This window comes from Lithobates pipiens, unplaced genomic scaffold, assembly GCF_037356315.1.
Source record: "Lithobates pipiens isolate NorthernLeopardFrog02 unplaced genomic scaffold, aLitPip1_a1.2 Scaffold_16, whole genome shotgun sequence".
In the NCBI taxonomy this organism is placed as follows: domain Eukaryota; kingdom Metazoa; phylum Chordata; class Amphibia; order Anura; family Ranidae; genus Lithobates; species Lithobates pipiens.
In genome coordinates, this window is record NW_027507748.1 from 232841377 (window position 1) to 232985555 (window position 144179).

Below are 144179 nucleotides of genomic sequence, written 5' to 3' on the forward strand. Positions count from 1 at the left end.
TGCTATGCAGTTAGTTGGCGGCAGCACTTGGAAGGCCCACATCATAGAAAAAGGCAGACTTCTCCTTGCTTCTCATCTGGGATCTCCAAACCTACAATACGGCCAGTCCTCTCTAAAACCTGTACTGAGAGGAATGAAAGTATAGCAATAGGTGTCTCAAGTACTTACAGCCAATCTGCTAGCAGTACACCACCAATTGATTTTAGCAGACAAATTTCCCTACCCCAGTTGTTGAACAAAAATAAATTTCTAGCTTGGCCAAATTGCTAGCAATGCAACTGCTGCCTTTTCAGCTGGTAGACGCTACCCCCTTTCTTGAATTTGTGGAATGTGCTGTACCTCAGTGGCAGATTCCAAAATGCCATTTCTTTTCATAGAAGGCCATTCCGGCTCTCTACCAGCATGTGGAAGGAATGTTTTGGCCTTGTTGGACAGGGCGTTTAGCAGAAAGGTTCATATTACTGCTGACTCATGGTCCAGCAGGCATGGGAAGGGACGTTACCTTTCCTTCACGGTTCACTGGGTAACTCTGCTGGCAGCTGGGAAGGATGCAGGACAGGGTTCAGTGTTGTTGAAGTTTGTTCTACCGGCGCACCTCCAAAATGCTAGTGGGGATTCTGCCACAGCTCTCTCCTCCACCCCTCCTCTTCTTCTTCCTCCATGGCCTCTTCTGCAGATTTGTTCTCTGAACCAGCAGTGCTCTGTAAGCATTCAAGGGGCTGCACAAGCAGTCATGCTAAAAGATGCCTCTAGTCACTTGAGTTGGTCTGCCTAGGGAACAGCCACACTGGGGCAGAGATTCTGTCAGCTCTGCAGGGGCAGACTCAGAGGTGGTTGACGCCATGTCAGCTTCAGCCAGGAATGGTTGTAGGCAACAATGACACCAACCTTCTCTCCACCCTCCAACAGGGACACTTGACCCATGTTTCATGTTTGGCACACAGCTGAATTTGGTGGTGCAGCGGTTCTTGACCAGGTACCCAGGCTTACAAGATCTCCTGAGGCAGGCCAAAAAAGTCTGTGGTCGTTTCCGCCAGTCATACCATGCCAGTGCTCAACTGGCTGACATTCAAAGGGAATGCAACCTGCCCAACAACCTGCTCATTTGTGACATGCCCATCAGGTGGAATTCAACATTGGAAATGCTGCAGCAGCTGCACACACAGCAGAGGGCCATCAATGAGTACCTGTGCGAATATGGCACCAAGACAGGGTCAGGGGAGCTTGGCTTCTTTTCACCGTGTCAGTGGCTACTGATCAAGGATGCATGCACTCTACTGTCACCATTTGAGGAGGCTACAAGGATGGTAAGCAGCGACAATGCATGTGAAATCATGAACAGGGCACTTGAGGCAGAAAAGTCAGCAACAAGCTGATAAGGTTGATCTTGAAAGATGAGGGAATCTTTTCCTCTAGCTGTAGCCATGAGTTGACAGCAGGAGGAAGAGGAAGACTTCCTTTCCTTTCAATGCCCCTTTTATCCAGATAGCATTCATGCGGGCCCGCCAAACACACAGGAAAAAGAGGAAGATTGTGTCAGCATGGATGTCGAGGATAACACTCAGCTGCAGTCTTCAAGGGAGGGTTTTCAGTCCCCAGAAACCCAAGGAGTTGTACATGGCCAGGAGGGGGTAGTTACTGATAATGTGATCCTTAGTGACCCAGAGGATGCCTCTGAAAACTTACACTGCATGGCCTCCCTGATTCTGTAAAGCCTGCAAAAGGACCATAGGATTTGTGTTATCAAGGGGAGGGATCAATACTGGCTGGCAACCCTTCTTGATACACATTACAAGGGTAACGTTTCTGAACTTATCCTGCCTTTGCAGAGGGAGCAAAGGATGAAACATCTTCAGGAGGCCTTGAAGGAAGGTTTGTGCATTTCCAGACCCTGGGAAGTTACCATTTCCTGGTGCTGGACAACGTGTTGCTGAGGCTTCGTTCAGTCAGAGGAAGAGCGGTGGTGAAGGTGGCCGGCTGACCAATACCTTTAAACAATTTTTCAGTCCTCAGCACCAAGATATAATTGGTTCAAGCAACTATCGCCAGCGTTTGCATTATATGGTGCAGTAATATCTAGGGGCAGGAGCAGACTCAGAGTCCTTTCCAACAGAGCATCCACTGAGTTAATGGGTCTTGAGGATGGACCGCTGGCCAAAACTTGCTCAATATGCAATTGAGCTACTGGCTTTTCCTACATTCAATGCGCTTTCTGAATGCACATTCAGTGCTGCTAGATGGTTTGTAATGGATCAAAAAGTGTGCTTGTCCAGAGACCCCTTTGATAGGCTCACATTCATAAAAATGTATCTGTCTTGGATCAGCAGCTATCAAGCACCTGATGCGGATGTAACTGATTGAATTTGCCATAGATCTGGGATCTCTTGAAGACTATACTATTCCTCCTTAATCTTGATGATGCTAGCTTCCAAGAGCTTACAGGGCTTACAGTTTCTGGTGCCACTAAAACCAAAGGCCCAATTTTTCTGCCCCTGTTTTACAGGGCTATATAATTACAATTTTTTATATAGTATTTCACAGCACGGCCTGTTCCTGCACCCAACAAGAGTAACTATGAGGGGTTACAGTGTTCTGGTGCCACTAAAACCAAAGGCTCAATTTTTCTGCCCCTGTTTTATAGGGCCATATAATTATAATGTTTATATAATATTTAACAGCAGGGCCCGTTCCTGCGCCCAACAAGAGTAACTGTGAGGGCTTACAATGTTCTGGTGCCACCAAAGCCAAAGGTCCAATTTTTCTGCTGCTGTTTAACATTACAATTGTTGATATAGTATTTCACAGCAGGGCCCATTCCTGCACCCAACAAGAGTAACTTTGAGGGGTTACAGTGTTCTGCCACCACCAACACCTAAGGCCCAATTTTTCTGCAGAGTATATAGGGCAGGCCATATAGTGTATATATACTGTTGGTCAGCGTATATAGTGCCTGGGGGCCAGGGGAACCCCCACGCCTGAAGGGCCTGGTATGGATTTTGGGGGGGCATCCACGCCATTTTTTTTGTGATTTTTGCCATGGGTTCCACTTAATATTCATACCAGATCCAAAGGGTAGGGTAATGGACTGGGGGAGGCAACCCACAATAATTTTTATCTATATTGTCGGGATCTGACAATATATTACAGCTGCAAGCAGTTTTACATTTTTTTCTATAGGAATTAAATTTGTCTGTGGTACTGTTATAAATATGGGAAAGATGCACAATTTTACAGGCAGACTAAGGAGACCCCCAGGCATGATATTTAACCACTTGCCGCCCGCCCATAGCAAATAGACGGCGGCAAAGTGGTTTCATAATCCTGACCGGACGTCATATGACCTGATCAGGATTATGAGCCGCTGTGCGCCCCCGGGGGCGCGCATCGCGGCGATTGTTGTTGCGGGGTGTCAGTCTGACACCCGGCAACTACGATCTCGGTAAAGAGTCTCCGACGGAGACTCTTTACCACGTGATCAGCCGTGTCCAATCACGGCTGATCACAGTGTAAATAGGAAAAGCCGGTGATCGGCTTTTCCTCACTCGCGTGTAGAGGAGAGCCGATCGGCTGCTCCTCTGACAGGGGGGGTCTGTGCTGATCGATTATCAGCACAGCCCCCCCAAGGATGCCAACACTGGACCACCAGGGACGCCACCAGACCACCAGGGATGCCAAGGACAAGGTATGCCACCCTAGACCACCAGGGATTCCAATCAGTGGCACAATGGATGCCAATCAGTGCCCATAATGGATGCCAATCAGTGCCCACAATGGGCATCACTGATTGGCATGCATTATTGATTGGCACTGATTGGCATCCATTAGTACAATATATTATAATACAATGCCGCCTATCAGTTCCCATCTGTGCCGCCTACCCATGCCCACCTGTGCCGCCTACCCATGCCCACCTGTGCCGCCTACCCATGCCCACCTGTGCCACCTAACCCATGCCCACCTGTGCCACCTAACCCATGCCAATCCGTGCCAATTTGTGCCACCTATCAGTGCCCATCCGTGTCGCCCATCAGTGCCACCCATCAGTGCCGCCTATCAGTGCCACATATCAGTGTCCATCAATACCGCCTCATCAGTGCCACTTCATTGGTGCCACCTCATCGGTGCCCATCAGTGCCGCCTTATCATTGCCCATCAGTGCCCATCAGTGAAGGAGAAAACTTACTTATTTGCAAAGTTTTGAAACTGAAACAAAAAAAAACTTTTTTTTTCAAAATTTTCGGTATTTTTTTATTTGTTTAGCAAAAAATAAAAACCGCAGAGGTGATCAAATACCACCAAAAGAAAGCACTATTTGTGGGGAAAAAATTATAAAAATTTCATTTGGGTACAGTGTAGCATGACCGCGCAATTGTCATTCAAAGTGCGACAGCGCTGAAAGCTCAAAATTGGTCTGGGCAGGAAGGTGTTTAAGTGCCCGGTATTGAAGTGGTTAAATGAATATTTCATTTTTATTGTTTCACTTTAACCACTTCGCATCCAGGCCAATTCTGACACTTCGCTCCTACATGTAAAAATCATACTTTTTTTGCTATAAAATTACATAGAACCCCCAAACATTATATATGTTTTTTTAGCAGATACCCTATAGAATACAATGGTGGTCAGTAAGTTAGCCCAATTATTTTGCATAATGTGAAAGATGAAGTTACACTGAGTAAATAGATACCTAACATGTCATGCTTCAAAATTGCACACGCTCGTGGAATGGCGACAAACTTCGGTACTTAAAAATCCCCACTGGTTACATGAGTTACAGAGGAGGTCTAGGGCTGGAATTATTTCTCTTGCTCTAACGTTTGCGGCGATACCTCACATGTATGGTTTGAACACTGTTTTCATATGTGGGCAGGACTTAGCCCTTGTACACACGGTCGGAGAATCTGTCGGAATGAGTCTTATTGGACCGCGTCGTCAGATAATCCAACTGTGTGTGGTATGCATCGGACTGATTCCGTCCGAATCTCCGTCCGATCCAAATTTCCAACATGTTGGAAAGATTTCCCAACCAACTGGGCCGGAAGGACCTAATCCGATCATGTGTACAGCATTTTCATCGGACCAAGTGCCACGCATGCTCACATTCAAATTCCGACACGGAAGTGCTTGTTCAGGTAAAACTACTGCTCGTAAGCGATATAGCACATTCATCACGCTGCAATGTTAAAAAATCAGTCATCAAGCACATTCTCTTGATCTTTAACAATGCTGCAAGAACCAACTTCTTTTGATGCTCATAGTCACACACACTTCTCCCGAACGGATTTCATTACTCTTTTTTAACCATTTCAGCAATACAATTTTAGTTTAAGTCACATCTACACAATGTTTGTTTGTTTTTTTTGTTTTTTTTATGTTTTTTTGGGGGGGGGGATTCCCTAAAAAACTCCTTTAAAGACACTGGTCATTTATCCTCTTTTGAACTTTTTATTTTTGGGTGTAAACTTATAACAACAACATTATTGTATTTTTTAGATTTTATTTTTTTAATCTACAGGAGGTTGTTTAGTGTTGGTACCCCTTGTTATTTATTTTACTTTGTATTTTGGAAATGTACCTGCCTGCTCACAAATAAACTCTACTCTTTGAAGGAAAACACATTACACAAGTATTTCATCAAACAAAAATAAAATTTATTTTTTTTGCTTGAAAAGAAAACTAGGAACGCAGCACTGGAGAAACTTATTAACTTTGGTGCAGCCTTTGGCCCCCAGGGCAGACATGACTAAATGAGATATAAAAAAATTGGTGGCCTGAGGAGTAGATATCTCAGGGAGAGAAGTCCGCTCCTGAAGTCCTCGAGAGCAAGAAAATTCAGATGCCCAGGATGGTGATCTTGAAGAGGCTGCATCTTCTGGCACACCAGACTCATCCCAGGCCATCACTCTCTGGTCTTCCTTTGGGACTTCCCACCAGGCATCCTTCCAGGCTGTGGCTGGGCTCCTCTAGCTGGGGCAGGAGGAGGAGGGCGTTGTTGGACCTCCTGGCTGCCACTTGCCACAGCCTCCCCCCGACTGAGGTCTTCCTGTGTATGAAAAGGGGACATAGTTTTAGTTTTTTGATCATCAATCACAACATTTTGTGCTCCTGGCTTTTGCTATTTGACTGTTACCAAATAGAACAGACTATCATTCTGACACCAGCATTTTTCTTTCCCGTCCCAATCATTTTTGGTCACTACTGTCTATTGAGATGTAAACCACTTGGAGAAATCTCAACTTACTGATCAATAAGAACATCTAATCTAGTTAACATCATTAAATGTAACACAAGAAATATGTTCAACAATGCAATACCTGTCTCAAGCTGGGCCCCACCACATGGTGCTGCCTGGATGGCCCAGGTTGGTCATCAGAAGCCTCAGCTGGGTGTGAAGGATGCCTTGGAGGAAGCATGGAGAGTGGTGGCCTGAGTGGTGGCCTGGGTACCCCCTGGTCTAACAGAAAATGCAGCCTGTCAAAGTGCACCATCCTGGGGTAGTAAACAGCATCTGGATCTCCTGCTCTCAAGGACTCCAGGTGCTTCTTTTTCTCCTTGAAATATGTAAGCGCCATGGTCACAATTTTGCAATTCAGATATGTCATGTCTGCCGTGGGGACCCTGATCTGCACCAAAGCAAGCAGTTTCTCCAGTGCTGCCTTCCTCTTGGATCTGTCATAATAAAATTTGTTGTGGAACTGCCACAGGCAGGTCATCTCCATGTATAGCTCGAGGAAGAGCCCCATAAAGTTGGGATTGGTGAATGGGTCCATTTTCTCTGCAAGACACAACACAAGACAAACCCTCAAATACTAATAATGCAATTAAAATCCCTCCTAATCTTGTCCCAACAGTGGCCTAGATACAAGCAGTCTAGTCTAGTGAAGCACAAATTTAAAAATGTTACCTTCGTTTCGACGTTCGCTGCGTCCGTGCCTCACACTCTCCTCCCAGATCGTACGGACGATACACATGTGTGGCGTTTTATATACAGTGCGCATGCATGAAACTCCGCCCACCCCTGACGTTCTTTCCAGACTATTCCCCGCCCCTTCCCTTCCCGCGCAGTGGGGAGAGCACATGGCGGAGAGAACGCAGGTGTGCAATAATAGTTATACTAACGAGGAGGAGGGTGAGGAAAGCCCGGAGCCAGAAACGTCCCGATCCAGGAAGACAAGATTTAAGGCCTCAAATATGTCTTTTGGAGAGATGTTGGAGATGGTGGACATATTGAACAGGACCGACTATGATGGGAAGTATGGACCTTACCCAAACCCAAATATCAGAAAGGCCAAGATCATGAATAAAGTTGTGAAGAGTCTTCTGAAGAATTTTGGGGTACGCCGATCCAAGGATCAACTGAGAAAACGCTGGTCAGACCTGAAACTGAGGGAGCACGAGCAGTACGTAAGGATCAAGCGTGTTCTTAAAAAAAGTAAGTAGTTGTCGTGTGTTCATATCATTATTCTTGCTTGCATACATGCTCCATGTGCTTGGATTTCATGTTGTGCATTTTAAAATGGCCACTTTCAAGGTCATGGTTTCGTTCGTTCGTATGAAACATCGTTCTGCAGGGAAGTATTCCAGTTTAACAAAGTGGCACCAATAATGTTCTCACCTTGTAACTCGGCCCAAAAAAACAATTGGACAACACTTCCAAGCAATGTATCATATTCCTATTTCTGCGCTCTGTGTGCTAATTAATCTTTGTTTACATTCTCATAGGGGAGAGAAGACTCGGCAAGTATGAGGACACCAGGGACCATGAGGACACCAGGGACCACACCCCTCCCAAAGAAGGGCAACTTCCAAAAGCAGAAACAGAGGAGCAGGAGCAGGAGCAGGAGAAGGAGGAAGAAGGAGAGATTGTGGAGGTTGGCAAAATTGTCACCACAACAGGTGAGTGTCGGAGAACACAGCTTCCGGTAAACTCATCAATGTATATCACCATATTTGAATTACATGGTGTGTTTGTTTGTTTTTTTTCTAGGTCATGTGGAGGAAGATTCCCGTTTTACCAGTGAAAGTGCTCAGATCTTGATCGGGGAGATAATGGTGTGCAATAGGGATTTGGAAATTGTACAACAAAACATCAATGATTTTAAAAATAAAATGAAGAACATCATTGATGTTTTGGGGAGAGTGTGAAAACGAAAAAACTAGATAGGGTTTTATTTTTGTTTTAGAAAAAAAAAAAGGTGGATTTAGCATAATTCCAAATTTGGAAGATGCACAGAGTGTGTAAACATGCGCTATCTCCCATCATGGGGGATCAATGTACATGTTTTGTGGAAAGTGTCTGAGATGAAGGGGTTGCAGCCCCAAAGCATGTACATTGATCCCCCATGATGGGAGTTAGCACATGTTGACACACTGTGTGCATCTTCCAAATTTGGATTTTTCAGGGGTCACACCCCATGTGATGAAGGCAATATCAGCCCAGTTTGTACATACTCAGGTCTGATATTGTCTTCACTTTTCCAAGTTGAACTTTGTAAGTTCCTGTGTTCTGTATTTTACGGTTTGATACATGCCTGTTTACACAAAAAAACAACTCAAAAATAAATATTATTAAACTGGGTTTTGGATACCCAAAATATCTTGGTTGTGTTGTAAAAACCTTTACTAAACGCACATATGAATGTGCTTGTATTAAAAAGTTTCATTCTCAACAATGTGTGGCTTCCTTTTTCATTGGGATTACAATGTATTTGTAGTCAAATTTGAGTTTGTGCTGAGGAGTGTGATTTACTAAAGGCAACTCCACTTTGCACTCCAAGTGCAGTTTCAGGTGTACTTTTGCAGTGCACTTGTAGTGCATAGTGGATGTGCCTTTAGTAAAAAGCACCGACAGTGAGGTGTAAATTTGGACAATCATGCCATTTTCCTGCCAGGGTGCTGAAAATTAGACATGTGCAGAGTAAAATATTTCGTTTCGGAATTTCGTTTTCGTCTGAAAACTTAATTTATTTAGTTACTCCCGAAATTCGTTTTTATTTATTTCATTTTTCGTTCAAAAATTGCATTCGTCCGAAAATCCACATGAATCACGGTCGAATCTGTCTTTGAAGGCTTATGGTGTCTGTCGAATGTATAAAGAAGATTCGACGGAGCTAGTATATAGCATACTTTAGAACCCTATTAAAGTCTATGGGACTCCAACGTTCAAAATCTAAAGTGCTCATTTTAAAGGCTAATTTGCAAGTTACTGTCCTAAAAAGTGTTTGGGGACCTGGGTCCTGCCCCAGGGGACATGGATCAATGCAAAAAAAAGTTTTAAAAACGGCCGTTTTTTCGGGAGCAGTGATTTTAATAATGATTAAAGTGAAACAATAAAAGTGTAATATTCCTTTAAATTTCGTAGGGGGGGGTTGTCTATAGTATGCCTGTGAAGGGGCGCATGTTTCCCGTGCTTAGAATTGTCCCTGCACAAAGTGTCATTAATGCAGGAAAAAAAGTCCTTTAAAATCACTCGCAGCTATTATGAATTGTCGGCTCCCGTAATACAGAGAACACTCATTGAAAGTCATTGATAAAAAAATAAATAAATAAAAAAGCGTGGGGGTCCCCCAAATTCAATTACCAGGCCCTTCAGGTCTGGTATGGATATTAAGGGGAACCCTGCCTCAAATTTAAGAAAAAATTTGACGTGGGGTTCCCCCTAAATATCCATAACCAGACCCTTCAGGTCTGGTATGGATATTAAGGGGAACCCCGCGTCAAATTAAAAAAAAAATTGACGTGGGGTTCCCCCTAAAAATCCATACCAGACCCTTTATCCGAGCACGCAACCTGGCAGGCCGCAGGAAAAGAGGGGGGGACGAGAGAGCGGCCCCCCCTCCCTCCTGAACCGTACCAGGCCACATGCCCTCAACATTGGGAGGATGCTTTGGGGGTCTGTGACCCCTCAAAGCACCTTGTCCCCATGTTGATGAGGACAAGGGCCTCATCCCCACAACCCTGGCCGGTGGTTGTGGAGGTCTGCGGGCGGGGGGCTTATCAGAATCTGGAAGCCCCCTTTAATAAGGGGACCCCCAGATCCCGGCCCCCCCCCCTGTTTGAAATGGTAAGGGGGTACAAAAGTACCCCTACCATTTCACAAAGAAAGTGTAAAAAATGTTTAAATAAAACAAACACACTTTTGAAAAATTCCTTTATTAAAAATAAAAAAATAAAAAAAAGATTCCAGCGGCGGTAATCCACTCTTGCTATCCATCGACGGACGGTCATATCTCCAGCGATGTCTCATGTCATCCAGCGCAGCGCAGCATCCTTCTTCTGTCTCCGTGGAGGAGACACTACAGACATTCCGGCGGCTGACGTTTGTTATATACGGAGGGCGGGGCCACCCGTCACCTGACCCCGCCCCCCTCTGACGCAAGGGGAAACCCGGGGTTCCCCATGACGTAGGGGTGACCCCGCCCCCCTCTGATGTAACGGAAACCTGCCTGTGTTACATCAGAGGGGTGCGGGTCACCCCTACGTCACAGGGAACCCCGGGTTTCCCCTTGCGTCAGAGGGGGGCGGGGTCAGGTGACGGGTGGCCCCGCCCTCCGTATATAACAAACGTCAGCCGCCGGAATGCCTGTATTGTCTCCTCCACGGAGACAGAAGAAGGATGCTGCGCTGCGCTGGATGATATTAGACATCGCTGGAGAGATGACCGTCCGTCGATGGATAGCAAGAGTGGATTACCGCCGCTGGAATCTTTTTTTTATTTTTTTATTTTTAATAAAGGAATTTTTCAAAAGTGTGTTTGTTTTATTTAAACATTTTTTACACTTTCTTTGTGAAATGGTAGGGGTACTTTTGTACCCCCTCACCATTTCAAACAGGGGGGGGGCCGGGATCTGGGGGTCCCCTTATTAAAGGGGGCTTCCAGATTCTGATAAGCCCCCCGCCCGCAGACCTCCACAACCACCGGCCAGGGTTGTGGGGATGAGGCCCTTGTCCTCATCAACATGGGGACAAGGTGCTTTGAGGGGTCACAGACCCCCAAAGCATCCTCCCAATGTTGAGGGCATGTGGCCTGGTACGGTTCAGGAGGGAGGGGGGGCCGCTCTCTCGTCCCCCCCTCTTTTCCTGCGGCCTGCCAGGTTGCGTGCTCGGATAAAGGGTCTGGTATGGATTTTTAGGGGGAACCCCACGTCAATTTTTTTTTTAATTTGACGCGGGGTTCCCCTTAATATCCATACCAGACCTGAAGGGTCTGGTTATGGATATTTAGGGGGAACCCCACGTCAAATTTTTTCTTAAATTTGAGGCAGGGTTCCCCTTAATATCCATAGCAGACCTGAAGGGCCTGGTAATTGAATTTGGGGGACCCCCACGCTTTTTTTTTTTTATTTATTTTTTTTTTTTTTTATCAATGACTTTCAATGAGTGTTCTCTGTATTACAGAGCCGACAATTCATTATAGCTGCGAGTGATTTTAAAGAACTTTTTTTCCTGCATAAATGACACTTTGTGCAGGGACAATTCTAAGCACGGGAAACATGCGCCCCTTCACAGGCATACTATAGACAACCCCCCCCTACGAAATTTAAAGGAATATTACACTTTTATTGTTTCACTTTAATCATTATTAAAATCACTGCTCCCGAAAAAACGGCCGTTTTTAAAACTTTTTTTTGCATTGATACATGTCCCCTGGGGCAGGACCCGGGTCCCCAAACACTTTTTAGGACAGTATCTTGCAGAATCTTTTCTCTCTGTCAAATCTTTTTTCTCTGTCGAATATTTTCTCTATATAATCTTGGACTAATAGAGGTAAGGTTAGGCACATTCGAACACAGGTTCTATAGACACAGATTGTTGTCAGAGTCATGTCGAATCTCCTATTCTATATCGAACTGTTGTAACAATGAAAACGAAAATAAAACATTTATTTATGTCGGATCTTTCGTTTTTCGGATTTTGTGCTTTCGTTATCGTTTGTCAAAACGAAAACAAAAATAGCTGAAATTCGGACGAAAATGCATTCGGACGAAAACGAATGCACATGTCTACTGAAAATGAGCATGATTTAGATCAGTCATGCACTACACATTAGTTAACAAAAAGAAGGTGTGTGTGTAGCAGACCAACAACATAATAAGATTATCTGAAGAAGAGACTGTCCCCTCATCTCACTCTGAACTTGGGTTTGCACTGTTGCTGAAAAAGGCACAACTTGACAAAAAATGGCAAAGTGGGAGGCCACAGTCTGCCATTCCTGTTGCGTTGAAGGACACTGTGTAGTGACACAAGAAAACAAACTAGTAATTTGACAAATCAACATTGCATGCAGATTAGACACCCACATTTTTGAAGACAATTAGTATAACATTTTTTTAAATGAGTATTTAAAGCCTAAAGTATAAGGTCCCCTTATGAGAGTCCTAACCCCCCCATCTGATGGGCCCTTGTTAAAAAATGAGGGGGGATGTTTAGGGGAGGTAACCCTCTCCACTTGATTGAGAGCTGAATGCCTAAATAATGTGTGATACTTTGAGAAGCCCCTCCTTAGTTACACTATTGGCAGCCCACCGGACAGGTAAGAAGTGTCATAATAACAAAATGGAAGGACATTTTGACATTATGCTATTACATAGCAATAAAATGAATATGTTGAAAAAATAAAACTAGCATTTGAAAGTATTGAGGCAGGCCCTTACACTACATGCTTTGGTGAATTTGTCCATAAATGTGATCATGAAAAAAGTATTTAGAGTGTGTATTGGGTTGGGTCAAGTCATGAGATAGAAGATTGCTATCAGCTGAGGTAACAGTTGGGGAAAGGGGGGTTACTAATGAGTTTGGCACAACTCCAAAAAACACTTTGCATGAATTGAAGCACACACATCACATTTGTAGAGATTTTAGGGGGGGTTAGGGAAAAGCAATACTATGGAGCTGCCAAAAGACATTGTCAAGTGACTAGACTCTAGTTTTAGGGGCCAAGAAGAGCATGGTGGGGAAGTTAGTGAGGCAAATCCGCATGAGGACAAAGGGGCAGAGTATATGAATTAGAGCATATTGCAATGATGGTAATTAGGGAATGAGGAAAGAAATGCAAGACATTAGCATTCATTAAATACATAGAATGTGATGTTTACGATTAAAAATTAGCAGAATATAGTCCTTCAGCAGGAGCTGAATGATGGCAGAACAGGTCTCTGGAATAATGATCCCCAGAGCCTGGGGGGAGATGCCTGTAGAGAACTTGAGGTCCTGAAGGTTCGTCTACATCCTCATCGTACAGTTTGTGCTGTGCAGGGGTTCTTACTTTGACTTTAACACAACCCTTGTGGCTTGTGTCAAAGTCAAAGTAAGAACCCCTGCACAGCACAAGCTGTACGATGAGGACGTAGATGAAACATGTTTGGAAAACGGTCGGGTGGGCAGAACGGACACCAGAAAGCAACGCTAAACAGCAAGGCCTGAAAGGACGACCTGAATAGCAGAAGCAAGCAGACACTAAAAAATGCCTTTCAAACCGTACTATACCAAGATAGAGTCCACAATGAGAAGCAAATACTTAATGACTGCACGCACTGATTATCAGATACGCAAAGACAAGCAGAAACTTAAGAGCAGTAGCGATCTGAATTACTAATCTGAAAAGCGCGAATCGTCTTTCACCAAACTTCTACTAAAACACGAGATCAGCAGAAGGAGCACCAAGGGTGCCGGACGTGGTGCTGAACATCCTTTTTCTAGTCCCGCCGTACACGGCTTACGTCACCGCGTTCTTGGCAACTGCGAAATCAGACAACTTGGCCCGACCTTGTGTATGCAACAGTTTCGAGCACAATCCGTCGGACTCAATCCGACGGGCAAAATCCGACAGATTTGGTTGCCGAAATCTCCGACCGTGTGTACGTGGGCTTACAGGGGCGCTTTAAAAAAATTTTAAGTGTCAAATAAAAATTATTACGTAAGATTATGACTTTTATTCCTATTACAAGGAATGCAAAACATCCCTTGTAATAGGAATATGACATTACTGGACCTCTTTACAGTGCGATATGGGGTCAATAAGAACCCACATCTCACCTCTAGGCCGGTCCAAAAAAAAATCCTGGCTTCCTAGCCAAGGCGGCACCATTTTTTTTAATGCAGAGGCCGAGGCGTGACGTTATAACATCACACCCGGCCTCTGGCGATCATAGAGAAATCTCTATGGCGGACATCCAGCACTGGTAGATCCATCCTCCGACTCACCAATCGCTGCGGTGAGTCGGTAGAAGCACCGGAGGGTAGCGGGAAGGGTCCCCTTTTGCCGCCCATAACAACGATCAAGTGGTGGAACAGCTGCTATGATCATTCTTATGGTGTAGGGAATCACTGGCTGAAAATGAGGCTACAGGCATCATTCAGATATACCACCGCAAAGTCAAGGCCGTCATATGTCATACGTCAAAGTCGAGGCTGTCACCAGCAAGTGGTTAAGCAATATTAAAATCACTGTTCCCGAAAAAAACATCCATTTCTAAAATGTATTTTTACATTGATACATGTCCCCTGGGGCAGGACCCAGGTTCTCAAACACTTTTTATGGCAATAACTTACATATAAGCCTTTAAAATTAGCACTTTTGATTTTTCATGTTCGCATCCTATAGACTTTAATGGTGTTTGCGTGTTTGCACAAATTTTTTGCCTGTTCGCATGTTCTGCTGTGAGCCGATCCGGGGGTGTTCGGCTCATCCCTACTCAGAAGCAAGGATAGAAGGCAGTACCGCACAAATCAGGTCACAGGCATATTTTTGGAGCTGAGCAGCTTGTACCGATTCAGAAACACCATGGATTATTATGTTATTTCTTCTTGATCTGTTTTTTAAGCCTGCCACTTTAGCTTCAAATCTGTCAATCTCATCTGTTTGGTCATTGTCAAGAGTTTTATGGGAGGATGCAAACGCTCCCATTCTGTGCTCCAAATTAAATAATCTTCCCCTTGTTCCTGCACATCAGCTTTGAAATTCTGGACACATTCCAGCACATCAATGTGCAGAGAGACACGCATGGAAACTAACGTGTCTTTTAAGGTAGTGATCAGCATGGAATATTCTGCAATGGCCGAGTCAATCACCTGATCTCAACCCAATTGAGCATACATTTCACTTGCTGAAGGCAAAACTAAAGGCAGAAATACCTACAAACATCCGAACAACTGAAGACAGCTGCAGTTAGAGCCTGGCAAAGCATCAGAAAGGAGTCTTTGGTAATGTCCATGGGTTGCAGACTTCAGGCAGACATTGCCAGTAAAAGATTCTCAACAAAATACAACAAATTGAACATTTTAATAATGAAAGATACACAACAAGTATACAAAAGAACAATTATGGAAAAGGCTAAATGTGCTCAATTCTTTGCAAAGTGTAGGTGTAGTGATATAGTATAGTGGTAGATAAACATATTAAACAGTAGGTATTATGAGGAGGGAGAAAGGAATGGAAAAATGTTGCCAGTAATAGCTAAATCTCAGACCCATTCTAATTATAATCCTTCTGTACATACAGTATGTCAACAGGAGAAATCGCTCATAATCAGGAGGAAATTATATCCTCTTTTTGCACCTTTTATGGTGATTTATGAGAGAGTAAGGACTCCTATAAAAGGAATCAACTTAGAGACTTTTTAAAAGACCCCCTAAAAATACCTTTAATCTTTAGTGATGATAAAACAAAGACTAAATTCTCCACTAACATTAAAGGAGTTACCTAAAGCAACTTCAGAATCTCCTAATGGGAAGACTTCAGGCACTGATGGTTTACTGCCAAAAATATATAAGATATATGGAGATATATTACTTCCCGAGTTGTTAAAGGTGTTAAATTAGGCGTATAATTCATTTAAATGCCCAGAATCCAAGAATGATGCTAGTATTATAGTAATACCTAAACCAGATAAAGATCAGACATTATCTGAATCTTATCAACCAATTTCATTGTTGAACTCGGATGTTAAGTTATTCCTCAATTTACAGATGACACCAGATAATATAGGGAATAGGGCAGTATTGTCCCTCGACACAGCCAAAGCATTTGACTATGTCGAGTGGACATATTTGTGGAATATCCTGGAGATGTATGGCCTGGGAGAATGATTTGTGAGATGGATTAAATTACTACACTGTGCCCCATGAGCTTGCGTACACATGAATGATTCTACATCAAACTTTTTACTCTTCATCTAGAGGCACAAGGCAAGGATGCCTGCTATCCCCATTACTGTTCGCATTAGCCACAGAGCCTCTAACAATAGCAATTTGGCAAACAACTACTATTAAGGGGTTTAAGAGAGGAGAAAAGGAGGATCAACTTTTGTTTATATGCTGATGATGCTCTATTGTTCTTGGGAGATAAATAATTAATTTCTGTTATGACTCTGACTTTGGTTCCTTTTTGGGTTTTAGCATAAATTGGGATAAATCTGTATTAGTTTCAGTAGATGAGATATGTTTATTTTACTTGAGATTGCCAATCAGATTAAAATAGCTACAACTTTTAAATATCTTGGTATATGGGTCTCTCTTAGAATTGAAGAACATTTAGATCATAATTTGACACCTTTACTACTGGTTGCATGTAAAATGAACAGTAAAAGTTGGACTAAATTACCCCTATTGCTAGTTGGGCGAGCCCCTCAGTTACTTTATGTTTTGCATAATTCACCAGTATGGATACCTCTTAAATGGAAAAAAATAGATTCTTTATTTCATATTTTATTATGGAAGGGTGAATATCACAGAATTAAGCTTTCTACATTACAACTTTCTAAAGATATGGGGGGATTGGCTGTGTCAAATACTAGGGTGTATTTCCTAGCCACCCAACTTCAACAGATGGCAGGATGGGGTTCCATAGAATGTATGGATCCAATTCAATCACCTTTGCTCAATAAATCTTCCCGTAATCACTTAATAGCTTAGTTGGAATCAGGGTGTTTTGTTAATGTTCCTCAAAGACCCACTCTAGTGCTGATGAATAAAGTGTGGTAGGTAATGAGAAATATTATGCAATATGTATGTAGCACTTACCCCCGAAGTAGCTGCTGGTAATTATTTGGGCTTGTACTCTGCTCTTGCTCCCCTGGACACAGCTGTGTAGTGCTATTGATGCAAAACCCAATGGAATCCACAACCCAACAATAACAAACAAATATTGTATTTTTACTGTTACATGGGCTCCTCCTGCTGTAAAGATAGGAAACAATCTCACACCAATCATGCTTTAACTAACTGATAATTTTACTGGAAACTGGGTTAAAAATCATAAACACAGTAATAATGGTAATATACAGAGTAGTACAATGCTAATGGGGATATATAAGGTCAGGACTTATAATAATAACAAGGCAGTCAAACATTCAGACCCCAGGATATACTAAGCACTACATGTGGGTGCGTGTCTCCAAGTGGGACTGGTGCTCGGGGTGGCAAAACCGTAACACTGGGCACTTTCCCACTTCCAGTACCGCCACGCGAACCCACACAACTTGTAGTCTGCTATACCGCACTGAATATCAGTATGTTATGATACATATGCTCAAGGACTCCCCCTAGATTGCAATAACTCCCCCTGTTTACACTGCAGGATAAAAGGCCTTATACTGAATAATAAGTCTCTTGTCTTCTTTCTTCAGCTAGCTCAGTTAACTGCAGTGTTTATAATCTGATGCGTAAGCAAAGGGCAAAGTAGCGTAAGAATGATGAGTAACTGAAAACTTGGTCAGGTAACACACTTGTAACTTTCCTCTCCTATGACAGATTAACTGGAATGTCACTCAATAGTTAAAGAAAGACAGGCTTTTGGACCTAGTTAAGCACAGTCTATCTATGTGAGGCCTCTTTGTGGAACTGCAGATCTCAGCAACACTCTGGTATAGTCTGTATTCTGTAATGTGTGGTTTAAGTGTTATATGAATCTTGGGCGACAGCCCTCTCACCACTCCAGGCCTGGGTAGTCTGATGACTCCACTCTGGTGCTCTCCATCCAGCTGTCAGCCAGTACCGTCATGCTGTACCACTCAGCAAGGTGACCGGGGCCCTCGGTTGGCTCCGTCAAATGTTCTGGATCCTGCTGTCCAGTCGCTCTGCTGCTCCAGCGCACTGTGGTAAAACATTCTCTGGTGGCTCAGATTTTGTTCTGCGCCAGGCTCTTCCAGATGCACACCCACAGTTCCCTGCAGGCAGGTCTCACGTCCCGGTAGAAGAGACAGAAAATAGCCGTGCTGGGCCTTTTATATACTACCCAGCATGCAGTTCTGTCACTTAGCCTCATGGGTAAGTAAGTGAGCACTGTGGGTAGTTGAGGCTTTTTCGCAAATAAAACTTTAGATCCCAAGAAGCATAAATGTTCTGGCCACTAGAGGGAGCTAAATACTAATCTAATAGCATTACATTGCTATATAGCATTTACATGGCAAAAATGCCAGCGCTACATGTAGATAGATCAGCCTATGCCCTTTTATGGAAAAATATAAAATATAAGGAAATATGTAAATTGGAAGGATTTGGGATGTGGAGAGAATTAGGGATTGAATACAGGGCTTTTTTTCAGCGAGAACGCGGGGGAACGCAATTCCGGCACCCCCAGCACCAAATGTATGTAATAGCAAGGGGTGTGCTGGAGGGTCTATTAATGCTGTCTGCTGGGGGATTTATGGTCATTGGTGGGGATCTGTTTTTGTGTGAGGGTCTAGTATTGCTTGTGGGGATCTGTTGTTGCTAGGGTAGTGTCTTATGGTGCTTGTAGCTATCTACTGTTGAGGGAGAGGTCTATTGTTGCTGGTCGCTGGAGGGTCTATTAATGCTGATCATTGGGAGATATGTTGATGCTGCTGGGGGGGTGTCTAATGTTGCTGGGGTGGATCTTTTGTTGCTGAGGGTGGTATTTCGTTGTGGATGGTCCATTGTTTCTGTTTGGGGGTCCATTGTTGTGTGGAGAACTATTGTTGGTAGGGTGGGGTCTATTGTTGCTGGGAGGGTAATTTTTGTTGCTTTGGAGGACCCATTGTTGTTTAGGTGGGGTCTATTATTGGTGGGTGGGGAATCTATGTTTGCTTGGGAGGATCTATTATTACTGGGGTGGGGTCTATTGTTGCTGGCTCCAGTGCATCTATTTTTACTGCTTGTTTTTGTCATTAGACAAGAACAAATTCCATACAAATTATTTAGCAAATGATACTTGGGGCAGTACTGGGAGGTGGGTAGGGGGTGGAATTAAGGGACGGTGCTTGGAGGTGGGTAGGGGAAGGAGAGAAGGCGGAACTCAGAAGGGGAGAGTTCCTGCACCTATTCTCTGAGAAAAAAAGCCCTGATTTAATATATCTCAAAATTGTATTCTGAAAATATTCTAAAAACATTTCAAGACCTACAAATAGAATACTTGTTGCCTCATCATACCTTTTTTCAATATTTGCAATCACAACACGCCTTACAGGCTCAGTTCAAATATAATAATAGGTTAAAGATACAAACTATGAAACTTATAGATCTTATTGTAAAGACACAAGTTAAAAGGGGTCTCATCTCTACTATATACAGCAGTCTTATTGAGCAATCTAGAGAGAAGGTTACATGCCCAGCTAGAAGGGGATGGGAAAGGGACTAAAGGAGATATACCTGATGAACATCGGCAGAATATTCTGGAACAAGTACAGTTGTTATCTTTATCTGGTATCTATATCACCCCAGAAATGTCTAACTCAGCCTTTCTCAACCTTTTCAACACAGAGGAACCCTTGAAATAGTTCTCTGGTATTGGGGAACCCTCTGCTAAAAATTAGAAATCTACAACTCATGATACATTAGTGTGATGGTCAGTGGGAAGAATGGTCCTTACACCTGTGGTCATTGGGAAGAATTACCTCCTTACAGATAGCTAAAAAAAAACAATGGTGTGAGTGGGAACTTATCTGAGAGGCAGAGATTGCCCAATGCTGAAGGAACCCCTACCAACCTCTGGAGGGACCCTAGGGTTCCACGGAACCCTGGTTGAGAATCACTGGTCTAACCCAATTGTATATTCATAGTGGACTACATGACTTTAGCTAAACTGTATCAGTGGGGCAGGTGAGATACATTGAAATGTCCTAGATAACTGAGACAGTCTGTTGACCTATTGCATATGCTATGGAAATGTCCTAAATATTTTTGCTACTTGCAAAAAATTATGGACACCATTAACCGTGTTTATTAAATGCAGATACTATTAGATCCTAAAATATGTTTATTGGGTTATTTAGAAAAAGAGCTATATACCAGCAGTTAGGACATCTATTAGCAAGATGTTACTTATCGTATGGAAGATAATTGCACGAAAATGGATATCTTCAAATATTCCTACATTTGAGGAATGGCGTACGCAATTTAATGACACTTGACTAAAAAAATGGCAGGTGTATAGGAATAGCGGCTTGATAAAATGTATTTTTTTAAATATGGGACCCATGGTTAATAATGCCTGGTATGATAGCTGTTACTAAAGCATCAGATGGAATTCTGTGGAGGAAAATCTTTTTCTCTAACTACAGGATGAGTGGTGAAGTATAAGTAAAGAAAGGGGAGGGGAGAATATGTGGAGACCATGGGGGCTATATCCTCTATGCGTATGTATAGAATTGGTAGGAACAGTGATGGGGGGGGGGGGGGGGAATAAAGGAAAGACAGAGTAAAATAAACAGTACCTACATAAATATGGAATGGATTATATACAAGTAAGCGTATGCTTAATGGGAGAATGATTAGTGCTACAATGGTATTGGACCCATACCTTTTTTTCTCTCTTTTCGATTTATGGTGGTTGTAAATGGATTATTATTACATTTGTTTTTTTTATTTGTAAATCAAAATTGATGTTAATAAAAATTAGAATGAAAAAAAAAAATTAACAATGTATTTATGACTATATTCATTTATGTAAGAGGATGCTTTAAACTGGCCCACCTATGAAAGCACTGCTCAGCACCAAGGATAAGTGCACTTCAGGTCTCTATGTAATATAAGATGTCACCCATATTAAAATACAACATTAAATTATAAAATCACAACTTAAAATGCAGCTACTAGAAAAGCAATAAAATGTAAAAAAAATACTAAAAATGCTCCAAACTAAAAGAGTCCTATATAATATTGTAGCAGCGCTCATGTGAAATAAATAACAATGACAAGTTTCCATATAATGTTCATATATGAGTCAATAATGCGAAGGAGGTCAGTAATAACTTGTGCTGTGATTTGTTCAAGAGCAAAGCACCATCCACCAGACACTTCACCACGTGAGGGAATCTCCCCTTTGGGGGTACACTCACCACAAATGTGGATGTAATGTGTCTTTAGTTTGAAACTGGTTCTCCACCGCTCCAACCAAACTTGCACCAAACTCTAGTCACAATATGCAAGGCTCCTCTCCATGTTAGTACGCACACACTTCCCACCTGATATCCGCTGAAATTCCCTGCACGCACAGCCAATCTCAAATATAATTGGACAATATTCATTTGTCCAATTACATTTGAGTCCCTGAAAATGGGGAGACTGTGTATAAAAATGGTTGCAGTTCCTAAATGTCAGGGCTGGCTTAGCCCTTCCTTCTCTGGGCTGCCTGTTCAGCTGTCGGCTAATTGTCAGCTCTCTTCTCTCTCCACAGTTACCAGCTGTTCCTAATGATGCTCGTCTGACCTGTGTACTTAAAGCCATCCAGCTCACTTCACCTCTGCCTTTGCCTTGGTCACATCACAAGAAACCATCTCCTGCGGTTGGTTTAAAGACTGGCTTGCTGACATTCCTTCTGACCCCTTATCCTGCTTACTGTTGCTCTACTTGGGTCCCTGACTTCTGGCCTGGCTGACTACCCGATCTGGGTATTGAACTCTGGCCTGGGTGACTACTCGATCCGGTTACTGGACTCTGACTATGCTTGGACTACGCTTTTCCTATTTACCTTTTTATTTTTATTAATAAACAAGTGGGATTTAATTGTACTTCTGGCCATGAATTCAGAAGATACAGTCAATCCACTTGTTCGTAATATTTTTTCCAGATTGGATGAGCAAGATCAGTTTGCCATGGCGTTACAAACGCTCCTGAATCGCACGGCTCACCTGGAATCCCCCACGGTGGCTGCTCCAGTACAACCTGAGTCGCAGGAAATCCCTGCTGCTGCGCCAGTCTTTGTGCAGGCATACGCTTCCCCAGCGATTTGGGGGTGATCCAGTTCAATGCAGAGGGTTTCTCAATCAGGTTGACATATACTTTGAGATGCTACCCCAGGCGTTTCCCACGGACAGAAGCAAAGTAGGTTTTGTGATATCTTTGCTTTCTGAGAGAGCCTTGGCCTGGGCTAACCCTCTATGGGAGATGCAAAAACCTGTTGTCTTGAGTTACCCTCAGTTTGTGGCCACCTTTAAAAGGGTATATGACGTTCCCGCACGCTCCACTTCTGCTGCTAAGTGCCTCATGCCCATCAAACAGAGTACAAGAACTTTTGCCGACTACACCATTGAATTCCATACTCTGGCAGCAGAGGTTGCTTGGAACAATGAGGCCCTCGTGGCTGCTTTTTATCATGGTCTCTCAGATTCCATCAAGGATGAGATAGCAGCCCGAGATATACCCACTGAGCTGGAAAGCTTGATCTCGTTTGCCATCCTCATTGACTTCAGATACCGAGAAAGACTTTCTCTTAAGGAGTGCTTGTGGAAGCCTCCTTTACGTTTGCCTCCAAGCTTTGTAGCCCCACCCATGCCTCCCTCACCTCCCATGCCTCCTGGTACCGAGTTGGTCAGTGAAGATGAACCCATGCACCTGGGCTTCACGTGTCTCTCTGCGGATGAGAGAGCCTTTAGGAGGAGGGAGAGATTGTGCCTTTATTGTGGCCAGGCAGGTCACTTTTTGAAGTAATTCATAGTTAGTAAGGTTGAATAAAGACACCAGTCCATCCAGTTCAACCTGAGTGAGTGTCTACCCCTATCCCTGTACATTGCACACTCACATTGGCCCCTACCCTCAAGGAGCCCACAATCTAAGGTCCCCATTCATATATTAGGGCCAATTTTGAACAGAAGCCAATTAACCTACCTGCATGTCTTTGGAGTGTGGGAGGAAACCGGAGTACCCAGAGGAAACCCACACAGGCACAGGGAGAACATGCAAACTCCAGGCAGGTAGTGTTGTGGTTGGGATTTGAACCAGCGACCTTTTTTACTGCTAGATGAGAGTGCTAACCACTACACCACTGTGCCACCTTGTCCCACCTGTCCAGGGAACGCCCGAACCTTGAGGCCCTGTCATGGACAGACCTTAGGTGACGTTGTTTCATCCCCAGTTATTCAGAAGGATAAGTCGTCCATCGAGATACAGGCTCTAATCGACTCTGAGGCTGCAGGCCTGTTCATTGATGCTGCATTTGTTTAGCAGCACTCCATTCTGCTGCAGCTGCGTGACACTCCACTTGCCATTGAGGCTCTTGACAGGAGACCTTTACAGCCTGCCCATGTGACTCGTAAGACGGTTCCGTTGTCCATGGCCATAGGGGCTCTTCACCATGAGAAAATCCAATTCCAAGTTATTTCCTCACCCAGGTTTCCACTTTAGTTATTCTTGGTTACAGAAGCACAACCCCTCTTTTGATTGGCTCCATGCTGAGGTTCTCTCCTGGTCTCCACAATGCAGCGAGACATGCTTCCAGAAGGTATCCAAGGTCCTGTGCACCTCTTCACTCCTCTCCCTGCCGGAGGAGTACCGCGATTTTAGCAATGTCTTTGATAAAGGTCAAGCCGGTAGTTTGCCTCCACACTGGTCTTATGATTGCGCAATTGACCTTCAAGCTGGTGCCATACCTCATCGTGGCCGGGTTTACCCTTTGCCAGTCTTGGAGGATAAGACCATGGAGGAGTATGTTGCTGATGCACTTTCTCAAGGTTTCATCCGCAAATCCTCGTCTCCTGCTGGTGCTGGTTTCTTCTTTGTGAAAAAGAAGAGCGGTGAACTGAGACCTTGTATAGATTATAGGTGTCTCAATCGTGTCACGATTAACCACTTAAGGACCGCCGTATTGCCAATGTACGTCATCACAATGGCACAGGCAGGCACAAGCACGTACATGTACGTGCCTGCCTTCCAGCGGGTGGGGGGTCCGATCGGACCCCCTCCCGCTGGATACGGCAGTCCCTTTCGGTGCCGGAGCGATCCGCGATGAGGGGACGGCCATCCCCTCTCGATCGCTCCAGGCCAGTGACGAACTTCCTCCCCTGTGAAAATGTAAACACAGGAGGAGGAAGTGATGTCACACTCCTCGTGGCGGTCTTTTTGACCGGACAGCGCGGACTGAAGACATCCAAGTAAGTGCACCAACAGTCCACTGACACATAGGTACACATAGGCACATATTTCACCCCAGTCACCCCCCGATCACCCCCCCCCGATCGGCCCCCCGCCCCCCCCCAGTCACAGTGTCACTAATGCAGTGTTCATTTATTTATTGATCACTACATTTAGTGTCAGTTGTGACTGTAAAAAGTGTCAGGGCAGCTAGTGTTAGGCCCCTTTAGGTCCAGGGTAGCCCCCTACCCCCCCTAATAAAGGTTTAACCCCTTGATTGCCCTCCCAGTTAACCCTTTCACCCCCTTTTACCAGTGTCACTAAGCGATCGTTTTTCTGATCGCTGCAATAGTGGCACTGGTCCCGCTAGGAAGCTAGTTTTTTTTTTAGGTTCAACGCCAGGTTTTTATAGCGTTAGGTACCCCGATATATAACCTAATAAAGGTTTTAACCCTTTGATTGCCCCTAGAGTTAACCCTTTCACCAGCGATCGCTGCATAAGTGTCACTGGTGACGCTGGTTAGCCAGTTAGTTATTTTAGTTATTTAGGTTCCCCCTTCAGGTTTTTATAAAGCTTAAGGTACCCCCATATAAATACCCAATAAAGGTTTTAACCCCTGATTGCCCTTAGTTAACCCTTTCACCAGTGATCACTGTATAAGTGTTACGGGTGACGCTGGTTAGGTAGTCCGCTTTTTATAGCATCAGGGCACCCGCCATTTATTACCTAATAAAGGTTTAACCCCCTGATCACCCGGCGGGTGATATAAATTTGGTTTTAGGGTCAGAAAGGGTCTGCATCGCCCCAGGCAGTGCTAGGTTAGTGCCAGTACCGCTAACACCCACACACAAAGCATACACCTCCCTTAGTGGTATAGTATCCGAACAGATCAATATCTGATCTGATCAGCAATTTAGGGTTCTAAAAAAACGCATTGTTAGCAGGATCAATCCAGATACCTGCTAGCACCTGCGTTTTGCCCCTCTGCCCAGCCCAGCCCAGCCCAGCCCAGCCCACCCAAGTGCAGTATCGATCGATCACTGTCACTTACAAAACACAACACACATAACTGCAGCTTTCGCAGAGTCAGGCTTGATCCCTGCGATCGCTAACAGTTTTTTTGTAGCATTTTTATACAGTCGCTGACAGGCTAGGTGCTTTTTTACCTGTGAGTCTCACTACTGTACCCCTAAATTTAGAGCCCAAAATGGCAAAGCGAAGGTACACTAGTGAAGAGGCCTACACGTTTCTGAGCATGACAGATAGTGAAGAGGAAGACACTGATCTGTCAGATTCAGGCTCAGAATACGAACCTGTAGAGGGCAGTGCCTCCATGTCAGATAGCTCTGACGACGAAGAAGAGGTCCCTGCTAACTTCAGGTGTACCCGACCCCGATCTTCTGATGTTGTTGAGGTGCAGGAACCGCAAGTCCCTCGTATGGAGTATAGAGCCAGTACTAGCGCCGCTCATCCTTTTGGTGAACTGGCAAGCACCAGCGGCCTAGTACACCCTGGACGTACATCCAGCACTGCAGTATCACGTGGTGACGTGGCGAGTCCCATAAGTGCAGTTCAAGCTGGTGAGGTGGCAAGCACAAGTAGTGTCCCGCTGCCACCAAGAAGACGAAGACAGGCCCGTCGTTCCCATAGTGCCCTTCCTGCAGAATTCGCCAATCCTGATCGGGTGTCCACCACTTCTGCAGCACCAGTACTTCCCCCATTCACTGCCCAACCCGGTATTCAGGTGGATACAGATGATTTTACGCCACTCGATTTTTATTCTCTGTATTTCACGGAAGATCTCTATAGATCTATTGTGGACCAAACCAATTTATATGCTGGTCAACACATCGCCGCTAATCCCCAGTTGCCGTCTCTTGCCAGAGATTGGAAACCAGTTACGGTTTCCGAATTTAAGACGTTTCTGGGCCTTTCCCTCAACATGGGCACACATCAATTCATGCGGATGCGGGCTTATTGGTCCACGCATCCGGCTGACCACATGCCCGTGTTCTCTAACTCCATGTCCAGGAAACGATACGAGCAGATCTTGCGGTTCTTGCACTTCAGTGACAATGAACTTTGTCGTCCACGTGGAGACCCTCAATACGATCGGCTCTACAAAATTCGGCCCCTCATAAACCACTTCAACCAATGTTTTGCAGACTTGTTTACTCCCCAAAAAGTTGTCTGCATTGATGAGTCCCTGGTTAAGTTTACTGGTCGCTTGTCATTCAAACAGTACATTCCCAACAAGCGTACCAGATACGGGGTCAAGCTCTATAAGTGCTGTGACAGGGCCACAGGCTATGCATGGAGCTTTATGGTTTATGAGGGTAAAGATAGTTATGTAGAGCCGGAGAACTGCCCTGATTACATAGGAAGCGCTGGCAAGATAGTGTGGATATTGGTGTCACCCTTATTCGGAAAGGGGTACCACTTGTACGTGGACAACTATTACACCAGCGTGCCACTGTTTAGTCATTTATTTGATCATCAGATTGGAGCATGTGGCACCGTGCGACCTAATCGCCGGGGCTTTCCCCAGCGGCTTGTAGATTCCCGTCTTAGGCTGGGGGAGAGAGCCTGCTATCGGTGTAATAATTTGCTCGCTATGAAGTGGAGGGATAATAAGAATGTTTTCGTTCTTACCTCCCTTCATGCAGACACGACGGTCCAAATTTCTATGGCGACTGGTATTGTGGAGAAACCCCTCTGTGTCCACGAATATAACAAAAATATGGGAGGGGTGGACCTCAATGACCAGATGTTGGCGCCGTATCTAGCTTCCCGTAAGGCCAGACGCTGGTACAAAAAAGTGTCTGCTTACTTATTTCAATTGGCTTTGCTGAATGCTTTTGTGCTATACAAAACTTCAGGCGGGACATTAACCTTTCTTTTCTTCCAAAGAGAGGTTGTCACAGAGCTTCTGTATCCAGAGAGTTCTGCACCTCACCATTCCCAACCAAATGCAGTAAGCCGGCTGCATGAGAGGCATTATTCTTATGTCCTCCCGAGTACCCCTACCCAACGAGCCCCCCAAAAAAGATGTCGTGTCTGTACCAAGCGCGGATTTAGGCGTGACACCCGTTCTTATTGTCCACACTGTCCTGGCAATCCTGGTCTTTGTCAGGGTGAGTGTTTTGAACGCTACCACACACTAGTGAAGTATTAGCGTAGGGTACAGCATTTCACAGGCTAGGCACACTAACACAGGGTCTCCCAAGATGCCATCGCATTTTGAGAGACCCTAACCGTTACAGTTGTTACAGTTTACAGTTCAAAAAAAAGTGTATAAAAAAAAAAAAAAAAAAAGTAAAATAAAAAAAACAAAAAAAAAATAAAATATAAAAACCAAAAATAGTTGTCGTTTTATTGTTCTCTCTCTCTCTCTCTCTCTCTCTCTCTCTTCTCTCTAATTTTTTATACTTTACTGTTTACTGTGTTATTGTTAACCATTTTTCATGTTTTCAGGTACGCCATTCAGCTGCAGCGTGGATTTATTTATCTTGACAGCAACAGCGTTTGCTCCCACGATACATAAAGCTGCGACTCCAGTGCTGTAGAAGGTGATTTCACCACCACAGTTAAAAAAGAGCATATATGCCGAAGCATGGGGGCATAAGGGGTGGAGGAGCGATTTTGCTCCTAATGCCGCGTACATACGGTCAAAATTCCGACGGAGGGCTTGCCCGTGAAAAAGTTTGAACGTATGTACGCGGCATAACTTTTTTGCGGGAGGATGCCCCCATGCTTCGGCATACATATATTTTAGGCACAGGTTGTGTTAAAAAATGTTTTATTTTTTACTGTTGTTTTTATCAATTGCTTTGCAGGTATGATATGGTAAGGTTTTACTGTTATACTGGGATGTTACTTTGTTTTAACGTTAACCATAATTTGCTTAGCAGGTACGCCATTCAGCTGCAGCGTGGATTTATTTATCTTGACAGCAACAGCGTTTGCTCCCACGATACATAAAGCCGTGACTCCAGTGCTGTAGGCAGTGATTTCACCACCACAGTTAAAAAAGAGCATATATGCCGAAGCATGGGGGCATAAGGGGTGGAGGAGCGATTTTGCTCCTAATGCCACGTACATACGGTCAAAATTCCGACGGAGGGCTTGCCCGTGGAAAAGTTTGAACGTATGTACGCGGCATAACTTTTTTGCGGGAGGATGCCCCCATGCTTCGGCATATAATGGAAAATTCCTATCAAAATACTTACCGTAATTTTCCTTTCCTGATGGACTCCATGGCAGCAACGTGTGGGTTAAGTCCCGCCTCCACTACCCATAGGACACTACTCCCATAAATCTTTGCTCCCTGCCCCTGGCCGTGTTCGGTAACTAGCCTACTCCAGCCATTTGGGAGGGAACTCCTGCTGCCATGGAGTCCATCAGGAAAGGAAAATTACGGTAAGTATTTTGATAGGAATTTTCCATTTTCCTGACAGACTCCATGGCAGCAACGTGTGGGAAATAACTCGCCAAACACACCCGGGTGGGCAAAAATGCTGAACAAAAGATTTATTTAACACTGTCGGCCGACAGGACTTTCAAACCAAAATCAACAGAGGATAAAGACGCTGGCTCAACACAATAGTGAGACATGAAAGTATGAATAGAAGACCAGGAGGCCGCTCTGCAGATTACATCAGGTGCAACGTGGCGCGAAGCCGCCCATGAGGTTGAGAGACTTCTGGTAGAGTGAGCTGTAACCGCCTCAGGAGGAGCCAAGCCCTTCTCTCTATAAGCCCATTGAATTGCCTGAACCACCCAAGCAGCGATGGATCTAACGGAGGCCTTGGCGCCTCTACTTTTCCCGTTAAATAGTACGAAGAGGAAGTCAGATTGACGAAAAGAAGCTGTAATATCCAGATATTGTTTTAGAGTAACTCCCAAATCGAGTGGATGTGGATCTTGACTTCCAGCAGAATTGAAGGTAGGAAGAGTGATTTCCTGGTTTTCATGGAAAACAGAGGTCACCTTGGGATTTGTCCCCAACATCGGAATTAGGACCACCCTATCTGGAAAGAAGGTGAGAAAAGGTTCCTTTGTACCTAGAGACTGAATTTCGGAGATTCTCTTCGCCGAAGTTATGGCTACCAGAAAAGAGGTTTTAAGGGTTAATTCTCTGATTGAGAGCGTTCTGTCAAGTTGAGAGAAGAAATCTAGAACCAATGGAAGGTCCCATTTGGGGAATCTAGGCTTCCTTTGTGGCCTAAGCCTGACTGCTCCTTTGAAGAATTGTTGGACCAAGGGATGATTGGCCCATGCGACTCCAGAAAAAGCTGAAATTGCTGAAACCTGGACCCGGAGAGAACTAACCGAAAGGGAGATATCCAATCCTGATTGCAAGAAGCTTAAGACGTCCCGGACTGTCAGGGTATTACAGGAACTGGACCTTGAAGACAAGTGATCTGCAAACTTCGCCCAAATTCTCTCATATACCCGGTTAGTACTGCTTCTTCGAGCACTAAGAAGAGTGGGAATGACTTCTTCAGGACAGCCTAAAGCCTTCAACCGTCCCCTTTCAAAAACCAAGCCTTTAGGCGCAGGTGATCCGGGCAAGGATGTAATCTCAACCCTTGGGACAGAAGGTCTGGCCTGGATGGTAAAGGAATTGGATCCCTGACACTGAGGAGCATCAGAAGCGGAAACCAGGGTCTGTTGGGCCAATAGGGAATTATGGCTATCACTTCTGCTGACTCTGACCTGAGTCTCCTCAGGAACTGATGAATAATAGGAGTTGGGGGAAAGGCATAGGCCTTGTGGAACCACCATTTCTCTGTCAAGGCATTCACCCCGTAGGCTTGAGGATCCCTGTACCTTGAATAATACTTCTCCAGTTTTTTGTTGCAAGGGGAGGCAAACAGGTCGACTTCTGGGGAGAGCCCCATTGTCAGGATCCAGTTGAACACTTCCTCGTGGAGAGACCACTCGTTGTTGTCCAGAAATATCCGGGAAAGAAAGTCTGCCTGAACGTTCTGAATCCCTGGGACATAAGATGCTGTCAGATCCTTCAGGTTCCTCTGAGCCCAGGTCATGATCGGTTCCACTTCCTGGAGAAGGGATAGACTTCGGGTACCCCCTTGCCTTCTTATGTACGCCACTGCTGTGGTATTGTCTAGCCTGAGTGAGACCGAGGCTCCTGAAATCAGATGCCGAAAGGCTAGCAGAGCTTGAAAGGCTGCCCTTAACTCCAGGATGTTCGACACCGTCCCTCTGGAGGGGAGAATCCAGGTGCCCTGAGCCACTTCCGCCAGACAGTGGGCGCCCCAACCCCTGTTGCTGGCATCTGTTGTTATGGTGATCCATGAGATGGGGAGAATGGAATGGCAGTTGCAGAGATTTTCCCGTTGGAGCCACCACAGAAGGGAATTCCTCATGGATAAGGTGATCCGAATCAGCTGGGTTTTGTTGCCTGACCATTGATGAAGGAAACCCTTCTGAAAGGGCCTCATCCTCCACTGTGACCACCTCACCATCGGGATTGTCGCTACCATAGTGCCTATAATTTTCAGGCACTGGAGAGCCTGGAGATGAGAGGCAGAGAGGGCTGGACGGATTCTGTCCCTGACCACTGACAACTTCTCTTCTGGTAATGAGATGGTGCCTCTGACAGTGTTGAATAGGGCCCCTAAGAACACCAGCCGCTGAGATGGGACCAGCTGGCTCTTCTCCAAGTTCAAGATCCACCCGAATTCCTGTAGGGTGGAGATGACCTGCTTTCTGTGTACTAGAAGTTGATCCTTGTCTTGAGCCAACAACAGAAGGTCGTCTAGGTAGTGATGTAGACGAATCCCTTTGGTTCTCAGAAGAGCTACCACTGCCAACAATACTTTTGAAAATACACGAGGAGAAGTTGATAGCCCGAAGGGAAGGCAAGTAAATTGAAAATGGCTTTCGCCCACGGAGAAGCGGAGATACTGCTGGTAATTTTCTGCAACTGGGACATGAAAATAGGCGTCCCTGAGGTCTATGGAGACCATCCAGTCCCCTGCTTGGACAGATTGTTGAATTGTGGATAAAGACTCCATCTTGAATTTTTCTTTTTGATAAAACTGTTCAAGTGGGTTAGATCTATGACCGGCCTCCAGGCCCCGCTCTTTTTCCGGACCATAAACAAAGGAGAGTAGATTCCCATGCCTCGCTGAATGACTGGAACATGGATAATGGCGCCTTGAGCCAACAAAGATTCCACGTAGGCTAGAAGAATTAGCCTTTTTTCGTCTGAGGCCGGGAGAGAGGTGGGGACCCATCTGAGTCTGGGAGATTCCTTGAAGGTCCAAACATGACCTGAGGAGACGGTCTTGACGGTCCAGAAGTCTTGGATCGAGGCCGCCCAGACATGGCGAAAGTGGAAAAGACGAGCCCCCACCTGCCCTGTCTGAGCGGGCCCAACCTCAAAAGGATTTAGTTGGTTCCCTCTCTCCCTTCAAATCACTTTTTGTAGATTTTTTAAAAGAGGATTGTCTTGATTTCCAGGACCTGGAAAATTCACGGCCTGGTCTGTAACTGCGAGCTTCCCTGGCTCGTTCCTGGTACTGTCTCTTTGGAAAAGACCTTCTCTGGGCTTGCAAACGCCGGTCCTGGGGGAGGAACCCCGACTTCCCACCAGTGGCTCGGGTAATAGCCTCATCCAACTTATTGCCGAAAAGGGAGGACCCTTCAAAGGGGATGCGGCACCATACTTGTTTTGAGGCTGGGTCTGCCAGCCAGGGGCGGAGCCAAAGAGCCCGTTTAGCCGTAACAGAAGAAAGCATCACCCGAGCCACCAGGCGTATAATGTCGATAGAGGCCTCCCCAAGAAAGGCGGAGGCCAGCCTAAGCTCTTGGATAGGCGAGCTCTTAGCTGTATCTTCAGAGATATTTCTAAGTGTCTCATCTACACTATCTGTCCATATCTCCATTGCTTTGGACATAGCGGCCAGAGCTAGCGCTGGCTTACAGGCCATTCCTGCTGTGAGATACACTCTCTTCAAATCAGCATCAATTCGTCTGTCCAGAACGTCCTTAAAAGACACGGTATCCTCTAAGGGAAGAGTGACATGTTTCACCAGCCGCATGACTGCTGCGTCTACCAATGGCGCTGACTCCAAATGCTTCACCTCTTCTTCATTGAAAGGATAGAGTTTCGAAACCTTTGATAGCATGGAATTTTTCTTCTCCACCTTGCCCCATTCATCTGTGATAATCTCACCTAGCTCAGAGATAAAAGGAAAATTAATCCGTTCCTTCTTTAATTGCTTAAAGAATTTTCTTTGTTTGGAAGGAGCAGCCACAGAATCTTCCCAGTTCAGTGTCTCTCTAACAGCTCTGACCAGAGGAGGCAGTAGAGCGAAATCAAAGCCCACACAGGGATCATTTTCATCAGAGTCACTGTCAGATATGGCAGCTGAGGGGTGGCTATGCGCAGAGGATTCCCAAGTATCCTGCAGCTGAGTCTCCCTTCCTGGAGAAAGTGGCGGCTCTGCCGGGGGAACATAGGACTGGCCCTCAATATTTCTGAGGGACTCCTTAACAACTTTTTCCACCAGGGTTTTAAGTTGTTGATCCGCGTCACCCCTTTCATTGGAAGCCTTGGCGTAGCAAGGGTCGCATAAAGATTTTCCTGCCGGTACAAGAGCTCTGCACCCCCAACAGGCACTAGCTGAGTGACTAGATTGAGTCCTCGAGGAGTGCGATCTTTCTTCACTACGGCGTCCTGATCTTGAGGAGGAACCATAATGTTTAGATTTGGAAGAGGAGTGCCGGTGATGCGACTTGGAGGAGTCGCTCCCTCTATGAGAGCTGCGATGCTGTTCTGACCTGGAAGGGCTGAAAAAGGAACAAGACAAGAAACCACAAGAGACAAGACATCAGGACAGAGCTAACAGATAAATACCCCTCCCCCACCAGACCTTCAGGTGATCATTAGAAATACCTTTTATGAGAGGGCTGGCCACAAGCAGGCGGTAAGGAATCCATGTCCTCAGCGATATCCATACGCGCTGAAAAGATGACAAGGGATCAGTGCAAGGGACAGGGAAGGGATAGCCTCCCTATCCCAGAATGCCACTTACCAGTGGATGCAACACAGAGGCAGGGGGAAGTCACCGCAACAGCCCGCAAGCATTCCCAAAGCTTGCAGACAAATTCCACATTTAAATAGCCTGCCCCTGTGATGTCACCGCCGTGCCTGTGCGCATGCGCGAAACAGCGGCAATTTGCCGCTATCGCGCATGCGCGAAACCAAGCCTCGATCTCAACCGCGTTCGCGCATGTGCAGTACGGCCGAAAACGCAAACCCGGAAGTAGAACGGCGGCTGGAACGCGGAAGAACCAGCCACCATGCCTGCACATACAAACAAACAGAAACAAACGAAGACAGATAATAAGATACAAAAACTGCTGCCATAAAGAACTTTTAGAACCTCTCACCACTCCCACCACGATCGATCACTCGGCCGAAGATAAGGTAAGATGACACCGGACTTTCCAGGGGGCAAAACAGGTCACCTGCTAATAGCTGGCTATCCGACCAATGCGCAGCCTGCCTGCCAGTGGCCAGGACATGGGCTTCTTCACAGCGCCTCTTCCACTGCCCACTCCATACCCTGCTAATAGCTAGGGCTTAGCGGAGTAATGCGACTTTCCAGACCCAGAGTCGCAGACCGGCCGACCTCGATCGTGGGGATGATAAATCTTCAGGTAGGAAGACCACTTCTGGGTCCTTCGGAGGAGGACAAAAAAAGAAGACGGCCAGGGGCAGGGAGCAAAGATTTATGGGAGTAGTGTCCTATGGGTAGTGGAGGCGGGACTTAACCCACACGTTGCTGCCATGGAGTCTGTCAGGAAATATATTTTAGGCACAGGTTGTGTTAAAAAATGTTTTATTTTTTACTGTTTTTTTTGGCATTTGCTTTGCAGGTATGGTATGGTAAGGTTTTACTGTGATGTTACTTTGTTTTAACGTTAACCATAATTTGCTTAGCAGGTACGCCATTCAGCTGCAGCGTGGATTTATTTATCTTGACAGCAACAGCGTTTGCTCCCACGATACATAAAGCCGTGACTCCAGTGCTGTAGGCGGTGATTTCACCACCACAGTTAAAAAAGAGCATATATGCCGAAGCATGGGGGCATAAGGGGTGGAGGAGCGATTTTGCTCCTAATGCCGCGTACATACGGTCAAAATTCCGACGGAGGGCTTGCCCATGGAACAGTTTGAACGTATGTACGTGGCATAACTTTTTTGCGGGAGGATGCCCCCATGCTTCGGCATATATAAATGGTGCATGTATGTCCATCATTAGAAGTGGGTGGATGAAGGGAGGTATCTAATGGTGGGCATACCCACCGATCAATCTCTTTTTTTTCGTTCAGACAACATAACTCTCAGTAAATAGCTTGGGGTGTCTACTTTCCAAAATGGGGTAATTTGGGGGGGGGGGGGGGGTTGTGCTATTTTGGCATTTTATGGCCTTCGAAACTGTAATAGGTAGTGAGGAGTGAAATAAAAAAATTGCGCCCTTAGAAATCCAGAAGGTGGCGATTGGTTTTTCGGGCCCCGTACGCAGCTAGGCTCCCAAAAAGTCCCACACATGTGGTATCCCCGTACTCAGGAGAAGCAGCAAAATGTATTTTGGGGTGCAATTCCACATATAACCATGGCATGTGTGAGCAATATATCATTTAGTGACAACTTTTTGTAAAAAAAATAAATATTTTTATTTTTTGTCATTATTCAATCCCTTGGAACAAAAAAAAAAATATTCAATGGTCTCAACATGCCCCTCAGCAAATAGCTTGGGGTGTCTACTTTCCAAAATGGGGTCATTTGGGGGGTTTTGTGCCATCTTGGCATTTTATGGCCTTCAAAACTGTGATAGGTAGTGAGGAGTGAAATAAAAAAATTTGCACCCTTAGAAATCCTGAAGGTGGTGATTGGTTTTCGGGGTGCCGTACGCGACTAGACTCCCAAAAAATCCCACACATGTGGTATCCCCATGCTCGGGAGAAGTAGCTGAATATATTTTGGGGTGCAATTTCACATATAACCATGACATGTGTGAGCAATATATCATTTAGTGACAACTTTTTGTAAAAAAAAATGTTTTATTTTATTTTTTTGTCATTATTCAATCCCTTGGGACAAAAAAAAAAAAAAAATATTCAATAGTCTCAAGATGGCCCTCGGCAAATAGCTTGGGTGTTTACTTTCCAAAATGGGGTCATTTGGGGGGGTTTTGTGCCATCTTGGCATTTTATGGCCGTCAAAACTGTGATAGGTAGTGATAGGTAGTGATGAGTAAAATAAAACATTTATGCCCTTAGAAATCCTGAAGGCGGTGCTTGGTTTTCGGGGCCCCGTACGCGGCTAGGCTCCAAAAAAGTCCCACATATGTGGTATCCCCGTACTCAGGAGAAGCAGCAGAATGTATTTGGGGTGTCATTTCACATATGCCCATAGCATGTGTGAGCAATATATCATTTAGTGACAATTTTGTGAAAAAAAAAAAAGTTTGTAATATTCCCGCAACTTGTGGAAAAATATTAAAAATATTCCATGGACTCAACATGCCTCTCAGTAAATAGCTTGGGGTGTCTACTTTCCAAAATGGGGTCATTTTGGGGGGTTTTGTGCTATTTTGGCATTTTATGGCCTTCGAAACTGTGATAGGTAGTAAGGGGTGAAATCAAAAATTTGCACCCTTAGAAATCCTGAAGGTGGTGATTGGTTTTCGGGGTGCCGTACGCGACTAGACTCCCAAAAAGTCCCACACATGTGGTATCCCCATATTCGGGAGAAGTAGCTGAATATATTTTGTGGTGCAATTCCACATATAACCATGGCATGTGTGAGCAATATATCATTTAGTGACAACGTTTTGTAAAAAAAAAAAAAAAAATTTTTTTGTCATTATTCAATCCCTTGGGACAAAAAAAAAAAATATTCAATGGTCTCAACATGGCCCTCAGCAAATAGCTTGGGGTGTCTACTTTCCAAAATGGGGTCATTTGGGGGGGTTTTGTGCCATCTTGGCATTTTATGGCCCTCAAAACTGTGATAGGTAGTGAGGAGTAAAATAAAAAATGTATGCCCTTAGAAATCCTGAAGGCGGTGCTTGGATTTCGGGGTCCCGTACGCGGCTAGGCTCCCAAAAAGTCCCACACATGTGGTATCCCTGTACTCAGGAAAAGCAGCAGAATGTATTTTGGGGTGTCATTTCACATATGCCCATAGCATGTGTGAGCAATATATCATTTAGTGACAACTTTGTGCAAAAAAAAAAAAAATTTGTAATATTCCCGCAACTTGTGGCAAAATATAAAATATTCCATGGACTCAACATGCCTCTCAGTAAATAGCTTGGGGTGTCTACTTTCCAAAATGGGGTCATTTTGGGGGGTTTTGTGCTATTTTGGCATTTTATGGCCTTCGAAACTGTGATAGGTAGTGAGGGGTGAAATCAAAAATTTGCACCCTTAGAAATCCTGAAGGTGGTGATTGGTTTTCGGGGTGCCGTGCGCGACTAGACTCCCAAAAAGTCCCACACATGTGGTATCCCCGTACTCGGGAGAAGTAGCGGAATATATTTTGGGGTGCAATTCCACATATAACTATGGCATGTGTGAGCAATATATCATTTAGTGACAACTTTTTGTAAAAAATTTTTTTTTTTGTCATTATTCAATCCCTTAGGACAAAAAAAATAAATATTCAATGGGCTCAACATACCCATCAGCAGTTTCCTTGGGGTGTCTACTTTCCAAAATGGGGTCATTTGGGGGGGGGGGGTTGTACTGCCCTGCCATTTTAGCACCTCAAGAAATGAGATAGGCAGTCATAAATTAAAAGCTGTGTAAATTCCAGAAAATGTACTCTAGTTTGTAGACGCTATAACTTTTGCGCAAACCAAAAAATATACGCTTATTGACATTTTTTTTACTAAAGACTTGTGGCTGAATACATTTTGCCCTCAATGTATGACTAAAATTTAGTTTATTCGATTTTTCTTATAACAAAAAGAAGAAAATATCATTTTTTTTCGAAATTTTCGCTCTTTTTCCATTTATATCGCAAAAAATAAAAATCGCAGAGGCAATCAAATACCATCAAAAGAAAGCTCTATTTGTGGGAAGAAAAGGACGCAAATTTCGTTTGGGTGCAATATTGCATGACCGCGCAATTACCAGTTAAAGCAGCGCAGTGCAAAATTGTAAAAAGACCCCTGGTCCTTAAGGTGTTTATTGGTCCGGATCTCAAGTGGTTAAGGATGCCTACCCGATTCCATTGATTACAGAGTTATTTGACCGCCTCAAGGAAGCAATGGTTTTCACAAAGCTTGAGTTGAGAGGGGCATACAATCTCGTGCGCATTAAGGAGGGCGATGAGTGGAAAACTGCATTTAAATACCAGAACAGGCCATTATGAATACCTGGCAATGCCTTTTGGCCTTTGTAACGCCCGGCAATTTTCCAGGAATTTATTAACGATGTCCTCTGAGATTTGTTGCAGTTATGTGTGGTGGTTTATCTCGATGATATCCTTATATTTTCCAAGTCCCTGGAGAGCCACCACACAGATCTCTGCCATGTGCTTCAGAAACTAAGAGAGAACGATCTTTATTGTAAACTGCAGATGTGCGAGTTCCATCGTGAACAGGTTACATTCCTGGGCTATGTCATTTCCACTGCTTGTTTTTTTTTGATGGACCCAGAGAAACTTTCGGCAGTCCTACAGTGGCCTCGACCTGTGGGTTTATGTCCTCTGCAGCGTTTCCTGGGCTTTGTCAGCTACTATCGGAAGTTTATTCGTAACTTCTCATCTCTGGTCAAGCCCCTGACTGATATGACCAGAAAGGACGGTAACCCACAGAGTTGGTCTCCGGACTCCATTAAGGCCTTTGAGACTCTCAAAGCTGCCTTTGTTTCTGCTCCTGTGTTGGCACATCCTGATCCTACGTTGCCTTTTATCCTAGAAGTTGATGCTTCTGAAACTGGAGCTGGCGCCCTTCTGTCTCAGCGTCCTAACTCTGAGAGCGCTATGCATCGGTGTGTCTACTTTTCCAAGAAATTGTCACCTGCTGAGTGCAATTATGAGATTGGTGACAGAGAGCTGTTGGCGATCATTTTAGCCCTGAAAGAATGGAGACATTTCCTTGAAGGTACCACTGTGCCTGTTCTTATTCTTACTGACCATAAGAATCTTACATTCTTGTCTGAGGCTAAGCGACTCTCTCCCAGAAGGGCGCAATGGGCTCTTTTCTTGTCAAGCTTTAATTACATTATCTCATTCTTACCCGGTACTAAGAATGTAAGCGCTGATGCCTTGTCACGACAATTTTCCTCCACTTCCAATTCGGAGTCGGTTCTGGTTCCTATGATTCCTCCTGATCGTATCTTGGCTACGGTTTGCACCAGTCTTACTTCTCCTTTGGGTGACAAAATTCTTGCTGCTCAGGTCCATGCTCCTCCTGATAAACCTTGTGACCGTTGCTTTGTCCCAGAGAATCTTCGTACTGCTGTGCTCCAGACTTACCATTCTCCCAAGGCTGCTGGCAATTCTGGGAAGAATCAACTCATTTGGGCCATTTCCCAACAATTCTGGTGGCCTAGTCTACGGGCTGATGTTATTGCCTTCGTAGCTGCCTGTCCCGTGTGTGCTCAGAGTAAGACTCCATGACACCTTCCAGTGGGTCTCCTACAACCCATACCCAATGGAGAGAGGCCCTGGACTCACCTGTCTATGGATTTCATTGTGGAGCTGCCCAACTCCCAAGGTAACACTGAGAACTGGTCAACCACCATAAGAATAACAAAGATGTGTCATTGTATTCCACTTAAGAAGTTGCCTACTTCTAAGGAACTGGCTTCCATTTTTGCTCGGGAGATCTTTCACTTACATTGGCTACCCAAGGTGATTGTCTCGGAAAGGGGCAGTCAGTTTGTCTCCCGGTTCTGGTGAGCCTTTTGTGCACAGTTGAGAATCCAGTTTGCGTTCTCTTCTGCGTATCACCCGCAGTCTAATGGGACCACAGAACGAGCCAATCAGTCCTTGGAGCAATTCCTACTTTGCTATATTTCTGACCATCATAGCAACTGGTCAGACCTATTACCTTGGGCAGAGTTTGCTCACAACAGTGGCTTGAATTCTGCCTCCCGATTGTTTCCATTTATGGCAAATTATGGTTTCCAACCTTCCATGTTGCCTGACTCGTTTGTTCCGCAGAGTATTCCTGCGTTAGAGGAGCATCTCCGTGGTCTTCGTTCCACTTGGGTACAAGTCCAGGAGGCTTTGTGTCATGCTAATGATAGGTACAGACTCCATGCTGACCACAGACGCCTGCCTGCGCCTTCCTATCAGTTGGGGACAGGATCTGGCTGTCATCTCGCAACCTCTGGCTTTGTGTTCCCTCACTGAAGTTTGCACCTCGGTTTATTGGGCCTTTCCTTCGCAGGATTAACCCAGTGGCTTACGCGTTGGACCTTCCTCCTAGTATGCGCATCTCAAATGTGTTTCATGTCTCCTTATTGAAACCGTTGGTCTGTAACCGATTTACCACCTCGTGCCATGTCCTCACCCTTTTCAGGTTGAGAACCATGAGGAGTATGAGGTACAATCCATTGTTGACTCCCGTAGGTTCCGTGGGTGCATACAGTACCTGGTGCATTGGAAGGGGTACAGTCCGGAGGAACGCTCCTGGAATTCATCCTCTGACGTACATGCCCTGGTCCTCCTCTGCGAGTTCCATAGACGTTTTCCCCTCAAGCCCGGTGGCCCTCCGAGGGAGAGGGGTCACTGAGGAGGGGGTACTGTCAGGGCTGGCTTAGCCCTTCCTTCTCTGGGCTGGCTGTTCAGCTGTTGGCTAATTGCTAGCTCTCTTCTCTCTCCACAGTTACCAGCTGTTCCAGATGATGCTCGTCTGACCTGCCTACTTAAAGCCATCCAGCTAACTTCGCCTCTGCCTTGGCCTTGGTCACATCACAAGAAACCATCTCCTTAAGTTTTTTTTAAAGACTGGCTTGCTGACATCCCTTATGGCCCCTTATCCTGCTTGCCATTGCTCTACTTGGATCCCTGACTTCTGGCCTGGCTGACTATCCAATCTGGTTATTGAACTCTGGCCTGGCTGACTACTCGATCTGGTTACTGGACTCTGGCTATGCTTGGACTACGCTTTTTCTATTTACCTTTTTATTTTTATTAATAAACAAGTGTGATTTAATTGTACTTCTGTCTCAGTCTGATTCATGGTTTCTGACACTAAAATGTGTACTTGATATTTATGTTCGACCCTTTGAACTAAAGCTGAAAGTCTGCACTTCAAATTCACGTGCATTGTTTCATTTTAATTGTAATCTGGTGGCATACAGTGCCAAATGTATGAAAATTGTACCTGTGTCCAAATATATATGGACCTAACTGTATCTTTTTTTATGCTATCATAGTAAAATGTTTTATTCGAAAAAGCACAAATTAAATAAAATATCCTACACATTTTTGGCAGCAAACTGCCTTAACTTTACCCACAAAGATACATTTTTATGCGAACTTTAAATCCATTATGCTGCTTCAGATTTACTTTATTTATTTTTTATTTAAAGAAAAAAAAAAAAAAAATATATATATATATATATATATATATGTATATATATATAATTAAATGATTCTGCTTCAATAAACCCTCAAACTGTGAAAACTAAAATTATCATTCATTATAGCAATTACGATGTGACCTTACCAGCTCAGCATCCCACTGATGAATGCGCAAAATCATGTTCTTCTTGAATAAATTGAAGAAAGCTATGCCTTTTTTCTTGCTTAATTGAATTAATTACATTTTTCTAATCAGAAATAGAGGCAGGAACAGCAGCTTCACCTGTCTGTGATTTGATACTGTGTCAATGAGATGGATCTTACTTGTGTGATGCGCAATAGATAAATCACAGTTTTTCTCAGGGAGAGCCTGCCAAGAAAATGAAAAGGATCAGAGAAAATGTCTACCTCTTTATGATGAGATAGCACTAAGTAGCAAATCTGTTTTGTTCCATTTCTTTATATTTATTACACTACAAATACATTTCAGCCTCATTCCAGAAGTTTTTGTGGTAATTTGCAGTCTCTGTGAAGTCTTTAGCTGAAGCATAAATATATAAGGTTATTCAAAATGATTTTTAAAAATGAGGATTATTTCTACACTTAAATAAGCAAAGACGTGTACTGATAGTCTCAACATATGTGTTAAAGTAGAACTATGGCGAAAGAATAAAATCTCATATCAGATCACAATCATGTGATTTTAGTGTGTCCACACCTGTAAGACAGGGCTTTTCAAAGTACCGCCTGAAAAAATTATAAATGTTGTTTCTGCCTGTAGGACTATTTCATAGTAGGATAGTTACATAGCTAGCCTGACTGAAAAAATATACAACCCTTTACCAACAATTGATCCAGAGGAAGGCAAACCCCCCCCCCCCCCCCCCAAAAAAAAGCATGATCCAATTTGTTCCAGCAAGAGAACAAAATCATCCCTGATCCCACAAGAAGCATCGGATATTCCCTGTATTATCTTTACCTATAAATATTATGTGTATCTAAGAAAGAATCTTAATTTAAGCAGTCTACTGAGCTAGACATGGCCAGCTTTTGAGGGAGTCTATTCCACATTTTCACAGCTCTTACTGTAAAGAAGCCTTTTCCATACACAGTCATGGCCAAAATTGTTGGCACCCCAGAAATATAAAAAAAATCTAATTTTTCACACAGAAAAGTATTTCAGTAACACGTGTTTATATGTTTTTTTATACACATGTTTATCCCCTTTGTGTGTATTGGAACAAAACAAAAAAAGTGAGGAAAAAAAGCAAATTGGACATAATGTCACAAAAAACTCCAAAAATGGGCTGGTCAAAATTCTTGGCACCCTTCATTTAATATTTGGTTGCACACCCTTTGGAAAAAATAACTGAAATCAGTCGCTTCCTATAACCATTAATAAGCTTCTTAAACCTCTCACCCGGAATTTTGGACCACTCTTCCTTTGCAAACTGCTCCAGGTCTCTCTGATTGGAAGGGCGCCTTTTCCCAACAGCAATTTTAAGATCTCTCCACAGGTGTTCAATGGGATTTAGATCTGGACTCATTGCTGGCCACTTTAGAACTCTCCAGCGCTTTGTTTCCATCCCTTTCTGGGTTCTTGTTGACGTAAGTTTGGGGTCATTGTCCTGCTGGAAGACCCAAGATCTTGGACGCAAACCCAGCTTTCTGACACTGGGCTCTACAGTGCGACCCAAAATCCTTTGGTAATCCTCAGATTTCATGATGCTTTGCACACATTCAAGGCACCCAGTGCCTGAGGCAGCAAAACAACCCCAAAACGTCATCGAACCTCCACCATATTTCACTGTAGGTACTGTGTTCTTTTATTTGTAGGCCTCATTCCATTTTCGGTAAACAGTAGAATGATGTGCTTTACCAAAAAGCTCTATCTTGGTCTCATCTGTCCACAAGATGTTTTCCCAGAAGGATTTTGGCTTAATCAAGTACATTTTGGCAAACTGCAGTCTTGCTTTTTTATGTCTCTGTCAGCAGTGGGGTCCTCCTGGGTCTCTTGCCATCGTGTTTCATTTCATTTAAATATTGACGGATAGTTCGCGCTGACACTGATGCTCCCTGAGCCTGTAGGACAGCTTGAATTTCTTTGGAACTTGTTTGGGGCTGCTTATCCACCATCCGGACTATCCTGCGTTGCAACCTTTCATACATTTTTCTCTTCCTTCCACGCCCAGAGAGATTAACTACAGTGCCATGGGTTGCAAACTTCTTGATAATGTTGTGTACTGTGGACAAAGGCAAATCTAGATCTCTGGAGATGGACTTGTAACCTTGAGATTGTTGATATTTTTCCACAATTTTGGTTCTCAACTCTTCAGACAGTTCTCTTCTCCTCTTTCTGTTGTGCATGCTTGGTGTGGCACACACAGATAGTGATGGACGAACTTCCGACGGGACGTTTCGCGAACGCGAACGTGGGAAAAGTTCGCAAACCACAAGGTTCGCAGCAGGCCCCATTGACTTTAATGGCAGGTGAACCTTAAAAACCTCCAGGTCATATTTTCAGCCACAAAATACTTACTAGCTGTGCACACATAGTCCCGCAACATGGACACTGACATAACAAAAGAAAGAATGCTTGTCGTTGTCACTCCCAGATTCACTTAATACTTTTATCTGTGAAATTTTGACAATTCAGGAGTGCACGAAGGCCATGGAGGAGAGGCAAGGTCAGGCCAGGCTATGAAGGGGGTGCAGGAGATGATCAATGCCACAGTCAGGGCAGCGCAGTCCTGTGCCAGTGTCCCAGTGTGCCAACCTGTGCTTGAGCTCCTCCCTCTGCCTGGCCCTTACCCCCACCTATGCAGGGCTCCACTGCAGTGGTCCGGAGGTGTCAGTCCAGTGCTGATCCTCAGCCATGGTGGCACTACCTGCTAATTGGCTTCTCCGCTGCTATCTCCCTCACTGTCTGAAACCAACACCGTGATAGAGCCTGAGCACATGACAGCAGCACCGTGATAGGGAGCACTGACACCAGCACCGAGATAGAGAGCACTGACACCAGCACCGAGATAGAGAACACTGACACCAGCACCGAGATAGAGAACACTGACACCAGCACTGAGATAGAGAGAGAGCACTGACACCAGCACCATCATAGAGAGCACTGACACCACACCAGCACCATGATAGAGAACACTGACACCACGCCAGCACCGAGATAGAGAGCACTGACACCAGCACTGATACCAGCAACTCGCTGCGGGACCCAAAAATACGATACCGCTCAACCTCTTCAAAAAGGAGGGTACGGCATATAGTATGGTGTGCTTTTTTTGTACAAGGAAGTGAGCCAAAGGTATAAAAAAGGTCCGTGTGCTAGATTAAATAAATCGTTTATAGAGTTATGCATATACATGGTCTACTGGTCAAATGTGTTGAATTCCTTCGAGATCCATGCCTGAGGCAGTCAACACTGTCGTGAGCAAGGAGAGTGCGCTTATCGGTCACGATCCCCCCTGCTGCGCTAAACGTCCTTTTGGACAGGACACTGGACGAGGGGCAAGCCAAAAGTTCCATTGCAAATTGGGGAAGCTCTAGCCAGAGGTCAAGCCTGCCCAATCAGTAGTTCAGGGGTTCATCACTTCTCAGAGCGTCCACATCGGCCGCTACCCCGATGTAGTCAGACACCTGACGGTCTAGGCGTTCCCTGATGCTGGATCCAGATGAGACCTGTCAATGGGTTGGCTGAAAGAATGATCTCATATCAGAAGTCACCAACACATCTTCAAACTGCCCTCTTCTTGCAGGCGCTGTTGGATTGGTAGCCGCAATTCTTTCTCTGGGAGTGGGAATTAATCTACCAGCACACGCAAAAGCAGAATGCAGCATTTCTCGAAGCAAGGCCTGTAAATGCTCCATTCTGACAGCCCTCTGTGATGGTGGTAACATTTCCACCATTTTGTGTTTGTACCAGGGGTCTAAGTACATTGCCACCCAGTATTGGTCCTTGACCTCTATGCTTTTTATACGGGGGTCCCTGTTAAAAAACTGGAGCATGAATGCACCCATTTGCACTAAACTGGAAGCGGTGTGGTGGCCTGGCTCCTGCTCATCATCCAGGATAATGTCGTCCTCTTTGTTCTCCTCTTCCCATCCACGGACAACAACAGGGATCCCAGAAAGGTTTAAAGCATGCTCTTCTTGCTCCTCCTCATCCGTCCCGGCACCATCCTCCTCTGACTCCTCTTCAGACTCCTGTTGTTGACTTTTCTTAGATAGAGTAGCCCCCCCCCCCCCCCCTGGGAATTCATCCAGCATTGCGACTTCCTCATCTTCCTGCTCCTCCATGGCTTGATCAATGACACAACGCAATGCACACTCCATAAAGAAGGCATAAGGTACGATGTCACTGATGGCGCCATAGCTGCGACTGACCAGTTTGGTGATCTCATCAAATGGCCACAAAAGGCTGCATGCGTCGCGCATGAGCAGCCACTGGTGCGGTGAAAAAAACCAAGCTCCCCAGAACCTGTTCTGCCGCAGAGTTCGTACAGGTAGGCGTTAACTGCACGTTTCTGCTGGAGCAGCCTATCAAGCATATAGAAGGTTGAGTTCCATCATGTCGGGCAATCGCAAATAAGACGTCTGACCGGAAGATTGTGTCACCGCTGAATGTCAGCAAGGCGAGCCATGGCCGTGTAAGATCTTCTAATATGAGCCGAGATTTTCCTTGCCTGCCGCAAGATGTCCTGGACCCCAGGGTATTTGACAATGAATCGCTGCAGGACCAAGTTTTACCACCGGTAAAACCAAATCTACATGGGTGCCACAGGTTACATGCCTGATGGCCGTCCGAAGGTTCACCCAGTGGAAAGTAAAAGTTATATACCTTCCCTGACTGTGTTTTCTAGACCACGTGTCTGTGGTCAGATGTATGTTGGCACCGACACTGTGTGCCAGAGATACATTCACTTGCCACTGAACATGGCCATATAGCTCTGGGATGCCCTTCTGTGAGAAATACTTCCTTCCTGGGACCTTCCATTGTGGTGTTCCAATGGCCACTAATTTTCAAAAGGCCTCCAAGTCCACCAGTTTATATGGCAGTAGTTGGCAGGCTATCAGTTCTGACAAGCCAGCGGTCAACCGTTGGGCAAGAGGGTTATCATTTTTTTTTTACGCTCGGACATTTGGACCACGGAAGCCTGCCTTTTTTCAGAAAAATGTGAGGACAGCATGATGGAAGGTGGAGTGGAGGACAAGTGTGAGGAGAGAGGAGAAGGAGAAGTAGAAGACGAGGCTGGATGGTGAGAGCCTGGAGTGTTGCTTTGTGCATTCCATTGCTCCCACTGGGCTCGGTGATGGCAGCTCATGTGCCTTCTTAAGGCGGTCGTCCCTAGGTGAGTGTTGGGCTTACCGCGACTTATGCGTTGACTGCAAAGGCTGCAGATGGCAACAATATTGTCAGCAGCGGACACGTTAAAAAAAGCCCACACTGCGGAGCCATGTGACGGTGTCCTGGGAGTGCCAGATGTGACCGTACATGATTGATGCCTCGCTCCTGATACATTAGCAGTCTGGTTTGTCCCTCCTGTGCAATGTAAGTTCCGCCTACTTCTCCTCCCTATCTGCTGGTCCATATCTCCCTCTAAACTCCCCTCCTCTTCCTCTTTTGTGGGCACCCACGTAACATCACTAGACACGTCATCATTGACGTCACTTTCCCCACCGCTATAATTAGAGATCTCAGAGTAGGCAGCAACACCGTCGACCAACCTCCTCCTTGGGCTGATCTGGGTACTGTCGTCAGACTGCTGAGTGGCTTTTGTTGCTACCTCCTCTTCCTGATCCAATGCCAAGAGTGGCTGCGCATCGACAATGTCTTGTGATGGATTGGAAAATAATTCCTGTGGCTCAAGCGGAGGGTATATGGTGGTGTTGGTGGTAGTGTCTTTGGGGGTGCACACAGCAGAGAGTGAAGAAGAGGGTGCAGATCGAGAGGATGAGGAGGGTGCAGAAGAGTAAGGCTGAGTGAGCCACTCAACCAAGTCTGGTGTGTCCTTTGACGTAATCAAACGCACCTTCTGCCACTTTGGCTCAAGCCTGTTGCTTCTGCCCTACCCCTACCACCCCTGCGGAAGGGCCTTCCTCTTCCTCTGCCTGTCATTTTTTAAATTACCCTGTGACAAAAGTCTCTAGAGAAGTGCAGTATATGTAAATGGAAGAAGGTATACAACACCCCCGCTTCAATCTGTTGTTTTGGGGGGCCACTGGTCTATCACACCAGTTATAATACTCTTTTCTAATTGCGTTTGTCACTCTTTGTAGTATCGCTGCACAACCGCTCAGCAGTCACAATGCTGCACAGTGGAAATGCACTATACTATGCTTTCTATATTTGAAAGTATTTTATACGTGTATTACACCCCTATACTGCACACCAAATAGTACACCTATACCAGTCCTTAAAAGGACCTTTGTGGACCTAATAGCAGCTAGCTAGTAGCTAGTGAATTGCAGACTGTCCCTGTTCCAAACTGTCCCTCCCTACACTGAGAAATGACAGCTGCAGAATCGGTCAGCAGCACTGCATGCAGTGCACTACAATATGCTTTCTATATTTGAAAGAATGTATATTATACGTGCATTACAGCCCTATATACTGTACACCTATACCAGACCTTTGTGGACCTAGTAGCTAGTGATTTGCAGACTGTCCCTGGCTCCCTGCTCCAAACACCAAACTGTCCCTCTCTACACTGATAAAAGACAGCTGCAGAATCGGTCACCACTCAGCAGCACAGCAGTGCACCATAATATACTTTCTATATTTGAAAGAAAGTATATTATAAGTGTATTGCAACCCTATATACTGTACACCTATACCAGTCCTTAAAAGGACTTTTGTAGACCTAATAGTAATAGCTAGTGATTAAACTGACTGTCCCTGCTCCACACAGCGTCCTTTCCCTACACTGACAAAAGACAGAATGTAAAATGGCCGCCAGATCAGGTCTATTTATAAGGTAGGGGGTATGTACAATTGTCCATGTGCTGAAATGTCTCAATTGGCTGCCCTGTACCCCATGATGGATGGGTCAAAGTTCTTCACAATATAAACGCATATGTCCGCCACGCGAACAGCGACAGAAGTCCGCCAGTTTGGCGAATCGCGAACGAGCAAAATTTGCAGCGAACCGACCGCCAGGAAAACTGCAAGGCCATCTCTACACACAGACACACAATGCAAAGACTAAGGGAACTTCTCTGCTTTCAGGTGTGATTTCTATATTGCCCACACCTGTTACTTGCTCCAGGTGAGTTTAAAGGAGCATCACATGCTTGAAACAATCTTATTTATCCACAATTTTGAAAGGGTGTCAAGAATTTTGACCAGCCCATTTTTGGAATTTTATGTGACGTTATGTCCAATTTGCTTTTTTTCCTCCCTTTTTTTGTTTTTTTCCAATACATACAAAGGGAATAAATGTGAGAAATACTTGATTTTCTGGAAAAATGTATGGGGTGCCAACAATTTCGGCCATGACTGTATGGAGATTAAAACTCTATGTTCCTCTAGATGTAAAAAGTGCCCACTTATCCTCTGTGATGACCTTAAAGTGAATAACTCAACACCAAGTTCACTGTGTTAAATCAGGATAGGGAGTCTCCAAACAAGACCATTCAGATGAGATAGTAGATCCAAATCTTTGTAAAAGAAAATTAGGGGCTTTATTCATACACTGCAGTGGAAAGACAAAACACACCCAGATATCCAGCTCTACTGCGCCAAAGGAAGAAGGAAGTGTCACTGACTTACAAGCATCAAGTTTAACAATATATATTCATGAATATGCATAAGGTTCAGGTGTGTTTTAGGCTGTATTCTAGGGTTGACCGTATAGTTTAGTATAATCAACATTCATATCATCTTGACAGCAAGGAAACAGTTAAGTAGGTGGTAACTGTCAGGGCTGGGCTCAGCCCTTCCTTCGCTGAGCTGGCTGCTCAGCTGTCGGCTAATTTCCAGCTCCTATCTCTCCACAGTGATTCACCTGTTGATGATATCCTGCTCGTCAGTCCTGCCTACTTAAGCTACCCAGTCCAAATTATGTCTGCCTTCGCCTTGGACACATTTCTAGAGACACTCTCTTGTGTTCCCATTAAAGATTTGCTTGACTGTTATTCCTTCTAGCTCCAGATCCCACCTGCTGTTCTACTACGCTGTTCTCTGGATCCCTGATGTTTTGGTTTGTCTGACTATCCGTTTGGGTTCCTGAACTCTATGTTTTGACTATGTTTACTCTGTTTACCTTTTTTATTATTATTAAACAAGTGTGATTTAACTGTACTTCTGTCTTGGTCTGATTCATGGTTTATGACAGTAACATCATGTGACAGACAGTGAAAGAAAACATGGGTGCCGCCATGACAGTACTGGATCAGACCAGCTAGATAAGACAGTACATTTCTTGGAGCAAAAAAGCAGTAAACTGTTGCTTCTTATTTGGCGGTGAAGGTCATTATAGACTGAAAACTTTGTGTCTAAAAAGAAACAAGCAAGTGCATTAGAAATTCTTAAAGTGATAGTCATATATATATATATATATATATATATATATATATATGTGTGTGTGTGTGTAGGTATATATACCTATGATTCTACTCAACATTTACTCAATTACTCCTACTCAACATATTTATACATGTTGATCATATACCCCTTCATCTCCTCTGCTCAAGAGAGAATACATTCAGTTCCTCCAATATATCCTCATAGCTTAGCTCCTCCATTCTTCTTATCAGCTTGGTTGCTCTTCTCTGCACTTTCCCCAGTTCCTCCGTATTGATTTTTTTGAACTGGTGCCCAAAAGTGAGCTGCATATTTTAGATGAGGTCTTACGAATGATTTGACAGGGGCAAAATGACGTCTCTCTTTCCATACCTCTTTAAATACAATAATGAATTTTGCTTACTTTGGAAACTACAGCTTGGCATTGCATGCTAATAATATTAAGCTTATGATCTGCCAGAACAATCATTGACCCCCCCAGCTGTTCTCATCCTAGTGTGTAAGATTTGTGCATGTGTTTGCCCCCAAGTGCATCATTTTACATTTATCAATATTAAACATCATTTGCCACATAGGTGCCCAATTAAATGTAATTTTTTTTCTTTATAAGTGTCAGTTTTGCTGAAGTAGGTTCTTTACAAGGTACAGCCCCAAAGCAATATGTTTAAAGGAAATTTTCATTTTTATTGTTTCACAATCTTTTTTAAAAGTTTTTTTTGTATTGGTACATGTCCCTCGGGGCCCCCATACCCTTTTTTGGGGCAATAACTTGAAGTTCTGGCACAAACTGAACTGGGGAGTGTTCAGCCCATCTCTACTGCTGATCAAAATTGGAGAGCTGGAAGCTTTGTGCATGAAGGAAACTATGATTTAATTGTTATTGCTGAATCTTGGCTTTATTGTTCAAATAACTAGGCTTTCATTATTCCTGGCTATGCTCTCTTTTGGACAGACAAGGTAAAATGTAAAGGTGCCAGTGTCTGTCTCTTTGTGAGAAATTATATAAATGCTAGTGGGAAAAAGGACCCTGTTGATGGGGAGTTTGATGAAGCTGAAGAATTATGGGTGGAACTGCATATGGATGGATGTAGTTCAAATTTAATCATTGCAGCTACAGGCCACCGATCATTAATGAGTGGGTGGAGACTCAGTAAAACACAGCAAACAAAAAAAACAAAGCAAAAAACACATATTGGAAAAGCACTTAATTTTAAGAGAGCGAGTTTTCTAAGGCTGAGGGCTGATCTCAAGGGAAATATTGACATTGATGAACACCGAAAAGAAATGGGAATTCTTCAAAAAGACTGTATGCAAACACTCTGCAATATATATTTCCAATACATTTAGAAGGCAAAAATAAATCTATGTGACTACTTTTCACAGTTTAAAAAGCTAAAAATAATAAGAAAAGAGCTTTCAAAAAATGAAGGAACACTATCAACATTTAAATGTTATATCTGGTACATAAATAGTGTTGCGCTCCACAAAAATTTTTTTAAATAGATAAATCAATACTAATAAATAAGGAAAAATTAATAGCTAAATATAGCTATTCAAAACATGTTATTTTAAATCTACGCCTTCTAAAGTGCATTAGTGCCAATTTAAACAAAATTTAAACAAATATAAATAGCTCCAACTAAAGTGCATGCAGTGACAATCCTGCTAACAGAGTATATAGATATATACGGACAATAAATAAATAATTCCAAATCAAAACTTAAACTATACAGTGCATATAGTGAGTGTGGTTACACTAAATTGTGTCTAAATTCATACAGTGCATCCAGTGAAAAAATAGTTTAAAAAGGGGAGGGAATCTTTAACCTCAGTGGCATGCCCCTATCCCAAGAAGAAATTGGGGTGTTAGATAAAGGGCTCAAATATGCCCCTATGAAAAACTTAGATAAATTTGAGACATATGTGGGAATACAAAAATATGTAAGGACATTGAACATTAAAAAATACATAGCTAGCAACCCGATTAAAAAGTATACCGTTATTGAGGATCAAGGTATTATACATAGTGAACTGAGGAATAAATCAGTATTTAACCCCATGGTCTCTAATAATAAACACGTTGAGGTTTTTAAAAAAGTAGTTTTAAAAGATCTGAAAGATTTGAAGGTCAAGGAATTGGAGGAACCGAAGTTTATAAAGAGTGGCATTAGAAAATTAACAAAAAGGAAAGATATTGTCATTCGGCCGGCCGATAAAGGGGGAGGCATTGTAATTCTCTCCAAAGCCCAATACAAAGACAGCATGAAGAAACTAGTGGGAGATAGCACTACATATACAAAACTCTCTAGGAACCCAGTATTTAAATGCAGAAAGGAATTGGAACAGGTTGTACACCTTGGACTGAAGAGGAATATCTTGAATAAGAAGGAGGCCAGATTTTTGATCCCGGAGGCAGCTAGGACCCCGATCATTTATTCATTGCCCAAGATCCATAAAGATAAAATAGATCCACCACCCAGACCCATAGTTAATGGGATTGATTCTTTGACTTCAAGAATCGGGGAATATATAGATAGATATCTACAACCAGTAGTTAAGCAAACAAGAGCGTACCTTAGAGATACCAAACAGGTATTACAGATTATAGAAGGATTATCAGAAAAGGAAGGACCATGGATTATGGCATCAGCAGATGTTTCTTCGTTATACACAGTGATTTTACATCATCAGGCTTGTGAAGCCGTAAAATGGGGCTTAAGAAAATATAGTACCTTACCATGTTTCCAGCGTAAATACCTTGTCAAATGCCTAGACTTTTGCTTAAAGAACAGCTACTTCTGGTATGATCGCGAGTACTACCATCAAAAAACAGGAGTAGCGATGGGAGCCAAGTTCGCACCCAGTGTGGCATGTTTATTCATGGCCCAATGGGAAGAGGAACTGGTATACCCTGATAAACCTGAGGAATTGGTCCTGTTCAAGAGATATATTGATGATATCCTTATATTCTGGAAGGGAGACACCAGTGGCCTAGTCACCTTTTTGGGAATATTGAATCAGAACGACAGGAACATTAAATTGTCGTGGGAAGTGAGCAGTGAATCTATATCCTTCCTTGACCTAGAAATTTTACAAGAAAATGGTAGACTATGCACAAAAACGCACTTTAAAAACGTTGAAAAGAACAGCTACCTTCCAGTAGAGAGTTGCCATCATCGCAACTGGTTGTGCAATATACCCAAAGGGCAGCTTATGAGGGTACGCAGGAATTGCACACATATTGAAGATTATCTTACACAAGCTGAGAAGATTGGTCAAAGGTTTATGAGCAAAGGATATGCGAATGAAGAAATTAGGACTAAAATTATGGAAGTGAAAAATATGGATCGGATAGATATGATTAGAGATAGACAAGTGGTGAGTCGAGAAACGAATAAGGTACCGATTGTATTAAATTATAATGCCCAATATAGAAAAATTGAAAAGATAATTAAAAAACACTGGTATATCTTGGGCTCAGATGTACATCTGAAGGATCTGTTACCCCAGCACCCCAAATTTATATATAAGAGGGCACCGACATTGAGAGACCGAATGTTCCCGATCCACCATTCAATGGTTTGACCTTTTTTACGGGAAAAGGTTTCTTCCCTTGTAAACGTTGCTATGCGTGCATAAAAACTAAACGTCCACCTGAGAAGAAATTTCAATTTACATCTACGAGTACTGGGAATTCCTATGTTATTAAAGATTTTATATGCTGTAACACAGAGGGAGCTGTGTACGTCTTACAATGTAGTTGTGGCCTACAATATGTAGGCCGCACTAAAAGGCCCCTGAGAGTGCGCATAAAGGAACATGTCAAAAACATTATTAATGGGTTTGACAAGCATAGTGTATCGAGGCATTTTTGCACACACCACAATAAGGACCCCACCCATCTCACATTCTGGGGGATTGAGCCCTACAAGAAACATTGGAGAGGAGGACATAAAGTGAGGACACTTAGCCAATTAGAATGAAAGTGGATCTTCACTTTAGACACTTTTGCACCTCAAGGGCTCAATATTGATTTTGACCTCAACTGTTTTATTAGCGATTTTTAGATTACCTTAGTATGTGTTTTTAACATTTAGTACCATTTTATATTAGAGAGTCTTTTCTAGTAGTATTTTAGCAGTACTTTACACTAGAGAGAATGTCTAATAGTATTGTTGGAGTATTTTATATAAGAGAGTTTTGTGATGGGAACTTTGGACTTCATTTCCGGTATCCCCCATAAAAGTGTAGATACACCTATCGTTTCATAGTTTTAAAATATATATATTTTTTAATATATTTTTTTATATTTTACTTTGTTTGATGATCTTTGAATCTTCCCCTAGGTTGGTCACTTTAATTATTTTTCATTCGTAAATCATAGGATGGTTGACCTACCCGCTGTTGCTGTGTATTTTTAGATAAGGTTTTGTCAGGGTGTGGGTATATAACCTATGACCATCTGACAGTATTGTTGGAACCTTTTAGGTTTCTCGATTATTATTAATCCTAGGTTGGCTGTTTATTGTTTATTAAATTATTTTTTTTCTACTATATGGGTTTTATTGGATTGGTCTATTTGAGATGGATATAACAGTGACTCTGATGGAATTAGCGTTTAATCGCTAAGTTTACCTTAATTTTTAATTTTTAATTAATTATTTTAAATTTAATGTTACTATATTATTGCTTAATAGGATGGAACATCTAAACTATGGCCCTCGTTTAATGCTATATATATGTCCGTTGTATAGGTATTTGAAGGAGGGCAGGTGTAGTATATATCACTGCACTAGGGAATGTTTTGTAGTTTTAGATATATATGTGGTTCGGATGAAGGCATGAGCCAGAAATCTCACCACTTATTGTAAGTAGGATTGTTGGTTTTATTTTATTTTAATTTTACTTTTACCTCTGTCGCTGATCTGGTACTTTAGGCTGTCACGGAGCTTCGCTATAATAATTGTACTCCTTTAATGTTTTAAGCTCGCTTGTAGTGAGCTCTATCGATTGTTTCCATTTTTGTATGGACATAAATCGATAGGTAGATTGGCGTGGATGTAGTTTATAGTAGTGATTAAAGTCACATCTGTAATCAATGGAAAATGACCTAGCGTGGAGCCCGCAGTAAATCACTGTGTGGAGTTGGCTACAGCAAAATGGATGCTGGCAGCTGTTTAGTCAACTATCCCCATTATGTCTCCTGCCTATTAGATAAGGACTATGTTACGGACCACGAGAAAATGGCCGCGGTACGAGGTCTATGGTTACTACCAATATCAGCTACGGGCTACAAGAAAATGGCCGCCGGCTAGTGAGATGAATATTACTTTGGTGTTGTCTACCAGATAATGGCTGCAGGTCCAGTCACACTATGGGCTTTAAAAAAATGGCCGCGGAGTGAGGTCTATAGCTATTAACACTACTATGGACTACAAGAAAATGGCCGCCAATCATGGATATTATTTAAGCGTCTGTCCCCCTCCTATATTCTATTCCCTGATGAAGTCACATGACTAGTGACGATACGCGTAGGATTGGATGAGGAGGATACCGGAAGTGACGTCCGGGGTACGAACGCGGAGCTCGTTCGTTTTATGCTGTACATTTTTGCCTTTGACTGTTTGATTTAATGTGAGTACCCAGGACTATGTCCTTTCTATATTAAAGTTTATGCTTGCATACTTCACTATTGGAGCCCCCTTTTTTGTCTCCTTTATAGATTTGATCTATGGTGTATGGCTGAGAACCTAGAGAGGATGACCTGCAGTACTTATACCAACTGATAACTGATAGCACCATTGTTATTACTGGAATTGGGAAATCGTTTGCTGTTTACCTTACAGCAGGGAGGTAAGGTAGCCATTGCACTCAGTGTGTAAACACCCGACTCTGAGGATTCACAAAGATCACCGGTGGAACCACTATTCAATTTTTAATATTTTAATATTTTTTTCACGAGGCCAGTTTATTTTATGACACAGTGTGGACTCACATACTGCATGTGTTTATCTTGATGTTATAGATAAGAGACATCTTTACGTTTTTTTGGACATTTTTCAACTAGCTTTTTAAACTATTTTTTCACTGGATGCACTGTATGAATTTAGACACAATTTAGTGTAACCACACTCACTACAGTGGTGTGAAAAAGTGTTTGCCCCCTTCCTCATTTCCTGTTCCTTTGCATGTTTGTCACACTTAAGTGTTTCGGAACATCAAACCAATTTAAACAATAGTCAAGGACAACACAAGTAAACACAAAATGCAATTTGTAAATGAAGGTGTTTATTATTAAAGGTGAAAAAAAATCCAAACCATCATGCCCCTGTGTGAAAAAGTGATTGCCCCCTAAACCTAATAACTGGTTGGGCCACCCTTAGCAGCAACAACTGCAACCAAGCGTTTGCGATAACGTGCAATGAGGCTTTTACAGCGTCCTGGAGGAATTTTGGCCCACTCATCTTTGCAGAATTGTCCTAATTCAGTTACATTAGAGGGTTTTCGAGCATGAACGGCCTTTTTAAGGTCATACCACAACATCTCAATAGGATTCAGGTCAGGACTTTGGCTAGGCCACTCCAAAGTCTTCATTTTGTTTTTCTTCAGCCATTCGGTGGTGGACTTGCTGGTGTGTTTAGGATCATTGTCCTGCTGCAGAACCCAAGTTCGTTTCAGCTTGAGTACACGAACAGATGGTCGGACATTCTCCTTCAGGATCTCTTGGTAGACAGCAGAATTCATAGTTCCTTTTATCACGGCAAGTTTTCCAGGTCCTGAAGCAGCAAAACAGCCCCAGACCATCACACTACCACCACCATATTTTACTGTTGTTATAATGTTCTTTTTATGAAATGCAGTGTTCCTTCTACGCCAGATATACTTGGACACACACCTTCCAAAGAGTTCCACTTTTGTCTCATCGGTCCACAGAATGTTGTCCCAAAAGTCTTGGGGAACATCAAGATGTGTTGTGGAGAAATTGAGACGAGCTTTGATGTTCTTTTTGCTCAGCAGTGGTTTTCTCCTTGGAACTCTGCCATGAAGGCCATTTTTGCCCAGTCTTTTCCTGATGGTGGAGGCACGAACGCTGACCTTAACTGAGGCAAGTGAGGCCTGCAGTTCCTTGGACGTTGTTGTGGGGTCTTTTGTGACCTCTTGGATGAGTCGTCGCTGCGCTCTTGGGGTAATTTTGGGCGGCCGGCCACTCCTGGGAAGGTTCACCACTGTTCCATGTCTTCGCCATTTGTGGATAATGGCTCTCACTGTGGTTCGCTGGATTCCCAAAGCTTTGGAAATGGCTTTATAACCCTTTCCAGACTGATAGATCTCAATTACTTTCTTTCTCAATTGTTCCTGAATTTCTTTGGGTCTCAGCATGATGTGTAGCTTTTAAGGATCTTCTGGTGGACCTTACTGTGTCAAGCAGCTCCTATTTAAGTGATGCCTTGATTGTGAACAGGTGTGGCAATAATCAGGCCTGGGTGTGGCTATATAAATTGAACTCAGGTGTGGACAACCACAGTTATAGTATGTTTTAACAAGGGGGGCAATCACTTTTTCACACAGGGCCATGATGGTTTGGATTTTTTTTCACCTTTAATAATAAACACCTTCATTTACAAATTGCATTTTGTGTTTACTTGTGTTGTCCTTGACTATTGTTTAAATTGGTTTGATGTTCCGAAACACTTAAGTGTGACAAACATGCAAAGGAACAGGAAATGAGGAAGGGGCAAACACTTTTTCACACCACTGTATATGCACTGTATAGTTTAAGTTTTGATTTGGAATTATTTATTTATTGTCCGTATATATCTATATACTCTGTTAGCAGGATTGTCACTGCATGCACTTTAGTTGGAGCTATTTATATTTGTTTGAATTTTGTTTAAATTGGCACTAATGCACTTTAGAAGGTGTAGATTTAAAATAACATGTTTTGAATAGCTATATTTAGCTATTAATTTTTCCTTATTTATTAGTATTGATTTATCTATTTAAAAACAATTTTTTGGAGCGCAACACTATTTATGTACCAGATATCACAATTTTAGGGGAGGGTTCTACACCCCTGTCGGTGTTTTTGCTGCAACCATAATTTTATAATTACTTCTGTGTTGTTTGAACCATTGTGGCGCGAGGGTAACTATCTATTATAACATTTAAATGTTACAAAGAATGTAACAGAATATGTAAATAGGAAATCAAGGCTGAAAAAAAAATCAAAAACGCATGGCAGATTGCAAAAGGAAGTAGGCCAAGCCCCCATAAATTCTTCAAATATATTATTAGTAAAGAGGGAAAGTCTGTGCATATAGGCCCTTTACAAAATAATCTGGAGTGGGTGACTGTGAACAAAGAGAAAGCAAATTGAATACATACTCCTCTTCAGCTCATGTATACAAAGCCCAGGTTCATAATGGATATGATATTGACATAGGCCCAAATGAACCACTATGGCTCAAAATTGATATGGTCCAGAAATATTTAGACAGCATAAAGGTGAATAAAGCACCCATGTGTCCTAAACAAATTGAACTCTGGTTTCAAAGCCATTGTTTCTAATTTTTAGGGACTCTCTAGAGCCCTTTCACACTGGGGTGGTTCCGGACGTTTTAGCAGTGCTTTACCGCTGTTATTGCAGTGCCTTTCAGCCTCTAGTGGGGCATTTTTAACCTCCGATAGTGGCCAAACAAAGTGTTAATAGCACTGCCAAATCACTTTGCAGGTGATTCGGAATTGCTGCCCATTCATTTCAATGGGCAGGGGCAGTTGGAGGAGAAGTGAATACACCGCTCCCACACCACCCCAAAGATGCTGCTTGCAGGACTTTTTTTTTCCCTTCGTGTAAGTGCACTGTGCTTTCACACTGAAAATAGGCAATAGCGCTTTCAGCAATAGGGCTTTCACACTGGGGTGGCTTGAGAAGTACTTTTCAGGCATGTTACGGGTGCTATTTTTAGCGCAAAAACCCCTGAAAAGTGCCCCAGTGTAAAAGGGGTCTTAATAAGGCCAATGTGGTGCCTATATTTAACCACTTCCAGGTCACACGCCGATATATGTCCTAACTTTGAAAAGGAATATCATTGTTATGTTAGAAGCTAGCCTCTTTTTCAGCCAGCGGTCCGGTTTGAGATAATTATGGTCTCTACAGCTGATTCCGTGCGAGATCACTTTTTTTTTATTGACATTTTTGTGTAAATATGAGATCTGAGGTCTTTTTGACCCTAGATCTCATATTTAAGTGTGCCTGTCATGCTTTCTTGCTATTACAAGGGATATTTACATTCCTTGTGATAGGGATAAAAGTTACACAATAATTTTTTTTAAAAGAACAGTGTAAAAAAATAAAATAAAAGGTAAAATAAATAAGAAAAAAAATTATAATTTTTTAAATGCACCCCTGTTCCGCCGAGATGGCATGCAAAAGCGAAAGCATACGTGACTAGCGCCCGCATATGAAAACAGTTTTCAAACCACACATGTGAGGTATTGCCACTATCGGTAGAGTAACAGCAATAATTCTAGCCCTAGGCCTCCTCTGTAAATTAAAACAGGCAAACTGTATAATTTTTTAAACCTCACCTATGAAGAAGACCGCTGCACAAATACAGTGTGACAGAAAGTATTGCAACAACCACCATTTTATTCTCTAGGGTGTTAGAAAAAACACACACAGCTAATGTGTAAGGTAAAGTCTTTTCTACAGGCTTGGAAAAATCAGTTTGTAAATTAATAGAAAGCTGGCCCAAAGACTGTATTCTTAGAGTAGTGGCTTATGAGTCATACTATGAATGGTCTAAAGTTATCAGTGATAAAAAGGTTCAGTGTTGGGACGCTTACTTTTTACCATATTTATAAATTATATAGGGTCTGTAATTAAAAGTAGTATTGCAGTGTCAGCAGATCACACCAAGCTATGCAGTGGCATAACACCCTTACAGGATGTCTCCAACTTACAAACCAACTTCAATGCACTTTTTAAAGTGATATTCCCTGCAAGCTTTCTTTATTTTGTAAATATCGGCTTGGGTAGCCAATCTGGATGATGAGGTCATGATTTAGTGCACCCAGAACAAGATTAGAGATTTTTTGGATAAATTCTGGTGTCTCTTTCGCAAACTTTGGTAAATAACTAAGTGTTGTACTACCGTGAGCAATCCTTATGTGAAAAAGCCAAATTATAGTACACTCAAGCCAAGATTAACACATTTATTAGATAAAGTCTGATGTCTCTTTTTCAGACTTTGGATAGAAGTAACAGTTGCTGAAAAATTGGGCTTTGGGTGTTGGTTGTGCCTTTACCCCATAACCCTATAGAAGTATGCTCGATGAAAGCTAGAATTGGCTTTGCTGTAGAAAATTTACATTTGATGCCCCTGTCACACAGTTGCAGAAAAATTGGTCTTTGGTGTTGGTGGTGCCTATACCCCATAACCTTCTGGAGGTACTCTTGATGAAAGCAAGAATTGACCTTGCTGTAAAAAGTCCAAATTTTATGCCTGCTAAACAGTTGCTGGAAAATTGGGCTTTGGGTGTTGGTAGTGCCTCCATCCTTTAACCTTCTAGAGGTACTCTTGATGAAAGCAAGATTTGGCCTTGCTGTAAAAAATTTAAATTTGATGCCCCTATCACACAAGTGCAGAAAAATTGGTCTTTTGTTGTTGGTGGTGCCTGCACTAGTAACCTTCCAGAGGTACTCTTGATGAAAGAAAGATTTGGCCTTGCTGTAGAAAATTAAAAATTGATGCCCATGTCAAACAGTTGCTGGAAAATTGGGCTTTGGGTGTTGTTTGGGCCTTCACCCCGTAACCCTATAGAGGTATGCTTGATGAAAGCAAGAATGGGTCTTGCTGTAAAAAAAAAAAAAAATTGATGCCCTTGTCACACAGTTGCAGAACAATTGGTATTTGGGTGTTGGTGGTACCTTCACCACGTAACCCTATAGAGGTATCATTGATGAAAACAAGAATTGGTCTTGCTGGAAAATGTTATAATTCTATGACTCTGTCAAACTTTTGCATAAAAATTGGGCTTTGGGTGTTGGTGGCACCTTTACATTGTAACCTTCCAGAGGTACTCTTGCTGAAGGTGAGAATTGGCCTTGTTGTCTAGGGATGAGCCGAACACCCCCCCGGTTCGGTTCGCACCAGAATTTTCGAACGGACCCCAAATTCGTACGAACTTTAGAACCCCATTGAAGTCTATGGGACTCGAATGTTCGAAATTAAAAGTGCTAATTTTAACGGCTAATATGCAAGACGCCAGGGGACATGGGTCAATGCCTAAAATGTTTTTAAAAATGGCCGTTTTGGCGTGAGCACTGATTTTAATGACGATTAAAGTGAAAAAAAGTGAAATATTCCTTTAAATATCATGCCTGGGGGGTGTCTGTAGTATGCCTGTGAAGTGCCACATGTTTCCCGTGTTTCCCGTGTTTAGAACAGTCCCTGCACAAAATGACATTAAACGGAAATAACATCATTTAAAACTGCTTGCGGTTTTAATGTTATATCTGGTTCCTGCAATATGGTTGAAAATCATTGAGAAAAATGGCATGGGTAGCCCTCCCTGCCCATTACCAGCCCCTTTGGGTCTTGTACGCATATTAAGGGGAACCCCGTACCCATATTAAAAAAAGGAAATGCGTGTGGCCCCCAGGCCCTATATACTCAGAACAGCAGTATACAGGCGGTGCAAACAAGACAGGGACTGTGTAGATTTGTTGTGTTAAGTTGAATCTTTTCAAATGGTACATTTTTAAAGTGTAGCTCCAGTCAAAAAAACTATTTTTAAGCTTTTTGGAAAACATAGGGAAGGGTTATCACCCCTGTATAATTTGTTTTGTCGTCCATCTTTTTTCATCTCACTTGCTGTTGTCTCCTTCCGTTTGCAAGTAGGAGATGTTTGTAAGTTGGATGTTTGAAAGTAGGGGCCTGCCCTATATGCTCTGCAGAAATGGCGGAACAAGGTGTTGTTTTGCCACAACATTGTAAGCCCTCAAAGTGACTCTTGGTGGGCGCTGGAGCGCCCTGCTGTGAACGATTATATCAAGAATTGTAATTACATGCCATTGTTGAACAGTGGTAGAAAAATTGACCTTTGGTGGTTGTGGTGCTGGTGCCACAACACTATAAGTCCTCACAGTTACTCTGGGTGGGCACAGGAACGGGCCCTCCTGTGAAATATTATATCAAGAATTGTAATTACATGTCCCTGTTAAACAGGGGCAGAAAAATTGGGCCTTAGGCACTGGTGCTGGTGCCACGACACTGCAACCTCTCCCATATACTCTAGTTTTATTGCAGGAATTAGCCCTGCTGCAAAGCATTGCATCAAAAATTGTAATTAAACGCCCCTGTTAAACAGGGGCAGAAAAATTGGGCCTTAGGCACTGGTGCTGGTGCCACCACACTGCAACCTCTCCCATATACTCTAGTTTTATTGCAGGAATTAGCCCTGCTGCAAAGCATTGCATCAAAAATTGTAATTAAACGCCCCTGTTAAACAGGGGCAGAAAAATTGGGCTGATGGCATCACCCAGAACCAGAAATGTTCTTCCAACATATCAGCGGAGGAGGAAGAGGATAGACAATCAACATAACAGGACAGTCACTCAGCATCAGCATAGGCAGTCTTGAAGGGATGTGATATTTCAAAAAAAAATTATTCGGTTACATCAGCTTCAGGTGCTTGGTAGCTGTGGGTTATCCAAGACTGATTCATCTTGATGAAGGTCAGTCGATCAACTGATTCGGTGGACAGGCGCACCCTGTGATCGGTAACAAAGCCGCCAGCAGCAGCACTGAAGGTGCGTTCCGAAAGAACGCTGGATGCAGGACAGGCCAGTAGCTCAATTGCATACTGTGCAAGCTCTGGCCAGTGATCCATCCTCAAGACCCAGTAAGCCAGAGGATTTTCGGTGGGAAAGGTGTCCAAGTCTGACCTTGCCCCTAGGTATTCCTGCACCATGTAAATCAGACGCTGGTGATGGTTGCTGGAACCGATTATACCTTGGGGCTGCGGACTAAAAAATTGTCTGAAAGCATCAGTCAGACGGCCACCTTCTCCACCGCTCCTTCTGACCGATGCCTCAACAACACATTGTCCAGGACCAGGAGTTTGTAACCTCCCAGTCTCTGGGAACGCGTTGCACAGACCTTTCTGCAAGGCCTCCCGGAGATGTCTCATCCTCTGCTTCCTCTGCGATGGCAAGATAAGGTCGGCAACCTTACCCTTGTACCGTGGATCAAGGTGAGTGGCCAGCCAGTAATGGTCCCTCTCCTTGATCCGAAGAATACGAGGATCCTTCCGCAGGCTTTGCAGGATCAGGGAGGCCATGCAGCGCAGGTTGGCTGAGGCATTTGGTCCGGAGTCCTCTGGGTCACTAAGGACAACATGATCCGCAGCTACCTCCTCCCAGCCACGTACAAGTCCACGGGTTTCTTGGGACTGTAAATCATCCCTACAAGACTGCTGCTGCTGCTGCTGATGCTGAGTGCCAGCCTCCACCTCCATGCTGACACAATCATCCTCCTCCTCCTCTTCCTCCTCCTCATCCTCTTCCTGTGTGATGGGTGGCACAGCAGGAACACTGTCTGGATAAAGGGGGCCTTGAGAGGCAAGGAAGTCCTCCTCTTCCTGCCTCTGTTCTGCCTCAAGTGCCCTGTCCATTATTCCACTCAGCGTATGCTCCAAGAGGTGGACAAGAGGTACAGTGTCACTGATGCATGCACTGTCACAGTTCACCATCCTTGTGGCCTCCTCAAACGATGACAGGACAGTGCATGCATCCCTGATCATGCCCCACTGGCGTCGTGATGAGAAAAAACCGAGCTCCCCTGACCCTGTCCTGGTGCCGTAGTCATACAGGTACTCATTGGTGGCCCTCTGCTGCGTGTGCAGCCGCTGCAGCATGGCCAACGTTGAGTTCCAACTGGTGGGCATGTCACGTATAAGGCGGTTCTTGGGCAGGTTCAACTCCTTTTGGAACTCAGCCAGCCGAGCACAGGCATTAAATGATCGGTGGAAATGCACACAAACTTTCCTGGCCTGCTTCAGGACATCCTGTAAGCCCGAGTACCTGCCCAAGAACCGCTGCACCACTAGGTTAAGGACGTGAGCTACACAGGGCACATGGGTCAGTTGTCCCTGTCGGAGGGCGGAGAGGAGGTTGGTGCCATTGTCGCAAACCACCATTCCTGGCTTAAGCTGGCGTGGCATCAACCACCTCTCGGCCTGCCCCTGCAGAGCTGACAAAACATCCGCCCCAGTGTGGCTCCTGTCCCCCAAACAAACCAGCGCAAGCACGGCATGGCATCGTTTTGCCTGTGTACTTGCGTAACCCCTGGAACGCCTACGGAGCACCGCTGGTTCTGAGGACAGAGCACTGGAAGAAGCCATGGAGGAAGAAGAAGAGGAGGGGGGGAGGAGAGAGGTGTGTCACAACCAATAGTAGCATTTTGGAGGCGTGGTGGCGGAACAACCTCCAACACTACTGCACCTTGTCCTGCATCCTTCCCAGCTGCCAGAAGAGTGACCCAATGGGCCGTGAAAGACAGGTAACGTCCCTGTCCATGCCTGCTGGACAATGAGTCAGCGGTAATATGCACCTTACCACTGACCGCCCTGTCCGGCGAGGCAAGGACATTGCCTTCCACATGCCGGTAGAGAGCCAGAATCGCCTTTTGTGAAAAAAAGTGGCGTTTGGGGACCTGCCACTGAGGAACTGCACATTGTACAAACTCACGGAAGGGGGCTGAGTCTACCAACTGAAAAGGCAGCAGTTGAAGTGCTAGCAATTTAGCCAAGCTAGCATTCAACCGCTGGGCATGTGGATGGCTGGGAGTGAACTTCTTTCGCCGGTCCAGCAGCTGGGGCAGGGACATTTGCCTGCTATAATCGGACGTGTGTGTACTGCTAGCAGAGTGCCCGGAAGCACTTGGCTGTGACACACCTAATTCTACACCTTCATTCCTCTCAGAGCAGGTTTCAGAGAGGACTGAAGGTCTAGTGGGGTTGGAGATCCCAGCTGATGAGGAGTAAGGAGAGGTCCGCATTGTTCTTTGGTGTGGGTCTTTGAGGTACGCTTGCCAACGAGCTGCATGGCAGGTCAACATATGTCTGGTCAAGCATGTGGTGCCCAAGCGGCTGATGTTTTGGCCACGCGAGATACGCTTGAGACATATGTTGCAAATAGCAGCGGTGCGATCTGATGCACTCGTCTCAAAAAAGGCCCACACCAAAGAACTTTTAGAACAACGTGTAGAGGCAGCGCCCTGCACAGGCGGAGCTCTGCGGTGTGATTCAGTCGGTGTGCTGCCCCTAAGCTGGCCCCCGGAGGGCATCCTGCCTCGTTGGACATGTGCCTCCTCCTCCTCCTCCTCTCTCCTACCAGGCACCCACGTGGAGTCAGTGCCCTCATCATCCCCTCCCTCTTCATCGCTGTAGCAAACCTGGCAGTATGCTGCAGCTTGTGGAACATGACTGCCAGATTGCTGTCCTTCTTGAGTATCCCCTCTCTCTGTATTCACACTACTGCCTTCCTCTAGCTGAGTATCATGATCAGAGCCTACAAAACACTGGGCATCCTCCTGGAGCATGTACACAACACTGTGCTCAAAGAGTTCAGGAGACTCCTCAGGAGGACATGGTGGGTCTAGGGAAGGAGTCACTGATGATGACATTGAGACGAGGGAAGACGATGCGTTGGCAGCTGCTTTGCTAGTACCCTGAGACTGGGTGAGAGAGGATGAGGAGGATGAAGAGGGCTTGGTCATCCACTCTACCAAGTCGTTGGCATGTTGCGGCTCAACATGTCCAGCTGCCGAAAAGAAGGACAAGCGTGTCCCATGGCCACGTGCTGATGATGACAATGCACCGCGTCCACGACCAGCACTGTTGTCTCTAGACACAGAGCCTGTCTGCCTCTCCTTGCTGGCCTTCCAGACATGGTAATGGCCTGAAGGGAGTTGGGTAAAACAGCAATTGGGTAGTGTATATTGTGCTGGAGGCACACAACACCCACTAACTCCTGCAGATGCCTTTATTATAGAACACCAGCAATAAAGGGTAGATAAAGGGGTATACTGTACGGGAGGCACACAACACCCACTAAGCCCTGCAGATGGCTCTATTAGAGAACAGGAATAAAGGGTAGATACAGGTGTATATTGTGCTGGAGGCACACAACACCCGCTAACTCCTGCAGATGCCTTTATTATAGAACACCAGCAATAAAGGGTAGATAAAGGGGTATACTGTACTGGAGGCACACAACACCCACTAAGCCCTACAGATGGCTCTATTAGAGAACAGGAATAAAGTGTAGATACAGGTGTATATTGTGCTGGAGGCACACAACACCCGCTAACTCCTGCAGATGCCTTTATTATATAACACCAGCAATAAAGGGTAGATAAAGGGGTATACTGTACTGGAGGCACACAACACCCACTAAGCCCCGTAGATGGCTCTATTAGAGAACAGCAATAAAGGGTAGATACAGGTGTATATTGTGCTGGAGGCACACAACACCCACTAACTCCTGCAGATGCCTTCATTATAGAACACCAGCAATAAAGGGTAAATACAGATGTATACTGTGCTGTGCTGGAGGCACACACAACTTCCAATAACTCCTGCAGATGGCAGATGGCTCAAATAGAGAAGAGCTATGTAGGTGGATATAGCGGTGTGTACTGGGTACAGAGCACGCAGACAGCACACACAAGCTCCTAACACTGACTGCAAGCTCTATTATAAAAGATAGATATATCGCTAGCTATATAGGTGAATATAGCGGTGTATACTGCAGTCAGGGCACGCAGACAACAACCACTACAGAAGAGCAAGATCGAAAAATCGGCCGATAACGATCGGTGTATACTGTGTTGAAGGTACACAGAGAACACCCACTAACTGCTTCAGATGCCAACACACTACACAAGGCCGCCGCGCTGGCGGCCTTATATAATGTGGGGTGTGTACTACACAGCCTGAGCTATGATTGGCCACAGGCATCCTGCCTGTCGCCAATCATGGCTCTCCTCGCTGCCGGCGCTGTGATTGGCCAAGCATGTGGGGTCACAGTGCATGCTTGGCCAATCATGAGCCAGCAATGCACTGCGCCATTGCAGTGCATTGTGGGCCGTGAGCGCCACACGAATTTGGCGCGAACGGCCCATAATGTTCGGTATTCGCCGAACGGACGAACAGCCGATGTTCGAATCGAACGTATGTTTGACTCGAACACGAAGCTCATCCCTATTGTTGTCAAATATTTAAATTTGATGCCCCAGGCCCACAGTGAAAAAAATTGTCTTTGGGTGTTGATGGTGACTTCACCTTGTAAACATCCAGAGGTATTGATGAAAGCAAGAATTGGCCTTGCTGTAAAAAATTTAAATTTGTTGCACCTGTCTAACAGGTGTGGGAAAATTGGTCATTGGGTGTTAATTGGTTTACTTGTTTCCTCTCATGAGCTAGCAGCCTGTGCCGTGTTGGTTTTTCGGGAGTTCGGTATGTTTGAGCCTTGCTGCACCCAGCTTGATGTTACCTGACAGTTTGTGGGGCCCCGTCCTTGTGGTCACCGCATTTCAATCCCATTGGACCCAATGTGAGTATTCAGGATGGGCTAATTTGCCTTTTCCTGACATTTCTTATAATGAAACTAATTTTATTTCATCATACTCTACAGATATTCTCAAGCATCCTCCCCTGAAGAGTGTCTTTACACGAAACGTGTCGGACCTATATTATGATGCTGATATATGTCTGTCATACCCTCACCAACTTTGAGCTTATTGGCCTATATGATGCCGATATATGTTTGTAATAACTTTATCAATTTTGATTTTATTTAGTCAATATGGTTCTAATGTCCTTTAGATTTTCATTTTGTTGATGGTGCTGCTTATATCTTATATGTACCTATATGAATTCATGCAATTGTTTTAGAGTTGCCAGATACCGATGTATTTCTTTTCCACGCCACACGAGTATTTAAATGTGTGGGTGGAAGAAACACTAATGTATATACACTGTGAATGGGGTCTCTAACATTGTCATGCTTTTACATATAATTTTTATGATCAATAAATGTATATTTTTTCAACATACCTCCACAATGTCGACAACCTCATTCAAAGTCTCACCTATCCTTTCTTTTTTACATTGGGTGTTAATTGTGCCCATGAAACCTTTACCAAAAAATTACTTCAAGATAAAATCAACACCCAGAAAGCAGGGCAGCCTAGACAGTCTTACAGAGATTTGAGATCCCAATAACACTTAATCAGCGATATCTGCATCAGGGGCTTGATAGTTGCTGCTAATCCAGAACTGATTCATTTGAACAAATGCTAGCTGGTCAATGAAGTCTGTGGTCAGACGTGCTCTTTTATCCATCTCAAAACCTGCCAGAATCCTCCTCCTCCTTCTCCTCTTGTGTGTTCTGTGGCGTCACATAAATGGTATCTGCATAAACCGGGCCTTAAGAGGAAAGAAGGTAGTCCTCTTCCTCCCGCTGCTCTGCCTCAAGTGCCCTGTCTATAATGCTATGCAGCGTATACTCCAGCAGGAACACAACAGGGATCATGTCACCGATGCATGCATTATAACGGCTTACCACCCTTTACACATCCTCAAATGGTAACAGTACAGTGCATGCATCCTTTATCAACAGCCATTAGGGTGGAGAAAAAAAATTTGAGCTGCCCTGAGCCTGTCATTGTGTCATACTCACATAGTACTCGTTGAAGCCTCTCTGATTTATGTGCAGCCATGGCAGCATTGCCAAAGTTGAGTTCTACCTGATGGAGAATGTCACAAAGCAGGTGGTTTATGGACAGGTGGAATTTCCGCTGAATTTCGGCCAACCAAACACTGGCTGTGTATGACCACCGGAAATGGCTACAGACTCATTTGGCCTGCTTCAGAAGATCTTGCAACCCTGGGTGACTGTTTAAGAAATTCGCAGGTTTCCGTTACATCAGAGGGGGCGGGGTCACCCATACGTCACTGGGGAACCCCTGGCTTCCCTCTCCAGTGTCAGAGGGGCGGGGTCAGGTGACGAGTGCCCCCCCCCCTAATATAATAAACGTCAGCGCTGGGATCTCCGCAGTGTCTCCGCAGTGGAGACAGAAGACGGATGTATGGACAGCGCTGGACTGAGAGTTCCCCCGTCGCTGGATATGATCATCCACAGCTGGACCCCGGAGATTCGTCGCTGGATAGCAAGAGTGGATTACCACCGCTGGAATCTTTTTTTTTATTTTTTTTATTTTTAATAAAGGAATTTTTCAAAAGTGTGTTTGTCTTATTTAACCATTTTTACACTTTCTTTGTGAAATGGTAGGGGTACTTTTGTACCCCCTTACGATTTCAAACAGGGGGGGCCGGGATCTGGGGGTCCCCTTGTTAAAGGGGGCTTCCAGATTCTGATAAGCCCCCCGCCCGCAGACCCTCACAACCACCGGCCATTGCTGTGAGGATGAGGCCCTTGTCCTCATCAACATGGGGTCAAGGTGCTTTGAGGGGTCACAGACCCCCAAAGCATCCTCCCAATGTTGAGGGTATGTGGCCTGGTACGGTTCAGGAGGGAGGGGTGGCCGCTCTCTCGCCCCCCCCTCTTTTCCTGCGGCCTGCCAGGTTGCGTGCTCGGATAAAGGGTCTGGTATGGATTTTTAGGGGGACCCCCACGTCAATTTTTTTTTTAAATTTGATGCGGGGTTCCCCTTAATATCCATATCAGACCTGAAGGGTCTGGTATGGATATTTAGGGGGACTCCCACGTCAATTTTTTTTAAATTTGACACGGGGTTCCCCTTAATATCCATGTCAGACCTGAAGGGCCTGGTAATTGAATTTAGGGGAACCCCCACGCTTTTTTTTTTTTTTTTTATCAATGAATGAATGAATTATCGGCTAATACAGAGAACACTCATTGAGTGTTCTCTGTATTACGGGGAGCCGACAATATACTGCCGCAAGTGATTTTAAAAGACTTTTTTTCCTGCACAAATGACACTTTGTGCAGGGACAGTTCTAAGCACCAGAAACATGCACCCCTTCACATGCATACTATAGATACCCCCCAGCTACAAAATTTAAAGGAATATTACACTTTTATTGTTTCACTTTAATCATTATTAAAATCACTGCTCCTGAAAAAACTGCAGTTTTTAAAACTTTTTTTTGCATTGATCCATGTCCCCTGGGGCAGGACCCGGGTCCCCAAACACTTTTTAGGACAGTAACCTGCATATTACCCTTTAAAATTAGCACTTTAGATTTCTCCCATAGACTTGTATAGGGTGTTTCGGCTTTTCGAATTTGCTGCGAACAGCCCAAATTGTTCACTGTTCGCTGAACAGGCGAACAGGCAATGTTCGAGTAGAACATGAGTTGGACTCTAACTCGAAGCTCATCCCTACTGCTGACAGGTCATGAGATATAGTGGGGGTGGATCTGAAAGGTGAGGAGGAGAAGAATTGCATCCCTTGTGTTTGGCTTTCAGGTGCTCTTGCCAATGGGCTGAGCATGTTTTTGCCACACTTGATCTGCTTGAGGCAGAGTTTGCAAATTGCAACAGTGCGATCGGCTGAAAATGTGCTAAAAAAGCACCCAGACAGCTGAGTTGTGACATAACAGCTCCATGATCTGATGTAATAGAGTGGCTGTGCTCTACTCTTCCATGATGGCTGCCGCTGGAGGACATCCTGCCTCATTAGGATTGTGCCTCACCCTCACGTTCCTCCTCTGCTATATCCGGCACCAATTTCACATCAGTGACCTTATCATCATCACCCCCTCCATCCTCTTCATCACTGGAGTCAACTTGGCAATACGTTGTGGCTGGGGGAACATGACTGCCAATTTATTGTTTATCAGTGTTCTTCCCTCTCTGTAGGCTCATGTTCACCTCAGATACAAGTGGCTGATTTTGTGTTCAAATAATTTAGCTATGGAAGGAGTAGCTGTGGACAATAAGCCACTCTGGCAGCTGCAATGAACTGCGCACTAGTCTCTGCTTGGGTGATAGAGGATGAGGAGGTTTAGCAAGACAGTCAACCACCTCCTCTGCATGCTGTGGCTGTATAGCATGGGCAACATTACTGAACAGAGAAAATGGTGCCCTGCCTGAGGACGAACCACATCCACCTTTGCCTGTGGACACATACATATGGGAATGTATGCCTTTCCTTGTTAGCCTCCCAGACATGATGGGGGGCTTATTACTGAAATGTAACAGAGATGGAGAAATGTGTAATTGGATGCACTTAAAACCATGTAAAGTGGTGTTTTGTGCACTTTAACTTGAGGACTGCCATTGACAGAAATGTCAAAACTATAAAAAGGGAGGAACAACAGTGTTGCAGTCAGAAAAACTGCAGCTCACAATTTCAAAAAAGGGGGCAGGCATGGGACAAAAATATAAAATAAAATAATACGCAGCAACCAAAAAAAAAGGGAGGGTATACAGCACTGTATACAGCCCTAAATGTTATGTAATGTGGTGTAAAACACTGTACTACATAGACACACTCCACTGGCACATTACAATATACTGCAGTAAAACTGCACTGACGTGCTACAATATACTGTACTAAAACTGCACTAACTGACTAAGGATAGATTAGAGGAACTGAATTTATTCTCTTTTGAGAAGAGGAGATTAAAAGGGGATATGAGCAACATGTACAAATACATAGAGAGTCCATATAATGAATTTGGCATTGAGTTATTCACCTGAAGGTCATCACAGAGGACGGGGGGGGGGGGGGCACTTTTCATCTCCAAATATGGAAAGGTTTCTTCACAGTAAGCTGTGAAAATGTGGAACAGACTCCCTCAAGAGGTGGTTCTGGCCTGCTCAGTAGATTAAAGAAAGGCCTGGATTCTTCCTAAATGTACATAATTTAACTGGGTACTAACATGTATAGGTAAAGTTGATTCAGGGAATATTTTATATTAATTAATATATATTATATATGAATTGCCTCTCTGGGATCAGAAAGGAATTTATTCCCCTGTTGTTGCAAATTGGATCATGCTTTGCTGATCTTTGCTTTTTTTTCCTTCTTCTGATCAACTGGATTGTGTATATGGGATTGTATGATTTTTTTTCTCTTTTATTGGTTGAACTAGATGGGCTTGTGTCTGTTTTCAACCTGACTATGTAACTAAGTAACTTCAATAAACTGCAGAAAAACACTACAATATACTGCAGTAAAACTGCACTGATGCACTTCAATATACTGCAGTAAAATTGTGCTGATGCACTACAATATACTACAGTAAAACTACACTGATGCACTTCAATATACTGCAGTAAAATTGTGCTGATGCACTACAATATACTACAGTAAAACTACACTGATGCACTTCAATATACTGCAGTAAAACTACCCTAATACACTACACTGACACACTTAAATATACTGCATTAAAACTACACTGACACTCTTCCATATACTGCAGTAAAACTGCATGGACCCGCTACACTGACAGTACAGTAAAATTGCCCTGACACACTACACTGACACTACAGTAAAGCTTCATGGTCACACTACAGTGACACTGCACTATCACAATATTCACACTACACTGACACTCTACACTCACAATATAATCACAAGAGCACACTAACTTGCTAGTAGCAATGTACAGAGCCATGTTCTGTCTATCTCCACTCCAATATCACACTGAAAATGGCTCCTCTGGGAAGGAACTTTTTATAGTGTGGGATGGGTCTATGAGCGATGAGCCATGATTAAGTCATCATGACTTTCTCCAATCATGGCTCTTACAGTGCTCTGTGCCCTGATTGGGCAAAGCCTTCATTGCTTCAGCCAATCAGGGTTTAGAATGCACTATGCAGCGTGCAGTGCATTGTGGGGGGATTTGGCGGACCGAACAAATGGTCAAACACCCTGCCAATTTGGGGTTCGCCAAATGGGCAAACAGCCAATGTTCAGACCAAATTTATGCTCTGCCCGAACATTTGCCCAACATTATTTTTGACTATTGGTACCATATTTTCATGAAGCCAAGACATCAGTAAGAGGTCTTTAAAAATTAGAAAAAATGGTCTGGCTGTAACAGAGGTATATGGGTATAACATGATTTTTTCACATTAAGTTTGTCTCATCTGTTCTGAACCTGGATTTCTGTTAGTCACAGAGGTTTAGTACATTGCTATTAAAATTACTGTGTCTATATAACCCATCTATTTTTTTAGCATTAACTAAAAAGAAAAATGTATTTAATACATCTACCTTCTTCTTATCACTTGTGACTATCACTTGTGACCTTTTTACTATTAATACATTTGAAGATTTTTGTTTGTTTTATTTACTGTATTAATATGTTTTTTATTATCTTTTTTTACTACCCTGTGATTATTTGCATCTCCTGTTATATTTCTTGTAGCTGTGAAATGCCAAGGGTTTTGCTATCCTTTTTGTATTTTTTAAAAGACAGCCTATTCTCATTCATTTTCCTTTTTTACAATAGAATTGAACCATATATGTTTTGTTTTAACCTTTTTACCTGTATGTTAAGCAAATTGGATGCAATGAAAACCACATATGTGAACCTGTCCTAATGGTACTGGAGTAAATGAAAAATGTAACTTTTTTTTTTAATTTACTACTGCGGCCAGGGAGGGGAGAGTATCAGAAGAAGTGGCCAGAATATGTAAGGTTATGTAATATGGATTTATAATAATGGCAAGAAAGAATACTAAACAGGCGGTCCCGTGTAAAAAACCCAGAAAACTGTTGTATGTATGTGGAATTTGATAGTTGGACTCAAACATACACACACAGCCTTGAGATAAAGGAAGTTCCACATGAAACAATAATGTCCCAGAAATATACCAAGTATATTGAAGATCAAATATTTGTCATCTATATTTGTCACCCATTCATATAACAGTTTTCAGAGTTTTTTTTTACACTGGGCCACCGGTTTAGTGTTCTTTCTTGCCATTCATCTATTCCACTACCCTAGTGGGTCTTTTCAAAGGCTGCCCGAAGCTATCAATTAACCTGGCCGCAGTTACAATTTACATGCTTGTGTTGGGGTTCAGGGTCTTCTTTGTAGTTATTGTTTGGATTTTTATTAACAGCATTGATAATTCTACTCTCTATTCACCATTGTTCCTCCTGGCTGGAGTATTATTACTTATCATTGGACTTAACCCTGGATTAACCAGAAAGTACATTGTTACTCTCTTGCCTACTCAATCGATGTATCGATGTGCATCACTTGACAACATTGTGTCAGCTGCATACATAAGCTTGCATGCAGTACACCACAGGCTTTGACAAAGCAGACTATAGTGTTTAAAATGTTACCAAAACCACAACAGTAAAATCAGTCTGTATATGCATGCTGGGTATACCCACTGTGGAAACTAAGGGGTTAGCATTGTGTAAAATGTTGTTTGATCTTCTCTTCTCTTCTCTGATCCTCCGCTTCTTCCAGAGAGTCCTAGTCTATCTGATGATACAACAGAGGCTAGGGGAAAATCTGCACATGCTCAGTTTGGTTTGTATTGCTAGAGAGTTATTGTTTTTTTTTCTTGGGAGAGTGCATGTGATAAGCACAAGGCCAATCAGCACTGTCCAGACAGAGGTTCAGGGGTCCTGAAGCCTCATAGCACAGTCAGAGCCAAATGAAAAGTCCTCCTACAAGTTTTAACCAGACACTGATAGAAGTGACAAGACTGCTTTACCTGATGATGAAAAAAAGGTATTTAGCATTTTATATTTACTAACACTATTGTATTTCCATATTCTGTGTACTGTGGGAGATCAATTATAGTGAATGCAGGGTCCTGGGATTAGTAACACTTTAAACCTGAGCCCTGCATAAGCTCTTTGATAAATGGTCTTTCAGAGACCTGTGATCTCTGATCTTGAACATTGTGCCTGATCTTTGTTACTGACCTGGCTTTTATCTGCCATGCTCTTGGATTTCTCTCATCTGACAACGATTGCTAATTATCTCGACTACTGTCTTCAGCTTGGGCTTCTGAACAAGATTCTGCTCAGCAACTTTTTAACTCTCTGTCTGTATGTTCCCAACCTTGATTCCATGGGTGTAGCATAAGGGGTTGCAGGGGTCACAATCGAAACCCTGCCCCTAGCTCCAGGGGGCACCTGCAGCCTCCCTCTAATATTATCATATCCTCCACAAAGTCCAGCTTTGATCTGTCCTAGGGCCCCACAGCCATGCTCTAGTACTTGGCTTCCACTTTGCCTTCCACACCCCTCTGTTCTCATTGACTGGGGAGAAGCTATGAGACATTTCCTGAATGGAGAGGAGCATGGGATGAGAACAGCCCAGGATGGAGAAATGTCTGCGCTGTGTGCTGGCAACATGGAATGGTAACCAAGCTCAGCGAGTTAAAAGGAGGAGAGTGCTATCCTGTAGCCACGATGGGAATGTTGCCACTGGTGAGGTAAGACACCACTCAGTGTCTTCTAGTCACTAGCTGAGATTCTCTGTATACCCCCCCCCCCGCCTGGGGATGTCCGCTTACCCCACTTCTCTGACAACTGGGGAAAAGACATGCACCTCTGGGACCTTTCTCCAACAGCTGCCAACACTGACAGAGAAACCTTCAGAAATTGCTAAAACAAATTCCTTAACACCTCCTGAAGGCCCCTAAGGGGCCACAGGCTCCAGATTTCATGTCACATGGCTTTGCCCCCCCCCCCCCCCCCCAGATCTAAGTTTCATTATAGTTTATAGAGCCCGCTTCAGCAATACTGGAATTTATAGAGAAAAATAAATTATTTTTAAATTGATTTTGCCTGCAACTGTGGGGCTTGGGACCACAATTTAGTGCACTCAGAACAAGATTAGAGTTTTTTTGGATAAATTCTGGTGTCTTTTTGACAGACTTTGGATGTAAATAACAAAGTTTTGCACCACAGTGGGCAAGCCTTGTGTGCAGAAGCCAAATTATAGTACACTCAGGCCAAGATTAACTATTCTTTTTAAATAAAGTTTGGTGGCTCTTGAAGACTTTGGATAGAAGTAACAGGTGTGGAAAAATTGGGCTTTGGGTATTGGTCATGCCATCACACCGTAAACCTATAGAGGTACTCTTGAAGAAAGCAAGAATTGACCTTGCTGTAAAAAATGTAAATTTGATGCCCCTGTGGAAAAAATGGTCTTTGGGTGTTGGTGGTGCCTTCACCCCATAATCTTCTAGAGGGGCAGAATAAGCCACCCTAGCAGCTGCGGTGGACTGCACACTAGTGTCAGCTTGGGTGATAGAGGATGAGGATGGTTTAGTAAGCCAGTCCACCACCTCCTCTAAATGCTGTGGCTGGGTAGCATGGGCAACATCACCAAACAGAGACATATGGCCCCTACCTGAAGACAGACCACATCCACCTTTGCCTGTGGACACAGACGCTGATGGCCCCCCTCACAGTGGCATGGGAATGTCTGCCTCTCCTTGTTGGTCTCTCAGACATGATTGGGGGGCTTACTACCCAAACTTAAAGGGGTTGTAAAGGTAAATGTTTTTTCACCTTAATGCATTCTATGCATTAAGGTGAAAAAACACCTGACAGTGCCTGCGCCCCAAGCCCCCCCGTTTTACTTACCTCACCCCTCAAAAGTCCCGCGCTCGTCCCCCGCTCGTCCCCCGACGTCCTTTCCTCCATTCAGCCTGGCCACTGATTGGCTGGAGTGGATGGATGGAAAGCAGCGCAGCCATTGGCTCGCACTGCTGTCAATCACATCCACTGACGCGGAGCGCCGGGGGCGGGGCCGTGTAATACATCGAGCGGCTATAGCCGCCGGCTGTATCATGGGAGCGCGCCCGCAGATGCTTCTCACCATGCGAGGGAGCTCACATGAATGTGAGAAGCAACTGCAGGAGGAAGCCGAGACAGCCGCCGAGGGACCCCAGAAGAGCAGGTTCGGGGCCACTCTGTGCAAAACGAGCTGCACAGTGGAGGTAAGTATAATATGTTTGTTATTTAAAAAAATAAAAAAAATAACTTTACAATCCCTTTAATAGAAACTGGGAGATGTGTAATTGGATGCACTTTATTGAATGAAAAGTGGTGTTCGGTGCATTTTAACAACTTGCCGCCCACCCTATAACAAAAGCACGGCGGCATAGTGGTTTTAATATCCTGACCGGACGTCATATGACGTGATCAGGATATTAAGCCGCTGCGTGCCCTCGGGAGCATGCATCTCTGCGATTGTTGTTGCGGGGTGTCAGTCTGACCCCCCACAACTACGATCTCGGTAATGAGAGCCGATCGGCTGCTCCTCTGAGGGGGGGGTCTTTGCTGATTGATTATCAGCACAGCCCCCCCTGGAGGATGCCCACACTGGACCACCAGGGACGCCACCAGACCACCAGGGGATGCTAAGAACCAGGTATGCCCCCCTAGACCACCAGGGATGCCAGCCAGTGCCCATAATGAATGCCAATCCGTGCCCATAATGGATGCCAATCAGTGCCCACAATGGGCATCTCAGATTGGCATGCATTATTGTTTGGCACTGATTGGCATCCATCCCTACAATACTTTAAATTACAATGCCGCCTGTCAGTGCCCATCCATGCTGCCTATCAGTGCCCATCCTAGCCGCCTATCAGTGCCCATCTGTGCCGCCTATCCATGCCCATCCATGCCGCCCATCCGTGCCGCCTATCCATGCCCATCCGTGCCACCTATCCATGCCGCCTATCCATGCCCATTTGTGCCACCTATCCATGCCACCCATCCATGCCAATCCATGCCACCTATCCATGACAATCTGTGCCACCTCTCAGTGCCTATTTGTGTCACCTATCAGTGTCTATCTGTGTCGCATATCAGTGCCGCCTATCAGTGCCACTTCATTGGTGCCACCTCATCGGTGCGCATCAGTGCCGCCTTATCAGTGCCCGTCACTGCACCACTTTCAGTGCCCATCAGCGAAGGAGAAAACGTACTTATTTACAAAGTTTTGTAACTGAAACAAAAAAAAATATTTCTTTTCAAGATTTTAGGTCTTTTTTTATTTGTTTAGCAGAAAATAAAAATCCCAGAGGCAATCAAATACCACCAAAAGACAGCTCTATTTGTGGGAACAAAATAATAAAAATTTAGTTACAGTGTAGCATGACCGCGCAATTGTCATTCAAAGTGCGACAGCGGTGAAAGCTCAAAATTGGTCTGGGCAGGAAGGTGTATAAGTGCCCGGTATTGAAGTGGTTAAATTGAGGACTGACTCTGACATAAATTTAAAAACTGAAAAAAGAAAGGGGAACATCAGAACTGCGGCTGACAATTAAAGCAGTGCACAGTGCATTGTGGGGTGCTCAGCGGGCGAACATCCCGCCGAGTGTCCTGTCAAATCAGGTTTTCACCAAACAGGTGAACAGGCGATGTTCAGGCCAAACTTTTGCTTGGGGGAATCATTTGCCCAACACTAGTTGTGTAGAGGACTATTTACTATATATACAGTTGCGTTCATAAGTTTACATACCCTGTCAGAATTTATGATTTCTTGATCATTTTTCAGAGAATATGAATGGTAACACAAACATTTTTCTTACACTCATGGTTAGTGTTTGTCTGAAGCCATTTATTATAAATCAACTGTGTTTACTCTTTAGATCATAATCACAACAGAAACTACCCAAATGACCCTGATCAAAAGTTCCTAATACCGTGTATTGCTCCCTTTAACATCAATGACAGCTTGAAATCTTTTGTGGTATTTGTGGATGAGGCTCTTTATCTTCTCAGATGGTAAAGCTGCCCATTCCTTATGGCAAAAAGCCTCCAGTTCCTGTAAATTCTTGGGCTGTCTTACATAAACTGCACGTTTGAGATCTCCCCAGAGTGGCTCAATGATATTGAGGTCAGGAGACTTCGATGACCACTCCAGATCCTTCACTTTATTCTGCTGTAGCCAATGACAAGTCGACGTGGACTTTCCAACATGACAATGATCCAAAACACAAGGCCAAGTACGTCCCATGAGCAGCTTCCTGGCTGATGAATGCAAATGTTCCTCCAGTATTTTTTGATAACATATTCATCTTGCCATCAATTTTGACCAAAATTCCTGTGCCTTTTGTAGCTCACCCATCCCCAAAACATCAGTGATCTGCCTCTGTGTTTTACAGTAGGAATGGTCTACCCTTCATCATAGGCCTTGTTGACTCCTCTCCAAATTAGGCATTTATGGTTGTGGCCAAAAGTCTCATCACTCCAAATGACTTTGTGCCAAGAGGGTTGAGGCTTGTCTCTGTGTTGTTTGGCATAATGTAAGCAGGATACTTTGTGGCATTTTCATAGTAATGGCTTTCTCCTGGTGACTGGACCATGCAGCCCTTCTTTCTTCACACGCCTCCTTATTGTGCATTTTGAAACAGCCACACCACATGCTTTCAGAAAGTCCTGTATGTCACCTGAAGTTATTTGTGGGTTTTTCTTAGCATCCCGAACAATTTTCCTGGCAGTTGTGGCTGAAATTTTAGTTGGTCTACCTGGCTGTGGTTTGATTTCAACAGAACCCCTCATTTTCCACTTCTTGATTAGAGTTTGTACACTGCTGATTAGGGATGAACTCGGTGTTCGATTCAAACACATGTTCGAAACGAATATCGGCCGTTCGTCCGTTCATCGAAACCAGAACTTTGTGGGCCGTACGCATCAAATTTGTGTGACACAATGCACTGCGGCAGTCGCAGTGCATTGCTGGCTGATGCCAATCACAGCGCCGGCAGCGAGGAGAGCCATAATTGGCCACAGGTTGGATGCCTGTGGCCAATTATAGCTCAGGGGGTTTAGTACACGGCCCACACTATATAAGGCTGCCAGCGCAGCGGCCTTGTGTAGTGTGTTGCGACGTTCATAGAGAGAAGGATAGGCAGGGACAGTGTCAGCTGTGCTTTAGTTCTTTAGATAGCGCTGTTACAGTGAGTGTAGTGTTCAGGGAGAGAGCAGGATAGGCAGGGGCAGTGTCAGCTTTGCTTTGCTTCCTAACCTAGCGCTGTTACAGTGGGTGTAGTGTGCCTCCTGCACAGCATACATCTGAATCTACCCCCCCCCCCCTCATTGCTGGTGTTGTGTAGTTGATTTGTGCAACACAGGCATCTGCCTAATATTCAGTCAGTGTAGTGTGCCTCCTGCACAGCATGCACCTGAATATACCCCCTCATTGCTGGTGTTGTGTAGTTCATTTGTGCAACACAGGCATTTGCCTAACATTAACATTAACATATTTTGTGTGCGGGGTTCATCTTAAAATCCATACAAGACCCAAAGGGGCTGGTAATGGGCTGGGGTAGGGGGGGTAATGGGGTAGCCATGCCATTCATCTCAAAGATTTTTATCCATATTGCAAGGACAAGACAAGGCAAGCAGTTTTAAATGGCTTTTTTAACTTTACAAATGTCATTTTGTGCAGGGACTGTTCTAAACATGGGAAACACATGCCACTTCACAGGCATACTTTAGACACCCCCCAGATACGATATTTAAAGGAATATTTCACTTATTTTTTTCACTTTATGCATCATTAAAATGACTGCTCCAGAAAAAACATCAGTTTTTAAATTTTCTTTTTGCATTGATACATGTTCCCTGGGGCAGGACCCAGGTCCTCAAACCCTTTTTAGGACAATAACATGCATATTGGGCGTTATAATTATCACTTTAGATTTCAAACGTTCGCGTCCATTGTAATTAATAGGGTTCCAGTGTTCGTGCGAACTTTCGGTCCGTTCGCAGGTTCTGGTGCGAAACGAACCGGGGGGTGTTCGGCTCATCTCTACTGCTGATTGTCATTTTCAATTCCTTGGATATCTTTTTATATCCCTTTCCTGTTTTATACAGTTCAACTACCTTTTCCCACAGATCCTTTGACAATTCTTTTGCTTTCCCCATGACTCAGAATCCAGAAATGTCAGTGCAGCACTGGATGAAAGATGCAAGGGTCTGTCAGGAGTCCTGAAACGCATTGATCTTTTATAAACACACACACATTAATTACAAGCAAACAGATCACGGGTGAGGATGGTTATCTTTAATAGCCATTCAAACCCCTTTGTGTCAACTAGTGTGCATGTTATCAGGCCAAAATCACCAGGGTATGTAAACTTTTGATCAGGGTCATTTGGGTAGTTTCTGTCGTTATTATGATTTAAAAAGAGTAAACACAATTGACTGATAATTAATGGTGCCAGCCAAACACTAACCATGAGTGAAAGAAAAGTTTTTGTGTTACCATTCATATTCTATGAAAAATGGCTAATAAATCATAAATACTGCCAGGGTATGTAAACTTATGAGCACAGCTGTCTACATATATATATATATATATATATATATATATATATATATATAGTTTTTGTTTTTGTATGGGTTAGCTGTTGATGAGGCTATTTTAACAGGTACTCTTGCCAACTCATTTTGCCAAGTTTCCAAGCTGTCAGTGCAACATGTGAAGTTGATGCATCCCAAAACACAGAAAATTAGAGATGCAATGTAGTCTTTGCTTTGTAATTGTAGCCCCCATTCACAATGGGCCGATTCGAAACTAGATCTGACATGTCAAATTGTGTGCCAAATCAGACTTCGTGGCATCGCACCGATTCCAAAAAGTAGTTCCTACACTACTTTTGATGACTTTGGGGGTCATTTCAATAGACAGCTGTGCATGAACCTGCACAGATGTCTCTCAAATCGTCCCCGAATTCAGACTTAAGTGCTGGTTTGAAATTGTGCGAGTTCGGTGTAGTGACTACCATGTCATACTTGATTTGCACAAATTAGTTAAAAGAACTCTAGATGATGTCAGTAAGAGCTGCAATAGTTTGTTAAAAATATTTGTTGACATGCTGCACTGTTGCTCTAGTATAACACAGCAAGCAGTGTATTTCATTTGTAAAAGGAGAAACTACAATAAGATGTAAGCTGTATTTGTGTATACACAGCTGTGTATAACCTGAACATCTGCCCTACTTGATCTTCCATGAGTCTCTGGTAAGGAATCCTTGCAAGGAACAATCTTGGCTTCTATGCAAATACATTTTTAATCAGCAGATGTCTGCTTACTGGAGCTGTCAGAGTCCCTCTCTTCATTCTCTCTTCAGTAAAAGGCCCAAAGGCAAACATGGTTTAATGCACCACCCTTCAAACAATAAATACATATAAATGTGTAGGACTGGTTACAGTGTTGCCCAGTTGGCAAATATTGTTTTGTGTTACTTATTATTTATAGTTCTACAAATATGTAATTAATTTATGTGACTTGCAATAAATCTTCCCTTCCTCATGTTTTTATTTTCTCATATTGCATGTTATGGTCATATTTTAAAATATACTTCTAAGTTATTGTAAGCATAAGCATATATGTAAGCTTTGAGCTGCTTTTGGGAAAGGTGAATGAATAGATTAAAAATCTGAGCCAGCTATCTTTAAGCCCCCTCAATAGAATTTGAGAACAATTTTTTGTACTGTCTTCTGCAAAAATGGGTGTAAACTGTTAACATCAGTCCCAAAATTGAATAAATATGTGACACATTTTTCATCTGAAATGTGTTCAGTGAGGTGGAAAGATTTTAGGCAGTAGGAATAGAGGAGGAAAGCACAGAACACACCAGGAACAGATTGGGTAGGTCATGTAGAGGGTATTATGTTTAGACACTTAATTAAAAAAATAGACACAATATTTCAGGACTTAGTACTCCACATGCAAATGATAGGAAAGAAATGAAACAGGTGCAGGCAAAAAAGGAACTTTATTGGGTTGTACAATTTCTGGATAAGTGGAATTATGAATGATTGAAGAATTTGGGGATTTATTGAAAAAAAAAAAACAGTAATAATAAGTAAGCGTAACATATTTCTGTGATTAGAAGAAAATGTGAAGTGTAAAAGATTAAACTGCATCACAGGTTTTCAGATCTAAACCAAATAAGTTAGAGACAACGACCCACACCAAAGAACAAAGCGGACCTCTCCTTGCTCCTCATCAGATGGGATCTCCAACCCCACTAGACCTTCAGTCCTCTCTGAAACCTGTGCTGAGAGGAATGAAGGTGTAGAATTAGGTGTGTCACAGCCAAGTGCTTGCGGGCACTCTGCTAGCAGTACACCCACGTCCCTTTGTAGCAGGCAAATTTCCCTGTCCCAGCTGCTGGACCGTAGAAAGAAGTTCACTCCCAGCCACCCACATGCCCAGCGGTTGAATGCTAGCTTGACTAAATTGCTAGCACTTCAACTGCTACCTTTTCAGTTGGTAGACTTGGCCCCCTTCCGTGAGTTTGTGGCAGGTCCCCAAACGCCACCAGGGCGGTCAGCGGTAAGGTGCATATTACCGCTGACTCATGGTCCAGCAGGCATGGACAAGGACGTTACCTGTCTTTTACGGCCCATTGGGTGACTCTTCTGGCAGCTGGGAAGGATGCAGGACAAGGTTCAGTAGTGTTGGAGGTTGTTCCACCACCACACCTCCAAAATGCTACTACTGGTTGTGACACACCTCTCTCCTCCACCCCCTCCTCTTCTTCTTCCTCCATGGCCTCTTCCAGTGCTCTGTCCTCGGAACCAGCGGTGCTCCGTAGGCGTTCAAGGGGCTATGCAAGTACACAGGCAAAACGATGCCATGCCGTGCTTGCGCTGGTTTGTTTGGGGGACAGGAGCCACATTGGGACAAATTTTTCGTCAGCTCTGCAGGGGCAGGCCGAGAGGTGGTTGACGCCACACCAGCTTAAGCCAGGATTGGTGGTTTGTGACAATGGCACCAACCTCCTCTCCGCCCTCCAACAGGGACAACTGACCCATGTGCCCTGTGTAGCTCACGTCCTTAACCTGGTGGTGCAGCGGTTCTTGGGCAGGTACCCGGGCTTACAGGATGTCCTGAAGCAGGCCAGGAAAGTCTGTGTGCATTTCCGGGACTGAGGTACAGTCTGCTAATCCCAACCTATTAGTTCCACAAAGGTCCTTATAAGGACTGGTAAGGTATAGTGTACTACAGTACATAGGGTTGAGTGAGGTACAGTCTGCTATTCCTTAAGGACTGGTATAGGTCCACAATATATAGGGTTGAGGTGCTCTACTGCTGACTGCTGCCCTATACTACAGCAGTCCTTTATCAGTATAGGGACTGAGGTACAGTCTGCTAATCACAACCTACTAGTTCCACAAAGGTCCTTATAAGGACTGGTAAGGTATAGTGTACTACAGTACATAGGGTTGAGTGAGGTACAGTCTGCTATTCCTTAAGGACTGGTATAGGTCCACAATATATAGGGTTGAGGTGCACTACTGCTGACTGCTGCCCTATACTGCAGCAGTCCTTTATCAGTATAGGGACTGAGGTACAGTCTGCTAATCACAACCTACTAGTTCCACAAAGGTCCTTATAAGGACTGGTAAGGTATAGTGTACTACAGTACATAGGGTTGAGTGAGGTACAGTGCGCTATTCCTTAAGGACTGGTATAGGTCTACAATATATAGGGTTGAGGTGCACTACTGCTGACTGCTGCCCTATACTGCAGCAGTCCTTTATTAGTATAGGGACTGAGGTACAGTCTGCTAATCATTCACAACCTACTAGTTCCACAAAGGTCCTTATAAGGACTGGTAAGGTATAGTGTACTACAGTACATAGGGTTGAGTGAGGTACAGTCTGCTATTCCTTAAGGACTGCTATAGGTCCACAATATATAGGGTTGAGGTGCACTACTGCTGACTGCTGCCCTATACTGCAGCAGTCCTTTATCAGTATAGGGACTGAGGTACAGTCTGCTAATCATTCCCAACCTACTAGTTCCACAAAAGGTCCTTATAAGGACTGGTAAAGTATAGTGTACTACAGTACATAGGGTTGAGTGAGGTACAGTCTGCTATTCCTTAAGGACTGGTATAGGTCCACAATATATAGGGTTGAGGTGCACTACTCCTGACTGCTGCCCTATACTGCAGCAGTCCTTTATCAGTATAGGGACTGAGGTACAGTCTGCTAATCACAACCTACTAGTTCCACAAAGGTCCTTATAAGGACTAGTAAGGTATAGTGTACTACAGTATATAGGGTTGAGGTGTACTACTGCTGACTGCTGCCCTATTCTGCAGCAGTCCTTTATCAGTATAGGGACTGAGAGTTTTGTCACAGGGTCATTTAAAAAATGACAGGCAGAGGAAGAGGCAGGCCCTTCCGCAGGGGTGGTAGGGGTAGGGCAGGAGCAACAGGCTTGAGCCAAAGTGGGAAGGTGCGTTCAATTACTTTAAAGGACGCACCAGACTTGGTTGAGTGGCTCACTCAGCCTTACCCTTCTGCACCCTCCTCATCCTCTTGATCTGCACCCTCTTCTTCACTCTCTGCTATGTGCACCCCCAAAGACACTACCACCAACAACAACACCACCACCACATACCTTCCGCTTGAGTCACAGGAATTATTTTCCGATCCATATCAAGACATTTCTAATGCGCAGCCACTCTTGGCATTGGATCAGGAAGAGGAGGTAGCAACAACCGCCACTCAGCAGTCTGATGACAGTACCCAGATCAGCCCAAGGAGAAGGTTGGTCCCCGGTGTTGCTGCCTACTCCGAGATCTCTACTTATAGCGGTGGGGAAGGTGATGTCGATGATGTGTCTAGTGATGTCACGTGGGTGCCCACAAGAGAGGAAGAGGAGGGGAGTTCAGAGGGAGATATGGACCAGCAGATAGGGAGGAGAAGCAGGAATAACTTACATTGCACAGGAGGGACAATGCAGACTGCTAATGTATCAGGAGCGAGTCATCGACCATGTACGGTCACATCTGGCGCTCCCAGGACGCCGGCACATGGCTCCGCAGTGTGGGCTTTTTTTAACGTGTCCGCTGCTGACAATAGTGTTGCCATCTGCAATATTTGCAGTCAACGCATTAGTCGCGGTAAGCCCAACACTCACCTAGGGACGACTGCCTTAAGAAGGCACATAAGCTGCCATCACCGAGCCCAGTGGGAGCAACGGAACACACAAAGCCACACTCCAGGCTCTCACCGTCCAGCCTCGTCTTCTACTTCTCCTTCTCCTCTCTCCTCACAATTGTCCTCCACTTCACCTTCCATCACGCCAAGCTAATATTTTTCTGCAAAAAGGCAGGCTTCCGTGGGCCTAATGTTCGAGCGTAAAAAAATGATGACGCCGGATAACCCTCTTGCCCAACAGTTGACGGCTGGCTTGTCAGAACTGATAGCCCGCCAACTACTGCCATATAAACTGGTGGACTCGGAGGCCTTTTGAAAATGTGTGGCCATTGGAACACCACAATGGAAGGTCCCAGGAAGGAAGTATTTCTCAGAGAAGGGCATCCCAGAGCTATATGGCCATGTTCAGCGGCAAGTGAATGTATCTCTGGCACACAGCGTCGGTGCCCAGATACATCTGACCATAGACACGTGGTCTAGCAAACACGGGCAGGGAAGGTATACCACTTTTACTGCCCACTGGGTGAACCTTCTAACGGCTGTCAAGCATGTAACCCGTGGCACCCGTGTAGATTTGGTTTTACCACCACGGATTGCATGCAGGCCTGGCTCTTCTTCTCCTCCTCCTCCTACTCCATCCTCCTCCCTTTCCTCTTCGTCTGACTCCTCCTTTTCCGCTGCTAGCGTCTCTTCCGCTGCGCCGCCCAAGCTCCCCAGAACCTATTCGACATGCCAGGTGAGACGTTGCCATGCCGTGCTGCGTCTGTTGTGCCTGGAAGCCAAGAGCCACACTGGCCCGGCACTCCTTTCAGCTTTGCGTTCACAGGCAGTTCAGTGGCTAACACCGCTCAATTTGGCAGTTGGTAAAGTGGTGTGTGACAACGGTGCCAATCTGCTTAGCGCATTGAAACAGGGCAACATCACGCACGTGCCATGCATGGCACACGTCTTAAACTTGGTCGTGCAGCGATTCCTTGTCAAATACCCTGGGGTCCAGGACATCTTGCGGCAGGTAAGGAAAATCTCGGCCCATTTCAGAAGATCTTACACAGCCATGGCTCTCCTTGCTGACATTCAGCGGCGACACAATCTGCCGGTCGGACGTCTTATTTGCGATTGCCCGACGCGATGGAACTCAACCTTCTATATGCTTGATAGGCTGCTCCAGCAGAAATGTGCAGTTAACGTCTACCTGTATGAACTCTGCGGCAGAACCGGTTCTGGAGAGCTGGGGTTTTTTTCACCGCACCAGTGGCTGCTCATGCGCGACGCATGCAGACTTCTGCGCCCATTTGAGGAGATCACCAAACTAGTCAGTCGCAGCCATGGCGCCATCAGTGACATGGTACCTTATGCCTTCTTTATGGAGTGTGCATTGCGTCGTGTCATTGATCAAGCTGTGGAGGAGCAGGAGCGGGAAGATGAGGAAGTCGCAATGCTGGATGAATTCCCAGGGGGGGCTACTCTATCTGAGACAAGAGAACAACAGGAGTCTGAAGAGAAGTCAGCGGAGGATGGTGCCGGGGCGGATGAGGAGGAGCAAGAAGAGCATGCTTTAAACCTTTCTGGGATCCCTGTTGTTGTGCGTGGATGGGGAGAGGAGAATGAAGAGGACGACATTATCCTGGATGGTAGACAAAAGATATATATAGACAAAGGCTAGCGGTCATATTTATCTATATATTGAAAAAGTGCCACATCCCAGTTAAAGATTATTCAAGAGAAAGGGGAAATTGAAAAAAAGGGACTGTTGGACTTGAGTGAATCCACCACTAGAATAATTGAATCAGATGTGTTAAAACCTAGGTGGACACCTCTCATGCCCCCTTTGGGGTTCTTTGTGTGTACAAAAAAACTGTGTATTTGTATAAAAATAAATCTTTTTTGTATAATTTCAGTTTTTTATTGATTGCTGTATGCTGCAATTGTCCCGAGGAAGCTCTGAAGAGCGAAACATGTAGGAAAGAAACAATGCAGTCTAAGTCATATGTGAATGTGGTAACTGATGGAGTCTTGTAGGCTCATATACCAACTTCTGTATATCTGCACTTTGTACTTTGTATGTTAAATGGATGTAATTGTCTAGTCTGTTTGAAAAAATGTTTTTTGTACACGAAATAAAAATTTCAATGATTTTACCTATGGTTTAAGTATATCTGGTGCCGTTAAAAAAGTCCCGGGGGTTGGTTGCCCTCCAGTCCCTTTTTTTCAATTTCCCCTTTCTCTTGAATAATCTTTAACTGGGATGTGGCACTTTTTCAATATATAGATAAATATGACCACTAGCCTTTGTCTATATATATCTTTTGTCTATAATATAACCAGGGTGTTATTCGCCCAGTCACCAATTATAGATAAGGCTTAATTTAAGGTCTCAATCATTTACTGTAGATTGATTTTGGCAAGGTTGTTCTTCTTGCAAATTAAGTGAATACTAGATGGTGAGGTTTTAGCAGACAGGATTGTGTTGGTGTTTGTGTTTTTTTTTTTTTTTTTTCTCTTCCTCTCTTCAATATGGCTACATTTTGTGGCAGTGAATTTGATGGACTTATGAATACTTTTCACCACTCCCAGGGTTTGGCAACAGGGGGACTAAGTATGGATCATTTCTTTAAAAGACTCCAGCGAATGCTTGAGAAAAAATCGCGAATATATTGGAACAAACAATACTTCCTTAAATATATAGAAGATGAGATGTCCCCTTGGGGCCTGAGAATACAAATTTTCCCCACTATTTATAAAATAGAATCCTCTTTCAAACTTCAATGGGAAGCCAATCTTCAGCAGTGTTTCACCACTATGATGCAGATACTATGTTCTCATTATACCAGCGAGTTGAACACTACTGATAATGAAATTCAAAAGTTATATGAAGAAAATACTCAAGTGATCTCTCATGAATCCTTTTTGGATCGTGAGTTGAATTTAAAATCTAACCTGGAACAATATGTTGCTACACTGATCTCAAACAAAGAGAAAAAATACATGCGAGACAAATTGGCCTATGATAACAACCAGGCCTATAATTGGACTTCCAATCGAAGCAATAAAACTAGATTTTTGTCTAAACAAGGGAAAATGCGAATTAATACTGTAGAGCAAATAGATTCAGATATGTCTTCTAACTCCTCTGTTTCTTCCTCCTCTCTTTCCTCCTCACAGGCCACAGCAAACACTACGTCAGGTAAGAAAACACGTCACGCTAAACGCGTCAATGAGAAGGAAGGTATTTCTCAAATGAAACCAGTTTCTCACACATTAAACACTTCTATTCACACTGGAGCCTCAGCAGCCAAAGTGGCTTCTGCGACTAAACCCAACACTTCACCTTTTTCACATCAAAATTTTACACCCGATTCACAGGTGCCCATGGCCTCGCCCCAAATAGATGGGGGGCGGACTATGGGCACCACTGAATCGGGTTTTCGCACAGCTCCTATTTTCAGTCAGCCTGTTCCCAAATTACCAGATCAAACCACGACTCACTCGAGACACAACAAAATCCTTTCGAAATAATTCATCTTTCTTCAAGCTCACTCACTGAAGCCCAAATCTCTCTATTAAGATTGGGTCTCTCTTTCTGTCCTACACAACCCATCGACACTTTTGAAGTAGTTAAGGACACATATTTGTTTGCTCGAAAACTTATGTTTAAAGTGATTTTTGATAAATCATCAAACTTGAAACAAGATCTACAACCATCAAATACATCACTCGATGGCCTTAGTCTCTCAGAGATTAGGGCCATCGAAGATTTAATGGAATTATGGGATGAGGGGGGAATCAATTTCACCGATCTTGAGGAGGCATCTGTATTGCTCGCTGACCAAGAATTGGGTCAGGGGCCTTCGGATGAAACCTTAAAATCACACTCTCCATTTGTGGTTAAAGAGTACAAGCCTCGGTCCAACAAGTTCCCCACTTTACAAAATAATCCTAATATATGGGCCTTCGTACAACAGGTGACCAAAGAAATAACAAAAACCAAGTGGAAGGGTGCACAACAACCTAATCTTACTAAACAACAAAAAGAGGCCTTATCGGTGTTAAAATCAAACACAGATATTATAATCAAATCGGCAGACAAAGGGGGCAACCTCGTAATAATGGATGTTACCCAATATGAAAAGATGGTACTAGACCTTCTGCAAAATAAACAATGGTACCGAAAAATTCCAGCGAGCCACATTGGTCACATTTGTGCCCAATTTGACACACTTATTGCGAAAACCTACAGACAAGGAACTATTACGAAAAAAACTTGGGAATATTTACATGTTTTGAATCCCAAAACTCCAACAATGTATGCCCTTCCAAAGGTGCATAAACATCCTTTGAAACCCCCGGGCCGCCCCATTGTATCAGGACGAGGTTGTCTGACTGACACCTCTGATTTGCTGCGGGCTCTGGATGGGATCTCGCTATCGGAGGGGACCTGGTTGGTGACTTTGGATGTAGAGGCTCTATATAATTCGATCCCCCATGACTTGGGGGTTCAGACGATTGAAAGCTTTATTGTGGAGGATGGGCGCATCCCTCCCAATTACAGGAAATTTATTCTGGATCTCCTATATTTTATTCTCACCAACAACATCTTTATGTTTGGGCGCTCCCATTACCTCCAGGTGCAGGGGGTTGCTATGGGGACCAAGTGTGCTCCCTCATATGCCAACCTGTACCTGGGGGGGTGGGAGCGCCAGATTTTTCGCCAAGAGAATCTACAACGATTCTTTGATCTGATACCAATGTGGCGAAGATTTATAGATGACATTTTTTTTGTTTGGACGGGCGATGAGAAAGATCTGGATACCTTTGTGGATCTACTGGGAACGAATTCTTTTAATTTAAAATTTATCATGGAAAAGAGCTTGTCCAGGATAACTTTCCTCGATGTGCAAATCTTTACTGATTTGGGGGGAGGGATTCAATCAACTCTCCACTGAAAGGCGACTGCGGCAAATTCACTTCTGCATGCATCGAGCTCACACCCGTCCCCTCTGATAGCGAGTATCCCATACGGACAATATCTCCGGCTTAGATGGAATGGCATCAATCATGAGGATTTTGTTTCAGAAGCTAGGGAATTAAGACTGCGCCTCCGTCAAAGAGGCTATAGTAACAAAAGCCTTAAAAGGGCATACATACAGGCTAAAAAACAAAATAGGGCTTCCTTAATACATAGTCATAGACCATCTAAGAATATTGAAGAGGTTAGATTCATCACTACATTCAACGAACAACATCTGCAAGTCAAGGGAATCCTTCAGAGATACTGGTATCTCCTGAAGGGGGATCCCCTCCTAGCAAAACATCTCCCGGAATATTCGGGCATTACTTATAGGAGATCACGATCTTTGAAGGATTCTCTAGTACAAAGTCATTTTTCCCCTCCCTCAAAGGTGGGTCTTAAAAAAACAGGATGCACCCCTTGCCACAAATGTGGTTTCTGCCGATACGTATATGCATCAGAATCTATACGTCTGCCAAATGGTCACATATTAAAGCCCAAATTTGCTGTGACCTGTCAGTCAGTGGGGGTGGTATACATCATGATCTGTCAGTGTAATGCTTTCTATGTTGGGAAGACAAAGCGTCCCTTCTTCCACCGCATCAGGGACCATGTGTCCCTGGTGCGGGGGAGGAAGATGGAAACCCCAATTAGCCGACATTTTGGTTTATATCATCAGTTCAACGATAACCTCATGCATTTCTTTCCTTTGGAACATGTTCCTCCGGGAGAGAGAGGGGGGGGATTATAATTATACTCTCTTACAACGAGAGACTCGATGGATATATAATCTGGAGGCTACCCGATCTCCGGGACTCAATGATGCAATTAGTTTCAAACCTTTCCTTTTATAGAAAGGGAGAAAAGAGAGGGGAGGAAAAGAGAAGTTGTGTGTTTTTTTTTTTTTATATACTGGATATTAATACTTTGTATTAAATAGGAAATTTAACAGTATTGTGGTTATTCGAAGGCTGGCGGACTGTGGTGAGGGCTCCGTGTTTAAAAGGGACCCTCTAAATATCCTTTGCCCCCTTGGGTCTGTACGGGCACCCCGGGGCGGGTTTGACCTTTAACCCTCTCCAACCAGTTGGGGGTTTGATCAGCCCGCCCCGTTTCTAATATGTGAGGTTCCCCTTCTCTGTTTTTTTGTTGCAAGTAAAATTGTTTCTTTTTCCATCCCTTTGAAACCAGGGATATATGGTGATCGACATCTGTGTCGGTCTACTTTTGTCCCTACGTATTTGCACTATGACCCATCTGAGATCAAGACCAGGGCATATTGCCCTTAACCATCATGGTTGCCTGTCTCTGACCAAATGTCAAGCTATAGTCAGAGTACAAGCATTGATGGGTCACTACTGGCAAAATTTCTGACTTTGGCCAGAATCCAAAATGGCCGACACGCTGTATGGACGTGAAGTACGTCCTTCGCGCATGCGCATTTGACATCTGTACGCGCATGAAGGGGATCCTCCTTATAGGTGTGCCCGCAGCCCGGCGGTGACGTCAGACGCCGCCGGGCTGGGGGTATGAGTTATAATGCGGGTCCCGGTCAGTGTTATCCAAACAAGCATTGGAAGCTGACACGTGGAACTGCCAAACGGACGGATGAAGCTTTGAAATCTCCCTGACTTTGCCACAGTGCTCTATCTAACAGGTAGGAAAGAAAAGGTTCTTACAGGACTAGATGGATGTTCCTGAAGTCCAAGTTTAGAGCCACTCTTTACTTTTGGGATGGTTATAGAGAAATTTCTCGTGTTCAGAAACATACTCTGTCCAATCTCTATCTGACAATACATGGTATTCGTGGACATCGGGCATGTTTGAACTGGTTCTATTTTAGTTACTGCTTTGATATTACCAGGTACGTTTATAACATTGATTGTGCCATTTGGTAAGTATATTCAAATGGCCTAGATATATCTTATATATGTTTCTCGTGCCTCTGCAGATCCTTGGGGGTAGGAATGGGGGATCCCTAAAGGGGCTTTCATTGCGGTCCGCTTGCTTGATGATAAAAGAGGAGAAGACTATTTGTCCTCACTTAAGCACCAATTGATATATATAATATGTGAAAACAACGACAGATAATCAAATTAATTTACCAGATATATGGGGTAAGATGTCTTTTTGTTTGTCTTAGCATTGTGTATATTTTTTAGTCCAGTTTATTTCATTTTTTATTTCATTTTATTTTCTTTTTTGAGTTTGATTCCTCACAACCCTGTCTGCAATCTCCATAAAGGAGAATTATACTATATACTTTATGTACTGAATTTGGGGATGCCATTCATGAGAATGGTTTAGTTGTTCCCTTTCTAATAACTTATTTGTTTACACAACATTGATACGTAAATTATGCCCTTGTGTTTTAACTTCTTAAGGGTGATGGTTTCGCTACTCTTGAACCAATTTGTTGGACTTGAGTGAATCCACCACTAGAATGATTGAATCAGATGTGTCAACCTAGGTGGACACCTCTCATGCCCCCTTTGGGGTTCTTTGTGTGTACAAAAAAACTGTGTATTTGTATTAAAATAAATCTTTTTGTATAATTTCAGTTTTTTATTGATTGCTGTATGCTGCAATTGTCCTGAGGAAGCTCTGAAGAGCGAAACATGTAGGAAAGAAACAATGCAGTCTAAGTCATATGTGAAAGTGGTAACTGATGAAGACTTGTAGGCTCATATACCAACTTCTGTATATCTGCACTTTGTACTTTGTATGTTAAATGGATGTAATTGTCTAGTCTGTTTGAAAAAATGTTTTTTGTACACGAAATAAAAATTTCAATGATTTTACCTATGGTTTAAGTATATCTGGTGCCGTTAAAAAAGTCCCGGGGGTTGGTTGCCCTCCAGTCCCTTTTTTTTCAATTTCCCCTTTCTCTTGAATTATCCTGGATGATGAGCAGGAGCCAGGCCACCACACCGCTTCCAGTTTAGTGCAAATGGGGGCCTTCATGCTCCAGTGTTTTAATAGGGACCCCCGTATAAAAAGCATAAGGGACAAGGACCAGTACTGGGTGGCAACGTACTTAGACCCCCGGTACAAACACAAAATGGCGGAAATGTTACCGCCGTCACAGAGGGCTGTCAGAATGGAGCACTTCCAGGCCTTGCTTCGAGAAATGCTGCATTCTGCTTTTGCGTGCACTGGCAGAGGAGCAATTCCCACTCCCAGAGAAGGAGTTGCGGGTACCAATCCAACAGCGCCTGCAAGAAGAGGCCGGTTTGAAGATGTGTTGGTGACTTCGGATATGAGGTCATTCTTTCAGCCGACCCATCGACAGGTGTCATCCGGATCCAGCATCAGGGAACACCTAGGGTTGACGGCCGATGTGGACGCTCTGAGGAGTGATGAACCCCTGGACTACTGGGTGGGCAGGCTTGACCTCTGGCCAGAGCTTGCCCAATTTGCAATCGAACTGTTGGCTTGCCCCTCGTCCAGTGTCCTGTCTGAAAGGACGTTCAGCGCAGCAGGGGGGATCGTGACCGATAAACGTACTCGCCTAGCTCACGACAGTGTTAACTACCTCACATTTCTAAAAATGAATGAGGCATGGATCTCGGAGGAATTCAACACATGTGACCAGTAGACCATGTATATGTCTATAAACAATTTTTTTAATCGAGCACACAGACCTTCTTTCTTCATTTGGCTCACTTCCTTGTCCAAAAAAAGCACACCGTACTATATGCCCGTACCCTCCTGTTTGAAGAGGTTGAGCGGTGTCATATTTCTACTGGGGCTGCTTATTATGAGGGGCTCCCACTATCCCTGTGCTGTGCTGACTTCCTCCTGGGGCTGCTTATTATGAGGGGCTCCCACCATCCCTGTGCTGTGCTGACTTCCTCCTGGGGCTGTACCTCTGCTGTGCATATCATGAGGGGCTCCCACCATCCCTGTGCTATGCTCATTATGAGGGGCTCCCACCATCCCTGTGCTGTGCTGACTTCCTCCTGGGGCTGCTTATTATGAGGGGCTCCCACCATCCCTGTGCTATGCTGACATCCTCCTGGGGCTGCTTATTATGAGGGGCTCCCACCATCCCTGTGCTGTGCTGACTTCCTCCTGGGGCTGTACCTCTGCTGTGCATATTATGAGGGGCTCCCACCATCCCTGTGCTATGTTCATTATGAGGGGCTCCCACCATCCCTGTGCTATGCTGACTTCCTCCTGGGGCTGCTTACGGTGCAGGTGTCAGTGCTGTATATCACGGTGCTGGTGTCAGTGCTGTATATCACGGTGCTGGTGTCAGTGCTTTATGTCATGCTGCTGATGTCAGTGCTCTCTATTACGGTGCTGGTGTCAGATCACTCTATCACGGTGCAGGTGTCATTGCTGTAAGTCACGCTGCTGATGTCAGTGCTCTCTATCACGGTGCTGGTGTCAGATCACTCTATCACGGTGCAGGTGTCATTGCTGTATGTCACGCTGCTGATGTCAGTGCTCTCTATCACGGTGCAGGTGTCATTGCTGTATATCACGCTGCTGATGTCAGTGCTCTCTATCACGGTGCTTGTGTCAGTGCTGTATATCACGGTGCTGGTGTCAGTGCTTTATGTCACGCTGCTGATGTCAGTGCTCTCTATCTCGGTGCTGGTTTCAGATCACTCTATCCCGGTGCAGGTGTCATTGCTGTATGTCACGCTGCTGATGTCAGTGCTCTCTATCACGGTGCTGGTGTCAGATCACTCTATCACGGTGCAAGTGTCATTGCTGTATGTCACGCTGCTGATGTCAGTGCCCTCTATCACGGTGCTAGTGTCAGTGCTGTATATCATGGTGCTGGTGTCAGTGCTTTATGTCACGCTGCTGATGTCAGTGCTCTCTATCACGGTGCTGGTGTCAGATCACTCTATCCCGGTGCAGGTGTCATTGCTGTATGTCACGCTGCTGATGTCAGTGCTCTCTATCACGGTGCTGGTGTCAGATCACTCAATCATGGTGCAGGTGTCATTGCTGTATGTTACACTGCTGATGTCAGTGCTCTCTATCACGGTGCTGGTGTCAGATCACTCTATCATGGTGCAGGTGTCATTGCTGTATGTCATGCTGCTGATGTCAGTGCTCTCTATCACGGTGCTGGTGTCAGATCACTCTATCACGGTGCAGGTGTCATTGCTTTATGTCAAGCTGCTGGTGATCATCTCCTGCACCCTCTTCTTTGCCTACCCTGACCTTCCCTCTCCTCCATTGCCTTCATGCGCTCCACAGTCCTGAATTGTCACAATTTCACATATAAAAAAGAATGCTTGTAGTTGTTAATCCCAGATTCACCTCATACATGTGTTATGTCATTGGCCATGTGGTGGGACTATGTTTTCACAGCTAGTAATTATTTTGTGGCTGCAAATTTGACCTGTAGGTTTGCAAAGTTTGCCTCCCATTGAAGTCAATGGGGCCCGCCGCGAACGTTACGGTTCGCGAACCATCAGCCGCGTTCCCGGTCCGCGTTCGCGAAACGTCCCGTCGGAAGTTCCTCCATCACTACCCACTAACTCCTGCAGATGGCTCAATTAGAGAACAGCAACAATGGGTAGATACAGGTGTATTCTGCGGTGCAGGTACACAGACAACACCCAGTCACCCACTAACTCCTGCAGATGGCTCAATTAGAGAACAGCAACAATGGGTAGATACAGGTGTATTCTGCGGTGCAGGCACACAGACAACACCCAGTCGCCCACTAACTCCTGCAGATGGCAGATGGCTCAATTAGAGAGCAGCAACAATGGGTAGATCAGGTGTATTCTTTGGTGCAGGCACACAGACAACACCCAGTCACCCACTAACTCCTGCAGATGGCAGATGGCTCAATTAGAGAACAGCAACAATGGGTAGATACAGGTGTATTCTGCAGTGCAGGCACACAGAAAACACCCAGTCGCCCACTAACTCCTGCAGATGGCTCAATTAGAGAACAGCAACAATGGGTAGATACAGGTGTATTCTGCAGTGCAGGCACACAGACAACACCCAGTCGCCCACTAACTCCTGCAGATGGCAGATGGCTCAATTAGAGAACAGCAACAATGGGAAGATACAGGTGTATTATGCGGTGCAGGCACACAGGCAACACCCAGTCACCCACTAACTCCTGCAGATGGCTCAATTAGAGAACAGCAACAATGGGTAGATACAGGTGTATTCTGCGGTGCAGGCACACAGACAACACCCAATCACCCACTAACTCCTGCAGATGGCAGATGGCTCAATTAGAGAACAGCAAAAATGGGTAGATACAGGTGTATTCTGCGGTGCAGGCACACAGACAACACCCAGTCGCCCACTAAGTCCTGCAGATGGCAGATGGCTCAATTAGAGAACAGCAACAATGGGTAGATACAGGTGTATTCTGCGGTGCAGGCACACAGACCACACCCAGTCTCCCACTAACTCCTGCAGATGGCAGATGGCTCAATTAGAGAACAGCAACAATGGGTAGATCCAGGTGTATTCTGCGGTGCAGGCACACAGACAACACCCAGTTGCCCACTAACTCCTGCAGATGGCAGATGGCTCAATTAGAGAACAGCAACAATGGGTAGATACAGGTATATTCTGCGGTGCAGGCACACAGACAACACCAGTCGCCTACTAACTCCTGCAGATGGCTCAATTAGAGAACACTCAGAACAGCAATGAAGGGTAGATACAGATGTATTGTGTGGTGAAGGCACACAGACAACATCCACTAACTCCTGCAGACGCCGAAACACTACACAAGGCCACCATGCCATGCTCACAGCCTGAGCTATAATGGGCCACAGGCATCTTGCCTGTGGCCAATCATGGCTCTCCTCGCTGCCGGCGCTGTGATTGGCCAAGCATGCGGGGTCACAGTGCATGCTTGGCCAATCATGAGCCAGAAATGCACTGCGATGGCACAGTGCATTGTGGGCCATGAGCGCCACGCGAATTTGGCGCAAACGGCCCACAGAGTTCTGGCTTCGCTGAACGGGCGAACAGCCGGTGTTCGAGTTGAACATGCTTTCGACACGAACACCAAGCTCATCCCTATTCCTGATATGTGTCTGTTGTACCGTGTACTTGTGTTAAAAAGTATCCTGTTCTGTTTGTTAATGGTGAGATAACTGTAATCATTTTATAACATTTTTAAAGAGTTGATTTTAAATCACAATTTCTACATACTGAATAAGGTTTCCAGCCTGAGGCAGCTTGATGGAGACATCCAAAACAACTCCCTTTTGTCGTTTTATGGACAAGTATTAAACACAAACTACCACACGACTCCTCATTTTGCAAATGATAGCTTCCAGGCTGGCTTGCAATGTTCGAATTACTCTTAAGCCCCATACACACTATCAGATTTTCTGCTGATTTTTGTCTTCAGATTTACCAAAACCATGTAGTGCAAGGGCCTGCCTGATTGCATACAAATTGAAACTCCTAAGGTTTGACCTCATATTATATGGTTTTGGTAAATCTGAAGGAAAAAATCTGCAGAAATACTGATAGTGTGTATAGGGCTTTAGATAACTTTAGATAACGTTATAGGAGTGTAGGTGTAGGAGTCCAGCAAAAGGCAAATTCAGCAGTCCACTGGAATGTAGAAAAACCACATATAACTTGATACAATCCTCCCCCAGTGGTGCCAGCCCCTTACCTCACAAAAAGACCCCAGATGGGTCTAGTAGTGCATCAAAGAACGTTCAGGCAGTGGATCAGGATCCTTCTCAAACGTCCAGAGGGTCACTGTGCTGGTTCCCGATCTCCAGGGTGTGTTGTCCTAATGGGAATGTCTCCAAACACCACAATATCACAGACAAAAGAAAAAAGGTCCTCCATGGTGTAGTATCCTTAAAAAATATATTTTCACATTTACTAAAAGAAATGGTTTACATGAGAAAATGGCGGCACAAGCTAGACAAAAAATAGCATGTCAGGAAAAAAACACAACAACAGGACTTCCGGTCACAGCCATAGCCGGAAGTGACGTCACAAATGTCTTTAATTCTACAACATAAGAGCAAAAATAATGTAAATGGAACTTGAGAGCATCCAGGGCCAAATCTTGTGGGATACAAGAGTATAAAGATTTGATGTCTTGTGTGATCCATAAAAATAATCCTGCCAATAAATATCTTGGATATGGGATAGTACTGCAGAAGTGTCCAGTAGTCTGGTGACAAGTGGTTGAAGGTACTGATAAACTCACTCACTTAGTTTTTCAAGGAAGGAACCAATGCCCACAACCAGGGGTCAAGTCCTGGAGAAAAAAATGTGGGAACTCCCACCCAAGATCCATTCGCCTACCAAAAAAATAAATAAATGATACACTCATATGCACGAATGCTTCAAAAGTGTTATTTTTCATCCAATTTTCGTATTGTGTGTATGAAGCTTAACTGTTAGTACATAAAAAAAAACAATCCTCAATAAACATAAATATGGTAATTCTCTGAATAATCAGCGTTCATTCAATTGTACTTCCATGCAAATGTGAACATCATGTTCTGATCTTTACTAGGGAATGTTATTTTGTATATAGAATGTTTATGTGGCGAGTTTACACTTTTCATTGAACAGAGTTTGGATAACACAGGGTTAAACTGAAAGGTCATAAATTAACTGCACATTATCTGGACTGAATGCTTGGGGAGATAGTGATGTGTTCCTGCTTAGGAGATGTATGTTAGCTTGGGGGGCTGCAAACTCTGCAGGGCTCCAACACACACTCGCTTTGCCAGGTATTGTGCTCAGCTTACCACCCCAAACTGATGTTCCTCCCTCAGCTCACCTCTCTCCCTGCATGTCCTGTGAGCAGAATAGCTGTGCTCCTCCTTTGGGTTCTCTCATCATATGGCACTGAAGATAGAGGAGGGGGGATACAGCGGGACACACAGAGCAAGTATGCAGGAGATTGTGGGGGAGGATGAGGAGACAGAAAATCAGGAGGGGCCGGCAGGGAGGAGCGCATCACGAGAGGTCTGACTAAATACAATCTCTTAGCAGCAGGGACCTGATCTACCCGTCAGCTAGCTGTGATTGACAGGTAGATTGAAGCAGAAGCTGTCATGGGGCCCCCTACTGGCAATGCCTGAATGGTCGGGTGTGCGGCACTTACTATTGCGAGCTGTGTCGGCGGCTGCTGATGGAGCACCTACCACACAGCTCGCATACTTCAAAGTCTTGCAGGACATGGCTGCTAATGGGAACTGAGTTCCTGTTGTGAAAAAAGTACAGGAACTCCGTTCCCATGCGTTCCCGCAGGACTTGAGCCCTGCTCACAACAATTGGTCTGCCTTTAACAGGGGAGTCACCCTTGTGCATTTTGGGCAAGTTATGGAATACTGGAACTATAGGAAAATTCACCATGAAGAATTCAGTCATTTAGAAATTAAAACCCCTAGTTACCTGCCTGTGTCCAAAAGATCTGACAACTGTCACTTGGGAATGGGAGTGGGATCCCCCTCCAAATGGCGATATGTAGCGGTAATGCAATGCAGCAGTCTTATAATCCTCAGAGGTAAGGATAACCACCGATGCAACCTTGTCAGCCTTGCGTATTACAATATCACGATGAGCCCTAAGATTAGAGCTTTTCTTTCAGATTTAGTCAAGTTATCTCTGACAGGGATAAAGGTAGTAGTAGTACTTTTTTTTTTTTAAGGCTGAGGAGATCCCTTTCCACTAGACTCTGAAACATTTCAATAGTCATACTCTGGGTATGAACCAGATGGAAATAAATATTGCCTCTGTGAATAGTGTCTGGGTCTATACCATGCATACCACCTAAAGATTCGGATTGAAGCCTCTCAAGTGTGGACCTTGCAATCAGATCCTGAAAATTGAAAGTGTCTGGAACATCTGGATTATTAGCATAATTCATTGGAGAGGGTTCAGACGGCTGCATTGAAATAGAAAAATATTTTCTAAGATAAATATTGCGGATAAACCTGTTAACATCTAATAATGTTGCAAACACATCAAAATGACACATACAGTAGGTGCAAATGAAAGCTCTTTGGATAGTAGTGAGATTTCAGAAGGTGTTAGAGGAACATCAGAAAGATTAACAACATTAGTCACATTGGTTTTACAGTCACCTCTATTAGTCCTTCTTGTTCCTCAATGTCAGGGCTGGGCTCAGCCCTTCCTTCTCTGAGCTGGCCGCTCAGCTGTCAGCTAATTGCCAGCTCCTATCTCTCCACAGTCACTCAGCTGTTGATGATATCCTGCTTGTCAGTCCTGCCTACTTAAACTGTCCAGCCCAGAGGATCTCTGCCCTCACCTTGGTCAACATCACAGAGCCTATCGTCTGCATTCCTGTTAACCGCCACACACCCGCCCGCCATCACATGACGTGACGTATGTTGAGCAGGTATATTTGAATGATGCCTGTAGCTACAGACATCATTCAGATATTGCCATTTTCAGCCGGCGATTCCCTACACCATAAGAATGATCGTAGCAGCTGTTCCACCGCTTGATTGTTCTCACGGGAGGCGAGAGGGGATGACCCCCCCCCTCCCGCCATCCTCTGGCGCTTCTACCGACTCATCGCTATGATCGGTGAGTTGGACAGAAGATCTGCTGGCCCCGAATGCTTATCATAGAGATTTATGGCGGTTCCAGATGGTCACCGGAGTCTCTATGATCGTCGGAGGCCGGGCGTGATGTTATGACGTCATACCTGGCCTCTGCATTCAAAAAAATGGCGCTGCTTTGGCTGGGAAGCAGTGATCGGTTTATTTATTTGGTTATTTCAGGCTTCTCAGCCTAGTGGTGAAATGTTTGGTCTTAATGACCCCATATCTCACTATAAAGAGGACTTGTCATGTCATATTCCCATTACAAGGGATGTTTACATTCCTTGTAATAGGAATAAAAGTGATGACATTTTTTTTTTCAGAAAAGTGTCAAAATAAAAAAAAAGAAACTATAATTAACAATAATATTTTTTTTTTTAAATCACCCCTGTTCTCGTGTGCCCGCCCACATATAAAAACGGTATTCAAAACATACATGTGAGGTATCAATGCAAACGTTGGAGCGAGAGCAATCATTTTGTGTTTCTTACGGACAGAAGCAAAGTAGGCTTTGTGATATCTTTGCTTTCTGAGAGAGCCTTGGACTGGGCAAGCCCTCTATGGGAGATGCAAAAAACTGTTGTCTTGAGTTACCCTGAGTTTGTGGCTTCCTTTAACCACTTCAACACCGGGCCATAGTCAAATGATGCCCACAGATGGGATCTCCCATCCTGGATGGGCGCCATATGACATCCTCGCTATTTCGCTGCTCCTGCGGGCCCATGTGGATGAGGTGTGTCCCTCGGACACAGCCCATCCCCGATCTGTGGAATTTTCATCCCCATCCACCCCCCCGATACATGTGACCGGCCGTGTCCAATCACAGCCGGTCACATGTACTGTGCATTCACAGTGCTCGTGCACGTGCCTAGGGCGCATGCAAAGCATCGATCGAGGATGCGGCTTGTCACCCTGACACATCCCAACCCCGATCGCAGTTAAGAGCCAATAAAATTGGCTCTTTACCACGTGACCGGCTGTCTCCAATCACAGCCCATCTGAGTACCTGAGTACCTGAGTACCTGTCAGCCCATCTGAGTACCCAAGTACCTGTCAGCCCATCTGAGTACCCGAGTACCTGAGTACCTGTCACAGCCCATCTGAGTACCCGAGTACCTGTCCCAGCCCATCTGAGTACCCGAGTACCTGTCCCAGCCCATCTGAGTACCTGAGTACCTGAGTACCTGTTACAGCCCATCTGAGTACCCGAGTACCTTTTCCAGCCCATCTGAGTACCCGAGTACCTGAGTACCTGTCACAGCCCATCTGAGTACCCGAGTACCTGTCAGCCCATCTGAGTACCCGAGTATCTGAGTACCTGTCAGCCAATCTGAGTACCCAAGTACCTGAGTACCTGTCAGCCCATCTGAATACCCGAGTACCTGAGTACCTATCACAGCCCATCTGAGTACCTGAGTACCTGTCACAGTCCATCTGAGTATCTGAGTACCTGAGCACCTGTCAGCCCATCTGAGTACCCGAGTACCTGAGTACCTGTCCCAGCCCATCTGAGTACCCGAGTACCTGTCACAGCCCATCTGAGTACCCGAGTACCTGAGTACCTGTCACAGCCCATCTGAGTACCCGAGTACCTGAGTACCTGTCACAACCCATCTGAGTACCCAAGTACCTGAGTACCTTGCACAGCCCATCTGAGTACCTGAGTACCTGTCACAGTCCATCAGAGTACCTGATTAACTGTCACAGTTCATCTGAGTACCTGTGTACCTGTCACAGTCTATCTGATCACCTGTCAGAATATACTTTGGGGTGTTTGTTTTCCAGAATGGGATGATTTTGTGGGTAATTCCATTGTCCTGGTGCTCCAGGGCCTTCACAAATGTAATAGGTCGTTAGGAAATTAGAGGTGTCATTTATGCTCCTAGAACACCTGACGGCGCTCCCTGCATGTTGCTCTGTATGTGGACACGCTGTGTAAAAGTAGCACACATGTGGTATCGCCATACTCAGGATGAGTAGCACAATGTATTTTGGGGTGTAATTTTTGCTATGTACATGCTTTGAGTTAGAAATATCTTGGGGCGTGGCTTGGCGCGCAGCGTGAATGGACGCTGATTAAGAGAGCTCCGGTGTGCCAGGAGATCGTATGCTGAAAAAAGCCTGCAAGAAGACCGAATATGCCCAGCCACAACAAGAAGGGACCCCACAATCACTCCCTGCGTTCATCTGGAACCCCCAAGAGCAAGCAGTCAGCGCACGGCCTCAGCAAATACAGCTACAGCGGCGAACACAGCGGCCCCAAGATGGCGCCGACATACAGAGCGGCCGGGAGAGAAGACAGGGAGGATGATGAGATATCCCTACCAGCGTCGGAAGACTCCAGCAGAGGTAACACTGCAACTGACCCACCACTAACATATGCTACCATGACGGAAATTGCAGCTGATATCAAAAGCTCATTCTCTGCAGCCATAACAGACATTAAAACTGAATTGCTAAGACTCACAGAGCAAATAGCGGTGACAGAGAGAGCAGGAAGGAGGAGAGACAGAGCTTTAATGAGACTTGATGATATTTCAGAAACACACTCCACACAGATGTTGGAAATGAACAGACAGATTGAGGACCTTGACAATAGGGGACGGAGACACAACATTAGAGTGAGAGGTGTCCCTGAGACCGTCACCCCAGAGCAGATTAAACCTGCTCTGTCCTCCATCTTTAATGGCTTACTGAGCAGGCCTGCTGACTCACCCATAGAATATGATAGGGCTCATAGAGCTCTGCGGCCTAGAGCACAAGACAACAACCCTCCCAGAGACATCATTTGCTGTCTGCCAAATTTTCCCCTGAAGGAGGAGATTCTGCAGAAAGCCAGATCAAACGACCAAATACTTTTTAATGATGACACAGTTCAGATCTTCCAGGATCTCTCACCAATTACTCTGAGAAATAGAAGAGCCCTGAGACCGTTATTGGCTGTACTTCAGGAGAAAAGGATTGCTTATCGGTGGAAATTCCCCTTTGCGCTCCAAGCCACATTTAACGGCAAACAACACTTACTCAGAGTTCCGGAAGAATTACCTAAATTCTTTGAAAATCTACATATTGCTCCAATAGATCTGCCTGATTGGTACTCTGAGTACAGACTGCCGCCTCTCATCAACAATGTGCTTCCCACTTCAGACCCTTCCCCAGCAAAATCTCCCTATCACCTAGGGAGAAACAGAGGAAGTTCCTCCAGGCGCAGCTACCCCTCACCCTCCACCAAGGGCCCTAGAATGTGATCGCTGTGCTAAAATTGCAGCAAGTATCCTTTTAATTATGGATGGACGCTATGCTGTTTACGAAGACAACCTTGTTCAACCCGAGCCACACTGTTATCAGACTAGCCACGTGCTGAACCGCTTATGTTAACTGATTCCCCAGTCAGGGGATGTACATACACAACGGATTAATATAAAACCTCACACCACCAGAGGGAGATGTGACAGTCAAAAGTTGGTTACGTTAACCTGGTTACTACAGTTTAGTATGACTGCTCATCTCCTCTGACGAGATCTCCCATGTGTGGTTATATAGCTTGTCTTACCTACAGATAAACTGCCACAGACTGAAGTTGCTGAAAATAAATACCGCCCTAATGTAGAATTGGAATCAATAACCTGAACCAGTTCGCAACCAAGGTCAGGCAGAACGCTCAATTATCGCTGACGATTGTTTTTCCTTTTTTGTTATTTTTTTTTTTTTCTTTCTTTTTCTCCTTCTCAATTTTTACCCTTTATCCTATTTTACCACGCGATGATGGAGAGCAAGTCACACACCAGTAAAGTTGGCCTTTTTGAATTTAATTGGCCTACGATTAGGCATCATTTATAATAGTATACTGCGGTGAAGAACTCCCACGCACTGAACTTTGAAATGGGAATCAGCCCCGCAAAATTGATTGCCACACCACAGGACCATCACTAATGATAACTGAAGGTAATCTACCTGATAGAAGAGTTTGCCTGTACTGCTATTAATTACAGCTGAACGCATTATATGACCATACCTGCTCTCAGGGTGGGATGAGCCTATAGCCTCTTTGGATTTGACTCGTTACTCAGAAACGGCTATAGTATCACTAACACTTGACCCTTTGACCTATACACTGCCCTTACTTTGCAGCACCATGGACATAAGGGTTTCCAAAATCGAGTTCACCTTTGCTATATTACCGCAGTGCTGCCGAGATGTTGTTCAGATAGACCGAAATATGTGCTACATACTTTATTCCCCTAGGTCCGCTACAAACTGTACCTGCAGATTGTATTTTTGCGATTACAGATAAGATGTTTTGGTTTATCTACATAATGCCTTTTCACATATGCTGCTTAATTACTTTTCTCTTTCCAGCCCATCATCTTAATTTAGCCAATGGTTATAGTTAGGTTTCACATTGCATAACAAAGATTGAAGGTGGATTTCCCACTAGCAAGAATTGTGAGTATGCATCTTGTTAACAAAGAGCTCAGTTTAGTTTTCTTTTTCTCAAACTAGTTGGAAATGTTTGAGCTGTATGAACATAACTTCATAGAACACACCTTTCAAAAGGTCGTCCTCTATCTGTTTTCAGAATTGCAACTCGTTAGCTGCACCTAGCACACCCGATCACCCCAACTGATAATTCCAGGCATATTGATGTAATAATACACACACAATAAGGCTACAGAATTACGTTGATTTCAGCCCAAGCTTCTGAATAGGTCTCCCTGGCAGACCAACCCCCGGAGACACGTTTATAAATCTATTTTACCTACTTACACTCATGGGCGCACCTCCCACCAACCCCCCAGAGTCGTTTTCGGTGTGCAATTACCCACACCGTGTAACCGACTCAGGATCACTTGTTAGTGCTTCTGAGCAAAGACTCGTGAAGGGTGACCTTACAACCTCCAACCTAATCCTACCCCACCACCCCCGGGTAAACCCGACCACTAACCTTCCCACTACCACCAATACCCCTCCCCCCCCCCTTTTTTTTTTTTTTTTTCCCCTCCCCCTTTTATTTTTTATTTTTTTTGTTTTCTTCTAACCCCCCTTTCCCTAGCCTATACCTACAATGGCATACTCCTCTTTGGGGAAATCCCCGGTATTAATATCACACAACATAAATGGACTCAATACTCCAGAAAAACGATCCAAAGTACTTAGAGAGCTGAAAAAATCGAACCCTGCTATAATTTTTCTACAGGAAACTCATTTCAAAGGCCAAAACATACCCAGACTCACTGACAATACCTTCTCAAAGGCATACCATGCCACGAATCCTTTAGCCAAGACCAAGGGAGTGTCCATATTAGTAAACAAAAATTCCCCCTTTCAAATATCTGACCAACTAACGGACCCGGAAGGCCGTTACCTCTTTCTCAAGGGCACATGGGAAGGCAACCCAATCACCCTGGCGAATGTCTATTTCCCGAACAAGGCACATATTACCTTTTGCAATAAAATAATAGCTGAACTTAAATGGTTCGCCACTGGTTGCATCGTGCTAGGAGGCGATTTCAATATCCCATTATCACCACTACAGGATACATCGTCAGGGTACTCTCATGTATCTTATAAAATACTGAAGAGAATTAAAACTCTCCTACACTCCCTGGCATTAATAGACTCATGGAGGTTCCTTCATCCCACCGGGAAAGACTTCACATACTTCTCAACGCCACACCAAAGGTACTCAAGGATTGACCTGATATTTATTTCCCAAAGAGATCTGGTTAATTTAACCTCAGCTGATATAGGAATCATTACTATTTCAGACCATGCTCCTACAGCAATCACCTTAAAACTTGACCGGCCTCAAAAGACACCTTTCAACTGGAGACTTAATGCGGCACTTCTCACCGACAAGATTATAACGGAAGACATACACAAATCCATTAATGACTATTTCACAAACAACAAAGACTCTGACACCAACCCACTTCTTAATTGGGAAGCCCATAAGAGTGTGATCAGGGGGGATCTTATAAAATGGGGAGCACGTAAGAAAAAAGAAAGAAATAAGGAAATAGCTGACTTGTCCCTTAAAATTGCCAAACTAGAAACACTACATAAGAAATCCCTTACGGCTCAAGCTGCGGAAGAACTAACCCAGCATAGACAATCCTTGTTACAGATACTAAATTTCCAATCCCAGAAATCTCTTTTCTTTCGTAAAAGTATATTTTACGAGTTTGGTGATAAGAGTGGGAAACAATTAGCTAGAGCCCTAAGGGATGCGAAGACACAGAACCACATACATGCAATTAGGAACAAAGAGGGTAATTTAGAACACAATCCAGAAAAAATAGCAACACTCTTCCACGATTACTACACAAAACTTTATAACTTACCCCCCCAACACAAACTGACACACGTGTCACAACCAAGAGCAGACGTTGTCAAACACTTTCTTTCAGAAAGCAAGTTACCCTCACTACAAACATCGGACAAAGATATCTTGAATGAACCTATCACCACCACAGAAATAGTGGAAGCGATCAAACAATTAAAAACAGGCAAAAGCCCCGGCCCAGACGGCTTCACGACACAATATTACAAAACCTTCACACAACTTCTTACCAAACCCTTACTTAAAGCTTTCAATCATCTAGCTAAAAATGAACATGACTCTAACACACTATTATCGGCACACATAACGATTATACCCAAACCAGATAAAGACCATACTGATTGTAAGAACTTCCGGCCGATATCCCTATTAAACATTGATATCAAATTACTAGCAAAAATCCTAGCCAATAGATTGAAACCCCTACTCCCGAAAATCATAGGGCCAGAGCAAGTAGGTTTCATGCCTGGCAGAGAGGCCAGGGATAACATCATTAAGACACTGAACTTGATTCATTATGCACACAATTCCAAACTAGAGGGCCTTCTGGTGTCTACGGACGCCGAGAAGGCCTTCGATAGGGTCTCCTGGGACTATATGCTCGCCACATGTACCCATATTGGTCTTGAAGGTAACATGCTAAACTGGATAAAAGCCCTCTACAGAAACCCACAGGCCAAAATAAAAGTAAATAATACACTGTCAAACCCAATTCATATCCGTAACGGTACCAGACAAGGGTGTCCCCTGTCACCACTCCTCTTTATCCTGACACTAGAACCACTCATAAGAACTATAAACCTGTCCCCCGACATCAAAGGCTTCACCCTAAATAACAGAAATTACAAAATTGGCGCCTATGCGGATGATTTATTATTTTTTATTACCCAACCACACTTGTCTCTGCCCAACCTCATGAAAACCTTCTCCACCTTCGGATATATATCCAATTTTAAGGTGAATAAAACCAAATCTGAAGCACTTAATCTAAACCTCCCAACTGAAAAGCTCAACACAATTAAAGGAAATTACAAATTCAAATGGGAACGGGACACGCTTAAGTATTTAGGAATAAAATTAACACCCAACATAGAATCCCTCTTTTCAGCCAACTTCACCCCTCTGCTGAGATCCATACAAAAAGATCTCCAGAACTGGACTTCAAAAGGATTCTCCTGGTTTGGCAGAGCCGCTATATTAAAAATGACAATACTCCCGAGACTGTTGTATCTCTTTAGTGCATTGCCTATCCCAGTACCTAACTCCTTCTTCTCCAAACTATTAGCAATACAAAGAAAATTTCTCTGGGCCAACGGGAATCCTAGAATAAACTTCCACCTTCTATCTTGGCCCAAACATAAGGGAGGACTGGGTCTACCGGACTTCAAAAAATATTACTACGCCACGAACATGTCTAGATTGATTGATTGGCACTGCCATGCCACAACAAAAGACTGGGTTCAATTAGAATACCAACACGGCGAACCACAGTTACTATATTACCCCTGGTCCACACACTCTAAGAACACCAAAAGAATAACACATCCTCTAGTGGCCAATACATTACATATTTGGCATAAAATCGCCTCACGTCATGGGCTTGCCACCATACCAGGCCCACTAACTCCGCTGGCCAACAATCCTGACTTCCTGCCAGGTCTCAATCAGAGGCTACTCCCAACCCCTGGCCCGAATTCAAGCTTCTTGGCTATGCACTGTTTGCATGGAAATAGGGTCAAATCACTGGACACCCTAAAATCAGAACTTGGCAACGCTGCCCCGAACCCATGGTTCTACTTACAGATACAAAGCTTCTTACTCAACAGTAAACACAAGCAGTCATTCTATCAAAGGCTGACCCCGCTCGAAGATATATGTTACAAGGGTTCTCAAACTTTTGGAACCACATCCACAGTGTACAAATGGCTAGCCTCCCCACCACCAAATAGCAGAAACAAACATAAAGAAAAATGGGCAAAGGATCTTGGCATCCAGATAAATGACGCTCAATGGGAAAAAGCGAGTATTCTTTCACACAAGTGCTCCCTTAGCTCAAGGTATCAAGAAATATCTTATAAAATACTCACACAGTGGTACACAACACCGGTCAAAACTAAAAAATGGTTTCACACATCTTCAGACATGTGCTGGCGGTGTGAAAAAGATGTAGGCACATTTGTACACGTGTGGTGGGGGTGTCCCCTGATCCAAGATTACTGGAACAAAATTATTTACTGGATTAAACATATCACAGACTCCAAGATCAACTTTGATGCCGCTGCTTGCTTGCTACACATTAACTCACTTTCTATAGGCAAATATAAGAAGTCATTATCAAGACATTTACTGACAGCAGCTAAGAGTCTAATTCCACTCCATTGGAAATCCAAGCATGTTCCGGGGATCAGGGATTGGCTAGACAGGGCCCACTATATGTATAAAATGGAAGAGGTGGTAGCCATGAAAAAGGAAAACTGTACCCATTTCCATGAAACCTGGCAGCCCTGGCTACTATTTACGCTCTCAAGAGAATACCGGTCTTTCCAGTTATAAAAACTGAAGCAATGTATTTGTAATTACTTCCTGAAATCCTCAGCTCGGTATAGATCTAGTGAAAATACGAGGTAAACAACACACACAAGGACTCCTTTGAGTCCTACCCAGCTCTGTATTACAATGCCTGGTATGCCATCGATATTATTAAAACTACCATTTGATTCTGTAACATTGCCTTTACCCACCTTCCCTCCCCCCCTCCCTTCCCCTTTTCTTCTATCCCCTCCATCCCCCACCCCCCATCACCTTTTCCTGACTCCCACTACCTAAGGATTGTATTACAACTGTTTGATATACTTGATGTAAAAATTTCATTAATATGCTATGTTTTATGCCATGTTTATGCATATCCCTGGTTTTTCTGTGGTTTTTCAATGTTTGATACATTTTCATTCAATAAAAACCTTTGATTGAGAAAAAAAAAAAAAAGAAATATCTTATAAACTATCCACTTTGTGTAAAAAAAAATATGTTTTCATTTTCTTTCCACGTTTTCCAAAGACTTGTGGAAAAAAAATTAACTGTTCAAAAGACTCATTATGCCTCATAGAATATACATTGGGGTGTTTGCTTTCCAAAATGGGGTCATTTTGTGGGTAATTCTACTGTCCTGGTGCTCCAGGGCCTTCACAAATGTAATAGGTCGTTAGGAAATTAGAGGTGTAATTTATGCTCCTAGAACCCCTTACGGTGCTCCCTGCATGTTGGACCTCTCTGTGTGGCCAGCCTGTGTAAAAGTCCCACACATGTGGTATCGCCATACTCGGGAAGAGTTGCAGAATGTATTTTGGGGTGTAATTGGAAGTATGCAAATGCTGTGTATGAGAAATAACTTGTTATTATGACAATTTTGTAAAAAAAAATAAAAAACATTCTTCTTTTTCCCAAGAATTGTGGGAAAAAATTACAACTTTAAAAACTCACCATGCCTCTTACTAAATATCTTGGACTGTCTGCTTTTCAAAAAGGGGTCATTTGGGGGGTATTTGTACTTTCCTGACATTTCAGAGCCTCAAGAAATAAGGCTGTCCGTGCATCAGATGTAATCAGATGTGATCAATTTTCAATGATTTTCACCATAACTTGTAGACTCTATAACTTTCAAAGAGACTAAATAATATCCACTAATTTGAGTTATTTTTACCAAAGAGATGTAGCAGTATAAATGTTGGCCCAAATTTATGAACAAAAATGACTTATTTGCAACATTTAATCATAGAAACTAAAAAAAATGTGTTTTTTCACTTATGTCGCAAGAAAATAAAAAAACCCAGTGGTGATTAAATACCACCAAAAGAAAGCTCTATTTGTATGAAAAAAATGATAAAAATTTTGTTTGGGTACAGTGTTGCATGACTGAGTAATTGGTATTAAAATTGTGAGAGCGCTGAAAGCTAAAAATTGGTCTGGGAAGGAAGGGTGTATAAATGCCCTGTATTGAAGTGGTTAAAAGGGTATTTGATGTTCCCATACACTTCTGCTGCCAAGTGCCTCATGTACATCAAACAGAGTATGAGAACTGTTGCCGACTACGCCATTCAATTCCGTACTCTGGCAGCAGAGATTGCTTGGAACAATGTGGCCCTTGTGGCTACTTTTTCTCATATTCTCTCGGATTCCATAAAGGATGAGCTAGCGTCCAGAGATATACCCACTGAGCTGGCTAAGTTGATCATGTTTGCCATCCTCATTGACTCTAGACTCAAAGAAAGACTCTATTTTAAGGAGTGCCTGCGGAAGCCTCCTGTATGTTTGCCTCCGAGCTTTGCAATCCCACCCGTGCCCTCACCTTCCATGCCTCTTGGTACCGAGTTGGTCAGTGAAGATGAACCCATGCACTTGGGCTTCATGTGTCTTTCTGCGGATGAGAGAACCTTTAGGAGGAGGAAGAGATTGTGCCTTTATTGTGGCCAGGCAGGTCACTTTTTGAAGTCTTGTCCTACCTGTCCAGGGAACACCCGAACCTAGAGGTCCTGTCAAGGACAGACCTTAGGTGGCATTGTTTAGTCCCCAGAAGGATAAGCCCCTGATTTAATTCACCTATTCTTGGACTGAGTCGTCCATTGAGATACAGGCTCTAATCGACTCTGGGGCTGCAGGCCTGTTCATTGATGCTGCCTTTGTATCGAAGCACTAGATTCTGCTGCAGCTGCATGACACTCCACTTGCCATTGAGGCTCTTGACAGGAGACCCCTAGAGCCTGCCCATGTGACTCATGAGATGGTTCCATTGTCCATGGCCCTAGGGGCTCTTCACCGTGAGATAATCCACTTCCAAGTTATTTCCTCACCTAAGTTTCTGCTGGTTATTGGTTATCCTTGGTTACAGAGGCACAACCCCCCTTTTGATTGGCTCTGTGCTGAGGTTCTCTCCTGGTCTCCATAATGCAGTAAGACATGCTTCCAGAAGGTAGCCAAGGTCCTGTGCACCCCTTCACTCTCCTCCCTGCCGGAGGAGTACCACAATTTTAGCGATGTCTTGACAAAGGTCAAGCTGGTAGTTTTCCTCCATACCGGTCTTATGATTGCGTAATTGACCTTCAACCTGCTGCTATACCCCTTCATGGCCAGGTTTACCCCTTGTCTGTCATGGAATATAAGACCATGGAGGAGTATGTTGCAGATGCACTTTCTGAAGGTCTCATCCTCAAATCCTCATTTGCTGCTGGTGCTGGTTTCTTCTTTGTGAAGAAGAAGGGTGATGAACTGAGACCTTGCGTTGATTATAGGGGTCTCAATTGTTTCAAGATTAAGAATGCCTATCCGATTCCATTGATTATGGAGTTGTCTGACCACCTCAAGGGAGAAAAGGTTTTCACAAAGCTTGATTTGAGAGGGGCATACAATCTTGTGAGAATTAAGGAGGGAGATGAATGAAAACAAGCCATTATAAGTACCTCGTAATGTAATTTGTCCTTTGTAAAGCCCCGGCAGTTTTCCAGGAATTTATTAATGATGTCCTCCGAGATTTGTTGCAGTTATGTGTGGTGGTTTATCTCAATGATATCCTCATATTTTCCAAGTCCCTGGAGAGCCACCACACAGATGTCTGTCATGTGCTTCAGAAACTAAGAGAGAACAATCTATATTGTAAATTGGTGTGAGTTCCATCATGAACAGGTTAAATTCCTGGGTTATGTAATTTCCACTGCTGGTTTTTCGATGGACCCAGAGAAACTTTCAGCAGTCCTATAGTGGCCCGACACATGGGTTTACATCCTCTGCAATGTTTCCTGGGCTTTTCCAACTATTATTGGAAGTTTATTCATAACTTCTCATCTCTGGTCAAGCCCCTGACTGATATGACCAGAAAGGACAGTAAGCCACAGAGTTGGTCTCCGGAGTCCTTTAGGCCTTTGAGAGTCTCAAGCCTGCCTTTGTTTCTGCTGCTGTGTTGGCACATCCTGATCCTATGTTCATGTTGAGAACTGTTGGAATCAAACAGGAATTAATATTATACATCTACACAGCTGTTTGTACAGCCGAACTCAGCCATATTGATACCATGCAGTCCCACGTGTTTAAAAGGAAGGAATGTGACACCAAGACACAATCTGGATAGCAGAATGAGTTCTATTTAGCCCACCTGGAATGTACTGGACTTCAAAGACAATATGGTGCCGGCCTGTCTGCAAAAACAAAGAAGACAGTTGGTGAGCGGGAGGGGCGTCCGAGATCGAACCACAAGATGGGAAGTTGCAATTCATGGGCAGACACTGCCTCCCAGAGGCCAAGTATGGCAGGACTGTCCGAGGTGATTAGCCTGGGGGAGGAAACGCCCCAGAGACGCTGATTGGTCCACGGGAAAAGTAGGGTGGGCTATGGGGTGTGGTATGGCTGAGGTATGTTTAACAAAAAGGGTTGCAACAATGAGCTCAGTCTCTCTCACTTCCATCATGAGGCTTAGCTGCGAAGGTCGGATAAGTATAAGGCTTATATTGTACTTTGATTGTATGCTATGTATTATTATAACTTCTATTGATACCTTATGCACGCTTTCTTATTTCCTTGGGAAATAAATGAGATTTGATTGATCTTAGACCGTGTATTGATTTCATAGCCAAGGGTGATAGTATTGTGATATTAATGATAACATGTGCTTGGCGTATTGATTGATAGCTAAACTATAGGGACTAGACAAAGTAATACATAACTGATAATAATAATAATAGATTGCATTGATCTGTTACTTCAAGAACCATGAGGAGTATGAAGTACAGTCCATTTTTGACTCCTATAGGTTCCGTGGGTGCATGCAGTACCTGGTGCATTGGAAAAGGTATGGTCCGAAGGAACGCTCTAGGGTCTCATCCTCGGAATGTACATGCCCCTGTCTTCCTCTGTGATTCCCATTAACGTTTTCCCCTCAAGCCTGGTGGTCCTCCAAGCCGGAAGGGTCATTAAGGAGGGGGTACTGTAAGGGCTGGACTCAGCCCTTCCTTCTCTTAGCTGGCCGCTTGGCTGTCAGCTAATTGCCAGCTCCTATTTCTCCACAGTTACTCAGCTGTTCATGATATTCTGCTCATCAGTCCTGCCTACTTAACCACTAGCCAACCAGCACATGATGATGTACATCAGCACAATGTCATGGCTGGGCAAATGAGCATACAGATACATCAGTTTTAAATGCCCGCAGGCTCGATGTCCACCGGGGGCTCGCAATCATTTCAAGGAGTTGGAGAATGGGGAGATGCCTTTTAAGCAAGGAATTTTCTGTTCTGCCTAATGACATGACAGGGATCTACTGCTTCCTGCTCGGGAGCAGTGATCGTTGTCATGTCAGTGGAAGCCCATCCCCCCACAGTTAGAACACCTCCCTAGGACACACATAACCCCTTGATCGCCCGCCTAGTGTTTAACCCCTTCCCTGCCATTGTCATTTACATAGTAATCAGTGCATTTTTATAGCACTGGTCACTGTATAAATGACAATGGTCCCAAAATAGTGTCAAAAGTGTCCAATGTGTCCGCCATAATGTCGCAGGCACAAATAGAAAATTGAAGATCGCTGCCGTTACTAATAAAAAAATAATAATAATAAAAATGCTATAAATTTATCCCAGATTTTGTGGACGCTTTAACTTTTGTGCAAACCAATCCACCTACGCTTATTGTGATTTTTTTACCAAAAATATGTAGACGAATACATATCGGCCTAAACTGAGAAAAAAAAACATTTTTATATATTTTTGGGGGATATTATAGCAAAAAGTTAAAAAGATTGAATTTTTTTTTCAAAATTTTTACTCTTTTTTGTTTATAGCGCAAAAAATAAAAAACGCAGAGGTGATCAAATACCACCAAAGAAAGCTCTATTTGTGGGAAAAAAAGGACGTCAATTTTGTTTGGGTGCAACGTCGCATGACTGCGCAATTGTCAGTTAAAGCGTTGCCGTGCTGTATCGTAAAAAAAGTGCTCTGGTCAGGAAGGGGGTAAATCCTTCCAGGGCTGAAGTGGTTAAGTTTTCCAGGATCTCTGACTTCGCCTTGGACAACATCACAGAGACTATCAACTGCATTCCTGTTAAAGACTTGCTTGGCTGACATCCCTTTTGGATCCAGATCCTGCTTGCTGTTTTACTACGCTCATCTCCAGCTCCCTGATGCTAGGCTTGTCTGAATATCTGTTTCAGTTGTGGTTGAACTCTGGCTATGTTTTGTCTACGTTTGTTCTATTTTTTTTATTATTAAACAAGTGTGATTTAACTGTACTTCTGTCTCAGTCTGATTTCATGGTTCCTGACACACAATTGGTGTGGGTACTTTGTCCTTTTCATGTTTCCGTCTTCCTGTCCTTGTATTTCTTTCTTTTTTGAGTGTTTTGTTTCCAATATGGCAGGCTGTTTTTTTTTATTTTTTTAAGAATCTTTGCTAGAATCATCTTTGGTAAAAACCGATGAAACCAAACTTCATGATGTAGCACAGGATCTCCCATCTGTGCTATCAGATCAGGAGAACTGAAATTGACATGTTTTGGGTTATTGTGTCTCCTTGTTTCTTAACCACTTGACAACTGGGCACTTAAACCCCCCTTGTGACCAGACCAATTTTCAGCTCTCAGTGCTCTCTCACTTTGAAGGACAATTACTCAGTCATGTAACACTGTACCCAAATGATTTTTTTGTAATTTTTTCCATACAAATAGAGCTTTCTTTTGGTGGTATTTGATCACCTCTGTTTTTTTTTTTGTGCTATAAATGAAAACATTTTGAAAAAAAAAGCATAATAATAATAAAATCAGTTTCTGTGATAACATTTTGCAAATTATTGATTTTTTTTGATACATTTTGGCCACAATTTATATTGCTAAATATTTTTGGTAAAAATGACCCAAATTAGCTTTTAGACTCTCTAACTTTCACAAAGACCAAATAATATCCACTATGGTGCAAATCATAAAAAAATGACCACACCTGATGTACTGGTGGCCTATCTCATTTCTTGTGACCCTAACAAGCTAGGAAAGTACAAATACCCCCCAAATGACCCCTTTTTTGAAAGTAGACATTTCAAGGTATTTAGTAAGATGCATGACGAGATTTTGGATGTTGTAATTTTTTCCCACAATTCTTTGCAAAATTAAGATTTTTTTCCAACAAAATTGTCATTGTAATAGGTTATTCTCTCATACGTGTGCTCTCATTCCGGGGGTTGTGCACGCATGCTGTATTTTCTGACACGGGTCTGGGCTGGGTATGCTTCCACCCTTTTCTTCCGGCTCCGCTGGGCACACGGCAGAGCATTCTAATGTATGCAGCCTGTTGCTGCCATATTTGGTGTGGGCATACCCAGACATGGCGTCATTATGATTCTGATAGATATGCGCCGGCGGTATATTTAAGTAATCAAAGGATAGTGAATGTTTGACGCACCACTTGTTAAAAATGAACACTGCTGACAATAGTTCTATCTTCCCGGTGAGTATTTGGCTTTTGACTGACATTGGAATACCTTGTCTTTGGGGTATCGCTGATTGATTTTTTTTAGCTTTTCTACTTTTACTCTTATAATAGGCTCTCTTATCCGTAAGCGTTTGGGGTAACCCCCCATTCGGGCCCTCTAACAAACCGTTAGGGGATTGTTTATTATAACATACCCCATTGATTGCCTTCTGGTTCTTAAGTAAGTAGTCCTCCATATACTATTTTATATACATTCGGGTCTAGTGCTCCTGGGATTTCCGTTGGATGCATGTTTTCTAATTTAAACATGTCATCTCTCTATCTTTGCATGCTGACCTTATATGTACTCCTCTAATTTGGGTTTCTTTGGAGGATTTTTCTGGCTCTAATTCTAAATTCTCCAACATTCCAAATGTGGTACTTTTTTTTCTATTTTTTTGTCTCATTTTTGACCCCGCTACACGATCTGCTTTATACTAACAGGGAAGCAGTACATACGGGATACTCCCCATTTTGGAATATATTTGGGAGATGTGTACTGGGCGGGAGCATTTTATCAGAATCTCCTCAGAAAGTGTGGCCATACGCCTGTGATGCTATCAAATGTTCCTGTCGTATATCATTGGAGGAGCATTTTCAATAAGGTTGGTAGTTGACCCTCTAGCTATTGGATGGTAGATGTCGGGGGCATTTATGTGCTTGGTTATTATTCATTTATTTTTCTCCCCTTTTTTTTTCTTTCTACAGAACTGCTTTGATGATATTCTTATTTTGCTCTCTACCCCTGATGAAGGTTCTGCAGTAACAGATACTGGAAACGCGTCAGTTTCGGACATCAATGAGAGTTGTTATATACATGTGTTTTCTATGTACAGTTGCCTGATGTTGTTTTATTACAGATACTATGCGTCTGGAGGTTTCTCTTTTTTAAAGTTTTGTTATATGAATAAAAGATACAAGTTTTATTTCCTATCTTGCTGGTATTGGTGGTCCATTTAAAGTCCCATTAAGGGGGAGTTTTTTGTATACGTAACACAGGAATGGGACCGCTATGCCTGATTTTCTGACAGTGACAGCCCCGTACTTCTTTGTCTCACTCTTGGACATGGGCGTCTCGGCTGTGGCACAAAGCTCTGTCGGAATAGCATTAGTATACTATTCCTTCAGAGCACATGAGCTGGTGATGTCACCCGCTGCAGAGACACTGAATATATCCCAAACGGTGCACGTTTAGGAGATATTCCTTGTACCTACAGGTAAGCTTTATTATAATCTTAACTGTGGGTTCAAGTTGCCAATGGGAATTTTCTACCACTGTAATAATTCACACAGCCACCAACTCCACCATCAGTCCACAACTTTAGAATCCCAAAGTGCTCCACCTCTGTGTGAATTAACAGCTCACCTTAGGTCACAACCCAAAAAACAGGTTTAAGGCAGCCATAAGCAGAGAGTTGTGGGCAATCACGTGGGCCCTATGTAATGGAAATGAGGCATGGTTAATGTGTTTATGGCAGTCAAGCCATGTTCTTAAAGGGGAAACACTGAGCGCAAGTAGACCTGTTTTTTTAAATGTAAAGATGGGTATACACTAGTAGAATTTTATTCACCATTTTTCATTGTAAGAACATTAATTTGTTTTTGCAGACCATTCAGAATATTAATCATTACTCTCTGCCTCTTAGCCAGTTTTCTGTATATTTACAAACTGAATACCATTACCATTTATGTACCTCTTTTACAGAAAATAAAAAGGTTTCTATATTTCCTAGACAAGGTTTTACCTCAGCCTCCAGTTTGGGGTATAAAAAATCTCCTCCATTACATGTCCTGAAATGTGATATTTGGGACAGAGAAACAAGAAAGTATTCACCAGCTGACCTCATTAACACATACCTTGCCCTCCCACGCTATGAGATTGTTCCCACTCTGCATTATTGCTTTTGCACTGTAGGAAATATCAGCTCTGTTCTCACTAAATACAAGCCAAGCTCTTATGCCGTGTACACACGAGTGGCATTTCCGACAGAAAAAGTCGGATCGTACATCGTATATTCCGATCTTGTGTATGCCCCATCAGACTTTTTACGTCGAAAATTCTGACGGACCTAGAAAGAGAACATGTTCTAAATTTTTCCAACAGAACCAAATACTATCGGGAAAACAGCTCGTCTGTATGCTGTTCCGATGTACCAAAAATGACGCATGCTCTAAAGCAAGTACAAGACGGAAGCTATTGACTAATGGCTATTGAACTTCCTTTTTATAGTCCCGTCGTACGTGTTGTACGTCACCGCGTTCTTGATGGTTGGACTTTGGTGTGACCGTGTGTATGCAAGACAGCTTGAGCGGAATTCCGTCTGAGAAACCTTCAGAGTTTATTTTGACTGAAAAAATGCTCGTGTGTACACGACATTACTCTTTTTTGGTATGTCACTGTGCTCTTGCACAGATCGTTCATTTGGCAGGAGTTGAGCAATCCACAGCCTATGTGGATCATAGCTGTAGTATTGAAAACAGGAGAAGTGTGTCCCTGGAAGTCTGTAAAGCTCACCATACACTATACAATCTGATTGTACAACCTCCTTTAGACCTGCCATCAACTATGTAATGCAAGGGCAGGCCTGGATGGATAGAAATGTCCCATGAGTTACTTTGTCACATATAGGGCAGCCCATTGAAATCAGTGGGCTTCCCTATGCATGTGGTGGGAAAAATTTGCCAAAAAACACGCACCTCCACTACTCTAGATGTGAATGGGGCCTGAAAGTAAAATTTTTGTTTACACAAGAACAACGAGGCTCCGTTCACATCTGTGCGTTTCAGAACACATGGCAAACCACACAGAAAACGCGCACTTTGCCACCCTTTTTTTGAAACAAGCTGTCAATGTGCACCAGACATTAAATGTTAATGGAATCTCAAGTGCAGGGAGCAGCCATGTGTCTACCGTGTGACAAATGTGTGACAAATGTGCTGAAAGTGCACCAAAAGCATGTTAAAAAACACACGCTATCCTCCACCCTAAAGAAAAAGAAGTTCTGGAACCACCCTATGCATGACGAGGGGAATTTCTCCAAAACACCAACAAACAAAAACCCTGCATGTGGGAATGCAATTTCCCGCTACGCGTATATGTGATTGGGGCCTGAAAGCTAAGTGTCTCATTCTACCTACATACTTGTATAAAGATGGCAATACACTATGCAATCTGACTGAACAATCTCTGTGCACTTTCCTTTAGATTTACCATATATAGGAGGACGCACCTGAACAATCTATTCAATTAGACAGGCCTTTGCACTATATTTATTATGAAAGGTGAAATTCTGCCTGAAAATGTGAACTTAGCCTTTTAACTCACACATTAGCTGTGTGTGGGGGAACTGTGTCACATACGTTTGCAAAATCCAAGTATATTCCACAGCCACCCCACTGTCTAAGTTTTTGCAATTACACTCATAACCCTATTCATATCAATATGCACTCCAGTGATAACAGGCTGCGTGTTTTTTTTTTTTCAGTAGGCATTATTTATTTTTTTCAAATATCTTTTTTTTATTCGTTTTTAGAAAGATAAACGGTATACAACAGGTCTGCATAGGAGGTGATAGTAATATTGGTTACAATTTCTTGTTCATATTGGAAGGACGCAGCCTTCTACTCATGGAATAACGTATACAGGTATGCGTGATGTCTTGTATTTTTGTAAGCTGAGGTATTTGTTATCCATATTTCTCCTGTCTTAATGCAGTAAACTTACAGAGGTATGTGAATATCGTACCTTCTTCTTCCATGTTTCAGGGAGAACGTTTCACTTTTACTGTAACCCTTACTAAACAATTAGGCAGCAAGAGCTAGAAGAGAAAGAAGAGCAGGGGAGGGGGTGGGGGAGGGGGTAGGAGTAGAGGGATGGCACTCTGGGTGGGTAATGGCTGCATTTCAAGTCATACATGTAAAGTATCGATACTTCTTACTCACAAATACTGTTCATGTTCCAAATATAGATTTACCGTCTTCTGAGTACTTGAATAAATTCCAATGGGTCCAGGTTCTCTGAAAAATAAGCTGCACTGTGAAAAAATGAAATTATCATATAGTTGCATATATGATCCTACCCTATTTAGCGAAGGCTATATAGCCCTTAAGCCGCGTACACGCGGGCGGACTGTCTGGCCTACTTAGTCCGCCGAAACACATTTCAGCGGACAGTCCGCTCGTGTGTGGGTTTCAGCGGACTTTTTCAGCGTGCAGTCTGGCGGACTAAGTATTTCGGAATGTTGGAAATACTGTCCGTTAGTGTACTGTACAATACACACTATACCAAAACTGACAAATCAAACTATATCCAAACATCCAAACCATATAAGCACAAATTGTAGTAATAGGGATGATGAAAACCCTACTGGAACAGTGCACACTATAGTGTTTGGAGTAAAGAAAAGTTCAGCAATTAAGCAACACTTCGGCATAAGTTCTTAAAAGAAAATCCTCATTCACTGATCATAGGTGACTTCAAATGTTATGCATCCAAGGAATAGCGATGGTTTGTGATAGAAAGGTTCCTCCACCTGAGAAATAACTCCAACTAAACTGATCTCTTTTTAAAGGAGATCAAGGTCACCTATGGCTATGTAACCCAGCCAGGGTCTCTCTGCCCTCCAGCAAGATATCCCCGTTCCTCCGCTCGTAGTGTGGACCACTAACAAACACAAGACCCCGGAAGGAACGGCTGTTTTTTGGGCCCTGTGTAGTTTTTTGGCTATGCATTTGAGGAGACTCGGGGGACTGGATTATGTACTCAATGAGGTATCTGTTGATGGTATCAGGGGGACATTAAAGTCTCCTCCTAATATCAGTTGACCCCGTGTGAAGTCTTGTAGTTTGCTCAAGGTTTCTTCTAGGAATGAGACCTGGTTTTCGTTGGGGGCATAGATAGTTGCTAATGTGATTTCTATTTCTCCCACAAGTTCCCTGAGGAAAATGTGGGGTCTACTACAGTGTCCTGGGTTCGCCAAGGAATTTTACTGGAAATCAATATAGTCACCCCTTTGGATTTGTTTGTTGGGTTAGTTGAATGGTATGCTAGTGGGTAGAACCTATTCTGAGGAAAAAATAAATAAAGATAAAAAAAAAAAAAGAACCTATTCTGTAGATAGTGTAGCCTGTCATTTTTGAAGTTTGTCTCTTGCATGAAAGCAATGTCTGTGTGGCAGCGTCCGCCTTTTCTCAGGCGCGTTGAGCCCTTTCGTATTGAGAGAGAGCACCTTGATATTGTCTAGTGCCATTTTGGGAGGGAAGGGGGGGTGGATGGGTCAGCAGAGGTCTAAAGGGTAGGGGATGAGAGAGAGTTAAGATGAACTCAGGGGGTAGAGAGAGAGAGGAGAAAAGCTAGTAGAATGAGAAAGATAAGAAAATTGAAATGAAAGAAAGAGCAACCAAATCAGGGTCGAGAGTCTCTGTTCCGTGCTAATACATGGTATCAGCATATAATTCCCTGAGGGATACAATTGCACCCCCGGAAGATATGCAATCCTATTTGGGAGAAAAGGAGGGCAAGGCTCGATAGCGAGTCCCCAACCTTCCCTTCCACCCCAACTACCTAAAACAGTGCGAAAACAGTCTCAATTCAAAAGGAAGACAACAATTTAAAATTTAACAGTTTAACCATAACTGATATAAGTCATTCAAAAAGTTCATAATTTCCCCTTAAGATAGTCAGTGTCCCGCTTCCTTCCCCCCTCAGTGAACATCTTCAAGATTTATTGTCTCATCAAGTAGCTCTTAGTAAAGCAGTGTTGGCATATCCTCATTTCCCCAGGTCCCGCGTCAGATCTGGGCCTGTACCCTCCCCCATGTTGGTCCATGCTTATTGTGTAGACTAAGGTGTTACCGCTAGTGCATTACAATTGTATATTCTATTGCTCTCTCTTACGTGTCTCATCCCCCCATCACATTTCCCAAGACAGAGAGACCTGACCCCCTCAATGAGTATAGCCGACATACCTGCCCCGGGCAGGTGGGGGAGATTCCCTCCCCCATATTTCTCTGCTGGCTTCTGGGTCACTTCAAGTTCCAATCATTACCCACTACTCCTCTCCACATCTCTCTCTTAATGTGGTGGTGCTGGTGTATTGGGAGGAGGGGGTGGAAAAGTCCACCTCGGTTTGCTTGTGCCTTCTGGCTCAAATCTGCCTGCCTGTCTGGGCTCTCTCATTCTGAACAGTTTTGTACTTCCATGGAATAACCCTGTGGTAGTTCTGGGTAAAGTATGTATGCACGTGTCTCAGGGTATCAAGGAACCCAGATATTGCCATGTCCTGTGGTGGATGGAGGGTGGTCGTTAATATGAGGAGCAGTAGTTCATGGTCAGGAGACACAATGGCATGTGCTGTCCAATGTGGCCGCATCGTTCTCCTTAATGTGGCCTGTATCAGCATGGGGGGGGGGGTTCCTGCTCCATGGATGCAGTGAGCATGACAATGCCATCATCTGGATATGTCAGGTGCAGAGGGACAAGGAGAGTGGCGGAGTCTGGCTAAAACATCTGGTCAACAGCCTGAACATCAAAGCAACAAGGGGAAAGTACTCGCTGCGTTAAGGCGTCACGATTTCCAGGTCGCCTCTGTAGATGCTGAGGACAGCAGCGCTTTCTCTGCTGCCTGGGCGGGAAGTCCTCTCTTTGCTGTGCCGATTGATATTGGCGGTTATTAAAGCAAGGAAGTAGTGCCAGCCAGTCGGGGACTTCTATCGGCTCTACGTCCAGGAACTCAAAAAGTGCAGGCAGCAATGGCGGTGAGAGTGAAAGAATTCTGGTCCTTAAGGAAGGTTACAGAGAGTGGGTATCCCCAACGGTACGTGGCATCTTTTCATCTGGCAAAATCTAGCAGGGGTCTAAGTAGAGCTCGCCAATGTAGGGTGGCATGTGAAAGATCCGGGAGTATTTTACTGGCAACTCCATCGAACTCAGTTTCTCCTGCTTCCCAGGCCCTCCGGATGATCTGCTCTTTGTGTATGTAATGATGGCGTCTGCAAATCACATCTCGGGGTCTAGCTGGGTCTGATGGCCTGGGACCCAGCACTCTGTGTATGCAGTCCAAAATTACACATTTGGATAATTCTACCCCATCGATGCTGCGGAAAATGGCAAGGGCCATTAGATTTTCGGTACCTGTGGCTTCCGGCAAGCCCAGTAGCCGGAGATTGTTCCTATGGCTCCGGTCTTCCATGTCCTCCTGGTACAGTTGCTGGTCAATCAGGGCTTCCATTTGTGTCTCCTGCAGTTCATCCAGCCTTCATTCGGTTGTCCAGGGTAGCCAGAGAGGTTTCTCCTTTTGTTAGCCTTGTTGCAGGGCCCTTCAGCTCTGAATTCACCTCTGTGATCTCCTTCCTGTGAGCAGCCTCCACTGTTCCTATCAAGGCTACAATGTCGGCTCTTGTGGGGAGTATTTGGAGCAGAGCGCGGAGCTCAGGGTCTGTGCAATACAGGGAAGAGGAGGGAAGAGGAGTGTAAGTCTGGCGGTGTTCCCAGGAATGAGTCTGTAATTTAATTCTCCACATTAGGGCATGGCGTGCTGTTAGATGTCTGAGTCTCTTCCGTACCTACACGTGCGGCTGCCATATTGGATCCGGGGAGTGTTGTGAGAGCCAGAATAATCACCTGATTTAGCTTAAAGGCGGGGCTTTAGGCGATGGTTTAGTGGGTTTATGGTCCTGCTTTGTTGTCCTTTTCCTTGATGAGTGCATGCTGCGCAGTATGTAACTGAAGCAGTTGGGAGAGTCGGGAGACGGCCAGGAGCTCAAGTAAAGCATGTCTCTATCCAGCCATATCCAGGCCACGCCCAATGCATCATTTCTAATTGTTTCTTGCTGTAATTGTTTTTTTTTTAAATGGTAAGAACAGTGGAATTAGTCTTAATATTGAGCAACAGTACAGCAGCTTATAGTTTTCTCTTGGGAGAGCCTGTGACAGGATGATTTACAGACAGAAGATTGTGGGAGACAGGGGCAAAGTATTGTCACAGCATAACACAAAGTGCCCAATCAAGGACTTTTATATCAGTATCAGCAGCTGTTATTTTTATGAAAACAAGCGATTAAAAAAAAAGACTACACTACACTGCTCACATTTGCATAATATTTTTGAGCATGAATCTGTACATCCATTACAGTAACAGTAAGCAGCCATCTCTTCCCCAAGATACAGCTAATTTACCACAGGTAGCGATGTCTGCTAGATCTAAACACACAATTAAGCTTTCCTTAAAGGCACTTTCACACTGAGGCGGTGGGGGCAGTAGCAGTAAAGCTTTGCTGCCTCTAGCGGTGCGCTTTTAACCCCCCAAAGGGGTTAAAAAGGGGTTAAAAGCGCCTGCAAGGCGCCCCAAAGATGCCGCATGCAGGTTTTTTTTAACATCCCGCAACCGCACCGCTCCAGTGTGAAAGCACTCGCTTTGCAGGCAATATTTTTAGCTCTAAAATGTCTGTAAAGCGCCTCAGTGTGAAAGTGGCCTAAAGCTCAAGAGGCTCCATTCACAAAAGCAGATTGCATGCAGTAATGAAAAGACAAACAATCAGCGCTACACCAAAACAATCTAAGCGTTATGAAATGGCTGCTAGCAACCAAGGAAATATACAATCCACAACATAACAAAGAAAAAGGCCAGGCCTTAGCAACTGCCTTTTGCAGGCAGGGGCCGCAGGCCCCTTTTTTAGTGTAATAATGAACTGTATTATATATACTATACGGACGGCACTATATACCCTGAACTGTATTATATATACTACACGGACAGCACTGTATACTCTGAACTGTATTACATATACTATACAAACGTCGCTATATATTCTGAACTGTATTATATATACTATACGGACTGCACTATATGCTCTGAACTGTATTATATATACACTATACGTTCTTAGCGATATACCACTTAACAACTGCACTATAGCTGTCATTCAGCTATAGTGTGGCTCAATAACTCTGGAAGGGTGTACTATAAAGTCCTCCCAGAATCACACTCCTGTGTGCCCCCTGGGGTGCACACACGTGAGTATCCATGAGCATCACAGATCATGGTAAATGGCCACTGACAGCGGCTGTTTGCCACGTGATCACTCCTTCAAATGATGGAGTGATCACTTGTAAACAAACCGGTGTCATGCCCGGTTCCTCTCTCCCCTCTCTGTACCGATCAGTGTGAGGGGAGATGGGAGAGATTGGGTGCAACAGCGATGTGAGCTGGATTTGTTGTCCATTGCAGGACTCATCCCATCCATCCATGCTCAGCCCCATCCATGCCATCCTTACTCATCCATCCATGCTCAACCATGCCATCCATACTTAGCCAGCCATCCATCCATCCTTAGCCATCCATCCATACTCAGCCATCCATGCTCAATCATGCCATCCATACCCAGCCATCCATCTCAGCCATGACATCCATACTTAGCCTTACTCAGCAATACCCAGCCATACCCAGCAATTCTCAGCCATATCCATCAATACTCAGTCGTACTCAGCAATACCCAACCATACTCAGCAATACCCAGCCATACTCAGGAATGCCCAGCCATACTCAGGAATACCCAGCAATACCCAGCCATGCTCAGCAATACCCAGCCATACTCAGCAATACCCAGCCATACTCAGCAATACCCAGCAATACCCAGCAATACCCAGCCATATCCAGCCATCCCCATTCATGCTCATCCATGCCTCGACCATGCCACATCCATGTGACTACAGTGCCCATCAGTCCCACTACAGTGTCCATCAGTGCCATTACAGTGCCCATCGGTGTCTCACAAAAGTGTAATAGGTAGTCAAATTAGATTTGATATTTATGCCCCGAGATCACCTGATGGTGCTCCCTGCATGTTGGGCCTCTGTATGTGACCAGGCTGTGGAAAAGTCTCCCAAATGTGGTATCACTGTACTCAGGAGTAGGAGAATCTATTTTGGGGTGTCATTTTTGGTATGTACATGCTATGTGTTTTCGAAATATTGTATAAATGGACAACTTTGTGTAAAAAAAAATACGTTTTCATTTTCTTTCCACATTTTCCAAAAACTTGTAGAAAAAAATGACATGTTCAAAAGACTAATTATGCCTCATAGATTATACATCGGTGGTGTTTTCTTTCCAAAATTAGGTCTTTATTGGAGCGTCTCCATTGTCCTGGTGCTCTAGGACCTTCAAAATTGCAAGATGTAGTCAAGAAATTATATGTGTAATTTATGCTCCTAGGACTCCTGATGGTGCTCCCTGCATGTTGGGCCTCTTTATGTGGCCAGGTTGTGTAAAAGTTTCACACATGTGGTATCGCCATACTCAAAAGGAGTAGTAGAATGTGTTTTGGGGTGTAATTTGTGGTATGCATATGCTGTATGTAAGAAATAATCTGCTAATATGACAATTTTGTAAAAAGAAAAAAAAAAGAAAAAAAATCTTGATTTTTCAAAGAATTGTGGGAAAAAAGACAACTTAAAAAAAACTCACCATGCCTCTTACTAAATACGTTGGAATGTCTACTTTCCAAAAAGGGGTCATTTGGGTGGTATTTGTACTTTCCTGGCTTGTTAGGGTCTCAAGAAATGAGATAGGCTGTCCGTACATCGGGTGTGATCAATTTTCAGAGAATGGCACCATAGCTTGTGGACTCTTTGACTTTCACACATACCAAATAATATACATTTTTTTTTATTTTATTTTTTTACCAAAGATATGTAGTAGTATACATTTTGGCCAAAATGTATGAAGAAGAATTACTAATTTGCTAAGTTTTATAACAGAAACAAAGAAAATGCATTATTTTAACAGAATTTTCGGTCTTTATTTTATAGCGAAAGAAAAAACCAGCGGTGACCACTTCAGCCCCGGAAGAATTGGCCCCTCAATGACCAGAGCACTTTTTACAATTTGGCAATGAACTGTTTAACTGGTAATTGCACACTCATGCAATGCTGTACCCAAACTAAATTTGCATCCTTTTTTTTCCCACAAATAGAGCTTTCTTTTGATTGTATTTGATTGCTTCTACGATTTTTATTTTTTGTGATATAAACTGAAAACAAAAATTTAGTGAAAAAGTAGAAAATATAATTTTGTCATACATTTAGGCCAAAGTGTATTCAGCCACATGTCTTTGGTAAAGACATGTGCTAAAATGACAGGGCAGTACAATCCCCCCCCCCCCCCCAATGATCCCATTTTGGAAAGTAGACACCCCATGGAAATTGCTGAGAGGCATGTTGAGCCCATTGAATATTTTACTTTTTGTCACAAGTGATTAAGTCACAAGTGAAAAATGACAAAAAAAAATGTACACAAAGTTGTCACTAAATCATATATTGCTCACACATGCCATGGTTATATATGGTTATATATGGAATTACACTCCAAAATACATTCTGCTGCTGCTCCTGAGTATGAGGATACTGCATGTGTGAGACTTTTTGGGAGCCAAGCCGTGTACAGGATCCACCTTCAGTATTTCTAAGGGTGTACATTTTTGATTTCACTCCTTACTACCTATCACAGTTTCGAAGTAATAAAATGTCAACACAGCACAACCCCCCCCCCAAATGATTTCATTTTGGAAAGTAGACACCCCCAAACTATTTGCTGAGAGGTGTGTTAAGTCCATGGAATATTTTATATTTTGCCCCAACTTGCGAGAAAATGACAAACGTTTTTCTTTTGCACAAAGCTGTCACTAAATGATATATTGCTCAAACATACCATGGGCATATACATGACATGTGTGAGACTTTTTGGGAGCCTAACCACACACAGGACCCCAGAAAACCAATCACTGCCTTCAGGCTTTCTAAGAGCGTAAATGGTGATTTCACTTCCTATCACAGTTTCGGAGGCCATGAAATGTCAAGATAGCACAAGATAGTATATTTACACAAAGTTGTCACTAAATTATATATTGTTCAAACATGGCATGGTTATATGTGGAATTAAACCACAAAATACATTCTGCTGCTTATTCTGAGTATGGGGATACCACATGTGTGACTTTTTTGGCAGTCTAACCAGCTACAGGCCCCCCAAATCCAATCACCGCCTTTAGGCATTCTAAAGGTGTACATTTTTGATTTCGCTCCTCAATGCCTATCACAGTTTCGGAGGCCATGAAATGCCAAGATAGCCCAAACCCCCCCCCCCCCCCCCCCATGACCCATTTTGGAAAGTAGACAATTTTTTGCTGAGAGACATGTTTAGTATTTTGCAGATCTCACTTTTTGTCACAAAGTATTGCAAATTGAAAAAAGAAAAAAAAAATGTTTCTTTTCTTTTTTCATTTTCAAAAACAAATGAGAGCTGCAAAATACTCAGCATACCTCTTAGAAAATACCTTGGGGTCTCAAATTTTTTTTTGGGGGGGGGGGGTTGTGTTATCTTGACATTTCATGGCCTCTGAAACTGTGATAGGTAGGGAGGAAGTGAAATCACCATTTTACGCCCTTAGAAAGCCTGAAGGCGGTGCTTGGATTTCAGGGTCCTATACACGGCTAGGCTCCCAAAAAATTCTCACACATGTGGTATCCCTGTACTCAAGAGAAGCAGCATAATGTATTGTGGGGTGTAATTTCACATATGCTCATGCCATGTTTGAACAATATATCATTTAGTGACAACTTTGTGCAAAAAAAAAAAAAAGTGTAATTTTCCCGAAACTTGTGGCAAAATATAAAATATTCCATGGACTCAACATGCCTATCAGCAAATAGCATGGGGTGTCTACTTTCCAAAAAAGTGTCATTTGGAGGGGGGGGGGGGGGGGGGGGGGTTGAACTGTCCTGGCATTTTATGCACAACATTAGAAGCTTATGTCACACATCACCCACTCTTCTAACCACTTGAAGATAAAGCACTTTCTGGCAGTTTTTGTTTACATGAAAATTACTTTGAACCCCCAAACATTATATTTTTTTGAAAGCAAAGGCCCTACAGATTAAAATGGTGGGTGTTGCAATTTTTTTCACAAATTATTTATTTGCGCAACGAGTTTTCAAATGCATTTTTTTTGGGAAAAAAAACACTTTTTTTTACTTTACTGCACTAAAAGACATTATATTGCCCAAATGTTTGATGAAATAAAAAATATGATCTTATGCCAAGTATATGGATACCAAACACGACATGCTTTAAAGTGGTTGTAAACCCTTACAAACCACTTTGACCTACAGGTAAGCCTAGATTAAGGCTTACCTGTAGGTCCAAGCAATATCTCCTAAACCTATATGGTTTAGGAGATATTTGTCCGAAAACGGGCACCGCTGTCTACGGCGCATGTGCCGTAGACAGCGGCACGCAGGCGCACTGAGCGCGGCATTTCCAAGAATGGAGCTGCCGCGCGTGTCGACTCCCGTGCGCATGCGCGGGAGTGACGTCATCGCAGCTTCGCCGAATGACAGTGGCGGAGGTGCGAGACGCCACCAGCAAGATGGATGCGGCGGACTACAGGGGACAGCGGCGACTTCGCTGGCTCCTGTGTCAGGTAAGTGACACATAATGGGCTACTATGCGATGCATAGTAGTCCATTATGCTTTGCCTTTGCAGGGAATGAAAGAGGAAGTAAACCCATCAGGGTTTACTTCCTCTTTAAAATGAAGCAGAAACGTGCAGCGTCAACAAACTACATACATTTTTAAAAGCCTTTACAGGTTACCACTTTAGATTTACAGAAGAGGTCTACTGTCAGGTCACCTTGAGGCGAGGTGACAGATGTACACCGTAGGGATCAGGAGTGCACCGCAAGGTTGTGGAACCTATGGCTGACTGCTGTGGATGGGAGACAGGTCCCACGGGGGTTAGAGTGTAATATTCCCTGGGGCGCGGAGTCTAAAAGCCAGCAGGTGTTCACCAGAGCCTCGAGTGGTAAGGATGGAGTTGGCTGCAACTGGCTCCAGGTCGCGACCCCCAGGGTCTCCCAGCTCACACCCACAGTAGGCAACAGGAGGATAGGGATGGTGAGGGACAAAGTTAAGGTCGGGGCCACAAGCAGACAGGAATAGTCAGGGACACGCCAAAAGGTCAGGATCACAGGCAAACAGGGATAGTCAAAGACATGCCAAAGTCGGTAACGGAACAACAGAAGAGCACACGGCAGGTAACAGGAAGCTAAACACACAAAGGAATACACAATGGTTGATCAACACTGTTGGCCTGCAGTGCACAGGTTAATATAAGGTTCCCTGATAGGGCCTGGGGTGGAGCCATGCTTAGAGGGGAGGTTATAAAAACCACCAGGTGGAAGTGGCTGACCTCTTAGTCTGAACACATGAGGGGAGGTAAGCAAACAGGAAGATCACTGCATAACCATGACAGTATCCTCCCTCTTACGAGGCCTCCCCCTCCCCCGCCTGGGTCCAGGCTTAAAGGGAAACTCCAGATGGAACCTCCTCAACAGACGAGGAGCAAAGACCTCAGATGCAGTGACCCAAGACCTCTCCTCAGGGCGCAACCCTTTCCAAAGTACGAGGTACTGAAGAATGCCTTTATGGAGCCGGGAATCCAAAACTTGACTAACCTCGTATTTTAGATTTTCCTCAGAGACCGAAACAGAGGTAGGGAGAGGATGAGAGGACTTGAGGACTAAAGGATTTTTAGGAATGGGTAAGGGCATGAGAAGATCAGGAGGCTGAGCAGGGTCCCCACACCCTTAAAGATGAGCTGGGCATCCATAACAGGACCACCAGACTGGGCAGAGGTCAGTGGATCCCTGAGGTCACAAGAGTCAAACTGGATAGCTGCAACACCAACAGAATGCAGAGAACCCCTCCTGGCCAAATGAGGTATTTTATCCAAAGGATGGATTGAGCCTCTTAAACGGGTTTGAACGGACATAGTAGCAGTAGGGTGAGGCCAGGTCACCGAAGGTGCTGAACTAGAAGCAGGAAGCTCATTGGGCATTGGCTGGACTGGCATAACTGGTGCAGAGGTCGACTGAATAGTATTGTCAGGTGTAGCGACCATCTCAATCGCATCACAGGGCATAGCAACTGTGGAACTTGCAGACAAGTTAGCCTGGCTGTGCGTCCAAGGGAGATTAGGGACAGGCAAAGGTAAATGGTTATGCGAACTGGAGTGAATGATCGACTCAGGTTCATAGGTGGGCCCCTCATCCAGAGTACCACATGACCTAGCGAGTGCATCAGTCTGACTATTGCAGGACACATCCCAGAGATCGCTATATACAGCGGGAAGAGCAGAAGATACTGGGATGGTGGTAACAGGAAGTTTCTCCTTTGGGGTACCCTTGAGTAGGCAGGAAGAGGAACAGGAGGAACCCCAAGCCAGGATCTGTCCAGCAGACCAGTCAACGTGTGGAGAATGGAGCCGTAACCAAGGAAGACCTAATATGATAGGAGATGAAGCCTTAAGTAAGACAAGGAAGGATATCCACTCCTGGTGGAGTGCCCATACTGACATCTTAACAGGAAGAGTCTGAAAGCGGATAGGGCCCCCCGGGAGAACCGTACCATCAATCGCCAAGACCACCAATGGTGTTGTAAGGGGCAAAAGGGTAAGTCTCATGGAGGATGCAGTTTCCCAATCCATGAAATTGGCAGCGGCTCCGGAATCCAGATGTGCTGAGACCGAACGAGAGGAAGCACTGACATGAAGCAACACAGAAAGGAGAAGACGAGAAGGTGAAGGTGATATTTCAGGGTCTAATACTCCACCTTCCAGATATATTAGCCCTGAGCGTTTTTCCGGACGAAGAGAACAAGTGTCACGGAAATGACCTTTGGCCCCACAATAGAGACATAGGCCCAGAGTTCTGCGCCTAGCACGTTCTTCGGGAGATAACTTAGTCCAGCCCAACTGCATAGGTTCCTCGGTAGGCAGGGGGTGCTCCTCGGATCAAAGAGAAGGGACTGGGGGTTCAGGCTGCCTAAAGAACGGGGAGTGCTGGCGTCTTTTTTCCAGGGCCCTCTCCTGAAAGCGAATATCGATTTGGTTACACAAGGTGATGACACTGTCTAAATCAGCAGGAAGGGATTTTCCTGCTAATTCATCCTTCACTCTATCAGAGAGGCCATGTAAAAAGGTTGCAACTAGGGCCTCATTATTCCAGCTCAATTCAGCTGTGATGATACGGAACTGAAGAGCATACTGTCCCACAGACGTGGACTCTTGACGGAGACGTAAAAGAGCGCTAGCCGCTGAGGAGACACGACCCGGTTCCTCGAAGATATTTCGAAAAAGTTTCAAGAAATCAGACAGGCTAAAAACCACTGGATCATTCAGTTCCCACAGAGGGGCAGCCCAAGCTAACGCCTCGCCGGACAGGAGGGATATGATATATGCAACTTTTGCCCGATCGGACAGGAAGTTTTGGGGCTGAAGTTCAAAATGAATTGTGCACTGGCTAAGGAACCCCCTGCAAGCCTTGGAGTCCCCAGAGAAACGGGCCGGAGCTGGTAGTTGTAATGAATGTGTGGCTGTGACTGATGCGATAGGTGCAGCGGCAGATAGCGGTTGAGGTTGTTGAACCGGGGGTCCTAATGAGGCCTGAACCTGTTCAACACGGGATGCCAAATCCTGAAGGAATCGCATCACCTGGGTCTGATGCGATTCTTGGGTCTCAAGTCTGCGAACTAAGCTCTGCAATGGATCATCTGCAGGAAGCATCACGTCAGCCGGGTCCATGGCTGATCAAACTTTCAGAACACCTTGAGGCGAGGTGACAGATGCACCCCGTAGGGATCAGGAGTGCACCGCAAGGTTGTGGACCCTATGGCTGACTGCTGCGGAAGGGAGACAGGTCCCACGGGGGTTAGAGCGTAAGATTCCCTGGGGCGCGGAGTCTAAGAGCCAGCAGGTGTTCACCAGAGCCTCGAGTGGTGAGGATGGACTTGGCTGCAACTGGCTCCAGGTCACGACCCCCAGGTTCCCCTAGCTCACACCCGCAGTAGGCAACAGGAGGATAGGGATAGTGAGGGACAAAGCCAAGGTTGGGGCCACAAGCAGACAGGAATAGTCAGGGACACGCCAAAAGGTCAGGATCACAGGCAAACAGGGATAGTCAAAGACACGCCAAAGTCAGTAACGGAAAACAACAGAAGAGCACACGGCAGGTAACAGGAAGCTAAACACACAAAGGAATACACAATGGTTGATCAGCACTGTTGGCCTGATAGGGCCTGGGGTGGAGCCATGCTTAGAGGAGAGGTTATAAAAACCACCAGGTGGAAGTGGCTGGCCTCTTAGTCTGAACACATGAGGGGAGGTAAGCAAACAGGAAGATCACTGCATAACCATGACATCTACTACTAAAATTACTGCCCTCAATCTGATGTTGGTGGTGACACCTCACATGCATGGTGCAATTGCTGTTTACATACAACCCCAGACTGATGCTTTGCGCGTGAGCATGGGGGGGACAGGGGTGTTTTTTTTATTATTATTATTTGTTTTTCTTTTGTTTTTAAACTGTTCCTAGCATTTTTTCTGTTAGCTCAGGGAATGTAAATATCCCCTATGATAGCCATAGGTGGTGACAGGTACTCTTTTAAAAAAAAATTGGGATCTATTAGACCCTAGATCTCTCCTCTGCCCTCAAAGCATATGACCACACCAAGATCGGTGTAATAAAATGCTTTCCAAATTTCCCAATGGCGCTGTTTATATCTGGCAAAACCTAAGTCATGAAATCCTCGTAGCTTCCGGATTCTCAGGCCATAGAAATGATTGGAGCCATTCTGGTCTCTGATAAGCTCTATGGTCAGTTGGCGGAACCACCGGCTGCATTCTCGGGTTCGCTTTTGGAACAGAGAGCCAGAGAAAACCATGGAAGACAGTGGGGGGGGGGTGTTCCTTCCCACTGCTTGTAAAAACAGTCTAGAGGCTAATTAGCCACTAGGATTGCTTTTACATGAAAGCTGACCGCTGGCTGAAAAGAATGATACCTAAACCTGAAGGCATCATTCTGGTATAACCACTCAAAGTCCAGCAACATACCAGTACGTTGCTAGTCCTTGTTCGGCATAAATTTTTGTGTTTTTTTTTTTTTTATGCCACAATTGGGTCTATCATGAATTGCAAACATGCAATTGGAACATGCTTTGCAGACTGTTATTATACTTTATATTTTCTCAGCTTTCATGACTTACTCTTTTTCTTCCTCCATCTTCTTCTTGTCCATTTTCTTCTCCATCTTCTTCTTCATCTTCTTCTTCCTCCACTCTTCTCGTCCCGCATCTTGCTCCGGCTTCTTCTCCACTCCGTCCGCATGATCCAGCTCTGTGGGAGTCTTCTGCCGCATGACGTTTCTGCTCTTCTGACACTTGTTATATAACGGTGCCCCCCGGCCCCCCTCTGATCCACAGGGACTTCCCTATGGCTTTCTCTGTGTTGTCAGAGGAGGGCAGGGTCACCCGTTTACGTAAACAAGGTGATCCCACCCCCCTCTGACATCACGGGGAAAGTCATAGGGAAGTCCCTGTGCATCAGAGGGGGCGGGCCATCTGTTATATAACAAAAGAAGAACAGAAGCGTCACACGGCAGAAGACTTCCAAGCGGATCGTGCGGACAGGACGGAGAAGAAGCCGGAGCAAGATGCGGAACGAGAAGAAGAGAAGAAGACGAAGAAGAAGACGAAGAAGAAGACGAAGAAGAAGAAGAACACTGAAGGAAGACTAGAAGAAAGAAGATGGAAGAAGAGGCATAAAGAAGGATGACTTTTTTAACCCTTTTGACATTTTTTTTGTAAAATGGTAGGTAATACCCCATTACCAATTCACATGGGGGGGGCTGGGATCTGGGGGTCCCTTTGTTAACGGGGCTTCCAGATTCCAATAAGCCCCCCGCCTTTAGACACCCAAAACCACGGGGCAAGGGTTATGGGGATGAGGCCCTTCTCCCCACCAACATGGGGACAAGGTGCTTTGGGGGGGCGCCACCCCAAAGCACCCTCCCAATGCTGAGGGCATGTGGCCTGGTATGGTTCAGAAGGAGGGGCGCTCTCTCGCCCCCCCCCCCCTCTGTTCCTGCGGCCTGCCAGGTTGTGTGCTTGGATAAGGGTCTGGTAAGGACTTTGAGGGAGCACCATCACCATTTTTTTTATTTTGGCACGGGGTTCCCTTTAATATCCATACCAGACCTGAAGGGCCTGGTATGGAATTTAGGGGGGGGGGGGGCACAGAGCTTTTCATGTGGGATGTGATGCAGGGGGCACTGGAAATAGTGGTGCTTTTGTGAACTAAACTGCACCGCTCCACTGCAAACAATCAGCTTTTTCTGTGTCACCGAAAACTTTACATAGCTGTTGCTGACTTCAGACAAAATAATGATAATAAAACACCTTCATAAAATTACACACAGATAAAAGAGAGCTGTAGGACAAAAAGAGAAAATACCAGGGGCGTAACTATAGGGATTGCAGCAGTCGCGACCGCAACCGGGTTCTGTGATGCAGGGGGCCCATGCAGCCCCCTCTACATATGGCTGGCAGCAGCATAGGCAGCTAGGGGTACCAGTGCACCATGCACACGGGTGGCTGGAGGTGGAGGGTGACTAGCAGAGTTCCATGCTCGACTATCGCACTGGCTGCTCTTTAGTTGTGCATTCCCCGCATGGCCTGTGTCCTCGGCCGGCTCCTCAGAGTACCCCTCTCCTGCTCCATGCATTGCCGCTCAGTCCGATGTCTGTTCTCCCCAGCCAGAGTCCCGCCCCCCCTGAGTCCGGCCCACACTGCACTGCATACTTCTCCCGGGTAAACAAACTTTAAGCACACAGATGCAGTGCAGCCCTATGAGAGCCCCCCGGAGGACACTGCAGGCTTGTCTGCCAGCCCCCCTCCTCCCCCGTCATACACAGATGATGAAAGGTCTTTCTGGGAGATATGCTGATCGCCCATCCAGCACACTGGATGGAGCCCGGGCCAGCATGGATGAGTGCGCGGCCTACAGCTTGGTCATGGTGAGTGAGAGGACCCCATCCCCCACACACCATTACATACCCCCTCCCTCTCCACCTGGGGACAGGGACCCCTTCTTACGTGGGGAAAGGGACCCCCACCTCCCCTGGGGACTGAGACCCCTTCTCACCTGGGGGCAGTAACTTCATCTGCCCTGGAGAAAAGGGCCTTATCTCTTCTGGGGACGGGGACCCCATACTGCCTAGGGACAGTCCCCCAATGGGGCACCTAAAAATAAAAAATAAACTATAAAAAAAAACTACTGATACCAGTGGTGGAACTACAGGGCTCACAAAGGTCATACCTGTGACCACGCCATGGAGTTCCACCGCCAGACTCGGAGGGAAGGGCCCTGGATGGGGTTCAGGGGGGCCCTTCATGGTTTCTTGCATTGGGGGCCCTGAAGGTTCTAGTTACGCCACTGGAAAATACCAAAACAAATCTATGCAGTAACCCTAAAACACTGCAGGAAAAATAAACCCCAAAGGATGAAGGCAAAATAAACACACTCAAAAAACTAAAATAGTGGAAACAGTAGCAACAAAAAAGAAAAAAAGAAGTTGCCCTAAAAAAGGCTGTTGGGTCTTATCATAGCACAATGAATGCAATCAAACAAATTGCAATTCACTGTAAATAATGAAAGTCAATATACAGTATAGCACTGAATATAGTGCTGTATTTTGCACTGTATATCTATAGCAGAAAACTGCAATATCTCTCTCCCTGCAATAATGTCAGCTGTCTTTCACACTAATTCCCCACACACTAACAAAGGGCTGCTGTTACAGCAGCATTTTAAAGAGTTTGGGTTGGTTGCAACGCTGTTAAAAAAAATAATTGGCCAATGACAGCTTTTGCAACACATTATGGAATGTTTGGCAGAGCAATTCCTGTCTGATGTCCCTAAAGTTTGGATTTAATCTGAACATCTGAATTTTTTTTGGATCCACAATTTTGTTTTGATGCAATGAAATTGCAAGCCTTGCAATGACCACATCCGTATTCCTCTTTCATTGGAGGTAATAACCACATTTTATTTTACTTTACTAGTCCTTCCATTCTTAGGTAGCTGTGCATGAGCATGTTTAGAATTTCTAAAACAGTTATTAGTTAAACTAGAATGTTCAGATAGAAGCTGATTCAGTCATAGTAAATATTTGCTAAGAACACAACAAATTATTTTTCCCCACAGTACAGCTATGTATATCTTGAATGTTCACTTTGTAAGGATAATGTTCAATTAGGTCAGTAAATATGGTAAAGCTTTGTTTGAGCACTTTGGAAACCCAATCATCTGCAAGGGGATAAAAAAGAGGATTCCTAAGTAGCCATTTACATAGCAATGTTAAGCTATGCATTATAAAGTGAACATGCATTATTCCATTAGAAAATCAAGCGATGTATGTATTATACATGAGCATGTTAAAAAAATGCACACTTGGCAGAAAAATGGCACAAACAATTTACTGTATATCATCAGCACACCATTTTTTTCTTAATGAAGGTTATTTATATTGTCATGAGAAGCACATGAGGCACAAAAGACCATATTTTGGGACCACATTTATCAATTCAACATGATGCCACTTTCTGGATTACTTCATCACCCCTATTATCAAAGTAGTTTGATGGACCGTATGGTGAGGAATTAATGTGTGAATCTAAGTAGTAGTGTGGATCACACCTTATCTGCAAGCATTCAACTTAACAATAACAGTCCAATCTGCTGCAAACTCTGATTTGTGCAAATCTGTCTTCTCATCCCCAAAAAGGAGTTAACAGAATACTAACAACCTGCACATGCCTGTAGCTTTATTTTTTTTAATATCCAATATCAGTTTGTTGTTCTCCAGTGAAAGCTGATTTATATGAAATGTTATTAGTGGCAACCTCCTAATCTCTTTGTAATAATTCATACAGTAGAGATTACAGTTTTGGAGAACTGCCCAGCTCTTCTGAAATCCTATTTATGGATTAAAGGATTTAAACAATCTTTCCAGCCCCCAGTTCTGAATAGCTGGATAATGCATGCCTGTTCCATATAAAATCATTACCACTACCTTACCACACAAATTAACCATTTGCAAAATGTGCAGGTATTAAAGTTACAATGGTCGCTTGTAACAAATAGGGAAGAGAGAATCTGCCCAGGTTCAATTTACAGGGGGCTCATCAAATCCTGTTTGAAATCCACAAAACCTGAATTTAGCTGTGAACCTCACTGAAGACTGGGGACCATCCTAATCCTAAATGGCCATTTACAAGGCAAGCTATTGTCAAAAAAGATTTTCGGAAGATGGGCATAGCCATTGCATTTTACAAAGCAAAAAAAACAAAAAACTGTAAAGTGGAGAGGGTCCTTTAAAGTGTAATTGAAGGCTAAACCCAACTAATCTTAAAAATGCCCTTCCCCCTCCTAACCCCTCTGCTGACTAGCCTGTATAAGAAAAGATATACTATTTATACTTACCTATTTTCAGGCTGCTCTGGTCTGGTCATATGATCCAGCAGCGGCTGGAAGGGAGAGATGATAGTACTCAACAATGGCTGAAATGCCTAGGACAGTGACATCACCCATAGGATCCTATGGCCCAACTGTTGTTGGTGCGCTCTCCTTTCTCCTGCAGCCACAGTTCGCTGACACAGAGGATCACGCGACCGGACTGGAGCAACCTGAAAATAGATAAGTACAGTTGTGTTCTTAAGTTTACATACCCTGGCAGAATTTACGATTTCTTGGCCATTTTTTCAGAGAATATGAATGATAACTAAGGATGAGCTGAACACCCCGGTTCAGTTCGCACCAGAACTTGCGAACAGGCAAAAAATTTTGACGAACACACGAACACTGTTAAAGTCTATGGGACACAAACATGAAAAATCAAACGTTGCCTTTCTTCAAGGCTTATTTGCAAGTTATTGCCATAAAAAGTGTTTGGGGAACTGGGTCCTTCCCCAGGGGACATCAATGCAAAAAAAGTTTTAAAAACGGCTGTTTTTTGGGGATCAGTGATTTTAATAATGCTTAATGTGAAACAATGAAAATTAAATAGTTACATAGTTAGTCAGGTTGAAAAAAGACACAAGTCCATCTAGTTCAACCATAAAAAAAATTACAAAACAAATTCATAAAAAATATACAATCCCAATCCTATACCCACATTTGATCCAAAGGAAGATGAAAAAAAAAACAGAAATGCAGGATCCAATTTGTTACAGCAGGGGAAAAAATTCCTTCCTGATCCCCGAGAGGCAATTGGATTTTCCCTGGATCGACTTTACCTATAAATGTTAGTACCCAGTTATATTATGTACATTTAGGAAAGAATCCAGGCAATATACTGAGCTGGCCAGAACCACCACAGGAGGGAGTCTATTCCACATTTTCACAGCTCTTACTGTGAAGAAACCTTTCTGTATTTGGAGATTAAATGTCTTTTCTTCTAGACGTAAATATCGTGCCTGGGGTTGTCTATAGTATGCCTGTAAAGTGGCACAGTTTTCTCATGTTTAGAACAGTACCATAGCAAAATTACATTTCTAAAGTAAAAAAAACTGAATGTGACTGTAATGAATTGTTGGCTCTCGGCTATATAGATAAAACTCATTGAAAAAAACAGCATGGGTTCCTCCCTCCAGTCCATTATCAGGCCCTTTGGGTCTGGCATGAATACTAAGGGGAACCCTGATCCAATTTTTTTTAAAACAATTGCATGGGGGTCCCCTCAAAATCCATACTAGGCCCTTTAGGTCTGGTGTGGATTTTAAGGGGAACCATGTGCCAAAATTAAAAAAAAAATGGCATTGGGGTCCTCCCCAAAATCCATAGCAGACCCTTATCCAAGCAAGCAACCTGGCAGGCTGTAGGAAAAGAGGGGGGACGAGAGAGCGCCCCCCCTCCTGAACCGTACCAAGCCACAAGCCCTCAACATGGGGAGGGTGCTTTGGTGTAGCCCCCCAAGGCATCTTGTCCCCATGTTGGTGGGGGCAAGGGCATCATCCCCAAAATCCTTGCCCTGTGGTTGTGGGGGTCTGCGGGTGGGGGGCTTATTGGAATCTGGAAACCCCCTTTAATCAAAGGGAATCTCCACCTCCCCCCTATGGGAATTGGTAATGGGTACATTGTACTCTTACCATTTCACAAAAAAGTGTAAAAATAGTAAAAAAAAGGCGACACTTTGGGTCAAGTCCTTTATTAAAAAATAAAAATTTCCCGCAATCTAGATCCATCTCATGCTGCACGACGGACCGAAAAAAAAGGAAAAAAAAAGCAGCAACAGCCCCGCCTCCCACAGAGTAATGCTTCTACTCAAAGATAGCTGTTATATAGCTGAGGATGGGGCCACTCGGTGACGTAAACGGGTGACCCCGTCTTCCTCTGACGTCACGTGGCGTACCCATTACCAATACACATGGGGGGAGGCCGGGATCTGTGGGTCCCCTTGTTAAAGGGGGCTTCCCGATTATGATAAGCTCCCCACCTGCAGACCCCCCCAAGCGCCAGGCAAGGGTTGTGGGGATGAGGCCCTTGTCTCGATCAACATGGGGGCAAGAGGCTTTGGGGGCTCCTCCAAAGCACTCTCCCCATGTTGAGGGCATGTGGCCTGGTACGGTTCATGAGGGGGGCCGCTCTCTTGTTCTCCCTCTTTTCCTGCGGCCTGCCAGGTTGCGTACTCTGATAAAGGTTTGGTATAGATTTTGGGTGGACCCCTACGCCATTTTTTTTTAAAAATTGCCGCATTTAAAAAAAAAATACCATTAAAAATAAATCGGTCAATTAGGTCGCTCATCTGTGGAGAACCAAACCGATCTTTTTGATTATACATTCATGGTATTGTATATCTTAATTGTAATTTTTTTTATTAAATCAAAATTACACTAATTGATCCATTAAGACGATATATTAAAAAATAATATATTAAAAAAAATATTTAAATTTAGAGTACCTTAAGAATAAAATATATGAAATCGGGACTGGTTTAGAAATTATGGAGATTTAACATTATGATAGATTCTTTCCTTCTATTTTAATCAGTGAATAACCCATCTATAATTAAATAATTGAAGAATAAATTCTAATTTGAGTATATAGTTTAAAAATTATTTTTAAGTAAAAAATGTTTTTCAATCAAAAATAAAAATCTAAAAATCTGTATATATATTTCGCAGAAGCAACTATTTAAAAGTTATATAAAAATTGTTTTAATATAAAATGTTATTGTGAACCCATCCGTATATGTGTCATTCTTTTTCATATAATTGCTCTTATGTAATTAATTTTATGTCTACTACTCTACGATCATCGTTGCTTTTTATGCATATGCTCAGATGTAGTTCTTTATACAGAATCACCTCTGTTTTTCTTTTATATAGGTAACACTGTATAATCAACTCCTCACAATGATGCGTGAATGGTAGGGCGTAAGTTGTCTAATCCACCAAAGGGGGCGCATCTGTAATTAATATCATCTAATTTAAGTGTCACTTATAAAGCAATTGATGTCCAACTCAATATTCAGGTCCTACTGCTATACTCCTATTCCTACTGTGAAACACAGAGGTAAGTCACTGATGTTTTGGGGATGTCTGAACTAAAAAGGCACAGGAAATTTGGTCAAATTGACGGCATGATGAATGCAGTATGTTATCAACAAATACTGGAGAAATGTTTGCATTCATCAGCCAGGAAGCTGCGCATGGGATGAACTTGGACATTGCAACATGACAACAATCCAATACACAAGGCCAAGTCGACCTGTCATTGGTTACAGCAGAATAAAGTGAAGGTTCTGGAGAGGCCATCTCAGTCTCCTGACCTCAATATCATTGAGCCACTCTGGGGAGTGTCATGGTTATGCAGTAATCTTCCTGTGTTTGCTTACCTCCCCTCATGTGTTCAGACTAAGAGGCCAGCCACTTCTACCTGGTGGTTTTTATAACCTCTCCTCTAAGCATGGCTCCACCCCAGGCCCTATCAGGGAGCCCTATATTAACCTGTGCACTGCAGGCCATCAGTGCTGATCAACCATTTTTTGTTCCTTTGTGTGTTTGGCTTCCTGTTACCTGCCGTGTGCTCTTCTGTTGTTCCGTTACCGACTTTGGCGTGTCTTTGACTATCCCTGTTTTCCTGTGATCCTGACCTTTTGGCGTGTCCCTGACTATTCTTGTCTGCTTGTGGCCCCGACCTTGGCTTTGTCCCTCACTTTCCCTATCCTCCTGTTGCCTACTGTGGGTGTGAGCTGGGGGACCTTGGGGGGGGGTCGCGACCTGGAGCCAGTTGCAGCCAAGTCCATCCTCACCACTAGAGGCGCTGGTGAACACCTGCTGGCTCTTAGGCTCCGCTCCCAAGGAAATCTTACGCTCTAAACCCAGTGGGATCTGTCCCCCGTCTGCAGCAGTCAGCCATAGGGTCCACAACCTTGCGGTGCACTCCTGATCCCTATGGTGTGCAACTGTCACCTTGCCTCAAAGTGACCTGACAGTTTGATCAGCCATGGACCCGGCTGACATGCCGCTTCCTGCAGATGATCCATTGCAGAGCTTATTTCACAGACTTGAGACCCAAGAATCGCATCAGACCCAGGTGATGCGATTCCTTCAGGATTTGGCATTGCGTGTTGAACAGGTTCAGGCTTCATTAGAACCCCCGGTTCAACAACCTCAACCGCTATCTGCCTCTGCACCTATCGCATCAGTTGCAGCCACACATTCATTACAACTACAAACTCCGGTCCGTTTCTCTGGGGACTCCAAGGCTTGCAGGGGGTTCCTTAGCCAGTGCACAATTCATTTTGAACTTTAGCCCCAAAACTTCCTGTCCGATCGGGCAAAAGTCGCATATATCATTTCCCTCCTGTCCGGCGATGCGTTAGCTTGGGCGACCCCTCTGTGGGAACTGAATGATCCAGTGGTTTCTAGCCTGTCTGATTTCTTGAAACTTTTTCGGAATATCTTCGAGGAACCGGGTCGTGTCTCCTCAGTGGCTAGCACTCTTTTGCGTCTCCATCAAGAGTCTGCGTCTGTGGGACAGTATGCTCTTCAGTTTCGTATCCTCACAGCTGAATTGAGCTGGAATAATGAGGCCCTAGTTGCAACCTTTTTACATGGCCTCTCTGATAGAGTGAAGGATGAATTAGCAGGAAGGTCCCTTCCTGCTGATCTGGACAGTGTCATCACCTTGTGTAACCAGGTCGATATTCGCTTTCAGGAGAGGTCCCTGGAAAAAAGACGCCAGCACTCCCCGTTCTTTAGGCAGCCTGAGCCCCCAGTCCCTTCTCTTCGATCCGAGGAACACCCCCTGCCTACTGAGGAACCTATGCAGTTGGGCTGGACTAAATTATCCCCCGAAGAACGTGCTAGGCGCAGAACTCTGGGCCTATGCCTCTATTGTGGGGCCAAAGGTCATTCCCTTGACACTTGTTCTCTTCGTCCGGAAAAACGCTCAGGGCTAAAACATCTGGAAGGTGGAG